The sequence below is a fragment of the Chionomys nivalis genome, chromosome 7 (genome assembly GCF_950005125.1).
Source record: "Chionomys nivalis chromosome 7, mChiNiv1.1, whole genome shotgun sequence".
NCBI classification, from domain to species: domain Eukaryota; kingdom Metazoa; phylum Chordata; class Mammalia; order Rodentia; family Cricetidae; genus Chionomys; species Chionomys nivalis.
Window position 1 is genome coordinate 60,869,545 of NC_080092.1, and position 133,216 is coordinate 61,002,760.

The 133,216-nt window shown below is 42.6% G+C and overlaps 4 protein-coding genes and 1 non-coding gene across 5 annotated transcripts in view; 3 read left to right on the top strand and 2 right to left on the bottom strand.

Moving 5' to 3' along the window:
- Positions 1–4,514: 4,514 nt before the first annotated feature.
- Crlf3 (cytokine receptor like factor 3) lies at positions 4,515–38,965 on the bottom strand. Its single transcript, XM_057774710.1, has 8 exons — positions 38,777–38,965; positions 20,000–20,207; positions 17,478–17,565; positions 16,515–16,692; positions 15,776–15,998; positions 14,661–14,793; positions 6,766–6,878; positions 4,515–6,037 (listed from the first exon to the last, which is right to left on the bottom strand). The coding sequence occupies exons 1-8, from the start codon at positions 38,903–38,905 to the stop codon at positions 5,781–5,783; spliced, it is 1,329 nt and encodes a 442-aa protein (XP_057630693.1). The 5' UTR covers positions 38,906–38,965; the 3' UTR covers positions 4,515–5,780.
- Positions 38,966–51,852: 12,887 nt separating this feature from the next.
- Atad5 (ATPase family AAA domain containing 5) lies at positions 51,853–106,414 on the top strand. Its single transcript, XM_057776680.1, has 23 exons — positions 51,853–52,224; positions 58,706–60,594; positions 62,257–62,365; positions 63,883–64,044; positions 66,660–66,786; positions 69,946–70,027; positions 72,766–72,950; positions 74,793–74,947; positions 76,375–76,534; positions 77,321–77,509; positions 81,305–81,401; positions 82,934–83,013; positions 83,257–83,393; positions 84,579–84,729; positions 88,885–89,061; positions 89,640–89,776; positions 91,371–91,464; positions 93,135–93,199; positions 99,471–99,651; positions 102,265–102,443; positions 102,917–103,749; positions 104,714–104,872; positions 104,981–106,414. Exons 1-23 carry the CDS (start codon positions 52,159–52,161, stop codon positions 105,057–105,059), a joined length of 5,493 nt encoding a protein of 1,830 aa, XP_057632663.1. The 5' UTR covers positions 51,853–52,158; the 3' UTR covers positions 105,060–106,414.
- A 1,853-nt stretch (positions 106,415–108,267) lies between these two features.
- Positions 108,268–115,566, bottom strand: Tefm (transcription elongation factor, mitochondrial). Its single transcript, XM_057775494.1, has 4 exons — positions 115,503–115,566; positions 113,079–113,533; positions 110,492–110,641; positions 108,268–108,840 (listed from the first exon to the last, which is right to left on the bottom strand). The coding sequence occupies exons 1-4, from the start codon at positions 115,543–115,545 to the stop codon at positions 108,397–108,399; spliced, it is 1,092 nt and encodes a 363-aa protein (XP_057631477.1). The 5' UTR covers positions 115,546–115,566; the 3' UTR covers positions 108,268–108,396.
- Positions 115,567–123,430: 7,864 nt separating this feature from the next.
- Positions 123,431–123,571, top strand: LOC130878876 (small nucleolar RNA SNORA43). Its single transcript, XR_009057493.1, has one exon. It is a non-coding gene; the product is annotated as a small nucleolar RNA SNORA43 (small nucleolar RNA).
- Positions 123,572–128,261: 4,690 nt separating this feature from the next.
- Positions 128,262–133,216, top strand: part of Adap2 (ArfGAP with dual PH domains 2) — a 24,630-nt gene continuing 19,675 nt past the window's right edge. The window contains exons 1-3 of the mRNA XM_057774646.1: positions 128,262–128,451; positions 129,119–129,249; positions 131,268–131,359. Coding sequence (XP_057630629.1) covers positions 128,358–128,451; positions 129,119–129,249; positions 131,268–131,359 — 317 coding nt within the window. The 5' untranslated portion in view covers positions 128,262–128,357. The remainder of the gene's footprint in view (positions 128,452–129,118; positions 129,250–131,267; positions 131,360–133,216) is intronic.

The following is a 133,216-nucleotide window of genomic DNA, read 5'->3' on the forward strand; positions in this document are numbered from 1 at the left end:
TAACAAAGATATCTCGACCTAGGGTGTGGTTATTTGGTGTTTTGGGTAATCACTTTATTTGTTCCTTGTATCATGATAAAAAAAAATAGTCTTGCTTTCTTCTCCTTTTTTGAATTGGGGTATTTATTTAAAGATCGTAGGAAACAAGCGCAGGCACACTCAGTATGCACCGGAGTGCCCTCCTGTCGCTGCTTACTCTGCCTAAACATGCTCTACTTCAACCCTGAACATGTGAACCCATTGAGGCTGGACCGTGACACATGTTGTTCCAACTTGTGGTTTTGACAGGTTCCTAAATCCATGAGACAGAAGGGGCTGTTGAGATCGCTTTGTGGGTAAAAGCGGTTGCTGCTAAGCCTGGTGATTTGAGTTCTATTCCCAGGACCCACTTCCTCAAGCCTTCACACAGATGCCATGGTATACAGATGTGCAGACAGGCACACACATGCACAAACACATACACACACACAAAGTATCTAAATAAATGTGAGCACCAACCATGTACAGACACAGGCAATGACTGGGGTCACATGGCTACAGCTAAGGAATTCCCAGAAGGTGGAAGAAGCAGGGAAGCCTCTCAGGAGCTTCTGATCTCACACATTAGCATCTAGGTAGGGCATATAAGAGCCTCAATAAAACTGGGCTTCAGCCGGGCGATGGTGGCGCACGCCTTTACTCCCAGCACTCGTGAGGCAGAGGCAGGCGGATCTCTGTGAGTTCAAGACCAGCCTGGTCTACAGAGCTAGTTCCAGGACAGGCTCTAAAGCCACAGAGAAACCCTGTCTCGAAAAACCAAAACATAAAAAAAATTAAAAAAATTAAATAAAATAAAACTGGGCTTCATCCCTTCAAACTGCAGGGGGTGTTTACTTCAAGAAACAGTTCAAAGCCGGGCGATGGTGGCGCACGCCTTTACTCCCAGCACTCGTGAGGCAGAGGCAGGCGGATCTCTGTGAGTTCGAGACCAGCCTGGTCTACAGAGCTAGTTCCAGGACAGGCTCCAAAACCACAGAGAAACCCTGTCTTGAAAAACCAAAAAAAAAAAAAATATATATATATATATGTGTGTGTGTGTGTGTATATGTGTGTGTGTGTGTGTAGACCACACGTGTGCAGTGGCCACAGAGTTCAGAAGAGGGTATTGTGTCCCCTGGACTTAGAGTTACAGATGGTTGTGAGCCACTATGTAGGTGCTGGGAATTGAGCCTAGATCCTCTGGAAAGGCAGCAAATGCTCTTTTTTTTTTTTTTTTTTTTTTTTTTTTTTTTTTGGTTTTTCGAGACAGGGTTTCTCTGTGGCTTTGGAGCCTGTCCTGGAACTAGCTCTGTAGACCAGGCTGGTCTCGAACTCACAGAGATCTGCCTGCCTCTGCCTCCCAAGTGCTGAGCAAATGCTTTTAACTGCTGGGCTATCTCTCTAAAACCAAACACCGAAGTGTGCTCAACAGATCTGTAAGAATGATATTAAAGAGGTTTCGTATGACAGTGAGACTTACACACAGCCCTTTCATATACAGAGGTTTCTACTGTCGAGTAACAGCCCAACTCAGCAGCAGGACTGGCAATCTACAAGCAGTGAGTGACAACCTAGAAATGTCAACGAAGACACGTGGGGCTAGACTTGCACCCCAATTCAAAATCCAGCTCCCAGGTGGGTGCTTGAAATGGAATCCTCTAGATCAGTCAATGAGCCTCATCTGACTGCTAAGCCAACTCTCCAGCCTCAAAGATATTTTCATACAGACTGTAAAGGTCAAGACAAAGAGAGGCGCTCAGACACAAAGCAAAGCCTGATGTGAGTGGGCTCCTTTAAAACACGAGCACTCGACATTATTTTCTTTTGTATTTGATTGCTGTATTCATGGCAACCGTGACTTTAAAAACTTTTCTGTGTGTACAGGATGAAAGCACGTGTGTTCAAACAATCCTGAGTGGATGCGGAGGTCGGAGGACACACTCAGGCGTCAGTGGGTCTCCTTTGCTGAGTATAGCAGACCGGCTGGCCCTGGGTAACAGGTGCTTGCAGTACATTTGGCTTTTACACGGGTTCTGGAGATTTGAAATCGGGTCATCACTTGCAAAGCACCAGGCCATGTCCCCGACACCACAGCAACTTTTCTGAGTTCTGCGTCCTAGCAAGTCACTCAACCTGAGGGCAGGCGGCTCTTGTTTTTAATCATGTGTGTCTATATTGGTACAGGCTTGTGAATGCAGGCAGCCACAGAGGTCAGAAGAGGGTGCTGGAACTCCTGGAGTTGCAGTTACAGTTGGTAGTCAGCTGAGACAGGGCTTCTCTGTGTAACAATCCTGGCTGTCCTGGAACTTAATCTGTAGACAAGGCTGGCCTCAAACTTACCTCTGTGAGTTCTGCCTGCCTCTGCCTCCCAAGAGCTGAGATTAAAGGTGTGCACCGCCACTGCCCAGGGTAATCTGTGTTCTAATGAGTCACTACTCTAGCACCTTTGTGTGTATGTGGAAGTCAGAAGACAGCTCGGGGGCCAAGCTTAGTGGCAAGTACCTTTACCTGCTGAAGGGTCTCGCTCATTTCTTTCTCCACGTATAAAGAGTTGTCTCCCAGGCTTGCTTTTTACTTGCAATACTCCCAAGAATGTTAGCTTAATAACCTAGAACTTCTGGTCATTCTGCCTTCATCTACTTACTGAGGGCTGGGATTACAGGGGGATGCTACCCTACCTGGCTAGCTACTCTTTCTAAGTGAGATTCTGAAAAACTACAAGTCATCTCTGCAAACTCCCTGGAATCCATTTAGGAAATCTTAACACATGAATAAAAATATCGAGATCTGTAAAGACACACTTGTAAGCATAATACAACTGAATGGGTAAAGAATGAAGGGAATGAAGCCAGGCGGTGGTGGTGCACACCTTTAATCCCAGCACTCGGGAGGCAGAGGAAGGCAGATCTCTGAGTTCGAGGCCAGCCTGGTCCATGGAGTGAGTTCCAAGACACCTAGGACTGTTAAAAAAAAAAAAAATGAAGACACAAGGGGACACTCACCTGAAACCTTCTGGTTCATACAGAACTACAGAGAAAACAGGAAATCCAGAACCTAGCAGATTTTCCTAGGAACAGGATGGCTTCTAACTAGGAGATTCTCCTGTTGGTGCACCACCACACCCAGACTCTTTCATTTTGCCAATGCCCTCCTTAAAAAGTACAAGTAAAGCCGGGCGGTGGTGGCGCACGCCTTTAATCCCAGCACTCGGGAGGCAGAGGCAGGCGGATCTCTGTGAGTTCGAGGCCAGCCTCGTCTACAAGAGCTAGTTCCAGGATAGGCTCCAAAGCTACAGAGAAACCCTGTCTCGAAAAACAAAAAAAAAAAAGTACAAGTAAAATGTACATGTCCTGTTTCTCTCCAGGGACAACAGTCTGGGTCTATGATCCTCCAGCCTGAAGCCATCAGGAATGTTTCATGGCCAGCTTGAGTCTCTTTCATCACAGTGTCCATCAACTCACACAGACCTAGACGTGCCTGGGCAGAGGGAATCGCAATTGAGGAATAGACTCTATGATACTAGCCTGTGAGCATGGCTATCAGCCTTTTCTTGATTAGTGACTGGTGTAGGAGGGCCGAGCCCACTGTGAGCCTGCTATCCTTGGGGTTATTCTGGGCTGTATCAGAGAGATGGCTGGCCAGGCAGTGGTGGTGCATACTTTTGATCCCAGCACTTGGGAGGCAGAGGCAGGGAGATCTCTGAGTTCTATCTAGGACAGACAGCCAAAGGTACACAAAGAATCCCTGTCTGAAGAAACAAAAATAAAGATAACTGAGTCCAGGGGAAGCAAACCTCAAGCAGCATTCCTCTATGGTTTCTTCCCCAAGCTCCTGCTTTGGGTCCTTGCCTTGCCGTTCCCAGATGACTGACTGAAGGCTATAAGAAAGGGGTACTGTCTTGATGGCTCACAGATAAAGGGAGCATTTGGCACCGAGGCTGATGCTCTGAGTTAGATCCCTGGACCCCCAAGGTAGAGGGCACTGACTCCTGCCAGGAAGATCTCTATATTCAAGGCCAGCCTGGTCTACAAATTGAGTTCCAGGATAACCAGGGCTACATAGAGACATTGTGTCTTAGAAACAAAACCCAAATCCACACACAGAAACATATATTTAAGGAGTGGAAAGAATTCTGGAGCTGAAGATGTCTGGAGAAATGACTAATCTCCATCCACTCAATCCACATTTATTGTGCACGTGTCCCATGCAGGGCGCCATGCTAGGTGTGCGGTGAGGCACAGAGCATAAGCACGGATAAGCAGCCATGTAAAAGATAGAGCACAGACTGCTCTTCCAGAGGTCCTGAGTTCAATTCCCGGCAACCACATGGTGGCTCACAACCATCTGTAATGAGGTCTGGTGCCCTCTTCTGGCCTGCAGCATACATTCAGACAGAACATTGTATATGTAATAAAAATAAGTAAATCTTGAAAAAAAAAAAGGATTCATTATACTCACACACAAAAATACAAAATACACACTGTTAATTTCTGATTTTTTATTTTGTTTCGAAAGGCTGGATAAAGGCACTTACACTTGAGAACTTATTAACATGAGAAAAGGCACTTAACACAAAACGGGGAAGGAAGAAAGGCCATGGTTACCATGAGAAAAGGCACACACTTACACAAAACAAGAGAAGGAGGAAAGGCCATGATTGTCAAAAGGGAACAAAAAGCCCCAAATAAATTATCTTACAAAAATATCACACTTGCTTTTCCACTTTTTTACTACTGGTAAAAACAAAAAGAAAAAAATTCACATTAAAACTTATCTGTATGCTGGTATAACAAGTTAAGACCACAATTTTTTACATATTAAGTCAGTCAAATAAATATTTTACACAAATTTAAGTTTAAAAAAAATAGGTCAAGTATTTACCCGCTATTTCTTCAGTCTGTTAAAAGACCATTTCTCAACCCGACGTTACACTGGACTGTGACACTCTGCATGGTCCCACGTGCATGGCTGTGGCAGGGTGCACACAGGAGCATGCTGTGCACGTGACCCAACTAACACTGCTGTGTACTTCCGTACGTGGCTCCACTGTGAGGAATACAGATCCTCCGTCCTGTGTCTTGTCTCATGCTGCCAGGAAAGACAGAGGACGCTAACACTGGCTACAGCAGACACTTGCTCAGGTGCTGTAAAAAACGCAGAATCCACTAACTTCGCAGACCCAGAGATGCTGAACAGAGGAACAGTGAGTGCCCTAAGGGGGTGGGAAGGGCAACGACATAAGACTGGACAAGGATTATAGAGTCCCAGGCTCTAGCTGTCTTTCCTGCTGTATTCTCACAGCCTCTGATCTTGATGAAGATTTAATGGTGTGACATTTTTCTGTTCTATCGACCAACTTTAAGAACAGTGGAAAAGAATGCAGATTTTTAAAGCTAGTTTGATATTTATGCTAAAAACAAAACTGAACTATGATTTTGTCCACGCCATTCAGCTCACTTCTTACTGAAATACTACTTTTTTTTTGGGGGGGGGGTTCAAAGTATAGTTTCTTGTAACAGTCCTGGCTGTCCTGGAACTTGTTCTGTAGACCAGGTGAGATTCACCTGCTTCTGCCTCCCAAGTGCTGGGATTAAGGTGTATATCGCCACACCAGGTCTCTTACTGAAATATTACAATGCAAATCCAGCAACACTTTCCATTTCTGGTGGTCCAAGAGATAAGTTCACCATTTTAAAGTCAGATACATCTAGGCTGAGGACAGAAACAGCAAACCCTCAAACCAAAGCCAAGCCCTCAAAATGCTAAAACACCAGCACTTTCCATCCAGGATAGAAAAATGAACATCCGAAGTAAAGAGAGCCGCAGGACTGGTCTAGCAGCCAATCAAACACCACCTCCCTGTTGCTGGAGCTGATGGTTACTCGGAGCTTGACACCACCTCCTTCACTGTTGTTGGCAGTTCCTAGAGTCACAGCTTCGATGTCAAATGTGACAGTGGACCCAGAGGTAACCGCAGGCAACTGATTAGTCATTTCTTTTCCATTGACAAAAACTGCACCTAAGACGTTAGGAGACATTCACCCAAGAGCAATGACTGAGAGAATCAAAACAGCTTCTAGATTACTGATCCCTACTTCAGAAAAAGAAACTCCAGAAAATCGGATATTATTAATGAACTTAAGTAGAGAATAACCCACATTCCCACAGCCAGAGCAAAAATTCAAGCTTTTATGACATTTCAGAATTCTGGTATGGGGTTGGAATTTTCCAGGATAGTCTATGAGTTTCCCATGAGAACTGCATCGAAAGAAACACCACAGAGCTCAGCTCTCAACAGTAATACAATTTCATATGCAATAAACAAGAATCTTGGTCTATCTAATGTTTGATCTTATGCCACAAAATATTAATGTTAGCTTAGGAGTCATTTATTCATTTTCTTCCCCCAGAGATGGAGGGGAAAAAACATCCCAGATTGGTATCAAATTCCTAAGTGCTGGGATTATAGGTGTGTGCCACCATGCCTGGATTTGGGGAGTGATTTTGAAAGCATAAATACTATGCGGTGAGGAGCTACAAATATTTATTATATATGTACGATGTTTATGTAAATGTGGGTTCCAGGATTAAACTCAGGTTGTTGGATTTGCATGACAAGGGCTTTATCTGCTGAGACAACTGACCAGCCCTAGCTAGTTTGTGTGAGGTTTGTTTGGGGAGGTAACTTTCATTCAGGTCAGTCCCTGCTACTGGGTTTTTTTAAGGGCGCAGTCATAGGTGTCTTACCATTTGTGCTAACACACACAGCTTGATCCCGCTGCAGAGAGTCATAGCCCTTCTGCTTTTCTGCGCACACTCCTATACTGTCTCTTCTGTCCGGCTGTCCCACAGTTTCAACTCTATAATTGAAGTAGAAAGGTCATTTCATCACTTTCTTTTTTAAATGAACATGGGACTGGCAAGATAGTTCACTGGTTAGGAGTACTTGCTGCTCTTGCAGGGATGAGTTCAGTACCCAGCACCTACATCAGGTAAGTTAAACCACCTGTAAGTCCACTTTCAAGGGATCTAATTCATTCTAGTCTCCAAGCCACTTGCACACACGTAACTTACATCCACACACATAAAAAATAAATAAATAAATCTTAAAAGCTAGTTTCAGGGGCTGGAGAGATGGCTCAGTGGTTAAGAACATTGCCTGCTCTTCCAAAGGTCCTGAGTTCAATTCCCGGCAACCACATGATGGCTCACAACCATCTGTAATGAGGTCTGGTGCCCTCTTCTGGCCTGCAGGCATACACACAAACTATTGTATACATAATAAATAAATAAATATTAAAAAAAAAAAGCTAGTTTCAGCACCTTTAATCCCAGCACTCAGGAGTCAGAGGCAGGCTGATCTCTGTGAGTTCGAGGCCAGCATGGTCTACAAGAGCTAGTTCCGGGACAGGCACCAAAGCTACAGAGAAACCCTGTCTCGGGGAAAAAAAAAAAAAAGAAAAAGAAAAAAAAAGGAAAAGAAAAAAAAAGGAAAAGAAAAAAAAAAAAAAAGCTAGTTTCAGGACAGCCAGGGCTACACAAAGAAACCCTGTTTCAAAAAACCAAAACAAGGGCTGGAGAGAAGGCTCAGCGATTAAGAGCACTGACTGCTCCAGGTTCAGCATCCACATGGCAGCTCACAGCTGTCTGTAATTCCAATTCCAGAGAATCTGACACCCTTACACAGACACACATGCAGGCAAAACACCAATCAATGCTCATTAAAAACGAAACAATAAAAAGCATGAGTCCTAACAGTTACTTTCTTTTTTTTTTTTTTTTTGGTTTTTCGAGACAGGGTTTCTCTGTGGCTTTGGAGCCTGTTCTGGAACTAGCTCTGTAGAGCAGCAGTTACTTTCTTAACTGGAGACATGGCTCAGCAGTTAGGCGTGCTGGCTATTCTTCCAAAGGACCCAACCTGAATTCTCAGCTCACAAACTTCTCTAACTCCAGTTCTTCCAGTGGATCCAATGCCCTCCTCTGGCCTCTGTAGGCACTGCATGCACATGGTACACGGACAAAAACATTCATCCACATAAAATGAAAATTAAAAAAAAAAAAAAAAAAAAACAAGCTGGGTTGTGGTGGTCTATGTCTTTAATCCCAGAACTTGAGAGGCAGAGGAGACAAGCAGATCCCTTTGAGATAAGAGGCCAGTCTGGTCTACAGAGCAAGTTTCAGGACAGCTAGAACTACACAGAGAAACTCTACTTCAGAAACAAAATAAGGCTGGAGAGATGGCTCAGAGGTTAAGAACACTGACTGCTCTTCCAGAGGTCCTGAGTTCAATTCCCAGTAACCACATGGTGGCTTACAACCACCTGTAATGAGATCTGGTGCCCTCTTCTGGTCTGCACCATACATGCAGACAGAATACTGTATACATAATTAATAAATACATTAAAAAGAAACAAAATAAAACAAAAAACCCAACATCTGTTCAGTGATGCTTATTCTTGTCCACTTGGCTGGATGCAGAATAGTCAGGAAGCCAGGCACAGGAGTGCACTTCTTTTACCCCTGAGTTTGTAGGAGAGGTGGGGGGAGATAGACAGGCAGATCTCTTTTAGTTGAGAATAGCCTTGTCTATATAATTAGTTCCAGGCCAGCTGGGGCTGTATGGAGAGACCCTGAATCAAAAAAGCAACATAACAACAAAAACAAACAAAACCAAAACCCATCACCTAATGAGAATACTTTTGATAGATTTAAATAAGGAATGAGGTCTCTCAGGTGTTTGGCATCACCTCAGGGCCAGACTGACGAAAAAGGGGGGTAAATAGGGAAATCCTGAGAACGCCAGCATTTCCTGCTCTCTGCTCTTAAGTCTGCCCAGATGTTAGGAATCCCAGCAGCCCTCTGCCACCCCCAGGAACTCTGCCATGCCTTCCTGTCATGCCAGACTATCTCCTGTCAAAAACAAATTCTTGCTGGGCGGTGGTGGTGCAGGCCTTTAATCCCAGCACATGGGAGGCAGAAGCAGGTGGATCTTTGTGAGTTCGAGGCCAGTCTGGTCTGTAAGAGCTAGTTCCAGGCCAGACTCCAAAGCTACAGAGAAACCCTGTCTCGAAACAAACAAACAAAAAACCAAAACCAACTTCTTCCAGCTTTCCTGGCAGGTGTCAGACCAGCAATGAACAAAGTAGCCACTGTGGCGCAGACTGCACAAGGAGCCGAGACTGCTCCATACTCTTACTTTCTCTATGTTTAGGTACTGAAAACAATTTTAAAAAGTTTGTTATTTTATAAGTGTTTACTCTGCATGTATGTCTGTGTACCATGAATGGTGCCACGGGGGCTAGTGCAGGGCATCAGATCCCCTGGAAATGCAGTTACAGGTGGCTATGCACGGCCCTATGAACAATGGGCACTTACTTGGCTTCTCCGGAAAAGCAGGCAGTGTTTTTAACCAATGAGCCATCTCTCCAGCCCCTACTCACCAGTGTTTTAACTGTCAAAACATGCAATACAGTGACATGTGCATTTGTGTGGGAAAACACAGGCATGTGTGTACCACTGTGTCACAGTGCACGTAGACTTTAGATGGTAACTCTGGGCACTGGTCCTTGCCTTCTCATCTTAAGAATGGCTTCTTTGGTCGGGCGGTGGTGGCGCACGCCTTTAATCCCAGCACTCGGGAGGCAGAGGCAGGCAGATCTCTGTGAGTTCGAGACCAGCCTGGTCTACAAGAGCTAGTTCCAGGACAGGCACCAAAGCTGCAGAGAAACCTTGTTTTGAAAAAAACCAAAACCCCCCCAAAAAAAAAAAAAAATGGCTTCTTTGTGTGTGTGTGTGTGTGTGTGGTCTCTGTTGTTGTTGCTGTGTATAGCAGCCTAGCTTCTAGAGATTCTAATGTTTCCCTCTTCCATCTCCTCACAGGGACACTGAATATGCTGGCTAAACATAGTAAGAATTATGGGTTAATTTAAGTTGTAAGAGCTAGTTAATAATAAGTCTGAGATAATAGGCTAAATAGTTTATTATTAATATAAGCTTCTTGTGTGCTTCTTTGGAACTGAACAACTGCAGGACCACATGGGACAGAAACTTCTGTCTACAAGATAAGGCTGGGCGATGGTGCACACCTTTAATCCCAGCACTTGGGAGGCAGAGGCAGGAGTTTGACACCAGCCTGGTCTACAGAGCAAGTTCCAGGTCAGGCTCCAAAGTTACACAGAGAAACCCTGTCTCAAAAAAAAAGACACAACAAACAAACAAAAAAAACCCAAAACAAGGGGGGGGGTGCGAAGAGATGACTCAGTGGTTAAGAGTGGTCCTGAGTTCAGTTCCCAGCAACTGCATGGTGGCTCACAACTATCTGTAATGAGATCTGATGCTCTCCTCTGGCAAGTAAGTATACATGCAGATAGATCATCATATACATAAAATAAAACTTAAAAAAAAGTTCAAGGTCACTTTTGGCTATATATAGTGAGTTTGAGGCCAGCCTCAGAGACATAAGATGCCGTCTCAAAAACAACAAAAACAAACTAAAAAACCATATGATAGAAAAGAAAGGCTAATGGGGCTGGAGAGACGGCTCAACGATTAAGAGCACTGACGCTCATCCAGAAGACCTGGGTTCAATTCCCAGGACACATACGGTAGCTTACAACTGTCTGTAATTCCAATTCAAGGGACCCAACACCCTCACACAGGCATATGCACAAGCAAAAATGTCAATGCACATAAAATAAAAATAAATAAGTTATTTAAAAAAGGAAAGAAAAGAGAAAGTAAAGGTATATTTAAAAATTATTTGTGTGGGGGGGAACATGACTAGAAAAATGTCTCAGCAGTTAAGAGCACTGGAGGCTCTTCCAGATGTCCAGAGTTTAATTCCCAACAATCACATGGTGGCTCACAACCATCTATAGTGGAATCTGAGACCTTCTTCTGGTATAAAGTTGTACTTGCAGATAGAGCACTAATTTACATAAAATAAATTTAAAAAATTAAGGGGCTGGAGAGATGGCTCAAGGCTTAGGAGCATGTGCTACTCTTTCAGAGGACTGAGTTCAATTCCCAGCGCCCATAAGAGGCAGCTCACAACGCCTGTAACTTCGCTAGAGGGGATCCAACATCACTGGCTTCCAAGGGCACCAACACTCACATGGCATATGCACACACAGACATACATAATTCAAAAGTAAATCAGTGACGATGCCAGGAAAAGGTAAAAGCAAGTAAAGCAAACAGGAAGGTCCCATCAGGAAACAAAACAGGCCTGGAGAAGCGCTGACAGCACCAAGGGAGTGGACTCTAGGAACAGCTAAGCATTCAGCCAGAAACAAGTTCTCACTGTCTCCAGACGCTCTAGCAAGCATGTCTAATCTGTGGTCCATAGCCCACATGCAACTGAGGATAGCCATGAATTTATCCCAATGAAGAATTATACACTTACTTTAAAGGTATTTTTTGCTATTCCTTCCTCCCCCTTGCCATACTGGCACTGCTCAGTTCTTAAGCACACACTTTCTAGATAACAACGCCAAGTCATAATGCCAAAAGGTTTGCCATACCTGCAAGCCCTCCAGAAACCACAGCAAAGACGAACTGGCTAAACAACAGAGCAGTGACTGCCACAGCTAAGGCACCCTTCTAAAGAGTAGGTCCTTAAGAAGATCTTCATGCAAGTACGCCCATTTGCCCCTCCCACTCACCTTCTGGTTTAACTGTTGTTGCCTTTGAACAAGGAGAAAAAAACCTCTTAGTTCACATTCAAGGGGGAAAATGACAAAAATGCAGTCTGGCTAACTGAGCAGTTTCAGTTACTCACTCAGTTGAGAGGGGCCCAGTGAGGTTTCTCTGGGAGAGGACGGAGAAGCAAAGTTTGATTGAGACCTACTGTCAAAACCAGTGAGCAGTGCAGTCACACCAATCTGTATCATTGCAAATGCACAAGCTATCAATCAAATAGTCCTCTGTATCCACAGAGAGGGAATTTGGGCCATAAGACAGCATTAGGATTAAGCAATATGGGGAGGAAAGAGGTTCTAAAATTGGAAAGAAGGGGAGAGCAGCTCTGTGGGGGAACAAATGCTTTACACACCCAAGGTCTGAAGTTCAGCTATAGCACAACCACCAACACAAAAGAGGAGGCAGCAGCAAGACTGTAGAGTCCACATTAGTAGGAATCACACCAACTTCCTCACAAAAGAGACAAGGAGACGCAATGAGAAATGGCTGAGATCAGAATGTCTCTGGGTGTGGTAATGCATGTCTATTCTACACTTAGCAGGTTGAGGCAGGAATTCACAACGACAGACTCCGGAGACAGGGACTTCAATTCCAGCTTTGGTACTTACAAGCTGTGAGACACGGGATAATTAACTCCTAAAACAGCTAACTACATTTACCATATTAGGTGCCTTAAACTAAAATGAAGCTTGCTGTATAGCTCAGCTGGCAGATGCCTTCCTTGCATTCACAAAGCCCTGGGTTCAGTCCTCAGCATGAATAGACCAGCAGATTAGTGCATGACTCTTACCAGGGCTCTCGGAAGGTAGAAGCCAGAGGATCAGAAGCTCAAGGTTATTCTCAGCTACACAGCCTAGGGTCCGTGAAACCATATGCCCATATGCACTAGTACTTGGCACCAAGTAAATACCATTTAGATAGCAACTGCAATTATTTATTTATCATTATTCTTTTTTTTTTTTTTTTTTTTTTTTTTTGGTTTTTCGCGACAGGGTTTCTCTGTGGCTTTGGAGCTTTATCATTATTCTTATCTGAACTCTTTGGTCTGCATCTATCAAGCCTCAAAAGGTCTGATGATTTTCACAACTACCTGGTGTTCAGAAATTTCACTAATGAAAGTATTCCTGTACACAAAGACATAATCATAGGAGTATGTTTCAGTATAGAAAATTTACTATGCAAGGCATAAATAGGTTTTGAGAGTCAGGTGTGCCATAATTAGATACAGAATACCTCTCTGTCCCGAAAGGCACAGTGCCACAGGTTTGGTACTCAGCTAGCACTGTTAAGAATGGGTGAAAATCCTGCCACCATACTTGCTGGCATGGGCCCCAAAGAAATACAGCCGACCTGTCATGGGCTAAATTACCATAAGGTGAGCCAGACAACCCTCTTCTCTTTGAGAGTGGATTATCTCAAGTATTTATCGTAGAAATGGAAAGCTAACACAGACTCATTTTTCTCCTCTTAGCATTTTTCTGGTGATGCAATCATTCTTTCTTTATGACTTAATGGGTGAGAGGTGGCGTTAGAAGCAAGACAAAGCACAAACAAGCACATCCTGACAGAGGGAGTCAGTTCAAATGATTTGGCTGGAGGGGAGCACAGCAACACTGGCTCAGACAAAACTTCCAGATGCTCCCCCATGCCTTACACAAGGAAACAAAACAGACAAAAATCTGATCATCTGAGGTTGGTGAGACAGCTCATGGATAAAAACACTGGCCACCAAGTGTAGGACCTGATCTTAGCTCCAGGTCTTATGTGGTAGGAAGAGAGACCAACTCTGGCAACACACATATGCAATTAAAAGCATTTCTTAAAAAATAAAAATAGGGCCGGGCGGTGGTGGCGCATGCCTTTAATCCTAGCACTCAAGAGATAGAGGCAGGCTATCTCTGTGAGTTCGAGGCCAGCCTGGCCTACAAGAGCTAGTTCCAGGAAAGGCTCCAAAGCTACAGAGAAACCCTGTCTTAAAAAACAAAAAACAAAAAACAAAAACAAAAACCCAAAAACCCAACCCCCGCCTAAAAAAAGACTTAGAGGAGAGTTTGCTACAATGAAGCAAGCATTGTAAAAATCAGGCCCACTCAATCATTCAAATCAAAACTGGGCTTTGCCAAAAATAAATGAATAAACAAAACATTTGAGCTTTGGTTTTCTACAAAGAACTATTAAGAAATATGACCACAGAACATACTCCTTGGCTAACAAGAAGGAAATGTTTCCTGCAGAGAAAAGCAGGTAAGGAAGGCTGACCGGTGGCAGAAGAGGCTTGCTTTCACAAGTATCTTATAGTTACACACATGGTGCGTTCACACTCGTAAGCTGCTTCTCAGAGATTACTCTCACTGACAAATGGAGAAATAATTCTTGGCCTCTGGTTTGTTTTGTTGTACAGACAGGATTTTAGGAAGCCCATGCTGGGCTTGCTCTGCCCTTAAGGCCGTCCTTGAATTCCTCCATCTCCTGAGTTCTGGTGTTTCAGGTTTGTATCACCACGCCCCAGGCCTCTGATAAAAAAAACTTTTATGAGGTATTCTATTTAACAAGAGCAAAGAAACAAAACAAATGCCAAGCATCCTATATACACTATCCATTAGTCTTTGCAATAACCACACAGATACAGACAAGGCAACTGAAAGAGAGAGAAAATTAAAAAAATTTAGGCCTTGCCAAAAGCCAGGTATGGTGGTGCACTTCTTTAATCCCAACACTTGGGAGACAGAGGCAGACAGATTTCACTGAGTTTGAGCCCAGTCGATCTTTGTAAGTTTTGGCTACGTTGGGTTTACATAGTAAGAATCTGTTTCAACAAAACAAAACAAAAACCTCACCAAGCTGACACTATCTCTAAGTGATATGTCAAACTCAGACTCACACACACTCTCCACACTCATTTCACTGCTAACGGCATGACAGGTATTCCTCAGTCCACTTGCCTGAATGTTAAGGTCTGTCCACAGAAGTAGGTGGGAGCGCGGGAGTAGAGGACGCCCGAGGACTCGGCATCATTTCGGAGTGCTATGTTCCTCCGACTGCTCAGACTATACCCCTCAAAGCCAGTCGTCCACTCTTCAAAAGGAAAGACATTAAAAATTTTTATAATCTTTTCAAAAGTATACTGAATACAAACATTAAACAGAACTGAATGAAAGCAACTACTTAGAGGGATACTGGCTAAGTTTAATAAAAGATTTAGTAATAGGGTATTGGGGTTAGAGCCACAAATAACAAAAAAGATTCTGGTAAATTCCTGTACTAATCAAAAAAAATCAAATGATGGTCATCTTCTATCTGTTCAAATTTAATAGTTTGTAAATAATAGAGCGTGTATTTATTAGCATGTATAAGGATCCGAGTTCAACCGACAATAATAACATATTAAAAATGAATAAACAAAGTCAGGTAGTGGTGGCGCATGCCTTTAATCCCAGCACTCAGGAGGCTGAGGAAGGCGGATCTCTATGAGTTTGACGTCAGTGAGGCTTACAAAGCAAGTTCCAGGACAGCCAGTGCTACTGCACAGAGAAACCCTGTCTTGAACAGTAACAGCAACAAAAACAGCTAGAGAGATGACTCTGATGAAGACCACTTACAGAGGACGAAAGTTCGGTTCCCAACATCCCTTTTCAGTCAGATTACTGCCTATAACTCCAACAGCTCCCGTGGGCACCAGCAAACATGTGTACATGTGTGAATATATACACATGTACAAATAAATAAATAATAAATCAAATATTTAAATTAAAAAAGGAGGGAGGAAGACAGAGAGAGAGAGAGAGAGAGAGAGAGAGAGAGAGAGAGAGAGAGAGAGAGAAATCATATCCTAGGCACTGTTTCCAATGTGTGGCTTTGGTGATGCTCAGTTTTAAATTCCAAGCACAAAAGCTGATGAAAACAATTTACACGGAGTGATCTGAGTAAAGGCAGGTTCCATGTTCTCTCAGTTCAAGATTATCTTTAGGAAACTGGTTACCTGTGCACCACTCTCAGCACAGGAAGTAAGCTTTCCCACACCCCACTGAGCATCTGGTGTGACAAGGTAGGAGCATACCATGAGGCACCAGTGTGGAGTGACCTGTCTGGGGAACACTCCAAGGACTCCACTCCTGCCGGCCGTCTCCTCGGGCGCAGACTCTGAACTGATAATCAACATTGGGGTCTATGTGCAACACTATGAATTCAGTTTCAGAACCTACATACACGTCTTCAAAATGATTTGCAGTACATTTACGGAACTGGAGCCTGTAATCTTGAGCTGTAAAGTCATCGTCCACCTATAGAGAAAGATTTTTTAAGTTAGGTAAGAACCATGAAAAAAAAAATGGGGACATCCAGACAAAATCCTGAGTTTTTGCTGAATGGGGCAATATGGAACACTAAGGGAAAGACACAGGCAATATGTTTATCACTATTTCCTTTTTGTTTTTCCTGAGATAGGTAGGGTATCACTAAATGTAGACCAGGCTGGCCTTGAATTCATGGTAATTTTCTTGCTTCAGCTTCCTGAGAGCTAGGATTATAAATTTGCGTTACCGTATCCAGTTGCTTTTCCTTTTGTTTTTCTTCTGTTTCTTTTCGCTTTTTTCTTTGTTTTTGAGAGCAGGTCTTGCAATACTGCCCAGACTGGCCTTGAGCTCACCATCCTCCTGCCTTGTCACCCCAAATGAGTTCGAGGCCAGCCTGGTATACACAGCAAGTTCCAAAACAGCCAAGGTTGTTACAGAGAAATCTTAAAAGCCCAAATCACAAACACATAATGTATGAGGCCATTTCTGTAACTTGATACATACCTTACACCATCGCACTATGATGCCTCCAGGTTTCTCTATTAATTCTTCAATCTGTACTGGTGGGCGGGAAGCTACTGTTCCATGCTTAAAAATGTGGTCTTTCACTATGTTAAGAATGGAATCATCCAACTGAGCAGATAAACAGGGTACATCAACTAGCAAAGGCACTTCTGGTAAGCTAAGGAAACAAAGTTCATATGTTTAAGACATGCTTAACATGGAGATAAAAATGCAAGGACTATTTTAGTCTTATGCTACAAGAGTCCTCAAGGCCTCAGCAAATAATTCTCAAGAAGCTGGAGGCTTCATGAGGGCTTTCATCTTTATTATATAAAGATTCTCTTCCCCAATTGTTGTAAGAATGACAAAAAAACGTAAACTGTAGTGTAGTAGCATGTGCCTATAATCCCATCACTCAGGAGCCTGAGACAGGGGAATCACAAATCAGAGGTCAGCCGGACCTACATACACAGAGATATCCCACCTTAAACAAACCAAAAACCAAACAATAACAACGAAAAAGACAAAATTGATAAAATCACAACTGTTGAGTTTATATCAAAATATCTCATTTACTGAAATAAGACAACCCTTTCCATATTGCTCCAATTTCACTATGAGTGCTGCTTTGAAAGCAGGCACCAGAATTTTTAGAATTTAATAATTCTATTAACTACTGGAATTGAAAAAGATCTATAGTAATACTATGTCAAAGATTTCAACCACAGTCATTTGACACTAGTAGTAACGTCAATGAATAGTAAAACCTTGAAAAACAGATTCTCTTACAGTTTTGGTTGTGAGCCTGGCCTTTAACGGCTGAACCATCTCTCCTGCCCAAAAACAAGATTCTCTATTTCCTGTGATCAGAATTTTTAATGGGGACCAAGCGGGTGGGAGGGTCAAGATTGGGAGGAAGGCAAAATACTTAAAAGTAAGTCCAAAAGTGACTATCTCTTTTACCTGTCCAACTGAATGTGTGAGGCCTTTTTGGTAAAATTCCACAATTTATCATTATGTTCTTCTATACCTCCGTGAATGGCAATCTCACCTAGAATAGAGGGTAAGAAAATTATGTAAGTAAAAAAACAGCCACATTTTAACCAATACAACTCATGTCTCCTGTGGATTTCTCGCTTTGCTACAATTTATTCCCAAGTGACACACAATCAAATTCTCAAAATGACTTGACAGGTGAGAGAGAACAAAGACGTACAACTGCTCTCTCACTGCAGATGTAGCTCAGCAACCAATTACACAGACCAGAAGGCCAGTGACATCTCCTCATTCCTCCTCATCAATTCGTGAGGTTCCCCTATGCTGTTTTGTTATTTACAGTAATTTACTGGGGAGATATGCACACATGTAGACGTAGTTATTTTTTCCCATCACACGAGTGTGTGTGTGTGTGCATATCATCACACCACGGCACACTTGTGGGAGTCAAAGGACAACCTGCAGGAGTTAGTCCTCTTCCTCCACCACATGGTCCCAAGATCAAACTCAGGTCATCCATCAGGCTTGGCCACAGGTACTTTACCCAGCAAGCCATCTTGCCAGTATGAACTCAACTTTTCTGGGAGAATATGACCTTCTTTACTAAAAGAAAACACGGACATATTGAATGCTGCCTCAAGTCTCTAGCACTAAGGAGATAGAGGCAGGGTGATAGAAAGTCCAAAGTCAGACTGGTTATGAGGCACCACTGAGGAGACAGCTCGGGGATTAAGAGCACTTGGTCTTACAGAGAACCTAGGTTTCTTTTCCCCAGCACCACATGACAGTTCACAACAATCTGTGACTCCACTTTCAGGGAATCTGACCTCCACAGGCACCAACATGTATGTGGTGTACATACACATACATGCAGACAAATACTTATAAAAATAAAATGCTTAAACTTAATGAATTAAAAAAAATACACAGAGAGAAGCTTTTTATCTTCTCTGTAGGGAGAAGGGGAAAAGAGTTTGAAATGAAAAATGTTTCAGAAAACTTCAAGCATTAAGTGCTATGACAAACAAGTACATGCCTCAAAGGATTTATCTTCAGAAATGAAATCACAGCCCTCACTGTTATGGGTGTGCACACGCCAGCCCTGTGCTGACCTGCTTCTGGGTCTGTGTCCAAATTCAAAGCCTCAAGGGGAAGACATTCTGTGGTTCTGCTAAAAAGAATTTTCTCAAAGGCACTATTATGCCAATAAAAAATAAACATGTCTCACTGAGGATTACAATCAGCTACACAGCAACTGTGAGGCCAGGGCCAGACCAATTATGTAAGCCCAGCTCGACACAGATCCTTGACATTCACTCCACTCCTGATGTTACTTCTGCTTAGAATCCTTGGCTTGATGAATTTCTTCAGTCTCTGCGGAACTCCCACAGAAGGCCGTCCTATACTTCCCCAGACAGACTCCTTTGTTCTTCAGTAAAAGTTTAGATCTTACTCAGCATGACTCCTACTGAATTACAAACCCCAAAGAACAGAACCATTATCTTTTTATTTAATATACCTAACAAAATGTCTGCACTGGAAAGAAGAAAGTCCTATCACAGAAGGAAGACAGAGATGAACAATCTGAGACTTATGGGTGACTTAACAACAAAGAAACCCGCCTAAAACCTGGAATGTGAGAACTAAAACTGGTGGTGGTGCCCTCTTTTAATCCCAGCACTTAGGAGGCAGAAGCAGATGGATCTCTGTGACTTGGAGGCCAACCTGGTCTACAAAGTAAGTTCAAAGACAGCCAGGGCTACACAGTGAAACCCTGTCTCACCTGCCCTCACCTCCCCCCTCAAAAAAAAAAAAAATACTAAAAATGAAGTTAGGTATGATGGCTGAACCCAGAAAGCCCAGTACCCATGCTGATTCGTCAGGGGCACTGCTGAGAATTAATTCATGGCATTCTAGACAATAATACGCGACTCTGTCTCAAAAATACAAAACAAAACAGTAAATAAACGAAAGTTTATAAAAGTTGTGAAAATAAATAGGAAATTACACGTTGAGTAAGTGATTGAAAATGTAATGGATGAGCCAGTAAGATGGCTCAGTGGGTAAAAGTACTTGCCACCGAGCCGGCTGATATGAGCTCTATCCTGGGGTACATATAGTAGAAGCTGAGAATCAACTTTGTTGGTGGTCCTCTGATCTCTATGCATATGGTGTGGCATGTGTGAGCCTCTACTCCCCCACAGAGAGAGGAAGAATGTAATTTTTAAAATGTAATGCATAACCCCTTCGAAAAATTAGGATTTAAATACCATAATCATAGAACCTTCTGAAGTACTTTTTTTTTATATAAATGATCCCAATCAATACTTTGATTATGCTTAGACTAGGGTCCCTCACAGTATATCTACGCACTGTATTACAAAATGTCTCAAGGCAGAAACATTCCAGGTACCCTTCAGATGGCAAGAAGCCTGCTAGTATTCTAAGAAATCGGTCTGCAAAGATTTAACAGGTTCCCTGACTCCCACCTTCTCGGACCAGGTCATCCGCGGTGTTAACTCCATGCTCTATGAGCTTCTGGCAGTCATCTAAGGGTTTGATGGTCTCCTGTTCAATGGTGTCCACCTCTTGCAAAAGGGTCACCAATCGCTCATCCAACAGCTTTCCAAGGGTTCCTTTTAAATCACTAAAATGATGTCTGAGGACATCTCTTGTCTGTGAAGCACTCTCTTTTATCTAAAAAGAACACAAAAACTCAAATTTAGAATCTTTAGGAAAAGTTAAAGTATAGGCGTCATTCATAATTACCTAATTGTACCAAACAACTACCATCTTCTGCTCACTAAAGATGATATGGTATGTCAGGATTGAACCTAGGGGCTCACACATGCTGGACAAGCATTCTACTGCTGAATTAACACAGTGCTCGCTTCCCTTTCTTTAGTTAAATAAGACACGGCTTTACTATGTAATCCTAGGCTGGCCCCAAATTTATAATCTTCCTATCTCCCAAGTGTTAGGATTACAGGACAAATCATCAGCCCAGATCACAATTATTAAAAGGGGGGGGAGGTCGGAAAAGATAGGGTCTTTTTTTTTTTTTTTTTTTTTTTTTTTTTTTTTTTTTTTGGTTTTTCGAGACAGGGTTTCTCTGTGGTTTTTGGAGCCTGTCCTGGAACTAGCTCTTGTAGACCAGGCTGGTCTCGAACTCACAGAGATCCTCCTGCCTCTGCCTCCCGAGTGCTGGGATTAAAGGCGTGCGCCACCACCGCCCGGCAAAGATAGGGTCTTCAGGCATGGAGCCTGCTATGATCCTATGATCCTCTAGCCTCAGCTTAGCAGAAAATTTTAATGTAGTCAAGCATGATAGAACATGCCTGTAAAACCGGTACTCTGGAGGCTGAGGCTAAAGCCTCATAAATTTGAAGACTACTCAGATTATATAGCAAAACCCTGTCTTAGAAAGCAATTTTTTGTCAATGGAATTATATACACTTAAGGTACACAGTGTGTTTTGATATAAATATACAGTCAGTTGATACTTCAGTTATGTATCAATGTATGCATCTCTTGACATAGTTATCTATTCTTTTTTTTTTCTTTTTTTTGGCCAGGGTAGGGTGGGACAACAAAAAACTCTATGTTGAGCCGGGCGGTGGTGGCGCACGCCTTTAATCCCAGCACTCGGGAGGCAGAGGCAGGCGGATCTCTGTGAGTTCGAGACCAGCCTGGTCTACAGAGTTAGTTCCAGGACAGGCTCCAAAGCCACAGAGAAACCCTGTCTCGAAAAAAACCAAAAAAAAAAAAAAAAAACTCTATGTTGTTCTGGCTGTCCTGGAACTCACTCTTCAGACCAGGCTGATCTCAAACTCAGATCCACCTGCTTTTGCCTCCCAAGTGCTAGGATTAAAGGTGTGAGCCACCATAACCGGCTTAATGTAGCTAAAGAAAAGTTTTAAAAATAAATTACACAGGGGCCTGGAGAGATGGCTCAGCGGTTAAAAGCATTGCCTGCTCTTCCAAAGGTCCTGAGTTCAATTCCCAGCAACTACATGGTGGCTCACAACCATCTGTAATGGGGTCTGGCGCCCTCTTCTGGCCTGCAGGCATACACACAGACAGAATATTGTATACATAATATTTAAATAAATAAATTACACATATTTAACAGGGCATGGTGGCACACACTTATAATCCCAGCACTTGGGAAGCAGAACAAGTTTAACCTGGTTAAAAAAACAATGTTACTCCCATTACAGAGAATCAGACATGAGATATTGGGGGAAAACCACTGAGCAATGACATAAACTCAAAATCCTTGTCTAGGTTGGCTATCTGCACTGCCTTTATTCTCCAGTATTACCAAACAAAAATGTAATCTATAGTGAAAAATGCAAGATGAAGCCCTGTGTAGTGATTCATCCCTTTAATCCTAGCATTCAAAAGATACAGGCAGGCAGCTCTCTGTGAGCTTGAGGCCAGCCTGGTCTACAGAGTGAGTTCCTGAACATCCAGAGCTGTAAAGAGAAACCTGCCCCCAAAATAAATAAATAAGCAACCAAAAAACAAAAAGAAGCAAGCAAACAAATACATGTACTTAGTGTGTATGCTGGGGAGGGGAAGGTGCTCCTGTGCCATAGAACCTGGGCCTTCTTCACTTGTATGTAGAGGTCAGAGGATGACTTTTGGGAGTCATTTCTCTCTTCCACCATGTGGAAGTTCAGCCTCAGGGACTGAACTCGGGTTGTCACAACTGGGGCAAGCACCTTTATCCAACAAGGCAGCTGACCAGCCCAATGATTACTTTTTTATATGTGGTAAGAACACTGGAGATCTCAATTAGTAATTTGCAAAATACACTATAGTATAGACATCAGTTCCTATCCTGTACATTCAGGCTCCAGGATAAGTTCATCAAACACAACTAAAGCACTGTGCTTTGGAACCACCATCTCACCATTTCTCCTTATTCCTGCTAGCCACTATTCTACTCCACATTTCTATGAACTGGACGTTTTCTAGATCCCACATAAGTAAGATCATATAATACTTTCCTTCTGGGTTCAATGGTTTCACTTGGCCTCTCGATGATAAGCATTTGTCACCATACTCAGCTTTGTTGTTGCTGTGGCTGTCACCTGTATTTTTACGAACTTCCTTTACTTTACTTTTGTGTCTGTGTGTGTTCATGTGCATACATGTGCATGAGGGCGTGCACGGATGTCTTCCCAGATCACTGTTCATCTTATTATGGGGAACAGGGTTGCTCACTGATCATGGAACTCAATGATTGGCTAGACTGGCTAGCTAATAATTGAAACAAGTATTGATTCTGTGATTAAGTCTTTGTTCTAGGAGTTATGACAGGAGATCTTCATCTCACATACACTCTTTCACTTAAATGCTAACTATAAGTACTTTCCCTCTCTCTACCAAGAATAAATATATCCCTTCTCCCCACAAAAAAGTTTCAAGTAGTGGTAGTGGATACCTTTAATCACAGTATTGAGGAAGAGGCTGTCAAATCTCTCTGAGTTACAGGATAGCCTGGTCTAAAGAGTAAGTTCCAGGGCCGGGCGGTGGTGGCGCACACCTTTAATCCCAGCACTCGGGAGGCAGAGGCAGGCGGATCTCTGTGAGTTCGAGACCAGCCTGGTCTACAGAGCTAGTTCCAGGACAGGCTCCAAAACCACAGAGAAACCCTGTCTCAAAAAACCAAAAAAAAAAAAAAAAAAAAAAAAAAGACCAGAAAGAATGTCTTATGAATTTTTTTCTTTTTTTTTTTTTTTTTGAGACAAGGTTTCTCTGTGTAGCCCTGGCTGTCATAGAACTCACTGTGTAGATCAGGCTGGCTTCAACTCACAGATCCAAAGTGTGTGTCACACGCCTGGCTGCCTTACTATTTTTGCGTTGTTAGTAGTGTAGAGTATCAGGCTCTACATACTGTACTTTAACTTCTTTTTGTTGTTGTTTTGAACAAGATCTCCTGGCTCAAAACTCTTATGAAGTTCAAGATGACCTTGAACTTGATCCTCCTCCCCCCACTTCTCCAACACCAATGCCCCAATACCCAGCTTCATGCATTCTAGGGAACCTACCTTTTCGAAGACCAGAGTTGATTTATAAATGCAATACAAATAGAATAAAGTCATCAAGTCAGAGCACTGTGCTACATTTCAGACTTCTTCTAAGAGGAAACTCTGCACTTGAACACTGGGCCAGCAAGGCCCTGCCTGGGTCTTTAACAGATACAGCATATGCAGGAAGTGCACTGGTAAGGTAAAGTCAATTTCCTCTTTAGAAAGAATTCAAAAGCTCCCTCAGAGATTGCAAGCCCATGTTATGTTTGTTTTTGTTTCAGAACCTTAGGGGAAAAAAGGAAGTATGCAACCATTAGCAGTGAGGACTGTGGAAGGGAAAATCCATTTCTAAACCCACCTCCTGTGTACTCATCATAAATTTGTTCTTTTGTTCACAGAATATCAACCCCTGCCATTTCAAACCAGCTTTTACCATAGATCACTTTCTTCTTCAAAAAAATATTTTGCAATTTAAAGCTCAGTCTACAATAATCTAACCATGTAAGTGATCAAGTACATTTACTTCACTCTGTGAAAAGTTTTAAAATAGAGGCTTTGCTGATTAAGAGAATCTCCTTTTTTTGAAGTGTTTCCAATGGTTCAATATGTTCCAGAGGGAAAGGCAGCTCTAAAACCCAATTTAGCAAGACTTTGCATTTCCCACACCTGACTCCTGGAGCCATGCCCTGTCTACTGAGGTGGTTTGTTTGTACTTACAGATAAGATTTTAAGAAAGTCCAAGCATGATGGCACACTTCTGTAACCAGAGCTTTATGAAGTGAGTTCCACAATAGCCAGTGCTATATTGTGAAACAATGTTGATAAATAAATGGTTTCCAGCCGGGCGATGGTGGCGAACGCCTTTAATCCCAGCACTTGGGAGGCAGAGGCAGGTGGATCTCTGTGAGTTGGAGACCAGCCTGGTCTACAAGAGCTAGTTCCAGGACAGGCTCCAAAACCACAGAGAAACCCTGTCTCGAAAAACCAAAAAAAAAAAACCGTTTCCAGGAAAACCAGTGAATTTAGTATTGCCTGAAGACACTTTTTATTATACCATCTATTTTTTATTCTAGATGTTATCCCACAATGGCCTTGAACTTGCTATATAGTTGACTCAAGGATGACCTTGAGCTGATCCTCCATCAGGCACTATGTGGTGCTGTGGGTCCAACCCAGGGAGGGCTTCATGAATGCTAGTAAGCGCTCTACCCTCAGCTCCTATACCACACATCCCTTATGCCTGCATAAACCATATAGTAGCTAACAACCATCAGCTTCAAATGCTACCTAGCCATCTAAGAAGGTGGTTTTCTGGGGTCAAATGACTGACCCTTTCACAGGGTCACCTAAGACCATCAGAAAACACAGATATTTACATTACAATTCATAACAGCAAAATCAGTTACAAAGTAGCAACAAAAATGGTTGGGGGGGGTCACCACAACATGAGGAACTGTATTAAAGTGTCACAGAATTAGGGAGGTTGAGAATCACTGACCTAGGACAACAATATCTCTGTTTGCAATAACAAAGAATATAAATAGCCAGCCATGCCTTTATCTTGGCATTCAGAAGGCAGAAGCAGGACAATCTCTGTGAACTCAAGGACAGTTTAGTCTACAACGCAAGTTCTAGACCAGTCAAGAGAGAAAAGAACATATAAATGGCAGGCAAGTCAAGGTCTTCAGGACGAAGCCATAATGTATAGAGTTTATATTCACTGTCACATTCCGAACCCCTACTGAAACCTCTCGAGTGTGATAAATCATTAAAACTTTTTATCTTTCTCTCTTTTCTTCCTCCTCCTTCTTCTCTTTTCTTTTCTTTTTTTTTTTTTTTTTTTTTTTTTTTTTGAGACAGGCCCTCTATTTAGCTCTGGCTGTTCTAGAACTAGCTCTGTAGACAAGGCTGTCCTGAAACTCAGAGATCTGACTGCCTCTGCCTCCCCAATGCTGAGATTAAAGGTGTGCCGTCATCACCAGCCCTGGGTTGTAAGATCATTAAAACTGACAAAGTATCACTAAAGTTGAGTTAAATTTATAGTTAACTTTTTTCCCTCTTACAGAAACTTTTGAAAGTTAACAAGATGATGAGCTCACAAAACACTACCCACTGATACCAAACAACACAAATTACATACTTTCTTCCAGAGTTTAGTTATAAAAAGGTCATAAAAGCTGGGCGGTGGTGGCGCATGCCTTTAATCCCAGCACTTGGGTGGCAGAGGCAGGTGAATCTCTGTGAATTTGAGGCCAGCCTGGTCTACAAGAGCTAGTTCCAGGACAGGCACCAAAGCTGCAGAGAAACCTTGTTTCGAAAAAACCAAAAAACGGGGTTGGGGGAGGCTGGAGCTGGGCATTGGTGGCACGTGCTTTTAATCCCAGCACTTGGGAGGCAGAGGCAGGTGGATCCCTATCAGTTTGAGGGCTGTTACACAGAGAAACCCTGTCTTAAAAAGCCAAAAAAAAAAAAAAAAAAAAAAAAAAAAAGATTAAAAAAAAGAAAAAAAAATGGGGCTGGAGAGATGGCTCAATGGTTAAGAGCACTGGCTGCTCTTTCAGAAGACTCTGGTACAATTTCCAGCACCCACATAGCAATGGAGACATCCAGACCTGACTGCTGCCAAGGACCACATCTAGGTCTGTGGTCCCAGCCTATGGCCTTGGTGCTCAGGGGCCATATCACCACCAGAGCCACCCTGATCTGAATGGCCCGCGCTCCCACCTGGAACCAGGATATCATACAGGCTCAAGTTGCTGCTGAGGGCCATGTCTAGGTCCATGGTCCGGCTCTAGCTGTGGTCTATGTTGATGTCTGTGGCCCATGTCACCTCAGTGGGCCATGGGAACCATTTATGATGGAATCAAAGAGCCAATCTGAAGCGAATCTGCCCCTCCATGGACCATGAAACGGGCCCCTACCCTCATTGGAGAGCTGTTGTCCCTCCACCCAGGCACTCAGGAGAGATGACCCCACCTCTCACCTGAGGGGGTGTGTGTCCTGGTGGCCTGTATTGACCACGTCAACTACCACCCACAGGTGGGCGTGAGGCTGGCCAAGCCTAGCGTCTACTCCATCTAGGACTGTTGGAGCTCATGAAAGGACTGGTCCACGGAATGATAACTGCATGATTTGGGGAGACCACAGAATATCCAAGAAGAGTTTTGGTGAGGACCCAGTGATGATGGTGTACCAGAAACCAGAGGCCTTGTGCAAGTAAAGACGATTGGAGAAAAGGGTGTACTGTGTGACACATCACAGCTCCCAAGCCCACCAGGAGGAATGAAGAGGTGTTGGAGGGGTGGGAAAGACGCAGGAGGGAAGTCGCCCTTTGTTGGTGTTTTGTTTTGCTGTATTGTTGTTGGGAGGGCCACTACAGGGGGAAGAGAGGATATGGAGGAACTGAGAGGTGAGCAGAACTGGGATGCATGATGCGAAATTCCCAAAGATTCAATAAAGAAATCATGCTAAATATAAACAAACAAACAAACAAAAACTAACAAGAATATACAGGGGCTACTGGCTGATAATTCTGTCAATAAAGTATGTTATGCCACAAGTGTGAGGACATGAGTTTGGATCCCAGCACTGATGGAAAAAGTTAGGCACAGAGGTGTCCATCTGTAATCCCAGCACTGGGTAGGGATGGGGGTGTGGAGAGAGAATTACTGGGGTTTACTGGCAGACAGTCTAGCAGGATTAGTGAGTTCCAGGTTCAGAGAGAGACTCCTGTCTCAAAAACTAGGGCAGAAAGCAGTCAAGAAGACACTGACATTAAACTCCAGCCTCCACATGCATCTGTGTACATGTGCTCATGCACCCCCCCACACACACAACAACAATGCCCACACACAGCTAGGAATAGGAAACTGCTCTTCCACTGAGCTATATCTTCAGCTTTGTTTGTTATTGAGTCTTAGATGTAGCCCTGGCAAGGCTAGTCTGGAACTATGTAGACCATATACATAGACCAACTGGTCTTAAATGTAGCATTCCTGTAGGGATGTGTCACTAATGTTGTTGGGGGAAACAGAACATGCAAGCTTTTAAAAAAAACTTTCTTTTAAAAAAATTTTTTGGGGGGCTGGAGAGATGGCTAGGTGGTTAAGAGTACTGACTGCTCTTCCAGAGGACCCGGGTTCAATTCCCAGTACCCACATGGCAGTTCACAACTGTCTGAAGATCCAGTTGCAGGGGATCGGACACCTTCACACCAATGCACATAAAATAAAGTTAAATAAACCATAAAAATAAAAAAAAAAATTTTTTAACAAAAAAAAAAAAAAAACAAAAAAAAACAGGGCTGGAGAGATGGCTCAGAGGTTAAGAGCTTTAACTGCTCTACCAAAGGTCTTGAGTTCAATTCCCAGCAACCACATGGTGGCTCACAACCATCTGTAATGGGGTCTAGTGCCCTCTTCTGGCCTGCAGACATAGACACAGAATATTGTATCCATAATAAATAAATAAATATTTAAAAAAAAAAAAAAAAACAAAGCCGGGCGGTGGTGGCGCACGCCTTTAATCCCAGCACTCGGGAGGCAGAGGCAGGCGGATCTCTGTGAGTTCGAGACCAGCCTGGTCTACAAGAGCTAGTTCCAGGACAGGCTCCAAAAAACCACAGTTTAGAAACCCTGTCTCGAAAAACCAAAAAAAAAAAAAATAATAATAATAATAATAATAATAATAAAAGAAGAAAAAAAAAAGAAAGTGTCTTTTTTTTCTTTACCCCTTTTTGGTTTTACCAAGACAGGGTTTCTCTGTAGCTTTGGTGCCTGTCCTGGAACTAGCTCTTGTAGACCAGGCTGGTCTTGAATTTAGAGAGATCCACCTGCCTCTGCCTCCCGAGTGCTGGGATTAAAGACGTGTTGCCACCATTGCCTGGCATTTTTTTTTTTTTTTGGAAGTGTCTTACTATGTAGCCCAGGCCAACCTCACACTCCTAGAAATCCTCCTCCTGTAGCCTTCGTGCTAGGGTTATGAATGTGCCACACCAAAGAACTAAAATCTTTGCTTCGAAACTGCTGAACTTTTAACGATTTATTATGCAGCAGGAGATAACCAAACCATATGAGACAGATGTTTAACTCTTGATTAACTGCATTAATGAAGAGAATTAATATAATCAAGATTACAATCTAAGAAGGAGCTCTGCAAAACTACACCCACATTTATAAAGGCTTTCATTCACATGTTTATTGAGGTCTATTATGTGCCAGGAACTGGGGTTGTAAAAATGAATAAGGCATGATCTTGACCTCAAAAAAAAAAAAAAAACCATACACACACACAAAAACAAAAAACAAAAACCTCATTCTACTGGGCATGGTGGCACACGCTTACAATTACAGCATCCCAAAGCCTGAGGCAGGAATACCACAAGTTTCAAGCCAGTCTACTTAAGAACTTTCCTTTTGGGAAAGAACATGGAAAGTTGTCAGTAGAAGCAACAATGTCATTTTGAATAATATTTAGTAGTTTTTATCATTGTGGCTAAGACTAATTATACTAATCAACCAAGAATATCCTATGTCCTGGGCATTGTGCTAAACATTTTAAATACCCCCTTTAAAATTTGTGTTTATTGTTATTCTGCGTATGTGTGATGGGATGTCATGCACCATCATATACACGAGAAGGTCAGAGGATAACTGTGGATTTGGTTCTCTCCTTCCACCTTTGCACATGTTCCAGAGATCAAATTCATGTCCTCAGCCATATGCAGCAAACACTTTACTTGCTGAGCCATTTTAATGGACACAGTACTTCTTACTTTTTTCTTTTCTTTTTCGTTTTTTGAGACAGGGCCTCTCTACATAGTCCTGGTTGTCCTGGAATTCTCTGTGGACCAGACTGGCCTCACACTCAGAGGTCCACCTGCCTCTGCCTCCCAAATGCTGGGATTAAAAGCGTGCACCACTACCGCCCAGCATAAGCACTATATTTTTTAATCTTCATTTACAGAATCAGGAAAGTCAAATTTCACTAGATTCCCTGAATAAAAAGAGTAAGTAAAACAACTGCCATAAGTGTATCATTGACAGCCTTCAATATTAAAAGATTATTCCTACACTTGGCAGACTTTCTAGAAAGCAAATTAGCTTATTTTACCAGTTTAAAAATAAGGGCAATTTGCTGGGTGGTGGTAGCACTGGCCTTTAATCCCAGCACCCGGGAGGCAGAGGCGCGTGGGTCTCTGTGAGTTCAAGGCCAGCCTGGTCTATAAGAGCTAGTTCCAGGAGAGGCTCCAAAGATAGAGAAACCCTGTCTTTAAAAAAAAAAGTGGTTTTCTCTATCAAAATTATATGTATGATGGGGGCTGCAGAGAGGCTCAGTGTTTAAGAACATATGCTGCTCTTGGAGAAGATCTGGGCTTGGTGTCCAGCACCCGCATGGTGGATAAAAGCTGTTGGTAACTCCAGTTCTAGAGGATTAGAGGCCTTTTACTGGCCGCCACAGGAACTACATGCACACAATGAAGACACGCAGGCAAACACTCATATACATAAAACAAACAAAAAAACATATTACAAGCACTTCTGAAGGGCCTGGGTTCAGTTCCTAGCACCCATATTAGGCAGTTCACAATTACTTGTAACTTCAGTTCCGGTAACTTCAACATCCTTTTCTGGCCTTGGCGGATACTGTATGAATATGGTTCAGTCACCTGGGCATGCGCGCGCGTGCGCGCACACACACACACTTCTCAAAAAAATAAATAAATTTAGAAGTGTGTATATATAGGCCGGGCAGTAGTGTCACACACCTTTAATCCCAGGACTTGGGAGACAGGCAGATGGACCTCTGAGTTCAATGCCAGCCCGGTCTACGGAGTGAGTTATACGTGGCTCACCCACTCTCTATTCCAACTATTTTGTTTTGCCTATAGAATTCTGCTTATATTTTGCCATATTTGTCAATACATTTCACCCTACTACCAACAAAAACTTCTGAAGTATTTATTTATTAATTATCTATCTCTGCATGTAAAAGTACTTTGTACATGAGGGCTAAGTATTCTGCTACTGAGCCACATCCCAAACCTTAAAAAAATGTTGTTTTTTGTTTTCTGAAGCAGTGTTTCTCTGTATAACAGCTCTGGCTGTCCCAGAACTCACAGAGATCCAACTGCCTCTCAAGCGCTGGGATTAAAGGAGTGCACCATAACCCTGGCAACTTTTTTTGTTTGTTCTTTGAGAAAATATACTTAATAAATGCTTATACTGCTAACCAAAAGAAAAATAATAGATACACAGTTACATACAGAGCAGTTTCTCTCCTCTGTAGAATATGCATTGTCAGATATACCAAAATGCTAACTAGAGCTGTCTACAATTGTAATTATGGGTTATTTTCAAATGACTTTATCTGTTCTTAGTTTTCTCTAGATCTATATTTAATGTTTTCTTAGGGTATTATAACAGTGTTACTGCTGCACCAAATTACATTTAAACAGATTCCTTACTGTTTTCAAAATGGTAACAGAAGGGGAAGTGAGAGATAAAAGCAGCAATAATAGCTTTCTTTTCTTCACGGAGCTAAGACTTCCTGTCTTGGTTTTCTGAAATAACCTGTTTTTCTTCATGAATCTTTAGTCTGTTGTATGTTTCCAAGTCCTGTGGAAATAAAAATCTATAAAAAACCTGGTCTTACAAAGGAAAAACAAAACAAAACAAGGATACTAATTAAATCTTCAAGAAGTAGTCTAAAATCAATTACAAAAAAAACAAAAAACAAAAAAAAACAAAAAACTAAGCTAGGCATAATACTGTGACACAGTTACTGAGAGGATCTTCGAGCCCAGGAATGCAACTCAACCAAGGTGCCTGTGGCACTGTCTGTCATGCCAGCACTCTTGAGATTGAAGCAGAAGAATAACAAGATTTGAGGACAGCCTGGACTACCCAGTGGATTCTAGGTCATCAGAGATACAATGGGACCATATTTCAAAGACCAACCAACCAAAGAAAAGAAACATATACACAAATAAATTATAAATAAAATTCACTGGCTACATTATAGATAGTAAAAGATGCTAGCCAACATGGTGGCATGATCAATAACACAAACTATTCAGAAGGCAGATGTAGAACAGACAGCAAGGCTTCAGCTACCCTGAGAGCTATACTGTCACAAAAAGACATGCTGGGTAGTCAATGGCTTAAAATTATCAATTATATGCTGGGCACTGGTGGCACAGGCCTTGAATCCCAGCAGAGGCAGGTAGATCTCTAGGAGTTCAAGGTCAGCCTAGTCTACAAAGAGAATGCCAGGACAGTCTCCAAAGCTACACAGATAACCCTGTCTTGAAACAAACGAACAAAAAGAACCATCAATTATTCATCCAGGCATGTTGAAGGGGCTGCAGAGTCAGGGGGATCTCTATGAGTTCAAGCCCAGTCTAGCCTGGTCTACATCATTAATTAATTCCAGGACAGTCAGAGCTATAGAGAGAGACACCTGTCTCAAAAAAATAAATAAATAAACAAATAAATAAAGTAAGATCATCAGTTATTCCCTTACATTTTTTGTACAATTATCTAACATATTTTGTACAATTATCTAACATTCAAAATGTATAATATTTCAACACTATTTTGAGACAGAGTCTTACTAGGTTCCTCAGGCTAGGGTAGAACTTTCCATCCTCCTCTAGCCTAAGTGTTAGGACTTCCAAAATGCGCCACCATGTCCCAAACAACATTTTAATCTTTAAGAAAAAAAAAAACAAGGCAACTTAGGAAAATCCACTTAGTTTAAACCCTAGAAATCAATGAAGGTCTACTGAAATGGTAAAGTATTCTGAGTACATGCACCTCAGTCTTTAGTGTATTTTCTTTATTTCGTTTTAGCTATATGTAGGAGGTATTTGTACATGAGTGCTGGACTATGGAGTGAGTGTGGACACTGTGGAGGTCAAGGGCACTAACTTGACATGGATGCTGGAAACAGAACCTAGGTCCTCTGCAAGAGCAGTATACGCTCTAAACCACTGAACCATCTCTCTAGCCCTTTAATGTTCTCTTTTTTTTTTAATATTTATTTATTTATTTATTTATTTATTTATTTATTTATTTATTATGTATACAATATTCTGTCTGTGTGTATGCCTGCAGGCCAGAAGAGGGCACCAGACCTCATTACAGATGGTTGTGAGCCACCAAGTGGTTGCTGGGAATTGAACTCAGTACCTTTGGAAGAGCAGTCAGTGCTCTTAACCGCTGAGCCATCTCTCCAGCCCCCTTTAATGTTCTCTTATCACACTTAGGGATCTTGCTAAAGTAGATTCAATGAGTCTGGTCTGAAGCCTAAGATTCTGCATTCTTTTCAAGATGAAGTCACTGCTGCAAGTCTTGGACCACAGTTATAGTAGCAAGTATTCAGGCGTCACCGCTGACCAGAGCTGGGGAGAGCCTCCACCAAACAGCACTTCAATTAGGAAGGCAGCATATATACTCTGAGGGAGCAAAGACTTGTGTTGGTTAATGCCTGGAGGCTACAGAATTCACCCTACTAAAGACACAGGAAAGGCAACATAGTCATTTTTGAGGGTGAGCTGTACCTGCACACAGACTAAAACACTGTGGGCTCTCTGGGATCTCACACTGCCCTCCCCATCAGTGATGACAGATGGAGTTTCTGAATCTGTAAATTTCAAGTGTCAGGCCTAAGACTGTATGTAGCAATGTTGTCAAGGTGCTACTGCTCTTAGGCCTGAGTGGATAGCTGGCATTCTTTCCTTTAGTGTCTGCTTAGAGGCAGAAATGACATTGATCTAGAAATAGCACAAATGCTGAAAAATACAGTGGATGTAAAATCTTAAAATGAATACAAAACAACTCAGGCTCGTCTTGTTTATTTTATTTTTAGGGGTGATACCCTACTTATCAGGCACCAAATACAAGTAAATTCATGAAGCTTTATTTCCCCGACCTCAGTATACAGGACTTGGAAGTTACCTCTGGTACACAACGAACATGTACTGGGTGAATGAACAAAGGTGTACTTTCAGAGAGTGGGATTTATTTAATTCTTGGGTATTCACTCCTTAGTACCAAGGATTCCAGGAAGTACAGAAAACTATTCTTAATGATTTCCACATCAGAGTAGGCTACTGTGAGCATTATCTGCCTTCCTGACAACCAAACATATCTCTAGCCTTTAACTTACTTAAGCAGTAAGATGGGCTGGGTGACAGGTTTGTATTGCTGGCACTTCAGAGGTGGAGGCAGGAGTTAAGATCATCTTCAGCTAAATATTATGTTCAAAGCTAGCCTAGGAACATGAAACGTGTCTCAAAAAAGAAAACAAAAAACCAAAACAGTAAGTCAGAGACAACCCTTGCATTCCTACACAGAACTTCCTTTTCTCTAAAAACAGAGGGCAGGGCCTAAACTTAACCACAGAGGAGAAACTGCTACATGTTTTTGACAGAATAATTTAAAAGATTTTTATCCTTCTTCCCCCAGACTTTCATATACTCCACTTCTTAACAATCGACAAAACTTATGAGAAAATTTTAAATGGTAAGAAACCAAAGGAAAGATAAAATGTATGCCAAGAATCTGTGAAACAGTTAAATCGTAAATAAAAAAATTACATGATCTAGTAATTGGTAGGTATGTTGTAAAAAAAAAAAAGAAAACATGCCACAGAGATATTTGTAATTCATAATTGTTAAAATGCAGAATAAACCCCATTGTCTAACAACTTGTAAATGGATACATAACACAAGATGTATTCATATCACAAACACATTCAGCCATGAAAGGACTTAAGTACTAAGAAACACTACCACATAGATGAATTCTGAAAATACATTTTTAAATTTTTATTTATTTGTTTATTTGGCTTTTTCAATATATGAGTTTTTCTGTGTAGCACTGGCTATTCTGGAACTAACTCTGTAGACCAGACTCAGAGATCCACCTTCCTCTGCCTCCCAAACGGTGGGATTAAAGGTGTGTGCCACCAATGTCAGGCTGAAAGTATATTCTAAGCCAAGAAAGGCAGTCATGAAGGACTTCATATTGCATGATTCTGCTTATACAACATGCCTAGCATAGGGTCTAAGGATGTAGCTAGCTAGCATGCACGAGGTTCTGGAGCACCACTTAAACTAGGAGTGATGGTATATGCCTCTAATCTAAGTTTTTGGGAGGTACAGACAGGAGGATAGAAGTTCCAGGTCATATTTGACTACACAGACAGTTCAAGGCCAGTGGGGACTACTTGGGACCTTGTTGGAAGGAAGAAAGCCGAGGAGGAAGGAGGAAAGGTCCAGAATAGGTAAATCCATAAAAATAGACAATAGTTTAGATTGTTATTAGATTACTCAAAGTGACAATCGATAAATACACAGTATTTCTGGAGCATAATGAAAACATTCTGGAATAAACACATCATGATTTAAACAATTTTTAATTAACTTTTTAACTATTTTTTAAATGTGTTTGGGTATTTTCAACATATGCGTGCATGTGTGAATGTGTGTGGTGATTTTGGAGGCCAGGAGAGTGCACAGAACTGTATTTATTTACAATGTGGGTGCTGGGAATTGAACACAGGTCCTCTAGAGCAGCCATCTTAACCTCTGAGCCATCTCTCCAGTTCCTACAGCTAAATAACTTTGTCAGTACACTAAAAATCACTGAATGAATTACATGATGTGAATTTTATTACAAGGGAAATAAAGGAAACACTGGCTTGGGGTGTAGCTCAGTGGCAAAGCAATTCACATGATGCCTTGGATTCCATCCCCTTACCCTCCCTTTTGAGACAGTTTCTCTGTGTAGCTTTGGAGACTACCTTGAAACTTGCTCTGTAGAGTGCTGGGACAAAAGGTATTTGCTACCACCCAGCTCCATCCCTTCTCAAAACAAAACAAAACAAAACAAAAAACCCAATCACCAGGAGCTCTGAGTTCCAGGACAGCCAGGGCTACACAGAGAAACCCTGTCTCAAAAGGCAAAACAAAAAGTCAAAACCAAGTAAAGACATCCCCAGTACAGCATCTCTTCTTCTCAGTTCTTCTTAAAACATTTTTACTCAAAAAAACGATATACTTGATGTAATCAATCTGAAAATGACTGGAACTCTAAAAATATCCTAACCAACAAACAAAGGCACCTGTTCATTTTGATTATATATATATATATATATATATATATATTTTTTTTTTTTTTTTTTTTTTTTTTTTGGTTTTTCGAGACAGGGTTTCTCTGTGGTTTTTGGAGCCTGTCCTGGAACTAGCTCTTGTAGACCAGGCTGGTCTCGAACTCCCAGAGATCCGCCTGCCTCTGCCTCCCGAGTGCTGGGATTAAAGGCGTGCGCCACCACCGCCCGGTTTGATAATATTTTTATAACACAGAACTTTCTTAAAATTTAAGCCAGGAGGTGGTGGCACATGTTTTAATCCCAGCACTCGGGAGGCAGAGGCAGGCGGATCTCTGTGAGCTCGAGGCCAGCCTGGTCTACAAGAGCTAGTTCCAAAACAGGCTCCAAAGCTACAGAGCAACCTTGTCTCAACCCCCGCCCCCAGAAAAAAAGGAAGAAAGAAAAAAAAAAAAAGAGAGAAAGAAAAGAAAATTGACTTGACAGGAGCTTTATTCTACAAATCTGAACAAGTATAGTTAGAAATAGCTGGGATAATTCACAACCAGAACAAAAAACATCCCGGCTGACAAAGGAGACTGACACTATGATTTGGTGTAGTCAGAATGTAATGTCATCAGAAATCCAAATTGTGATGGATGTGTTCTTATTGTTTCTGTGTCAAGCATGAGACAATGCCTTTCAAAAAAAAAAAAAAAAAAAAAAAAGAAAACCATACTAAACCACACTAATTATAGGAGTATGTTCTGTATTTAAATTATTGGATTCAAAACTCAATTGCTCAAGAGGCAGAGCAGTTTTCCAGCATGCCTAAAGTCCTGGGTCCCATGCCCAACACAACAAAAAATAAATTAATAATAAGTAAATATAAAATGAAAGAACATAGGGTTAGATTTTTTTTCAGTGCCGTGGATCTATTAGGCAAGTGTTCTATCACACCCACACACCTACGTTTAGAAACTAAACGTTTTAACTATCCAGGGTGGGGATCACACTAAAATTACATTCAATATACACACAAAAAATTAGTAAGTGCTACGCCCGGGTGCTTACTTCATTCTTCTAGTGCCAGCACTAATGCTTAATTGCTGGGGCAGATAAACTACAGTCATGCTCATGTATAAGATATTTCAACTGGCCAAAACATTAGTCATTTACTTTTATTTGAGTTTTGAGACAGGGTTTAGGTTTTAGAGCCCACCCTGGTACTCACTCTGTAGACCAGGCTGGTCTCAAACTCATAAAGATCCGCCTGTCTCTGCCTCCCGAGTGCTGGGATTAAAGTGTGTGCTACCACCACCACCGGGCAGCATTAAGTCATTTATTAAGGGGTTCTTTAGCCAAGTGTGGTGGAACATTCCTGTTATCCCATAATGAGTTCCAGGACAGTCTTGGCTACTTAGTAAGAGCTGTATTTAAAACAATAAAATAAAATAAAAAAAAGCAGGTGGGTAGTGGTTTTTGTCTTTAATCCTAGCACACAGGAGGCAGTGGCAGGGGGCTCTCTGAATTCGAGGCCAGTCTGATCTATAGAGCAAGTTCCAGGGCAGCCAGGGCTACACAGAGAAACCCTGTCTCAAAAAAACCAAAAATGAATTAATTAAAGTTAAAAGGAACATAGTGGGAAGTGGATATGATAAAAGTACACGGTATACAGGGTAAGATTCTCAGACTAAACAATAGTATATACAAAGAGGTATTTTACACTTATTTTTAAAGTCCTACTTTTGAAAATTCACTTCAAAACAGAAGGAATAACGCAGATCTTTCAAAAGGAAATCCAGATGTGTGCACTTGAACCCCTTGAAAGTATTCAGCAAATCACATTAATCGCGAGACATAGCCAGATTCTGATCTCAGTTTTCTCCTAAAATAATGCCTGGCCTACACCAGTTCTACACAGATTCTTTTTTTTTCTTTTCTTTTTTTTTTTTTTTTTGCTTTTTTCGAGACAGAGTTTCTCTGTGGTTTTGAAGCCTGTCCTGGAACCTGCTCTTGTAGACCAGGCTGGTCTTGAACTCACAGAGATCCGCCTCCCAAGTGCTGGGATTAAAGGCGTGCGCCACCACCGCCCGGCTCTACACAGATTCAAAATACATAAAACCCAAAGTTTATGGAGAATTCTTGGTGATGACGCCATTCAAAGGCACCGTTAACACAGCACTGTGTCACCAGGGTTCATTCAACACGGCAGCAAGGAGGTTAGCAGTGTAATGATGCGCATTCGTTGCAAATCAGGCCTAGAGAGATTCTGATGAAATGCCATTTACTCAAAAAGCATTAACTAAGCACTTAATAGTAACCTGAGGATTATCGGTCTTATCCAGCATTGGCAGGGGGTTCTATCTTTTCCTGTACACCTTTGAGAGTGGAGAGAAGCCATGTGGCTTTCCCATATCTTTGCTGGCCCTTTCCTGGTGGAGAGATAACGGCACCACTTGAAAGTATATTTAGCTTTTCCTTTTAGGAGTCAGTCCTTTCTTTAAATCTGCTTTTCCACTTCCCTTCACCTTTGTATACCCTCCCTTCAACATCTTGTGTTCCTCCTTCTGCCCTTCAACATTCTTCACCTAAACTTCTAGCCCGTCTAGAGACTACTCAATAATTTTTCAAGGCATTTGCGATCATGTGAGATATTCAAGTATTAACCCCATTCATTGGGCATTACTGTTACTGCTGCTCAACCTCTCCGTTTCTCCTTACTCCTTCCCTCTCCGTGTCTACTTCATCTCCACCTTGACTGTCCCAGGTCACCGCCCCGGGCTTTCTAAACTGAGTACCTACCACAGACTTCCCCTCACTATGCCCCCTTCCTCCCGACTCTTTTCGGTCATTACTCTGGGATCCCTCGGATTTTGCTCCGGCGGCTCAACCTCCGACGCCACCCCTATTTCCATTAAGTGCCCCACACGGCGGCTTAGGGGCTCTCCCCTCACCCTTCCACGGTCTCCCAAACTTGTCTCCCCCTCAAGAACTCTGCAGCGCCCACCTCACCAGGACTCGTCTCCAACAGGTCGGCGACCGCCTTCCCTCTCTGAGCCTCGGGGCGCTCCCGCCGCGCGCGCCCACCCTATGGCCCGCGCCCTCCAAGGCCCGCAGTGGCCCTCCGACCTGCCTCTGCGCCTCCCGCAGCCCCTGCAGCCGCTGGCCCAGCTCCCGGCGGTAGCTCTGCGCCGCCTCCACGTTCTCGCGGGCTTCTTGCAGCAGCACCTCCGGCTCCGGCTCCATCGCCTCCCTCATCCGCCCGCGTAACCCGCCGGGTTCCCGACTGTGCCGGGTTCCCGCGAGCGGCCCCGCGCGGCCTCGCGCAGCGGAAGCGCCGCCCCGCCCTGCCCTGCCCATCGCGCCCCGCCCCCCGCCGATTGATTGACAGGGGGCGGGGAGTGGGTACACGCTCTAATGGCGTCCTGGTCAGAGCGAGTGGAACCTGTGGCGCCGCCTACCTAGCTGCTCCCCCGGCCTCTGTGCTACGCCGGCTCCGACGCTTCCTCAGGAAACAAGTGGAGGCTTTAGTAGAAACTCGTGAATTTGTCGCTAAGCGCTTCCCACTGCTAATCTCAGGCGCTGCGTTATCTGTCCTGCACAGAGGAGGAAGTGGAGGGACACGGGGAAATCTACTCTCCCTCCCAGAGCCGAAGCTACAGCTTCTGGCCCTGCAATCGTCGCTCTACTACCTCCCTAGTAAATGCCAGCCGAGTCGGGCATTTTGGGAGGCTACTATGACCCAGGCGCCACCATCTAGATACTTTAAGGAGGGAGGTAAGAGGGAGGCCCAAGTAATGACCAGCTTGCTCTACAGGGATCTTGGCAGAACTCCAAGGCGGGTGTTGACACACATTCTCCGCAAGGTCCACTGATACACAACCCACTTGGCCTGTGCTAAATTGTGTGCTTCTGATGTGTTAAATAAGTGGGTGTGGCCATGTGCTGTAAGACCTTGTCCCTGAGGAGCGTCACATTCCTGTAGTCCCAGCTACTGGAGAGGCTGGGGAATGAGGATTGCTTGGAATGGGGAGCTAGAAGCCAGACTAGACAAGAAGGCTGTAAAAATAAACCTTTGAACACTGACATTTAGATATGCAGTAATTTTCACGTGTCACAACATGGTCTGTATTTTTTTTCTAACTATTTAAAAAGGCAAAAGTGATCTGTTGGAAAACCCATACAAAAACTGGTTGGAGGCCTGGAGAGATGGCTCAGAGGTTAAGAGCACTGACTGCTCTTCCAGAGGTCCTGAGTTCAATTCCCAGCAACCACATGGTGGCTCACAGCCATCTATAATGAGATCTGGTGTCCTCTTCTGGCATGCAAGCATACATGGAAGGAATGTTGTATACATAATAAATAAATAAATCTTAAAAAAAAAAAAAAAACTGGTTGGAGTTGAGTCCATAACCCAAGGTGTCAACTGTGTAAATTGTCTTTACCAGGCCTAGTTACTGTCCGGGATTGTTTCAGAATTATGCAATGAGTCCAAATTAGAGGCCAGATCTCAGATGTTCTGGGCCAGACTTCTGCTCTTCCTACATGTGGTCTGGACTCAGGGACATGCACCTGTAATCCTGGCACCTGGGGAATCAGGAGCTCAAAATAATTCTCTGGGTGCAGACATAGTGAGTCTGTGGACAGCCTGAGTGAGTTCTGTGAGACCCTGTTGAAAGGAGGGAAGGTGAAGAAAAGAGGAAAGAAAAGAACACTGGAAAGTAAGGGAAGTAGCTGGTCGATGGTGGCTCAGGCATTTAACACCAGCACTTGGAAGGCGGCAGAAGCAGGCAAATCTCTGAGTTTGAGGCCAACCTGGTCTATAAACCAGAGTGGTGGTGATGGCACAGGCCTTTAATCCCAGGGAGGCAGAGGCTGGAGAATCTCTGAGTTCAAGGCCATCCTGGTCTACAGAGTGAGTTTCAGGACAGTCAGGGCTGTTACAGAGAAACCCTGTCTCAAAAAGAAAAAGAAAAAAAAACAGCACAAGTTTCACAACAGTCAGAGCTACACAGAGAAATCCTGCTTCGAAAAATAAATAAATAAGAAAGTAAAGAAAATAGAAGAGACACCCTTTGGAAAGAAAAACAAGAGCAGCCAAGGGAACTGATTTTATCCTAAAGATAAAGTAGCCTGGTCCTTAGTAGATAGTTTTTATGGGTTTAATGAATGGAAGCATTAACTAAGTAAGCAGAAAGCAGCAGGCCAAAGTAGGAAAGAACAGTGCTATCTCAGATAGGACAAAGTGGGAAAGAACCAATTTGGAGATAGAAACAAAGGAGACTCTTTAACAACAGATAGATGTCTTGCTGGGAAGACAGGACTGCAGGCTACCTGAGACAGGGATTTGAATCCCAGAACCCGCATGGCAGCTCACAACCCTCACAACCATCTGTAACTCCAGATACAGAGGATCTCGTGTCCGCTTCTTGCCTCTGAGATACATATATATACATATATATATATATATATATATTTGTAGACAAAAAATTCATATACATTGTTAAGCTGGGAGCATAGCCCCCGGCCCCTGTCATCTGTCCGAGCCATCCGACCTGGCCTGGGAGTCGCATTGCTCTGAACTCCAAATCCCAGATTGCTAGGTCCTGACACCCCCACCACTCCCACAGGATATTTAAGTGTGCGCCCAGAGGAGAAACACATGGTTTTCGGGTCTGCATGGGCTCCCTGCTGTCCTGTCTCCCTGCCATGCGCTCAGCCACCCAAGAGCGTCATTCTTAATAAAACGATGGGCATTTTGATTTGGTTTGATTTGACCTAATTGGATTTCTTGTGCCGGCAGAGCTGCCCTTTTCTTACTATTTTTACTTAAAGCACATAAAATAAAAATAAATGGTAAATCTTTTTTAAAATATGTTAAAGAGCAAGAAAGACTAGAGAGTTAGCTCAGTGGTTAAGAGCACTGGCTGATCTTCCAGAGGACCCAGGTTTAATTCCCAGCACCTACAAGGTAGCTCACAACTGTGTATAACTCCAGGCCTGGAGATCTGATGGCCTTTTCAGACATACATGCAAGCAAAACACTCATTCACATAAAATAAAATGAAAATACCTTTTTTAAAAAAGCAAGGGCCAGGAAGTGGTGGCGCATGCCTTTAATCCCAACACTTGGAAAGCAGAGGCAGGCAGATCTCTGTGAGTTCAAGGTTAACCTAGTCTACAAGAGCTAGACAGTTCCAGGACAGTTAGGACTGTTACACAAAGAAACCCTGTCTTGAAAAGCCAAAAAAAAAAAAAAAGAGCAAAGGCCCACTGGGCAGTAGTGGTACATGCTTTTATTCCTAGTACTTGTGAGGCAGAGGCAGGCAGATCTTTGAGTTATAGGCCAGCCTGGTCTATAGATAACAGTCCACAACAGCCAGGTCCACACAAAGAAACCCTCTCTCAAAAAGTCTGAATGAGCTGTACGCCCACACGTCAGAGGAGGGTTCCAAATCTCAGTACAGATGGTTGTGAGCCACCATGTGGTTGCTGGGAATTGAACTCAGGACCTCTGGAAGAACAGCCAGTGCTCTTAACCTCTGAGCCATCTCTCCAGCCCCAAGTGGCATACACCTTTAATCCCAGCACTTGAGGCAGAGGCAGGCAGACCTCTGTGAGTTCGGGGCCAGCCTGGTCTACAGTGCTAGTGCCAGGACAGGCTCTAAAGCTACATAGTGAAACCCTGTCTTTAATACCTGGAAAAAAAACCAAAAATACTGCCCCAGCAGTTCTACATGCAGAATAAAAGCTCAGTGACCCATTAAATAAATAGATGATAGATAGATAGATAGATAGATAGATAGATAGATAGATAGATAAAATAAAGTCCAAATGGGAAGAAAAAAAACCAAAGGCCTACAAATTCAGGATAAGAAATATTGCCTTAGCCGGGCGGTGGTGGTGCACGCCTTTAATCCCAGCACTCGGGAGGCAGAGGCAGGCGGATCTCTGTGAGTTCGAGACCAGCCTGGTCTACAAGAGCTAGTTCCAGGACAGGCTCCAAAGCCACAGAGAAACCCTGTCTCGAAAAACCAAAAAAAAAAAAAAAAAAAAAAAAAAAAAAGAAAGAAAGAAATATTGCCTTAGCCAGGCATGCTGACATGCCTGTAATTCCAGCATTCAGAATGCCAAAGTAGAAGGAGCAGCTGAGGCCAGCCTGGACAGCATAGAGTTGAAGGCCAGGCCAGCATGAACTACCCAGTAAGAGCCTGTTTCAAACAGCCAAGAGTTATGCTAGTAATGTAGCCCAGTGATAGAAGGCTTGCCTAGTATCTTAATTGCTGTTCTATTGCTGTGAAAAGATCACAGCTCAGACAATTCTTACTGCATTTAATTGAGGGCTTGCTTACTGTTTCAGAGAGTTATTTCATTATTGTCTTGTCAGAGAAATGTGGCAGCAGGCAGGCAGATATGGAGCTGGAGCAGTATTTCAGAGCTCATATCTGATCCATAAATTACAGGGCCTGGAGGGCCTTTTGACATCTCAAAGCCGACCTCCAGTGACACACTTCCTCTAACAAGGCCACACCTCCTAATCCTTCCCAAACATTTCCAGTAACTAGAGGCCAAACACTGAAATACATGAGCCTATGGGGCTGTTCTTATTCAGACCAGCACACCTAGCTTGTCCAAGGCTCTAGGGTCAATATCTAGCACCAGCAGAAACAAACACAGCAAAGGCAGTGAGTGAGGCTCATGCACTGCCATTTATAAACCAAAATTTTAGGAAAATAAATGGTAAGTGGGGCATGGCTCCATCTTATCTGGCTTATGATAATGAAGAGCCTGGCATACACTAAATCCTCAAAAACATTTATTCAGGGGGCTGGAGAGATGGCTCAGAGGTTAAGAGCATTGCCTGCTCTTCCAAAGGTCCTCAGTTCAATTCCCAGCAACCACATGGTGGCTCACAACCATCTGTAATGGGGTCTGGTGCCCTCTTCTGGCCTGCAGGTATACACACAGACAGACTATTGTATACATAATAAATAAATAAATATAAAAAAAAAACATTTATTCAGTGAAATAAATATATAGGATAGATGATGAAAAGCAGGATAAATCAGGAAAAATGCATGGCATTAATACAGTTATGATAACTATGAGAGAGGCTTGAATTAGGACGGTGACCATTAGGTTTGACAGTAAAAAGAAGGGAAAAGGTAGTCAAAAAGATCAAGAGAATAGTAGGACTTTGGAGAAAAAAAAACTCAGTAAATCCAGGAATATTTAAACGTTTATTTAAATGTTTGTTTAATATTTAAACGTTTGTTGTGCTTGGGATTTCTTTCTTTTCTTTTTTTTTTTTTTTTTTTTTGGTTTTTCGAGACAGGGTTTCTCTGTGGTTTTGGAGCCTGTCCTGGAACTAGCTCTTGTAGACCAAGCTGGTCTCGAACTCACAGAGATCTGCCTGCCTCTGCCTCCCAAGTGCTGGGATTAAAGGCGTGCGCCACCACCGCCCGGCCTTCTTTTCTTAATTCTATCTATTTATCTGTTTATCTATCTAGTTTTTTATTTATTCTGTGTATACCATTGTGGAAGTTACAGGAAAACTTGCAGAAGTCAGTTTTTCACTTTCTACCATGTGGGTTCAGGGAATCAAAAACAGGTTGCCAGTCTTTTTTTTTTTTTTTTTTGGTTTTTCGAGACAGGGTTTCTCTGTAGCTTTGGTGCCTGTCCTGGAACTAGCTCTTGTAGACCAGGCTGGCCTCGAACTCCCAGAGATCCGCCTGCCTCTGCCTCCCGAGTGCTGGGATTATAGGCGTGCGCCACCACCGCCCGGCCAGGTTGCCAGTCTTAATAGGAAGTATCTTTACCCACTCATGGACCTTGCTTTTGTTGTTTGCTTTTGAGATAAGTTCTCTATGTCTGTCTCTGTGTCTGTCTCTCCATAACCTTGACTGTCCTGGAACCAGGCTGGTCACACACTCACAAAGATGAGCCTGTTTCTGCAGGACCTGTGCCACCACATCTGGCAGGCCCCACTGTTTGTTTATTTGGTTTGGTTTTGGTTTTTCGAGACAGGGCCTCTCTGTGTAGTTGTGGCTGTCCTGGAACTCGCTTTGTAGACCAGACTGACCACAAACTCAGAGATCTGCCTGCCTCTGCCTTGAGCACTAGGATTAAAGCCGTGTGCCACCACTGCTCGAAGTCCTATTCTTTTTAACCTTACAGTATAGACTCCTAAAGAATGAATTGTCTTGTTCCTAGAAGTAAGAAAGGAAGAGAATCCGGAGGCAGTAAGTACAGATGTCAGCTGGCTATGGGGCAAGGGCTTACATTATGAGGATCCAGAGGTATCGATGGAATTAGCCTTCCCAAGTAAATGGGATAAGCAGGGTATATATTGGCACCAAAATGACAAGAGAAACGGATTTTGAATCAAAAAGGGACTTGAGAGGAGAGGCGAGGGCTGGAAGTTTAAATACCGCTAAGCACTGGGCACAGTTCCGTGAGGACAGCACAAGCCTAGGATGTGCAAGGCCCAGCACTGCACAAAAACAACCAAAAAGAGGAACTTCAGAGGTGGCTCAGCAGTTAAAAGTGCCTACTGCTCGGGCAGAGGAACTGAGTTTGGTTCCCAGTGCCCATAGATGGTGCCTCCTGATCCCCTTGTTTCTCCAGGGGAATCTGATGCCTCTGGCCCTCTCAGAGACTCTTTCACCAACCAACCAAAAACAGCAATAGCCGGGCGGAGGTGGCGCACGCCTTTAATCCCAGCACTCGGGAGGCAGAGGCAGGCGGATCTCTGTGAGTTCGAGACCAGCCTGGTCTACAAGAGCTAGTTCCAGGACAGGCTCCAAAGCCACAGAGAAACCCTGTCTCGAAAAACCAAAAAAAAAAAAAAAAAAAAAAGTTGGTTATGGTGTCACACATCTTTAATTACAGCACTCAGGAGTCAAAGGCAGGTGGATCTCTGTGAGTTCAAGGACAACCTGGTGCACGCGTGGAGTTCCAGGGCAGCCAGGACTACACAGACCCTGTCTCAAAAACAACAAACAACTCACCACCAAAAGGAAACATCTCCAAACTACAGTTTCTTTTTGCTTTGTTTGTTTTCTTTTGTTTTCAAGACAAGGTCTCTCTGTGCAGCCCTGGCTGTCCTAGAACCGCTCTGTAGACCAGTCTTGGCTTGAACTCACAGAGCTCCATCTGCCTCTGCCTTCCAGCTAGTTTCTCTTTTAAACTGACCACCAGGAAAGGAAAATGTGAGAGCGCATACTTGTAAAGACTGGATCGTATGGCTGGCTATGCAGAAGCACACACTCCTACACAAAGTGTTTAAGAGCAATCGGGATCAAAAACTGCAATGAGCCCTCTACTTGCTCTCACAGTCCAGCCACGGCAACACGTACGTAAACAAAAAATGTGTGACATGATGCATCAAGTACAATGGAATCCCAGAAACCTTACATTTAAACCACAAAATTTTGACCGAGGTGGAGGAAGTAGATGTGTGTGCGGAGGTTTAAGAGAAAGTAAGCCCCAAGCTGGTTCTTTCAGGGTTGGTTCCTTGTGTTTCTCTTCTTTCCTTTCCAAAAATCTATCAATTAATAGTAATAAATAGTAAAGGAATAGGAGGACCACTGGAGAATGAGAGTACGCAAAAGATTATCAGAGAGGCCCAGAAATAGTGGGAAATTGAAAAGCAGATGGAAGAGGTGTAACTGCTCATGCCAGCAAAAGGAAGTTACATCCTAATCTGCAGAGAGGAACCACTCACAACTGGGCCAACTACTGCAGATATATACATATTTGAGATAGGGTCTCATGTAGCCCATGTTAGTTTGAAACTAGCTATGCAGTGAAGGATAATCTTGAACTTCTAATCTTCCGCCTGTACTTCCTAAGGGTTACGACTACAGGTGTGTGCCACCACACCTGACTAGCCCCAGATGATGCTTACCACTTTAAAAACATAGATATTTATTTTTATGTGTATGGATATTTTGCCTGCATATGTGTCTGTGCACCCCATCCTTGCAGTGCCCATGGGGACCAGAAGACAGCATTCTATCCTGCTGCGACTGGAGGTACAGTGGTGCAGTGAGCAGCCATACGGGTGCTGGCAATCAAGCTCTGGGAGAAGAGCTAGCATTCTTAACAGCTGAGCCACCGCTACGGTCCCCCACCATCGCATCTTCTTTTTAATGTTGAGTTTGTTTGCGAGTGCGGAGGAGCCGTGCGGAGGAGCCGTGCATACGTGCCATGCGTGCAGCTGTCAGAGGACAACCCATGGGAGTCAGCTCTCTAGTTCTCTCCTTTCACCGTGTGAATTCCTGGGACTGAGCTCTGGTCATCAGGCTTGGCAGCAAATGCCTTTCCCTGCTGAGTGAGACCTGCCCTTCCCTTACCCCACTTCCATCACTACCTTCTCTTCTATAGTTGTCCTTATATAACACACCATATACTTTATTGTCACTTTAATTATGGTATCCTACAGCTAGTATATAAACTCTAAGAAGATGACGGTTTTCATCTGTTTGCTCACATATGCTTTGTTGACAGCTGGCCTGGAGCCAGCACAGGATACTATTTCAGGGATGGATGGGTGGATGATGGAAGTGTACCATTGAAGATAATGGGAGATATTAGCTTGAAGGAGATGATGACTGGTACAAATTAAGAGTTGGTTCTCAAGCCGGGCTATGGTGGCGCATGCCTTTAATCCCAGCACTTGGGAGGCAGAGGCAGGCGGATCTCTGTGAGTTCGAGACCAGCCTGGTCTACAAGAGCTAGTTCCAGGACAGGCTCCAAAACCACAGAGAAACCCTGTCTCGAAAAACCAAAAAAAAAAAAAAAAAAAAAAAAAAAAAAAAAAAAAAAAAAAAAAAGAGTTGGTTCTCAAGCCAGGCGTGGTGGTGCAAGCTTTTAATCTCAGCACTCGGGAGGCAGAGGCAGGCGGATCTCTGTGAGTTCCAGGCCAGCCTGGTCTACAGAGTGAGTTCCAAGACAGCCAGGGCTACACAGAGAAACTCTGTCTTGAAAAACCAAAGAGTACTTGTTGCTCTTACAGATAGTCCAGCTTTGATTCCCTGCACCCACATGGTCTCTCACCACCTTCTGTAAATCCAATTCCAATTTTGAAATCCAACACCCTTTTCTGACCTCCTCAGGAATCAGGCACACGTGTGGTGCATGTATAGGCATGCAGGCAAAACACGCACACAAACATAAAATTAAAATAAACTAATTCTTTAATTTTTAAATTTATTTCATCACCTTTTACAATGCTGGAGACTGGATCCAAGACCTTATGCATGACTGGCAAACATTCGGTCCCTGAACTATCTCCTCAGCCCTCAGTGTTTTGACACAAGGGCACCCTACTTGTCTCACTCAGCCTGAGCCTTAAACTTTTTTTTAATTAAATATTTATTTATTTATTTGTTATGTATACAATAGTCTATCTGTGTGTATGCTTGCAGGCCAGAAGAGGGCACCAGACCTTATTACAGATGGTTGTGAGCCACCATGTAGTTGCTGGGAATTGAACTCAGGACCTTTGGAAGAGCAGGCAATGCTCTTAGCCACTGAGCCATCTCTCCAGTCCCGGGGGGGGGGGGCACACTTTTAATCCCAACACTCAGGAAGCAGAGACAGGTGGAGCTCTGAATTCAAGGCTAGTCCGGTATACACAGAAAGTTCCAAGTGAACCAGGGTTATACGTAAAAACCCTTTCTTAAAAAAAAAATTTAGGGCTGGAGAGATGGCTCAGTGGTTAAGAGCATTGCCTGCTCTTCCAAAGGTCCTGAGTTCAATTCCCAGCAACTACATGGTGGCTCACAACCATCTGTAATGGGGTCTGATGCCCTCTTCTGGCCTGCAGACATACACATAGACAGAATATTGTATACATAACAAATAAATAAATAAATATTTTTTAAAAAAAGTGTGTGCCCCCTGCCCTGCTTGGACCTTGAACTCCTTTTTTATGGAAACAGAGTTTCTTTTTTTTAATTTTGAGTTTATGCTTTTGTTTCTTTTTTTAAAGATTTATTTATTTATTATGTACACAGTATTCTGTCTGCATGTATACCTGCATGATAGAAGAGGACGCCAGATCTCATTACAGATGGTTGTGAGCCACCATGTGGTTGTTGGTAATTGAACTCAGGTCCTCTGGAAGAACAGCCAGTACTCTTAACGGCTCAGCCATCTCTCCAGCCCCAACGGGGTTTCTTTGTGTTGCTCTGACTGTCCTTGAACTCACTCTGTAGACAGGCTAGCTTGAATCTTACAAACATCTAGCTGACCTGGAACTCCTAGACCAGGCTGGCCTCGAACTCACAGAGATCAGCCTGCTACTGCCTGCTGAGTGCTGGAGTTAAAGATGCGTGCCACCACTGTCCAACCCCCAGCCTCAGCTTTTAAATAGTCACTTATTACTATTACTGTTGCTGTTCAGTTTTTAATTTCATTTGTAGTTCAGCCCAGGCTGGTATTGTACTCAATGTGTACTTGAGGATGGCCTAGAACTCCTGCTTCTACCTTCAAAAGCTGGTACTACAGGGAGTGCCGCCATGACTAGTTCAGCTTTCTTTTAAAACATGCCAGTAGGAAGTGGAGAGATGGCTCAAGGGTTAAGAGCACTGGCTGCTCTTCAGGGGACCTGGGTTGATTCCTAGCATCCACATGGTGGGTCACAACTTTCTGCAACTCCAGTCTCAGGGGATCTAACTCACACCCTCTTCTGACCTTCACAGGCACCAAACATACGTGTGGTTCACAGACACTGATGCAGGCAACACACCCACACACATAAAATTAAATTAAGTGGTTCAAAACAGGGTGAATACATCGCACTATGTTACTCAGGCTCACCTTGAATTTGTGAGCTCAAGCACTTCTGCTTCCATCTCCAAACTAGCTGCATCTAGAGCTACGCACCACCGTTCTCGGCTCCATAAGAAAGGTTCTGAGATTCATCTATGTTGTTCATGTATTACTAGTCGTCTTTATTATTATTAGACAGAATTTTGCTATGCACCCCTGGCAGATCTGGAAGTCATAATTTAGCCCAGGCTAGCTCATCTTACCTCAGCTTTCCAAGTGATGAGATTGCAGGTGTGTGCTATTGTACTTACCTCTTGGGGGTTTAATTTTGTTTCAATGTTATTATTTTTAGTGGGCTGGAGAAATGACTCAATGGCTAAGAGCACTGGCCACTCTTGCAGAGGACCCTGGTTCAAGTCCCAGCTCAAAGGTTCATAGTTACCTCTAACTTCAATTCCAAGGAATCTGATGGCCTCTTATGACTTCCATGGGGACCAGTTACACACATGTTGAACATTCATACAATAAAAATAAATAGATTTTAAAATATTTATTTATTTATTTCGAGACAGTGTTTCTCTGTGTAACAGCCCTAGGTGTCCTGGAACTCACTCTGTAGACCGGGGCTGACCTCGAACTCACAGAGATCTGCCTGCCTCTGCCTCCCGAGTGCTGAGATTAAAAGCATGCTCCACCACTGCCCGGCTAAGTTTAATTATTTTTAAATTACGTGAATAGCTGTGTGTCTGAGTATGGACATGAGTATGTAAGTGAGTGCCTATGAAATTCAGAAGAGGGCTCGGAACCCCTGGAGCTGGAGTTATAGGTTGTTGTGAGCTGCCAGACTTAGGTGCTGGCAACCAAACTTATGTCCTCTGCAGGAGCAGTGTGCCTTCTTTTTTTTTCTTTTTTTGGGGGAGGGAGGGGTTCGAGACAGGGTTTCTCTGTACCTTTGAAGCCTCTCCTGGAGCTAGATCTTGCAGTGCACACTCCTAGCCACTGAGCTATCTCTCCTGCCCCATGATTGTTTTCACTTTTGCGTATAAAATTTATTTATTTTTATTTTATATGAGCAAATGTTTTGCCTGAATATATGTCTCTTCACTGTTTGTTTGTTTGGTGCCCCATAGACCAGAAAAGGATGATGGATCTCTTAGAACTGGAGTTATAGACAGTTATGAGCTGACATGTGGGTGCTAGTAATTGAACTTGAGTCTTCTGTAAAAGAAGCTGGTGCCCTTAGCTGCTCAGCCATCTCTTTAACCCATTGCTCCATGCTTGGGTTTTTATTGATTTAGTCTTACTTTTTGGCAGTGTTCAGGTTTGATCCCACCACCTCGTGAATGGTAGGTACTTTTCCAATAAGCTACCCCCCAACCCTCGTTTCCTTTTATGCTGAGGGTTCCACTGTATGGTTAAGCCATGGTTATGCCACAGTGTGTTTGCTAACCTCTCTGATGAAAGCGTGAAAGGAGAAGTGATGTCACGGGCGATCTTATAGAGCAGTTAAACCTTTAACCATGGTTAAATCATGGGCTGGGTATGTGGCTCAGGGACTGGAGAGATGACTCAGTTGTAAAGAGTTCTTGTTGCTCTTGCAGAGGACCTGGGTTTGGTTTCGAGCACCAACATGGTGGCTTAAAACTGTACCCCCAGTTCCAGGGGATTCCATGTCCTCTTCTGGCCTCCATAGGTACCAGGTACACACATGTTTGTATACACATAAAATAAAATAATTTTTTTTTGAGACAGGGTTTCTCTGTGTATCCCTGGTTGTCCTAGAACTCACTCTGTAGACCAGGCTGTCCTTGAGTTCAGAGATCTGCCTGCCTCTTCCTTCCCAGACTACCATCACCCGGCTTTTCTACCCCTCCCTTTCCTTCCTTTCTTCCTTCCTTCTTTCCTTCCTTCCTTCCTTCCTTCCTTCCTTCCTTCCTTCCTTCCTTCCTATCTATCTACCTACCTATCTACCCATCCATTCATTTCTTTCTTTATCTATCTATTTACTTACATATTTATTTGACAGAATCTCTTGGCTGAACAGGAGCTCTCTATGTAGAACATGCTGTACTGTGGTGTGCACCACAACTTCCGGGCTTCAAAAATATAATTTTTGGAATGGCTAAAGTCTAAGTCTTAATTCAGCCACCAAATGACTAGGTAACTTTAGACAAATCACGTCCTCAATGGTTAATCTTGGCTGTAATACCTAATTGTGAAGCTCCAAAATTCTACTAGGACTCTGGGACAGATGAGGCTGTCAGCTGCTGAATCGCTAAACGAAGTAGTTTGGTCTTCGTGGCTCACCGTAGACACCGCCTCCAGAAGCAGTCAGTGGCTCCGCCCCCTGCTCTCCGGACGGCGCGAAAACCCAATTGACAAGAACTCCCGCCGAAGCCCCGAGGCCTGAGCAGCGTTCGGTTTGTGGCGCCCACCGCGGCCCGGAGCTCGAACGCTGAGCCTGGAGCGCCTACCTCGGGGGCACTGTGTACTGTGCAGCGGCCCCCGAGGGATCTGCACCCGCGCTTTCTCGACGTCTCTGAGCCTGGCTCGACGGCCCTGGGCCCAGCCTCTCACTCGCGTCCGGCCGCCGGTGGGCTCTGGGGGACCCGTGGCGACCCCCGCGGCCCCCGCATCTTGCTCCCACTGGACCGGCCGTCTCTATGGCCTCCAGTCAGGCTGCGCCGGACCGCTGGAGGTCCTAGGATCCGGGGCTCTGGGAGGCAGGGATCATGGTGGGGGTCCTGGCCATGGCGGCGGCTGCAGCTCCTCCTCCAGTAAAGGACTACGAGATTGAGGTGAGAGGGAAGATCTGACAGGTTTCTGTCTGCCTGCGTTGGGGAATAGTGGCGTGGGGGTGGTGGGAGGCCTGCTTGCTTCTGGGATGGGGAAAGGAGTGATGTGATGATCCACAGCTCCAATTTGGTGTGGGATGGTTATCTCGGGGTGTCGTGCTAAGCCCTCATTGGAATTTTAAAGAAAACTTCAGACTCGGTGTAGGATCAGGGTTTAAAAACCACAGTTCCCGGGTCCTGAAACATTGGTGGAATGACATGTCATCAAGGATCTCAGATTCAAGTTCTTTGTTCGTGATGTGGAATCATAGAACGGCGAAAAAGATAAGAGCTTTAAATTCAGTTAGTCCCTACAAATACCTGTCCTAGGAATTCCACTTACAATGTTTCATTTAAGAATCGAGCGGGGTACTTGAGTTAAGAGTCTTTGTGGCACATTAGGTGTTCTGTATTTGCCATGTTTCAGAGAATACACTAAGTTGGGGAGAGTGCTTAATACGGGAAGCCCTGATTTCCAGAAAGGAATAAAAATACACTAAGCAACCATAATGATATTCTATGCCATAAGAATTAAGAGAGCTGTGCGGTGGTGGTGCACTCCTTTAATCCTAGTGCTCAGAGGCAGAGGCAGGTGGATCTCTGTGAGTTCGAGGCCAGCTACAGAGCTAGTTCTAGGACAGCTCCGACTGTTACACAGAGAAACCCTGTCCTCCAAAAAGGTGGTTAGGAGCTTATAGTATATGGCTGGTATCTATATGTAGATACAGAAACCCCCAAGCTGGATTCGGACCTACTCATCTCTTGTCACCATTTGCGAGTGCTGGAATTACAGGCTTGTGCCTCTGTAGCTGCCATGATTTTTATACACCACGTATCTCACACTAGCATTCTAATGAATGTGTCTGCTGCCTTTGAAGTGACCTAAGATGTGTGTTCACTTAAATTCTCTTTTTTGCTGTTGTTTTTGTTTTTCGATCTGCCATGTGGGTGCTGAGACTTGAACCAGGTTCCTCTGGAAGAGCAGAAAGTGCTGTTAACCCCTGAGCCATCCCTCCAGCCCCATCGCATGAATATTTCTACTTTCTACAGCTCTTCAGTCACTACTGTGCCCTGGTTATCCTCTGCCATGCTCCTTTCCAGGGGAAGTTGCTGGTTTGCGTGCTTCTCTGTTGTCACAGCTCTGTTGGGATCAATCCTACTCACAGAGTCACGTCAAACCAAGGGGAACAAACAAGAACGGAAAATGAAAAAAATAGGGAGTAAAACAAAGTTCTGTAAAATTAATCCCCTGTCGTTTTTCTCTTTAATTAGTTCAAAAATTCTAACTCTTGGGGCTGGAGAGATGGCTCAGCGGTTAAGAGCATTGCCTGCTCTTACAAAGGTCCTGAGTTCAATTCCCAGCAACCACATGGTGGCTCACAACCATCTGTAATGAGGTCTGGTGCCCTCTTCTGGACTTCAGGCATACACGCAGAAAGAATATTGTATACATAATAAATAAATAAATATTAAAAAAAAAAAAATTCTAACTCTTAATTTTTATAATCAAGTAACTGTTTTTGACTGCAGAGTTTTTATTTTTTATTTTTTGCTAAGTCAAGGGAATTATTTAGCTTGTCTCAGGTGTAAAGGACTTTGGGTATTGAATTATTTGATTTTGTGATGATCAGTTTTATCAGTCTTTGACTTATGGTTTCTGCCTTTGGTACCCTTCTTAGAAAGTCTACTTTTTAATAGTGGTATTTACTCTTTAATGTGGTAAGGGCTTTTTACATATCTTTGCATAATAACCCTGTGATAAGGTATTATTATTTCTATGAAACATGATTGAGTTCCAGGACAGACCAACAGTGAGACTTTTAGACTCCAAATAATAATTATAGATAAATAAGATTTCAAAAATTTGTGGGCCACCATACCTGATCTATGGGAAAATCTTACATTTGGGCTTAGTGGCACATACCTTTAAATATTAGCACTCTGGGGCCAGGGACCAGTGGATCTTTGTGAGTCTGAGGCAAGCCTGGTCTGCATATCAAGTTCTAGGACAACCAGAGCTATGTAGAGAGACACTGTTTCAAAAACAAAACAAAATAATTGAAAAGTAGGCCAAATTAGTTTTGTTTGTTTGATACAGGGTTTTGTGTGTATGTGTGTGTGTGGGGTAGTGGTTTTGAGACAGGGTTTCTCTTTAACAGCCCTGGCTGTCCTGGAACTCAGTTTGTAGACCAGACTGGCCTCGAACTCACAGAGATCCACCTACTTCTGCCTCCCAAGTGCTGGGATTAAAGACATGTGCCACCACTGCCCAGCTTAAGTCACAGTTTTAAAAAATAATTTGCTTAAGATTTCCATACTAGTAGATGTCAGGGCTGGTACCTGATCTTAGATCTGACTTGAGTGTATGTTGTGTGATGCCTCTGACACCATGTCAAAACTTTATAGAAAATAATAATAGATCTTTTTCATTTGTTATTTCAACATATATAGTATTGCTTGTGTTTTATGTCATTTATCTAACTGGCCAGAATTTGTCCCACTGTCACCTCTTACTCTTTTGCCTGTTAATTATTTGCTACGTTTTTAAATTTATTGTATATGCAAGGGTCAGCATATGTGTGAAGGTCAGAGGGCAACTTGTGGGAAGAGGACCTCCCTTTTTATTATGATCCTGGGGATTGAACAAGGTCATCGGGCTTGGTGGCACCTACCTTTGCCTGCTGAGCCGTGTCAAGGGTCCCCTTGTCTGGTTCTGCTTTTTCAGACACACTTCATTGAGCTTCTTGCCTACTCGTGCAACATCATACTATGCTTTTAACCATGGTAGCTTTGTTAATTCATTTGAATTTTCTCAAAATAAAATCCTCGTTACTTGTCCTTAAAAATAATGTTTTTGTTATTTTGGCAGATATTTTATCAAATAAACTGAGAAGTTAGATTGATAGTAGGATGGTAATATAGCTCAGGGGTAAATTTTTAATATTGTAAGACTTGGGGTTCAGTGAAGCAAAAGACAGAAAATGTTGAGGGCTGAAACAGTAGCTCAATTGGCGGAGTGCTTGTACCACAGGGAGTGGGATGTGTATGGAAACTAATGGAGTTGTTTGTTTGTTTTTGAGACAGCCTTATATAGACTGGGCTGGCCTCAATCTCAGAGACATCTGCCTTTCTCTGTCTCCTGAATGCTGGGATTAAAGGCATATGTGGCCATGCCCAGCCAATAATTATTTTGTAACCAATATAGTAGTATGCATTTTCAGTTATGCAAGTTAGTGATACATTTATAAACTCATTTTCATCATTTTGCTTTTATATACATATGTCATAGTCACTGTTTTCTTGTTGTGTAAAGAGACACTGTGACCAAGGCAACTTAAAAAAGAAAACATTTCATTGGGTATCATTTACAGTTTCAGAGGTTTAGTCCATTGTCATGGCAGGGAGCATAGCAATTCTCCTGGTGCTTGGAGCAGTAACTGAGCTACATCCTGATCTGCAGGTCAAGAGAGAAAGAGACTGGGCCTGGCATGGGCTTTTGAAATCTCAAGGCCTACCCCCAGTGACACACTTTCTCCAAAGAATTCAAATATATGAGCCTTTTGGGTCATTCTTATTCAATCCACCACAACGTATCTTCTTAATTTAGTGGATTTCTAGGGCAGGTTTAAGGGTCTTTATAAGTACTTTATGTTATTTAGACTTGTTTCTTTGAGTTCTCATCCTGTAGCCCAGGCTGGCCTGAACAGTGGGAAACCTAGGAGGCTTTTCTGTTTACTGTAGTCCTCCTGCCTCAGCTTCCAAGGTACTGGAACTATAGGTATGAGTCACCACATCCAGCTCTTGTTTATAGTTAACGCCTACAATATACATAGAAACAAAATGAGAAATAATGTCCTTCTAAAGATAGGCTTAGTCATTCTGATCTAGTAAATTCAGAACATTAAGGTATTTCCTTGCTCTAGTAGCAAGGTTGTTTCATACCATTCACACGTAGTCAAGAAAACAAATATAGATCATAGAAAATCAGACCAGTTAGTTTTCCCCGTGCTCCCTAATAGGTTTCACAATTCATATCCCCTGTACTCTAAGGTAAACCAATGAAACCTTTAGAAGATACATGTACAGCCAGTAATGGGACCATTATTGTTAGTGAGCCAGCAGCCAGATGAGTCCCAGTCATACCCAAGATGCATCAAAAGTCTGTTTGCTCTAAGGATATAGAGAACAGTGTTAAATCTATGTCAATCCATTTTCAAGTAGAGTCTACTTTTAGAAGTTGATTATTTTTTCCAGTTATGACATTGATTTTTTTTCCAAACAGTGTCTCATGTAGCCTTGACTGTCTTCAAACTCACTAAATTCACCATGACCTTCTGATGCTCCTGCCTCTATCTCCTCAGTGCTGTGGTTGCAGGCACGTGCCACCATGCTTGGTTTTACCTAATGGTGGGAACCAAATCTAGGGTTTTCTGCATGCCTAGGCAGTTATTCTCCCCAGCCCTAGTTATGACAATGAAAATTATGTTTTCCTTGTTTCCATCTCGTTCGTGGTTGCCTACCTTGAGCCTTTTGTCTCTTCCTAGCAGCCAGTGCTTTGTCTAGTCTTCATCAGCCATACCTGGACTCATTGTAATCTCTGTTTAGCTTGCCTGGGTGCAAGTATCATTGCTGACTACAAGTGCCTAACACAAACTTGACTGTCCTTAGTGTCATAGCATCTTGATTCTGTGAGGGTAATGGCTACTGCAGGCAGTGACTTATAGTAGAAAATTAAAACAGTAGACTTGTGGCAAGTGTTTTTTGGTGGTCCTGGGTTTCTTAAATAAATATTTCTTAGAGATACTTGGAATGATGTTTTGTTTTTTTATTTTTAGATTTATTTCTTATGTATACAGTGTTCTGCTTCCATGTAAGCCTGCAGGCTGGAAGAGGGTACCAGATCTTGTTACTGATGGTTGTGACCCACCATGTGGCTGCTGGGAATTGAACTCAGGACTTTGGAAGAGCAGCCAGTGCTCTTAACTGCTAAGCCATCTCTCCAGCCTGATGTGTTTATTTTATTTTATTTTTTAAAAAGATTTATTTATTTCTTATGTACACAGTGTTCAGCCTCCATGCCTGCAGGCCAGAAGAGGGCACCAGATCTCATTACAGATGGTTGTGAGCCACCATGTGGTTGCTGGGAATTGAACTCAGGACCTCTGGAAGAGGAGTCAGTGCTCTTAACCTCTGAGCCATCTCTCCAGTCCTGATGTGTTTATTTTTACCAGAGAGTAAAGCAGAATGGATTGTTTGTAGGGGTCCTACCCTGTGTAACAAGAGCCTTTGAGGGCTAGCCCCAAGGCCCTCCCAAGGTTCAGAGAGGAAACAGCCGCCAGCAAAGGATAGCTGAGGATGAATGTGCCATGCTTTTCCGACTCAGTTACTCTATTGTTCTGCTTCTACTCCAATTTTTCTGTCTTCCTTTGAATTCCTCCTAGCTTCTTCTTTTAGTTTCTTTCCTCTAGCCTCAAAACTCTTCTTACAGGAGCCTTGAAGAGATTAAAAAAAAAAAAAAAATTACAGGAGTTACCTCTCCTTGACCAAAAGCACATCCCTAGGGTAAGTGATTAGGAGTTGAGTCATTGCCATGGCAACATAAGTGTTTCAGGAGTAAAACTGTAACTAGTCAGGGAGGCACAGTGCCCAGTGACAAACTTTGAGACATAGGTCTATTGTTAGCAGACCGGCAAGTGAAGAATTGGCATGCTTTTCTTAGGGTGCTTTGTGTAGTAACCATGGTTGGACATTGTGACTCTGACCTTGAGCTTAGCTGTAAGGTTTTAAAGTTATGATCTATTTACAAAAAGCATTTAGTCTAGTTTGAACTTGCTTTGAATTGAAAGTGAGCTAATTGTATGGAGTTAGTCCAAGCAAAAGAACAAAGTAGGCTTTTAAATGTCTATAGTCCTCATGGGACAAATAGATCGAGTTATGAAGCATGCCCTAATATGTGCTATATTTCAAAATTATACAGCCAAATGAAAAGTCATCTTCCTGGCCACCCACAGATATATGTGCCTATAAGATTGAGATGAAATCATGAGATTACATATACACATTACATGAAAATGCATGGTAATGGGGAGCTATCATAACTGTTATTGCACAAGTGAAATTACAGATGACCTAAGTTCAAATCTTCAGCAAGTCAGGTATGGCCATATAGGCTTATAACTCCAGTGTTAGGGGGAGGCAAAGAAAGGAGGATTGCAAGGCTGAAAGTGACAGAGTAGGGCACCTGACATCTTTCTCCAGCCTCTGCATGCATCCTTGTATACACATATGTGTGTACATCACACACACCTCACATGTATATACACAAATAAAGCAGCCTTTTGTAGTTTTTCTGCCCGGTTATTTAAACTGTTAAATCTGTTTACAGTTCATATTTCATATTATTTTACTGGAAATGAATGTGCTTTTCCTTTTTTTAAATTGCTAGTCTTGCAAAAAGCGGAGAAAAGATGATGACAGCTCTTCCTGTGAAACAATCACCAAATATTTATCACCAAAAGAGAAGACTGGAGACAAAGTTTTCTCTCCACCAAAACCCAGTAATATTCTTCATTATTTTAGAAAGACTTCACCCACAGATGAGAAGCTACAGTTGACAAAGGAGTGCACGATAAAGCCATCTCCCTCATTGCTTGTTGGCAATAGCAAAGATCATAAGACACCTTTGGAAGTGCTCTCAAATACGGAATTTAAGAAGAAAGGAAAGAGAGTTAATTTATCTCATCAACTGAATGATATTAAAATTCAATCGCCGGTTGGAATTAGTAGTGATAGTAAGGAGGACTGTGGTTTGAGTGATTTTGTGGAAAGCAGTACTGATGTTTTCCTTTATAAGAAAGATGTAGAGGTTCTTGCAGAAAGCATTCAAGATGGGAGAAATCAACCAAATACAATTACCTCCAAAAAAAATTTCCAGAAAGTCAACCCTAAAAAAGGTACCACAAAAAATGATGGCAAAATGTTGAGAAAAAGGAAGCACAGCAAGGTACTAGATCTGTCTGAAAGTTTACCCTTGGCAGACGACATAAATCTGCTTAAGAAAGGTGGCAAAGAGAGTAAACCTTCCCTGGTCAATGACAATGAGAGGACAACAAATCATGTAGACTCCAGGGCTTGTGCAACCAAAACGACGGATTTAAACAAGACTACAATAACAGTCTCCTATGAAGAATTTTTAAGAAGTCAAAAGGCAGCTAGAGTGGAAGAGATACCTGACCCTGCAGTGCCAGCTTGTGTTCCTTCTGGATCTGGTGAAGCAGTCAAAAGTAGTTCTGAAGGTGAATCAGAAAGTTGTGAATTTTCTCCACGGGTACACCTTAAGACAGTTACTGTTCTTGCACAAATTCACCCCACTCCCCCCAAAAAGAAAGGGAAAATAGCCCATATTTTTTTGAAACAGAAACAGCTTGATTTGGAGAGTAGCCTCTCTGATCCAGAAAATGAACAGACAGTTCAGAAAAGGAAATCAAATGTTGTGATCCAGGAGGGCCAATTAGAACTGGCAGTGCTGGAAGCCGGGAGCTCTGAGGCTTCAGTACCAAAGTGTAGCGTGGAAGAGAGACAGCAGTTCATGAGAGCATTCAGGCAGCCACCATCAGAAATGCTCAGAAATGGGTTCAAGAAACCTTTGGAGAAGCAGAAAGATCCAAATGAAAAATCTGCAAATGAAGAAGGTGTTAATGGTTCTGAAAAAATCATAGAAAATCCTAATATCCAAATAGTTTCAAATCCTGGCAGTTCACAGATACACACTTATAAAGCAAGTTTTCCTAAGAAGAAAAGTAAAAAACTGAAGAAAAGGGGTAAGAAAACGATCGGTACTAGGCCCACTCCAGGTGGAAACAGAGAAGAAAGCATGCAAAAGGAAGAAACATCCTTTTCCCCAAAAGATAAACAAAAGCAAAATAGCCTTCGAAGGAGTTTAAGACAGAAGTCAGAAGTTTTCAAAAGCAATTCATTACTTAATAGTAAAAGTCTTGTTTGTGAGGATACAGCACATAACTCTCTAAAAATGTCTCTGGGTGACAGAAATAAATCAAGAAAACCCAGCACATCAATCCAGGATATGGTTACACATTCTGAAGCTGAACCTGAAAACAGGCTGCTGAACGTTTCCACACCCAAACGAACCAGGAGCTCTCTAAGAGGTAGCTGCATGCCTACCGTAGTCACGCTTAGAGGTACCGAGTCTGAGGATGGCCAGGACACTAGTCCAGTGAAGGCTTCCACTCCAAAAGCAGCCAGCATGTCAGAAAAGCACGGCTTGTACACAGCTGAATTAATAACAATATCCTCTGATTCGGAGAGCCCCATTAGGTAAAGTTTTGTTTTTCTTCTCAATTTGGAACATTCTACATGTATTATTAATTGGGAAGGAAAATTCTTCAAGCATTGTAGAGTTCATTTATTTTTCAGAATAGATTATTTATACATAGTTTTTTTTGTTGTTATTTTTAATGTGTATAGAACCCTGAGGATTGAACCTCATAGGTTAGGTGAGTGGTCTACCACTGAGCTACATCTCTGTTCTAGTTTCATTTTGATATGAGGTCTCCTAGGTTGCCCAGGCTGGTCTTGTTATTTAGCCAGGCCTTAGACGTGTTCTCCCTTTCTGTACTCTCCCAAGTAACTGGGATGACAGACCTATGCCACCAAACCTGGCTTTTGTTTTGAGATAGGGTCTTATTCAAGAACCCCAGGCTGGCCTGGAACTCAGTATGTAACCTAGAATGCTTTCATACTTGTGGCAATTCTCCTGCCCCAGCTTCCTGAGTGCTGGGATTTCTAGTGTGAGCCACTGCACACAGGTTTATTCTTTATCCAGACATGTTCTTGCTATATACAGAGTTAGTCTAGGACTCACAATCCTCCTCCAAGTGCTGGGATTGCTGGTGTGTACCGCCACACCTGCCTAATACAGCTAATTTAAAGTCTGTTTCAGAGGAGTTACAGAAACATTTCAGATGAGTTTTTTGTTGTTGTTTTTGTTTTTCGAGACAGGATTTTGCTGTAATTTTGGCACTTGTAGACCAGGCTGGCCTCAAACTCACAGAAATATGCCTGCCTCTGCCTCCCATGTGCTGGGATTAAAGTCATGTGCCACCACTGCCCAGCTCAGATGAGTTTTAAACTCTTTTTTTAAACTTCTTTTTTTTCCCCTTTGGTTTTTTTCAAGACAGGGTTTCTCTTTGGAGCATTGGCTGTCCTAAAACTCACTTTGTAGATCATGCTGACTTCAAACTGAGAGATCCACCTGCCTCTGCTTCTCAAGTTCTGGGATTGAAGGTGTGTGCCACCACTGCCTGGCAATGCTTATTGTTTTTATTTTTCTTTGCAAGCAAGCAAGATTTTATTGAAAAATAAGCTCTCCACAGCAGGGAGGTGTCTTGAAAATGTTTTGATTAGGATTATTATTTTCTTCTCTTCTATTTTGAGACAAAGTTTCTCTGTATAAAAGCCCTGGCTATCCTGGAACTTAGTCTGTAGACAAGGCTGGTTGGGAACTCACAGAGATCCTCCTGCTTCTGCTTCCCGAGTGCTGGGATTAAAGGCATGCACTACCACCTCCTGCTAGGCTTATCAAATGAAGTAATAATTGATAAACCTTAGGGCTGGCAATGTAGCAAGGTAGTAAAATGGTTGCTCAGTATGTACATAGTTCCATCCTCAGCACCAGAAATAAAATACTGTGACTTACTGTTTAATCAAACTGATGATGATTGTTTTTTTTTTTTTCTGTTTTTCTTTTGTTTTTCTATCAGGATTTCTCTGTGTAGCCCTAGCTGTCCTGGAACTAGCTCTGTGGATAAGGCTGGCCTTGAACTCACAGAGAGTTCTACCTCTGCCTCCCGAGTGCTGGGATTAAAGGCATGTGCCACCACTGTCCGGCTGTTTTTTCTTTTTAAGTTGGAATTATGACTGATATTTATATTTAACATTTTTGTACATTGTTATGAAAATATTTGTCTTTTGTTCCAGAATGAAATTCACTAGAATTAGTACTCCCAAAAAATCTAAGAAAAAGTCCAAGAAAATATCTAAGAAATCTGAAACAACTGAGGGAGATCTCACTTCTCAGAAGAGAAAGGTAATAAAAGTACTGGAATCCTGGAGGTGATACTGTTTCCTTAAAAGACCAGCAATATTTACTGGAAGTCCTTCAAAAGAAGGTTCCTCTTGTTATAAGTCATTAACTACAACCTATGCCATTTATTCCCTGTTCTTTTTTTTTTTTTTTTTTTTTTTTTTTTTTTTTTGGTTTTTCTAGACAGGGTTTATCTGTGGTTTTGGAGCCTGTCCTGGAACTAGCTCTTGTAGACCAGGCTGGTCTCGAACTCACAGAGATCCACCTGCCTCTGCTTCCCGAGTGCTGGGATTAAAGGCTTGCGCCACCATCGCCCGGCTTCCCTGTTCTTCTTGCTAGTTCATAAAGATGTTCAAATTTCACTGTGGACTGAAGCCTGCTGACCTGAGTCTAATGATACACACACACACACACACACACACTAATAGTGTATACTATGGGATTGTATGATTGTATTAACTTTGTCTGTTTGGGGATCAAGGGAACAGTGCTGAGATGTGTAAGACATCCTAGGTTAAGTGTCTTACCCCTGAACTTTATCCTCTGTAGTCTTTTTACTTCTTTTTTGTTTTTTAAGATTTATTTATTTATTGTGTATATAGTATTCTGCCTACATTCATGCTTGCAGGCCAGAAGAGGGCACCAGATCTCATTATAGATGGTTGTGAGCCACCATGTGGTTGCTGGGAATTGAACTCAGGACCTTTAGATGAGCAGGCAGTACTCTTAACCACTGAGCCATCTCTCCAGCACCTATCTTTTTACTTCTTTATTTTGAGACATAGTCTTCATAAGTTGTTTAGCTGGCCTTGACCTCTTATCATAGGAAACAGTCAGGCATTGAATGTGTGATATGTGTGATTGGCTTGCCTCAGTCTCCCTATGTGTTTTTTTTTTTTTTTTTAATTTCCTTTATTTTTATTTTCTGTGTATGTGTGTTTTGCCTGGTTGTGTGTCTGCACCACATGTGTGCAGTACTTGAAGAAACTTCAGATTCCCTGGATCCAGAGTTACGGATGGTCTCTAGGAGAGCAGCCAGAGCTCTTAACTGCTGAGAAACCTGTGCTTTTATCTACTGAACCATCTCTCTAGCCTCTCCATGTGTTCTTAACCCCTTTTATGAAATAGGGTTTCCCGGTATAGACCAGGCTGGTTTCTAATTCACAGAAATCTACATCCACCTGCATCTGCCTCCTAAGAGCTGAAATTATAGGTGTGCGCCACCACACCTAGCCCCCAGCTCTGTTCTTTTTTATTTTTGGTTTTACAAGATAAGATTTCTTCATGTATCGTTGGCTGTCCGGGAACTCTCTCTGTAGACCAGGCTGGCCTCAAACTTACAGAGATCTGCCTGCTTCTGCCTTCTGAGTGCTAGGATTAAAGGCATGTGCCATCATTGTCTGGCTCTTGGTTGGTTATTGTGATGTAAATAAATTTTTTCTATTATATATTTCTGTTTTTTGTTATCAAATATGAAATTCTTGCTGCGATCTCAATTAATATTCTAAATTTTTGCCTAGGCAAGCAGTACTTCAAAAAATGTATCCAAAGCAAAACAACTGATTGAGAAAGCCAAAGCTTTCCGAGTTAGTGGACCAAAGGCTGAAGAAACAGTGGTGCCCTTGAGGCGGTCCTCCCGGCACCAGATACCTCCTGAAAGGGAGAAGTCACCAGATACAGATGTGAGTATTCCAGTGTCTATCGATATAGTCATTGTTGTTTTGTTTTAGGAGTGGGAGAAGGAGCCCTTTACAGAGGTGTAAGGTCACATTCAATAGCCTGAATGTGGTGGATGTTTTGCTTTAAAAGCCTTTGGCTTACAGGATATAGTCCAGTTTCAGGTCTCTCATGGTGTCCTGTACACTGAACCAATTCTTCCCATTGCTCAAGCAGTTCTTTACCACAGTCACACTGAATTTCACTTCTCCCCAGAGAGCTCAGCTCTTACTTCTTATTTTTTCTTACTTTGAAATTCACATTCCAAGTACTGTCTTCTACCTGAGAATTCTCTACTCAATTTTTACTATCCTCCTAAAAGCCACTACCTCCTATTTTTAAATAGTTTTATTGAGATATAATTTACATGAGGCACAGTTGACCATTTAAGTGTACAATTCAAAACGGAAAGTGTTATGGTGCATACCTGGAATTGTAGCACTATGAACATAAAATAGAGGGACCAAAAGTTTGGGGGTGATCCTCATATCCTCATCCTCACACTATGTGATAAGTTGGAAGGCAGCCTAACCTATGTGAGACCCTGTCTCAAAACAAAAAAAAGAACGAATACAGCTTAGTGTCTTTGAATATATTCAGAGTTGTGCTTCTATTATAATCAATTTTAGAAAATTTTCTTGTTTTTTTCTTTTTTTTTTTTTTTTTTTTTTAAGTTTTTCGAGACAGGGTTTCTCTGTGGCTTTGGAGCCTGTCCTGGAACTAGCTGTTGTAGACCAGGCTGGTCTCGAACTCACAGAGATCCGCCTGCCTCTGCCTCCCGAGTGCTGGGATTAAAGGTGTGCGCCACCATCGCCCGGCTTGTTTTTTTTTGTTGTTGTTGTTTTGTTTTGGTTTTGACTTTTTTTTTTTTTTTTTTTTTTTTGGTTTTTCAAGACAGGGTTTCTCTGTGGTTTTGGAGCCTGTCCTGGAACTAGCTCTTGTAGACCAGGCTGGTCTCGAACTCACAGAGATCCGCCTGCACAGAGATCCGCCTGCCTCTGCCTCCCGAGTGCTGGGATTAAAGGCGTGCGCCACCACCGCCCAGCGACTTTTTTAAAGATTTGTTATGCATACAGTATTCTCAGTACTCTTCCTGCATGTCATAAGAGGGCGCCAGATCTCATTACAGATGGTTGTGAGCCACCATGTGGTTGCTGGGAATTGAACTCAGGACCTTTGGAAGAGCAGGCAGTGCTTTTAACCTCTGAGCCATCTCTCCAGCCCTTGGTTTTGATTTTCTCGAGACAGGGTTTCTCTGTGTAACATCCCTGGCTGTCCTGGAACTCACTTTGTAGAGATCCACCTGCCTCTGCCCTTCCAAATGCTGGGATTAAAGGCATGTGCCACCACCACCCAGCAACTTTTTCGTTTTTAGAAACAGGGTCTTTTTTTTATAGTTTTTCAAGATAGGTTTCTCTGTGTAGCTTTTGGTGTCCTGGCACTTGCTCTGTAGACTGGCCTCAAACTTACAGAGATCTGCCTGCCTCTGCACCACCACCGCCCAGCAAAATAGGATCTTATTTTTTTATTATTTATTTATTAATTATGTATACAATATTCTGTCTGTGTGTATGCCTGCAGGCCAGAAGAAGGCACCAGACCTCATTACAGATGGTTGTGAGCCACCATGTGGTTGCTGGGAATTGAACTCAGGACCTTTGGAAGAGCAGACAATGTTCTTAACCTCTGAGCCATCTCTCCAGCTCTAGGATCTTATTATGTAGCCCAAGGTCCCTCAAATTCACCGTACTTTTGCGTCAGCTGGGATTGTATGTGCCACTCTGCCAGTTTAGATTATTTCTGTTATCTCCAAAGAAGACACCATTCCCCTTTACTGTTCCATGTGACAACTAGTTATCCTCTTTCTATATCTGTAGACTTTCAGTTCTGGTCAGTTTATAAAACATTGTATGATATAGTATGGGAGACCACTGCCAACTGAGCTACAACCCCAGCCTTCTATATCAATTATCCTTTTTCCAGTGTATCCATGCTTTATATGCTACCTACCCATTAGTTATTTAGTAGCTACTTCAGTTATCTGATCAACCAAGGCTGTTTTAACAGTGCTTATTTTGCTTGATAGTGGCTCCATAGTGTAAGAAGAGTAATGCTGGCAATCTGGGTACACTACAAAGTACTGGAAAAGGGGAAATCCTTCAGTTAGTAAGTAAAGAAGCTGGGCATGCCTTTAACCAGAGCACTCACTCCAGACAGAGGCGAGTTTGAGCTTAGCCTGGTCTGCTGAGCAATTTTCAGGACAACCAGGGATATACTGTGAGATGACCCATTCAATGAAAGAAAGAAAGACAGAGAAAGAAAAATATATGCTAACATTGCAAAGATCTGTAGTAAGAAAGGATCTTTTGTCTGTGAAATATGAAGAAAAAGGGAATTCTTTCAGCTTCACTGTCGCACTTCAATCTGTGAAAGTTTGGTCGCAGGGTGTGTTATCAGATATGTGTGAGAACAACCACACTCAGAATCGTCTGAGGCTTAGGGGTTCATGGCTTATTGGAATCTCCATGGAAACGGGAGAATAATGTATTAAAGTGTTTTTTTCTTCCTTGTTTTGTCTTAGGACTCTGTAATACTAATAGATTCAAGTCCAACTTCTATAAAACAACCAGAGAAAAATCAGAAGAAACTTAAGAATTTGAATGATGTACTAGGAAAAAAAGTTAACAAGCCTTCTAAAAATGTTCCTGGTAATTGGATTTAATACTGTTTGATGAATAGTAGAATGTTTTGGGGCAATTAATTCTGAAATTTCTGGTGCAAAGGTACTGTCTTGTCCCATAAAATAGAAAATTTAGGTATTTTGTTTGTTTTCTTTCCTTTGAGACAGGTTCTCACTATGTATCCCTGCCTACAGAGATCTGCCTGTGAAGTGGTGGGATTTAAGGCATGTACCATCATGCCTGGGTTTGTTTTGCTTTGTGGGTCAGGATTTCTTGTCTCTAGACTAGTTATTTACTATGTAATTGAGGCCAACATTGAACTCATCTTCCTGTGTCCACCTTTAAGTGCTGGGATTATAGTGTGTGCCACCTTCCCTGCCTAAATATTGCCGTTTTGAGTAAGTTTTTCAAAGAAAAATTGAGCATCATATTTTATTTTCCCCGAGACAGATTTCTCTGTAGCTTTGGAGCCTGTCCTGGAACTAGCTCTTGTAGACTAGGCTGGCCTCAAACTCACAAAGCACTCCCCAGTGCTTGGATTGCAGGTGTGCACCACCACCACTCGGCGAGCATCATATTTTTTAAACACTGTTTGGGGACATATTTTATTTTATTTTATTTTTTTTGGTTTTTTGAGACAGGGTTTCTCTGTGGTTTTGGAGCCTGTCCTGGAACTAGCTCTTGTAGACCAGGCTGGTCTCGAACTCACAGAGATCCGCCTGCCTCTGCCTCCCAAGTGCTGGGATTAAAGGCGTGCGCCACCACCGCCCGGCCCTTGGGGACATATTTTAAATTATTGTAGTTCTGTATATATACTTAGCAGCTCCAAACTTGACTACGAATTTTTTTCTGAGTTCATTAAAACACTTATAGCTAGGTGTGGTGGCACATGCCTTTAATCCCACTATGTAGTAGGCAGATCTCTGAATTCCAGTACAGCCTGGTCTACACAGCGAGTTCCAGGATAACAGAGAGACCCTGTCTCAAAAAAACCAAAGCAAACTAAACCAAGAAACCATTTCCTTATTACTATTATTAATATTGGTCTTTATTATTTATTTAGAGACAGGGTTGCTCTCTGTAGCCTTGGCTGTCCTAGAACTAACTCTGTAGACCAGGCTAGCCTGCAACTCAGAGATCTACCTGCCTGTCTCCCAAGTGCTGGGATTAAAGGCATGGACCACCACTGCCTGACGCTTTTTTTTTTTTTTTTTTTAAATTTATTGTGTGTTCCCATGTGAGGGTATAAGGCAATTTAAGGTGTGAGTCTTCACCTTCCACTTACAGGAAGCTTCAGGGATAAAACCTGGTTTGTCAGGCTCTACTACTGAGCCATCTGTACAGCCCCCAAATTTTTAAATAAGATTTATTTATTTATTTAGTTAGTTTTTTGTTTTATTTATTTATTTATTATGTATATAATATTCTGTCTGCGTGTATGCCTGAAGGCCAGAAGAGGGCACCAGACCTCGTTACAGATGGTTGTAAGCCACCATGTGGTTGCTGGGAATTGAACTCAGGACCTTTGGAAGAGCAGGCAATGCTCTTAACCTCTGAGCCATCTCTCCAGCCCAGTTTTTTGTTTTTTTGAGACAGGGTTTTTCTATAGCCTTGTAGCCTGTCCTGGACCTAGCTCTTGTAGACCAGGCTGGCCTCCAACTCACAGAAATTCACCTACCTCTGCCTCCTGAGTGCTGGGATTAAAGGCGTGCGCCACCACTGCCCAGCTTATTTATTTTTAAAGATTTATTTATGTGTTGTATGTATATGAGTGCTTGTACAACTGCATGCCAGAAATGGACATCAGATCCTTTTATAGATGGATGTGACTGGGAATTGAACTCAGGACCTCTGGAAGAGCAGCCAGTGTTTTTTTTTTTTTTCCTTTTTTTTTTTTTTTTTAGAGATTTATTATTATGTATATAACATTTTGCCTCCATGTATGCCTGCATGCCAGAAGAGGGCATCAGATCTCATTACAGATGGTTGTGAGCCACCATGTGGTTGCTGGGAATTGAACTCAGGACCTCTGGAAGAGCAGTCAGTGCTCTTAACCTCTGAGCCATCTCTACAGCCCACAGCCAGTGTTCCTAACCACTGAACCATCTCTCTAGTCCCAACTATTTATTGAGACAGGGTCTCATTGCACAATCCTGCCTGATCTGGAGCTCACTATGTAGACCAGGCTAGTCTTGAACTTAGAAATCGACCTGCCTCTGCCTTCTAGGAACTGGGGTTAAAAGTGTGCCTGACCTTGTACAACTTTATTTTTATTTTTATCATGTGTGTTTGTGTCTGTGTATGTGTGCTGCTTGGGTGTGATGATAAAGAGGCCCGAAGAGAACCTCTTTCCCTGCAGCTGGAATTGGAGAAATTTGTGAGCCTTCCACTGTAGGGTGTTGGTTACCCAACTCAGGTCCTCTGGAAGAACTCTGTGTGCTCTTAAATCTAAGCTCTTTCCCCAGCCCCTGCTATGTTTTTTTTTTGTTTGTTTTTGTTTTTGTTTTCAAGACAGGGTTTCTCTGTAGTTTTTGAAGCCTGTCTTGGCACTAGACCAGGCTGGCCTCAAATTCACAGAGATCCATTTGTCTCTGCCTCCCAAGTGGTGGGGTTAAATGCGTGCACAGCCACTGCCAGGCTTGCTTGTTAATTTTTAACATCAAAACATTTAAAATGGGGGCTGGAGAGATGGCTCAGCAGTTAAGAGCGCTGGCTGCTCTCCCAGAGGCCGTGGGTTCAATTCCCAGCACCTGCATGACACCTCACAACCATCTGTAACTCCAGTTCCAGGGAATCTGACACCTTCATACCAAATGTACATAAAATAAAGATAAAAAAAGTCATTTAAAATGTTTGGGCATGAGTTCGAGACCAGCCTGGTCTACAGAGCTAGTTCCAGGACAGGCTCCAAAGCCACAGAGAAACCTTGTCTCGAAAAACCAAAAAAAAAAAAGTTTGGGCATTTCCCTAGACATATTGAGCAAAACTTTTAAGATGTGAATTATGGAATTCTGCAGTTAAAAATGAAAGTTGCCCAGGGGATTCCAATATTACCAAGTGGATGAAACATTATTAAATAGCATTCTTATAAATAAAAAGTAAGGTTTCTAAAAAATTTTAAAGATAACTTAAGGTAAGTAGAGATGCCAAACATGTAATACTAACCCAAGTATTGATTTTTCTAAGGAAAAATGAAAATTGCTCCTTTATTTCTTGCCAAAAAGACTAAACGAACAGCCATTCCTGTCCTTGATTTGGATGATAGCAGGTCAGTCCAATACAGATATATAAACATTTAGTATTTTATGGAATACAGTGTGTATTTATTTGTTTAATTAGATGTCAATAACCATTTGAAATATTTTTATTTTGCATGTGCATATATATGTGGTATGTTTATATAGCATATTCGTGGGTATCTGTGCTCATATGTGTGTTTATGTACTTGTGTATAATTGTTCATGTTTGTGTAAATGGAGATCAGAGACAGGAAGGAGGAATCTTCATGTCACCCATCACCCACCTTCTAGGTGGGTACTGAGCATCGAGCTTCAATCTACACACTTTCATGGCAAGTGCTTGACCCACCTGAGTCCTCTTCCCAGCCTTCTGATGAAATTTTAAAATATATTGATAATGCTTGCACTACTGGTGAAGGTCTTAGGTTTTTGTAAAGGCTTTGGGAATATTTCACATAAAGTAGCAGAATAATTAAAAAGAAAAGAACAGCCCAGACTATCAAACTTTGTTCATGACCTTTATTTAATATAATGTCTACAATTTACTAGGCACTATTTTTGGCACTAGGAATGTTAAGGAAAACACAGTGCCTGTCCTCACGAGGCTTATATAGTCTCCAGGAGAAATACAGTCTATAATTAAACATTAACTGACTTAACAAATGAAAAACTGACATTGTGCTAAGGAAGGGCACAAAATTTTATTAGTTTATATTAAAGAGATGTTTGATCATTTCCCTGACAAAATGATACCTGACCTCTGAAGGAAAAGCAGCAGGTCACCAAGGGGAGGCTAGTGTTCTAGCCAGAGGGAACTATGTGTGCAGACTCCTGGAGGCTGTAAGGAATGTGCTCAGCACCAGTGATGGGAAGGAAGGATGCTAGAGTGACTTGAGTTCCAGAGCAGGAGAGGATGGGAGATTAACTGGAGAGATAGGCGCCAGACTAGAGAACTCGCCAAGAGTGATACAAATACATGAAGGGTTTAGGCATGAATATGTGGGTAAACAGATTTGGGTTGTAGAAGTTCAGTGTGCCTTCTAGATGAGTCTTATGATTGCATAAAGAGACAGATGCAGGTTGGTAGAGTACCTTGTCTAACATGCACGGAGCTTTTCTTTCCTTATGTATATCTTACTTTCCTGCTTCCCGTGTCTGCCTTCTTGCCCCAGGTGTGTCCTTCTCTTTCTCTGCATTTTCTTCTTTCTTGTTTTCTTCCCTCTCCAGCCTAGATTTCTCCTCCTATTCATTCTCTCGCCTGACAGCCCTGAGTATCCCTTCTCTTCCCTAGCTATTGGCTGTTCAACTTCTATTAGACCAATCGGGTGCCTTAGTTAGACAGGCCAGTGAAACAAATGCAACACATCTTTACATAATTAAACAAATGCAGCAAAAACAAAAGTAACACACCTTTACACAGTGAAAGTATATTCTGCAGCATAAAAAAATGTAACATGTCTTTGCCCAGTTAAAATAATATTCCACAGACAGCTAAGTTTTTCTGATTACAAGATAAATTCTTATTTAACAACAATAACCACCCTCGTGCTGGGAATGTAGTTCACAGGGAGAGTGCCTGCATCATAGTACAGCCCTGAGTTTGCTTTCTATCCCTACACCAAACAGGCACAAGGAAGAAAACTCCCACCTGATGAGAGTCCCAGTTAGCATTTTGGTGGGTGTCTTTTAAGACAGTTTTTTTTTAAATGTATACATATTTGTCTTATTTAATTTTCTAACATGAGTAGATAAGCAAAAGGAATTTTACCAGCTAATTTATTGGGTGTGTTTAATTTTGGAAGTTTTTTTTTTTTTTTTTGGTTTTTTGAGACAGGGTTTCTCTGTGGTTTTTTGGAGCCTGTCCTGGAACTAGCTCTTGTAGACCAGGCTGGTCTCGAACTCACAGAGATTCACCTGCCTCTGCCTCCCAAGTGCTGGGATTAAAGGCGTGTGCCACCACCGCCCGGCTGGAAGTTTTTTTTTTAGATTTAATTTTGTATGTGTGTAATTTGTGTGTATGCATGCCTGACTGTGCTGGTACATTCATATGTTGGCATGGGTGTGAAGGTCAGAGGAACTTGTGAGTTGATTCTTTCTTCTATGTGGGTTCCAAGGATGGAACTCAGGTGGTCAGGCTGGTGTGGCAAATACTTTTACAGTGAGCCATCTCACTAGCTTGAAGATAAAATTTTAAAATGTTTATTTTCTAGATAATTTTTTAGAGAATAATTGTTCTTTAATTTTTTGCATTTATTTATTTACTCATTTGTGTGTGTGGTATGTGTGTGTAGGGCAGAGATTTGGGTTTTCACTACTACCATGTTGGTCCTGAGGATTGAATTCAGTTCATCACTCTTGGTAGCAAATATCTTTACCTGCTGAGCCTTGCACTGGCCCTAAATAGTTTATTCTTCTTCATTTTATTTTACTTGATTTATTTATTTTGAGACAGGGTCTCATTGTGTAGCTCTGACTATCCTGGAATCTACTATGTAGACTTGATCCACCTGCCTTGGCCTCCTGACAGCTGGGATTCAAGGCATGCATCACTACACCTGGCTATTTAAATTTTTTTTTATTACATCTGTTTATTTACTAACATTTGTATAAACACACGTACCATAGCATGCATGTGGAGATCCGAAAACAATTTGTGGGACTTGATTCTCTCCACGTTGTGGGTCCTTGAAAATTGAACTCAGGTTGTCAATTTATTCCTTTAGATGCTTCTAACTTTTGCTTTTATTCTTTCAAATTTTCTTCAAAGTCAAGATTCATCAGAACAAACTCAGGATTGTGATATACAATTTAAAGCAAAGCGTGATTTTCTGATGAGTGGTTTGCCGGATTTACTGAAACGACAGATTGCAAAGAAAGCTGCTGCACTAGATGCATACAATGCCGCGAGTTCCAGTTTCCAGAGGGTTGTTCATGTACAACAGAAGGATGATGGTAAGTGTGTTTATTGTGTGTTTATGTTTTTGTCCCTTTGTTTAGACAGGGTCTCTCTCTGTAGCTTGACTGGCCTGGGACTGACTACGAAGACCAAGCTGACCTCAAATTATTTTTGAGCCAGGGTCTATAGCCCAGTCTGGCCTTGAATTTATGTATCCTGGGCCTGAAATTTAGCAGTACTTCTGCTTTAGCCTCCTGAGTGTTGGGATTGTAGACATGAGCCCATACCTGCTAAGTATTTATTCTTACCCTGTGAGAAGAAATCTGATGCTATGTAAGGAACTGTTAAAAGGGGGGGGGGGTGCTGACTGGGTGGTGGTGGTGCACACATTTAATCCCAGCACTTGGGAGTCAGAGGCAGAATCTCTGTGAGTTAGAGGCCAGCCTGGTCTACAGAGTGAGTTCTAGGACAGCCAGAGCTACAAAGAGAAACCTGTCTCGAAAAACAAAACAAAACAAAATGTCCCTGGTTGATAGGATACCTGCCTGCATATGGGAGCCAGGGGTTTGATCCTCAACACCACAAAAGGTAAAAGTGAGGCTAAATCTTAAGGATAGTGGCACACACCTGTTATCCTAACACTTGGAGGCTGACAACAGGAGTATTAAGAGTTTGGGGCAATTCTGGGCTATAGTGAGACTGCTTTTTTTTATTTTTTTTATTTTTTTATTTTTTTTGCTTTTTCGAGACAGGGTTTCTCTGTGGTTTTGAAGCCTGTCCTGGAACTAGCTCTTGTAGACCAGGCTGGTCTCGAACTCACAGAGATCCGCCTGCCTCTGCCTCCCAAGTGCTGGGATTAAAGGCGTGCGCCACCACCGCCCGGCTAAATAAAAATTTTTAAAAAGAAGAAAATGGGGTAGGTTTTCTGGTTTTATGGTATTTTGATGGTGATTTTAGTGATTACAAGTATATTTTATCCTTTTTATCCTTTTTTCCCTAATCCCTGGAATCATTTACTGATTATGCTCCCATGCAGAGCAAAGAAGGCAAAGGGAGTTTTATTTTATCCCTTATGCCATCCTTGCATTCCTGCTGTAAGGGACCTTGAATGAATACTGTTTTAATGTTTAAACTTGGGCTTCCTGTGAGGCTGGGTCTGACAATCTGTAGTTCATGACCCGTCGGGTACATAGCAGGTTAGTATCAGCCTGGACTCCATAGTGAGACTCTGTCTAAAAATAAGCAGGATTAACAACAAACAAACAAAAATTAAAACCTTAGACTCTAAATCAGAATGCTAAATAGTACCTTGGTTTTTAACGTACATATTAATATTGATTTAAAAAGAAATGAGCTTAAGCCGGGCGGTGGTGGCGCACGCCTTTAATCCCAGCACTTGGGAGGCAGAGGCAGGCGGATCTCTGTGAGTTCGAGACCAGCCTGGTCTACAAGAGCTAGTTCCAGGACAGGCTCCAAAACCACAGAGAAACCCTGTCTCGAAAAAAAAAAAAGAAAGAAAAAAAGAAATGAGCTTGCTCATTTTTGACAAATTAAAGAGAATAAGAGGTAATTTTTATTAATTGTGTTTTGGTGGTGGTTTTGCTATGAAGCTTAGGTAAGTCTTGTTCTCTCAGCCCTGTGTCAGCCTCCCAAGTGTTAGAATTGTAGGAGTGTCCATGGCATGGTTGAGCTGTGCACTTCATTCACTCTGTATTCACTTGGGTATGTAGCAAATTTGGTTTGTTTGCTTGCTGGCATTTTGCTTTTGTTGATCGGTATTTGCTGGGAATTGTATTCATAGTCTCATATATGAGATTTGTCAGGCCTTTTCATGTTTGCATGCTTGATAGTCCATAAATGAATAGTGTATAAATTAGGATATTTCTGTGTTTTTTTAGGGTATTGGTTATGGCATTTGAAGCCACCTTCTTGTCCTCTATTAACTGAATTTAAAGAACTGAATACTAAAGTAACAGATCTCTCAAAATGTGTTGTTGCTCTTGGTGAATTTTCAACATTGAATTCAAATCCAAGAAATAATTCAGCTGTTGTGGTAAGTTCACAGTATCCATGATTCCATGGGTTATTCTGTCCCGGCTTTCAGAAGAAAATACTCAACTGTTTAGCCTAGGGGTTCTTCGTTTCTTAGGCTCTAGTTTTAAAAATAAATCTAGTTGAAATACATATTCTCAGCCAGGCAGTAGTGGCTCACACCTTTAATCTCAGCACTCAAGGCAGAGGCAGGAGGATTTCTGAGTTCGAGGCCAGTTTAGTCTAACAGAGCTAGTTCCAGAATAGCCAAGCCTATATAGAGAAACCCTGTCTCAGAGCTTAAAAAAAAAAAAAAAATATATATATGTATATGTATAGGTATATATTTAATTTTATGTTTATGTGTTCCTGAGGGCATGTATGCATACCATGTATGTTCTGCTCACAGAGACCAGAAGAGGCATGCCCTAGAACTGGAGTTAACAGGCAGTTGTGAGTCACCTAATGCTGGTGCTGGGAACTGAAGGCAGGTCCTCTGAAAGAACAGCAGAGTATCCCTAACCACTGAGGCATCTTTCTGGCCCCTCAAAGAGCTTTTAAAAAAGCATCTGAAGCCGGGCGGTGGTGGTGCACGCCTTTAATCTCAGCACTCAGGAGGCAGAGGCAGGCGGATCTCTGTGAGTTCGAGGCCAGCCTGGTCTACAAGAGCTAGTTCCAGGACAGGAACCAAAAGCTATGGAGAAACCCTGTCTCGGGGAAAAAAAAAAAAAAAAAAAAAAAGCATCTGAATAATTGTTGGGCGATGGTAGCACATGCCTTTAATCCCAGCACTCAGGGAGGCAGAGGCAGACTGATCTCTGAGTTCGAGGCCAACCTGCTCTACAGAGTGAGTTACAGGACAGCTAGGGCTACACAGAAAAATCCTGTCTCAAAAAAAGAAAAAGAAAAAAACCCATCAGAATAATTAATAATAGAGCCAGGCATGTGGATACATGACTATAAATCAAGCATTGGAAGGCTAAGACATGAAGATGATGAATCTAAGGCCAGTCTGGGCTATACTGAAATCTTGTCTTTATTTTTATTTAATTTTGAGAAAGTGTTTCAACTTCATTGTTGCATTGTCTGGCATGGAGCTCACAATGTAGATCAAACTGACCTCAGACTCACAGAGATTCACCTGCCTCTGGGATTAAAGATGTATACCACCATGCCTGGCAAGTTACTACCTTTAAGAAAAAATAGAATAAAAGGCAATTTTAACAGAATATTAGGTTATACAGCACATTTAAATACTTTGTTATTACAAAGTATTTGCTAATGATATATATATATATATATATATATATATATATATATATATATTAGGTTCTTCCAAAGCTAAGCTACATTGATAGTGACTTTCTAGGCAGGAAGCTTTTGGTGGTGTTGTGGCTAAGGTCATAGATGATATGGACTTGTTATTGTTCATCTTGTTCTTCATTTTAGTCGATGAAGACAAGGAACGATTTTACTAAAGAAGTAAGAAATCTTTTGCTGGAGGAAATAAAGTGGTCAAATCCTGAATTTTCTTTAGGAAAATATTTTCCCTTGCTCCTAAAAAAACGAATTGAGCACCAGGTACTTTCTGAGGGTCATGGTAAACAAGGTTAGTGATAACCATTGTCTTTTATGTCTACATTTGAATTTTGTCTCTTTTTATGTTTGTTTGTTTTGTTTTGTTAAGACACTTTTTCTTTTTTCTTTTTTTTTTAAAAAAACTTTTTTGTTGTTGTTTATTTATTATGTGTACAACATCCTGCTTCCCACACACCAGAAGAGGGCGCCAGATCTCATTACAGATGGTTGTGAGTATGTGGTTGCTGGGAATTGAACTCAGGACCTCTGGAAGAGCAGTCAGTGCTCTTAACCTCTGAGCCATCTCTCCAGCCCTAAGACACTTTTTCTATGTAGCTTTGGCTGTACTGGAGCTCACTTTGGACCAGGCTGGTCTTGAACTTAAAGAGATCAGCCTGCCTCTGCCTCCTGAATCCTGGGATTAAAGGCCTGCACCACCACCATCTGGCTTACATTTGAGTTTTGAAAAGATGAAGACCCAGCCTTTGCCGCTTAGAAGTGGTTAGCACAGACAACTGTGGCAAGGGAGATTGATTAGGCATGCAGTGTAGTGTTTGCTTCTGCTCACTTCCAGAGATCCCAACCCGGCAGATCTAGTTATGCTAGAATGCTAATCACTCATTAATGAAGCCTTAAATGAGGTCATTCATTATAACTTATGCATCTCTTACAGAAGGCAGTCTAAATATCAATTAAGGTTTTCATCTTAATGTTGTAAGACTGTAGGATATTTGTAAGTAATAGGAAGATTATTGGGTATTGAAAATTGTTTTGTTGATTTTGTAAGCACATCTATTTCTCTTAATTCCCAAAATAGCAAGTCTACAACTACAGCTTCATGTCAGTCAAAAAGAAAGCAAAAGGAAATGTGTGGAAACAGGAAATCAAAAGTCAAAAAGAAAGAAACCAAATGAACATTCATTGAGCCCAGAAAAGATACAGGAGAAGTCAGAAGAACTTGACAAAAGGATCAGCTCTTCTGGGATAAATCTAGATTCTTCCAAAGGTATATTTCTAAATATCTCAGTGAAGAAGTGAATTGCTTTAAGAACATGTAAAACCGGGGGCTGGAGAAAAGGCTCAGCGGTTAAGAGCATTGCCTGCTCTTCCAAAGGTCCTGAGTTCAATTCCCAGCAACCACATGGTAGCTCACGACCATCTGTAATGAGGTCTGGTGCCCTCTTCTGGCCTGCAGGCAGAAGCATACAAAATAAATAAATAAATATTAAAAAATGTTTAAGAAAAAAAAAGAGGGCCAGGCGGTGGTGCACGCCTTTAATCCCAGCACTTGGGAGGCAGAGGCAGGCGGATCTCTGTGAGTTCGAGTCCAGCCTGGTCTAGAAGAGCTAGTTCCAGGACAGACTCCAAAACCACAGAGAAACCCTGTCTCGAGAAACCAAAAAAAAAAAAAAAAAGAGGGCTGGAGAGATGGCTCAGCGGTTAAGAGCACTGACTGCTCTTCCAAAGGTCCTGAGTTCAATTCCCAGCAACCACGTGGTGGCTCACAACCATCTGTAATGAGGTCTGGTGCCCTGCAGGCATGCACACAGACAGAATATTATATACATAATAAATAAATAAATATTTTTAAGAAAAAAGAACATGTAAAATCAAGACAGAAACAGTAGAAGATAATTATATTCTGATAGTAGATGATGACAGAGTCAGTAGTAGCAGAAATACTCTCCTGACAAATTGGATTTTCCCCCCTCATCTTTTTTTTTGTTGTTTTTTTTTTTTTTTTTTTTTTTTTTTTGGTTTTTCGAGACAGGGTTTCTCTGTGGTTTTGGAGCCTGTCCTGGAACTAGCTCTGTAGATCAGGCTGGTCTCGAACTCACAGAGATCCGCCTGCCTCTGCCTCCCGAGTGCTGGGATTAAAGGCGTGCGCCACCATCGCCCGGCTCCCCCTCATCTTTGAACACCTGATTTTTAACCACTCAATGTCCGCCCCATTTTGAGACAGTCTAATGTAGCCCAGGCTAATTTCAAACAAAGGTTACCTTAAGCTTCCTGCCTCAACCTACCAAGTGTCAGGATTTTAAGTATGCCATATTTAGGCATATTTCTGGGGATTGAACCCAGGCTTTAGTGCATGCTAGGCATATATTGTGTCTACTAAGCCACACTGTGAACCCATAACCTATCATTCTCCCTTACCATTCTCCCCATTTTTAAACAATTTAAACACCTTCTGATGGCCTTGAACTTACTCTTCTGTTTCAGCCTCTCAAACAACTGTTAGCTGACACAGAAGCATATTAGCATCTTGGTGTTTAATTTATGGTTTTAGTTCCTCTATAAATATATGTGCTTTTTTGTTTTTATACAGAAGGTCCTGCTGTGTATCCCTGACTGGCCTTGAACTCATGAGTATTAGGATTGTTGGCATCCACCACACTTTCCTTCTACTTAAGGTCTGTTTTTTTAAGCCAGAGATCAGCCAGGACTGGTAATGCAGGCCAGTGATCCAAGGTACTTAGGAACCGAGTCAGAAGGATTACAGGTTTAAAGTCTTACCTATGCTATAGCGTTGAGTTGAAGGCCAGCTTGAGAAACATAGTGGGAACTGTTTCTGAGGCTATGGCACAGTGGTAGGTCAATCCCCAGACCTATAGAAGGAAATGAAGGGAGGGAGGGAAGGAGGGATGGAAGGAGTGAGGGAAACAAAAGCCTGTAATCATACTATTTATATTTTTTTTCAGTATATTTTGCCTTTCTACACATTCCTATTCAGCATATATGTATACACACACACACACACATCTTTTGCAAAATACTCTATTGAGTTAATTTTTTTGTTGTTATTTTTTGTTTCTTAATTTTTTTTGTTTGTTTTTTATTTTTCTGTGTAACCTTGGCTGTCCTGGAACTCACTCTGTAGACCAGGCTTGGCCTCAAACTCACAGACATCCATCTGTCTCTGTCTCTCTATGAGTGCTTGGATTAAAAGGCGTGCGCCACACTGCCCAGTTTTTTTTTGGTGGTGTTTTTGTTTTGAGAAAGGGTTTCTCAGTAGCTTAGTAGCCAGTCCTGGAACTTGCTCTGTGGACCAGGCTGGCCTTGAACTCTTGGAGATCCACCTGCCTCTAACTCCCAAGTGCTGAGATTAAAAGTTACTACCCGGCTCGTTTTTTGTTTATTGAGACAGGGTTTTTGTCTGTACTGGCTGTCCTGGAACTCACTCTGAAGGCAAGGCTGGCCTCAAATTCATAGATCCTTTTGCCTCTGCCTTCTGAGTGCTGGGATTAAAGACATATACTACCACACTAGATTCTATTGTGTTGATTTAATTCATCTATTGTTTTACATTTTTTTTAATTAAAAATTTCCGCCTCCTCCCCGCCTCCCTTTTCACTCCCCACCTCCCACTCCCCTCCCCCTCCCTCTCCAGTCCTAAGAGCAGTCAGGGTTCCCTGCCCTATGGGAAATCCAAGGTCCTCCCCCCTCCATCCAGGTCTAGGAAGGTGAGCATCCAAACAGGCTAGGCTCCCACAAAGCCAGTACATGAGTAGGATCAAAACCCAGTGCCATTGTCCTTGGCTTCTCAGCAGCCCTCATTGTCCGCCATGTTCAGAGAGTCCAGTTTTATCCCATGCTTTTTCAGTCCCAGTCCAGCTGGCCTTGGTGAGCTCCTGAGACGGTGGGGCTGATCTCATCTATTTTATATACAATTTATGGAATGTTTTAATATTTGATATGGCATGTTACCTACCATTTTATTAAAAGAAATTATTATTATTATTACTTTTTTTTTTCGAGGCAGGGTTTCTCTGTAGCTTTTGGAACCTGTCCTGGAACTAGCTCTTGTAGACCAGCCTGACCTCGAACTCCCAGAGATCCACCTGCCTCTGCCTCCCGTGTGCTGGGATTAAAGGCGTGCGCCACCACCACCTGGCAAAATTCTTATTTTATGTGCATGGGTGTTTTTCCTGCGTGTATATCTGTACACCACATGTATAGATGGTGCTTACAAAGGCCAGAAGAGGGCATTGGATCTCCCGCAACTGGAGTTAGACAGTTGTGAACCATCTTGTGGATGTGAGAAGAACTTTGGGTCCTCTGGAAGAGCAGCCAGTGCTCTTAGTGTCCAGAGAGCCATCTCTCCAGCCCCATCACCTACCATGAGGGATATTTTTATGAATTGACTTTTTTAAGTATCCTATAAATTTTCTCGCCTTTATAAATCCCATTGAGATTTTGAGTTTTCATTGGTTGGCATATTAGGTTGGTGAGAATTGCCATCTTGGGAATCTTCTGTTAGAAGTGTAGTCTTTGTCTCTTTATTCAGATTGGCTTCATAGATCAGAGACTGCTTTTGTTCTTTAGCTAGCTTACAGGTTTCTGTACTACACGCTATTCTTAATCGTTCATATTATCAAATATGGTAATTTAAAATGTAGTTATTAAAGGTTGTGATGCACATACATTACTGTTTTTAATTGTCTTCTAATTTATTTATTTGAGACAGGATCTCATTTTGTAGCATGGGCTGGCCTGGAATTCACTATGTAGACAAGATTAGTCTCGTATTTGGAGATCTACATGCCTCTGCCTCACGATTGCTAAGATTAAAGGTGTGCAATTGGTTATTTTGTGTGTGCATGTGTTTTGTTTTTTTAAAGGTGATTGAGTTTGGTATGACAAATTTTAAATGTAATGTTTAAAAAATTCATTTTTGCATTTTATAAGTAAAGTTATTTCTATAGATGTTTTTATTACATTTGTAATAAGGTAAATATCTAAGAATGTTTTCTTATGTCAAAGAATGAATAATGCCTATGCATACTTATTCTTGCTTTAGATTCTGGAACTGAAGACATGCTTTGGACAGAAAAGTACCAGCCTCAGACTTCGAGTGAACTCATAGGCAATGAGTTAGCTATCAAAAAGTTATATAGGTTGGTAAAATTTGTAAAGGAATTAAATATTTTATTGATGTAGTTTTGCTATTTAGACTAAAATTTGAAAACTACAAAGTAATTATATGGAAAAGTCTTTTTTGAAATAATTTCAAGTAAAAAGTTTCTCTTTTTGGCTTGATGGTGTACTAGGGCAGCACTAGAGAAGCAGAGGCAGATAGATATCTGTGAGTTCAAGGCCAGTCTGTCTACAGATTGTGTTCCAGGACAGCTAAGGTTGTTTTGAAAAACCCTGTTTCAAAAAAAAAGGTTCTTCTTTTTATTTCTGTTACCACTATTGAAACTATTGCATTAAACTTTTCAGACAAATTTATATTTGCTGGTCATGGTTTTGACACCTGTAATCCCCCTGTAATCCCAGCAGTCTAGAGATGGATGCAAGAGGACCATTAAATGCCAGTTTGAACTACATAGCAAGTTTTAGGTTTCTTGGACTACATGATACTCTTTATTTTTTAAAAAAAAATCATAGGTACATATTAAGTTATACATTTTTGTTTGTTTTTTGAGACAATTATACATTTTGTTTGTTTTTGTTTTCTTTGTGTAGCCTTGGCTGTCGTAGAACTAGCTCTGTAGACCAGACTGGCCTCTATCTCACAGAGATCCATCTGCTTCTGCCTCACTAGTACTGGGAATAAAGGTGTGTGCCACCACTAGCCAGCAATTCTTGCTTTCTAACCAGCAGGGTTGTGTTACTATTAATTCAGGTCTGCAGTTCCAAAGCTAAAATTGACTGGCTTTGTAAGGTTCATTATAGTGGGTCTTTAGTGGTCATTCTTAGGATTTCAAATTACCTTTCCAAAAGCTGGGCATAGTGATATGCATCTTTAATCCCAACAATTGGGAGGTAGGTGGATCTCCTGTAAATGCAAGGAAAGTCTGGTCTAAACAGTGAGTTTCAGAATAGCCAGAGCTATATAATGTCTCCAAAACAAAATTGCCTTTCCAGAGCCTGGCATTATCGGGTGTACTCCTGTAATCCTAGTTCATGGGAGGCTGAGGAAAGAGAATTATTTTGAGTTCAAGGTCAATAACATAGCCAGAGCCTGTCTCAAAAAAATAAACCTCGGCTGGGTGGTGGTGGCGCATGCCTTTAATCCCAGCACTCGGGAGGCAGAGGCAGGCGGATCTCTGTGAGTTCGAGACCAGCCTGGTCTACAAGAGCTAGTTCCAGGACAGGCTCCAAAACCACAGAGAAACCCTGTCTCGAAAAACCAATAAATAAATAAACCTCTAGGGATCATCATGATGACTTAGTGGGTAAAGGTACCTGACAGCCTGAGTTCTTTTTTTTTTTTTTTTTTTTTTTTTTAATTTTTGTTTGTTTTTCAAGACCGGGTTTCTCTGTGTCAGCTCTAGCTGTCCTAGAACTTGCTTTGTAGGATAGGCTAGCATCAAACTCACAGAACTCCATATGCCTCTGTCTCCTGAGTGCTGGGATTAAATAAATATGCCACCACTGCCCAGCAGTTTAAATTATTTGTATTAACTCATTTCTTTTATGACAGTTGGTTAAAGGACTGGAAAAGAAGAGCTGAACTGGAAGAAAGACAAAATTTGAAAGGAAAAAGAGATGAAAAACAGGAAGGTATTTTGAATTATAGTTTTTTTGTTTTTTATTCATTGGACATTTTTAGAGTTAGATTAGCTAAAATTTGCATAAATTAAGAATCCGTATATTTCATATTTGATTTTTTTTACTCTTTGAGAATTCATTTTATAGTATTTATTGGCAGGAAATCTGTGGGATTTAAATCATTGCTGTGTTTCATGAGGAATAAGAGCTACCTAAGCAATTAATAATTTTATTTGTATTTGAATAATTTTCCAGATTCATGGGATACAGACTTTAAAGGCAGTTCAGATGATGAAGAGTGTCATCTTTGCAACACTGTTCTGATAACAGGGCCAACAGGAGTGGGAAAAACTGCTGCTGTGTATGCTTGTGCCCAGGAGCTTGGATTTAAGGTCAGTTAGCTATAGTGAATATTCAAATAAGAACAGAAAAATAAACTTGCCAGTGTTCTTGTAGTTCTAGCATTGAACTGGTGAAGCAGAAATCCAGAGCCAGCCTGTGTTAATGAAGCCCTGTTTCTTTTCTTTTCTTTATTTTTTGGTTTTTAGAGACAGGGTTTCTCTGTGAAACAGTCCTGGCTGTCTTGGAACTCGCTTTGTAGACCAGGCTGGCTTTAAACTCACAGAGATCCTCCTGCCTCTAGGATTAAAGGCATGTGCCATCACTACCTGGCTAATACCTTGTTTCAAAAACGAGAAAAAAGTGATGGGAAGATGACTCAGTTGAAAAGGTGCTTGAGGACTAAGTTCATATTCCCCAGCACCTGTGACAAAGCTGCTAAGCAGTGCATATCTGTTGTCCCAGGACTGGGGAGGAGCAGTCAGGCAGATTGATGGGCATATCAGCTAGCCTCACTAGTCATGAATGTCAGGTTCACCAAAAGCCCCTTTTTTCTTCCTTCCTTCCTTCCTTCCTTCCTTCCTTCCTTCCTTCCTTCCTTCCTTCCTTCCTTCCTTCCTTCCTTCCTTCCTTTTTTGTTTTGTTTGAGACAGGGTTTCTTTGTAGACAAGGCTGACTCAGAACTCAAGAGATTCACCTGCTTCTGCCTTCTTCAGTGCTAAGATTACAAGTGTGCTCCATCACCAGGGATCAAAAGACCCTTGTTTCCTAAGAAACAAGGTGGGGAGAGATTGAGGACACCCAAGGTCATCCTCTGGCCTCCACATGCACACACTCCCACTAGGACAGCCGGCTGCAGAGGAGGAAGCAGGTGTGCTGGTTCACACTTTTAACCCTAACACTCAGGAAACCGAGGGCTGAGGCAGAAGTGCTTTGTATTTTGCATTTGAGCCCAACCTAGGCTACTGTGTGAGACCCTGTCTTGAAAAGATGAAAGGAAATAAAGAAAAGATTTGCCTTTTAAAAATACATACTCTTGCCGGGCGGTGGTGGCGCACGCCTATAATCCCAGCACTCGGGAAGCAGAGGCAGGCGGATCTCTGTGAGTTCGAGACCAGCCTGGTCTACAAGAGCTAGTTCCAGGACAGGCTCCAAAAACCACAGAGAAACCCTGTCTCAAAAAAACCAAAAAAAAAAAAATAAATAAATAAAAATAAAAATACATACTCTTTTTTTAGATATTTGAAGTGAATGCCTCTTCCCAGAGAAGTGGTAGACAAATCCTGTCTCAGCTGAAGGAAGCTACCCAGTCCCATCAAGTAGATAAACAAGGTGTTAACTCCCAAAAGCCCTGCTTCTTTAATAACTACAACATTGGCAAGTCACCAAGTAAGTAACATATTCCTGTCATTTATATGCTGAAGAACTGCGTCCCTGTCCCACTATGGATTTGACTTCTAAGTGTATTCTCATAGTATCAGTCACCATAGTCTCCTTCCCCACATTTCTTATAAGCCGCTGGTTACGGACTATAATAGATTTGTTTCTATGGTATGACTGAAATACAGGAATACGGGGGGCTTGTTCTCTCTATGACATCGTGGAAGAAGACCTGTTCCATGACTTGTGATTGATGAGTAAATTCAAGTATTTTCTTTTATTCTGTCTCACTCATGATAAAGCTCTCTGTCATATCTTTAATGTTACTGTACAGCCATTGATTATCTTTGTCTAATGGAAGATGTCTCGCTGCTTACTGATGATTCATTTCTTTCTCAGTTGTTACCTCTTTGCATTTTAATTTGAATAGTTATTGCATATATTCCAGTTTGTGGATGTGTTCTGCAGCATCTAAGATACTTTCAGTGCCATCAGCATAGTTTTCATTTCCACAAATTTCATGTGGGTCTTTTTTTCATCCTTCTGTGTTTCCAATTGTGCCCTATTTTCCTGTAAATATTTGATCATGTGATTATAGCTGTCTCAATGTTCTTGTCCATATTTCTGTCATCTGTATATTTTTTGAGTTAGTTTTCAGTTTTTCCTGTCTTACTTATGGATTATATTCTTCTGCTTCTTTTGATGCCTGATTGCCTGATGCTTTCTTTAAGATATATTTATATTTTAGTGTATATATGTGTGTCTGCATTAGCTTTTTCACACCATGCACATGCAGTGTCTGCAGAGGCCACAAGGGATTTGATCCCCGGAATTTTACAGTTATAGGCAGCTCTGAGTTGCCTGATAGGGATGTTGGGAACTGAACCTGGGTCTTCTATAAAAGCATTAAATGCTCCTTACCACTGAGTGATCTCTGATACATTTTTTTTTTTTTTAATTTGTTTTTGAGATAGGATTTCTCTGTGTAACAGCCCAACCCTCCTGGAACTAGCTCTTGTAGATCAGGCTGGCCTCAAACTCACAGTGATCCACCTGCCTCTGCCTCCCAAGTGCTGGGATTAAAGGTGTATGCCACCTCAACCCAGCAGCCTGATACTTTTTTTAAAAAATATTTATTTATTTATTATGTATACAATATTCTTTCTGTGTGTATGCCTGAAGGCCAGAAGAGGGCACCAGACCTCATTACAGATGGTTGTGAGCCACCATATGGTTGCTGGGAATTGAACTCAGGACCTTTGGAAGAGCAGGCAATGCTCTTAACCGTTGAGCCATCTCTCCAGCCCCCAGCCTGATACTTTTAATTGCCTGTCAGACTTTGTACACAGTTTGTATCTTGTTAAATAGTGGATATTACTTTTCTTTCTTTCTTTCTTTCTTTCTTTCTTTCTTTCTTTCTTTCTTTCTTTCTTTCTTTTTTTTTTGTTGTTTTGTTTGTTTTTCGAGATAGGGTTTCTCTGTAGTTGTTTTTGAGCCTGTCCTGGAACTAGCTCTTGTAGACCAGGCTGGCCTCAAACTCACAGTGATCCACCTGCCTCTGCCTTCCAAGTGCTGGGATTAAAGATGTGCGCCACTACTACCTGGCTTGACACTGTATACTCCTCTCTGCTGTAAACTGTCCTTGACCTTTGTTCTGAGTTTGTTCATTTCAGGTCTGCTAAATTGTATTAGGCAAGATCATAGCAGCATTTAGACCTGAACTGATTTAGCTCCTCTACTTGGTACTGCTTCTGAGCAGCATCCTTGCTAATCTCTCACCAGTGATGATGTTTGTTGTTCTGTCCAGTGAAAAGAATGAATTCAACCAAACATGATGGCATGTGCTTTTAATTTCAACACTTGGGAGGCAGGTGGATAACTGAATTTGAGGCCAACTTGGTTTACATAGTGACTTCTAGGCCATCCAGGTCTAGATACTGAAACCTTATCTCTAAAACAAAAATCAAACAAAAGAAATAAGAAAAGGATGAATTTGCTGTTCCTAAATTTCTTTTTATTTTCTTTTTTAAATTTATTTATTATGTATACAGGGTCCTGCCTGCATGTATGCTTGCAGGCCAGAAGAGGGCACCAGACCTTATTACAGATGGTGGTGAGCCACCATGTGGTTGCTAGGAATTGAACTCAGGACCTCTGGAAGAACAGGCAGTGTGCTCCTAACCGCTGAGCCATCTCTCCAGCCCTGTTCCTAAATTTCTGTGTGTCTCAGAATTTGTTTCCCATGGCCCTTCCTTCATGAGAACTTGATTTTACACTTGGCAGATCTCAGAGCACTCTGCTCAGCTCTCTAAATCTGTGTATTCTCTCCTCTGGGCTCTGTTTCCCTAGATTTCCTCATCCCCTGCTGTTGTCTCCTTGAGTTAGGAAAATTTGTTCTGGGTTTTTCTTCCCCGCTGTGGCTTGGGAATTCTCTCAAAGTAATAAACCAGGTAGTCTTTATGTTTACTTCTTTGTGTCTTCTCCCCTTGGGGATCACTGTCCTTTGATGAATGGTAGTCAAAAACATAAAAAAATCTTTCACATAGTATGTCTATTTTTTGTTGTTATTGTTTTAGATGGAGAATTAATTCAGTCTCAAATCCTCTTATCTTGCTATGACCAGAATCACATTATTTTTTTTTTTAAAACAGGGTTTCTCTGTAGCTTTGGAGCCTGTCCTGGAACTAGCTCTTGTAGACCAGGCTGGCCTCGAACTTACAGAGATCCGCCCACCTCTGCCTCCTGACCGCTGGGATTAAAGGCATGCGCCACCACCGCCCAGCCACATCTTTTTTTTTCTTCTGGTGTTTTTATATACTCCCCTCTTTGATTGGCAAGGAACTATTTCAGTTGCTCTGTGTCCTCTGACGTGGCCTCAGGGATCACTGTATTTCCTTGCTTTCTGTGTGCTAAGTTGCCCTATACTCAGAATTGGTTGGAGGTGATTCTTCTGTTGGAAAAGTTTTGGAAATTATTTTTTTAATTTCAATTTGAGTATTTTGAAATTCAAGACAGCATATCATGCCAGGCATGGTGGCTCACACCTGGAATATGAGCATCTAAGAGGCTGAGCTGGAGGACTGCTATGCGTTCAAAGGTGCTGTTGGTTGCAGAGTGAGAAACTGTCTCATAAAAACAAAGAAGCAGGGTTGGAAAGATGGCTTAGCAGTTAAGAGTACTAGCTACAGCTGGGCGGTGGTGGCGCACACCTTTAATCCCAGCACTCAGGAGGCAGAGGCAGGTGGATCTTTGTGAGTTCGAGGCCAGCCTGGTCTACAAGAGCTAGTTCCAGCATAGGCTCCAAAGCTACAGAGAAACCCTGTTTCAAAAAACCAAAAAAAAAAAAAAAGAAAGAAAAAGAAAAAGATCTTACATCTCTTACCTATGTAATTAAAATGCCCTACTTATTTATTTAATTTTATATGTGTATTTTACCCGTGTGTGTGCCTAGTTCCCACAGAGACCAGAAGAAGGCATTGGATTCCTTGGAATTGGCGTTGTAGATAGTTGTAAGCCATTATGTGGGTGCTGGGAATTTAACCCAGGTCCTTTGGAAAAGCAGCAAGTGCTCTTAATTGCTGAGCCTTCTTTCAGCCTCAGACTGTCCTGTTTTTAATAAAAATATAGTGTTAATAACTTTTTTAAACTCAAAATTCTCATTCTGTTTACTAAACACCCCCTATATACAAGTGGTAGGTAAGATCCATGGATACAGAGGGAACAAAAATAACCAGGGCTCAGTCACTCTGAGCCTGGGGGGTGGATGCCATTTTTCCATAGGTCTGAGGCTCTGGAATCCTTAACATGTCTATGACCATGTCTACAATACACATTTATTCCGGACTTCACTTACTCAGGGCTTCCTCCATACCCTACAGAGGCTTAAAAGCTTGGGTCCTTTCTGACTACCATAGAAAGACTTTCACACAGTCAATCAGAGGAAAGTGTGTATCTTTGGAAAAGAGCATCTTTTGTTGCTATGTTCTGTCATTCTGTTAGAATACATATAATACAATAATAATGTCTGTATGGAATATTTGCATGTTAGAATGAAAAAAGTCTGCTTTTGTTTTTTATCATGTAAGAGTATAAATAAACTGGATAATTTTATCTTGCCATAAGTATAATTTTAGAGTGTTCTTAAATGTAGTTTGTTTTTCATAGAAAAATTAAACTCCCCTGGGAAAGTTGTTACATCACCAAGAAAGCTTCCTCCATCATCACCAAAAGGAAGTGGGCAAAAGCGAGCGTTTCCCCCTAAAACTTTGGCAAATTACTTTAAAGTATCCTCCAAATCCAAAAATAATGAAGAAGTAGGAGTACTCATGGGAAATAATAAAGGTAAATTATTAAGTTAACAAAGTAAATTAACCTTGATACATGATACTGTGCATTTCATGTGATCCTCTGCTATTTATTAAGCCTCAGTCATGCTAATGGTCCTAAATATAGAAGTGTCACTATTGAGTAAGATTTGGTATGGGAGTTCAGTTTGTGGGTATATCTAGTGCTTTTGAAAAGTGAGTTTTGCCAGGTGTGGTGGTCATACCTTTAATCCCAGCATTTTGGAAACAGAGGCAGGTAGATCTTTATAAAATCACGGTCAGCTTGATTTACACAATAAAACCCTGTCAAAAAAAAAAAAAGAAAGAAAGAAAGAAAGAAAGAAAGAAAGAAAGAAAGAGGGCTGGAGAGATGGCTTAGTGGTTAAGAGCACTGCCTGCTCCTCTAAAGGTTCAGAGTTCAATTCCCAGCAACCACATGGTGGCTTACAACCATCTGTAATGAGATCTGGTGCCTTCTGACCTACAAGCATGAATGTAGGCAGAATACTGTATACACGATAAATAAATAAATTTTTAAAAAAGAAAGGAAAAAAAGTGAGTTTTATCTAAAATATTAATATTGTATTTTTGCAGGAATCAAAAATGCTTCTTTGGAACAGAGGCAAATCATTCAGACTAAATCAACAAATGCAAATAATTCAAATGTTAAAGAATTTGGAGCTGAGGAATCCAATAGGAAGAATGCAACATCTCTCATTCTCTTTGAGGAGGTAGGCTTGCAGGGGCATGCATGGGTGAGGTCTCATAGTGGGAACTTATTTTAAAGATTACTATGTGTTTTCTTATAAGGAATTATAAAATAATGAATCCAACTTTAGAATAATATTTATTTCTAAAGAATGTTAATTGTTTTTTAATTTTAAAGATTTATTTATTATGTATACAGTGTTTTGCCTGCACGCCAAAAGAGAACTTGAGATCTCATTATAGATGGTTGTGAGCCACAATGTGGTTGCTGGGAATTGAACTCAGGACTTCTAAAAGAACAACCAGTACTCTTAACTTCTGAGCCATCTCTCCAGACCTTTTGTTTGTTTGTTTGTTTGTTTGTTTGGATTTTTGTAACATTTTCTTTGTATTATTTTATTATTTTATTTTATGTATCTGGATGTTATACCTTTCTGTATGTCTGTGCACCACCCTAGCAGGCCAGAGGAGGGTGTTGGGTCCCCTGGAACTGGAGTAACAGATACATGTGAGCTATGTGGGTGCTAGGAATCAAACCAAGATCCTCAGAAAGAGCAACTAATGCTCTTAACTACTAAGCCATCTCTCCAGCTCTGTGTAGAATAATTTCAAGGTGATTAACATAATTCAAGAATACTTATTTGTTTGTTTGTTTTTTTCCCCCGAGATGGGGTTTCTCTGTGTAGCTTTGGAGCCTGTCCTAGAACTCATGCTGTAGACTAGACTGGCCTTGAACTAGCAGTGATCTTCTTGCCTCTGTTTCCCTAGTGTTGGGATTAAAAGCATGTGCAACCACTACCCTGCAGGGCTATTGATTTTTTTTTTTTTTTTTAACAACTGTAGAAGTACTTGTGGCTCATCTACCCAGTTACTGGCGATTGTTTTATTTAGTTTTTTGTTTGCTTGGGGTTTTTGTTGTTGTTGTTTGTTTTCTTGCTGTTTTTTTGAGATGGGTGACAGGTTTTCTGTGTAACAGCTCTGGCTGTCCTGGAACTCACTCTGTAGACCAGGCTGACTTCAAACTCACAGAGATCCGCCTGTCTCTGCCTCCCGAAGGCTGGGATTAAAGGCGTGCACTACCACTGCCTGGCTTTTATTTAGTTTTAATGTTTATTATGTTACTATCTTAAAAGTTTGGGGACTGGAGAGGTGGCTCAGTGGTTAAGAGCATTGGCTGCTCTTCCAGAGGTCCTGAGTTCAATTTCCAGCACCCACATGGTGACTCACAGCCATCTATAGTGGGTTCTGATGCCCTCTTCTGGCATAGAGGTGTACATGCAGGTAGAACACTCACATACATAAATAAACCTTTAAAAAAAAAAGTTTGTTTATGGTATAAGACATAAACTTTTCACCAGTCAGCGGTGGTGAACACCTTTAATCTCAGCACTCAGGAAGCAGAGGTCTACATAGTAAGATCCAGGACAGCCAGTAAAACCCTACACAAGAACCAACCAAACAAAAAAACATAAAAACATAAAATTTTCAGCATGAGCTTAATTCATATTTTTCAAAAAAATTAGTGTTGACTCTGACATAGTATGTCTATTGTGTATCTCTATAACTGATCTGAACAGTTACTCTTACTATATTAATATTCTAATGAATGACTTGTAGGTTGATGTCATTTTTGATGAAGATGCTGGGTTTTTGAATGCAGTCAAAACATTCATGGCGACAACCAAACGGCCAGTAGTTCTTACTACAAGTGGTATGTAACAGTAATTTCAGTACAGCTTATTTTTTGTTGAAGTAAAGTATGTGTGGGCTAAGACGATGGCTCAGCAGGTGCAGGCCCTTTCCAAATAAGTCTATTGATCTGAGTTCGATGCCTGAAACCCACATAAAGGTAGAAGTAGAGAACCAGTTCCACAGGGTTGACCTGTTGTTTCTAAATGCTTATGTATACACCCACACACTAAACATACACATACAATAATAGTAAATGATATTTTAAAACAAATTGGGATTACTGGTGATGTGGGAGGGTCATCTGTCTATCTGTTGCTTTCATTGGCTAATTAATAAAGAAACTGCTTGGCCTGATAGGTCAGAACATAGGTGGGTGGAGTAGGCAGAACAGAATGCTGAGAAGAAGGGAAGTGAGGGCAGACATGATGGAGCCAGCTTCCAGGTCAGACATGCTGAATCTTTCCCAGTAAGCCACCACCTCGTGGTACTACACAGATTATTAGAAATGAATTAATCAAAATGTGAAAATTAGCTGATAAGAGGCTAGAACTAATGGGCCTGGCAGTGTTTAAAAGAATACAATTTGTGTGTTGTTATTTTGGGTGTAAAGCTAACCATGCGGGAGCCAGGCAGGACGAAAAGCAGGCCTGCCCACAGCTCATCACTACATACTGGAAAGATAGCTCACTGGTTAAGAGCACTTATTGTTCTTGCAGAGAACCTGGGTTTATTCCCAGCACCCACATGGCAGCTTCTACTGTCTGTAACTCAAGTTCCAGTAAATTTAATGTCCTCTTCGGGCCTCTTCAGACACCAGACACTCACTTGGGACACTGACATGCATGCAGGCAAAACACTCAAACACATAAAATAAACAAACCAAAAAGATTTTTTTTCCTCTTCAAAACAAAGCATAATGTGGTCTGTAATCCTAGAACTCAGGAGGCAGAGACAGGAGAATCCCCACAAATTTGAGGCTGACTTGATGTCTACAATGAATTACAGGTCAGTTAGTGCTACATAGCCAAATCCTGTGTAAAAACAAGCAAAAACAATCAGACACAAAGGCTATATACTGAGAAACCCTGTCTCAAAAAACAAAACAAAACAATTTAATAATCATAGGTTAGGTGATATTTTAATTAAAGGTCATAATTACGTTACATCAAAATAGAAAGTTTCTTCAGGAGTTGTCATTTGCATGATACTGTAGTCTCCCTTCATCTAAGGGATACTTTGAACACTACCCCCATGGATGCTTGACATCTCAAATAGCGCAAACTGTATATATACCTTTTACCCTATACATACATACTTAGAACACTTGTAACCTAGTCATAGTAAGAAATTAACAATTACCGAGAGAACAATTAAAACACTTATTAACAATTGTAAATAGTTAAGAGTACTTGTAGCTCTTGCAGAGCAGCCATGTGCAGCCCCTAGCCCCTGAAGACCCGAAGTATCAGATCTCCTGCAGCTGGAGTTACAGGCAGTTGTGAGCTGTCTGATTTGGGTGCTGAGAACTAAACTCCAGCCTGCTACAAGAGCAAAATGCACTATAGCCACTGAGTCAACTCCTGTCCTTTAATTACCAATGAAATGCTAGATATTGTAATGAAAACGTATAACTGGGAAAAGTTATTTAGTGATCTCATTTATTTTTAATAACATGTCATTTTTCTATAGATCCCACATTTAGTTTAGTGTTTGATGGCTGCTTTGAAGAAATCAATTTCAATATTCCTTCCCTGGTAAGTTTTGAATTTTCATGATCACAGATTATATGTATTGCAATTATGTAAAAAATTTATATTTTTAAAATGTGCTTTTTAAAGGGAAATGTTAAAGTGTTTAAGTTTGAGGAAACTTGTGGTTATTTTCTTTTTTTTCTTTAAAATAAAGTTTTTCAGATATTTAAGTTTTCTGTATATTCTAATACTCCTTTTTGTTTTTTTCCTTTGAGACTGTCGCACCATGTAGACCTGGCTAGCCTTGATTTCACAGAGATTCACCTGCCTCTGCCTCCTTGGGGCTAGGATTAAAGGCATGTGCCACCATGCCCGGCTTCATTTTATTTTTAAATAATACTTTTTTTGGGGCGGGGGTTCGAGACAGGGTTTCTCTGTGGCTTTGGAGCCTGTCCTGGAACTAGCTCTTGTAGACCAGGCTAGTCTCGAACTCACAGAGATTCACCTGCCTCTGCCTCCCAAGTGCTGGGATTAAAGGCGTGCGCCACCACTGCCCGGCTTAAATAATACTTTATTAAGTTTAAATGTTATTAGAGTTAAACCTTGCACTTTTCTGTGTGCTGATGTTCATAAGAGGCCAAGGTCATCACACTCCACACCTGAACAGAATCCTGCCTCTTTCCTTCTGAAGGTCCTGGGTGTGTGCTCCTTACGCAGCATGACCCCCAGGATTGTTCTGAGGGTGCTACAACCTGAGAACAGGGTGAATACTTAAAGCTATCAAGTTCATGGTATTAAGCTTGTGTGTGATTGTATTTTTAATTTCTTTTAGATTTATTTTATTTTTATGTGTGTGACTGTTCTGCTTGCATACATATATAATATAGGCACCACATGCATCCTTGATACCTGTGGAGGTTAGAAGAGGATATTGGATCCCCTAAAACTGGAGTTACAGATGGTTGGGAACCACCATAATACTGGAGACTGAACCCCTGATCCTCTGCTATGTTTTTAATTTCTGAGCCATCTTTTCTAGCATATCTCCCAACCTTTTTCCTAAAGATTTATTTTAGCTAGGCATTGTGGTGCACACCTTTAATCCCAGCATTTGGAGCCAGAGGCTTATGTATATGTGTTTATATGGATGCACATGTGACATGACAATTGTATGGAGGTCAAAGACAGCTTTTAGTAGTTTTGTCTCCTTCCCAAACTGTGGGTTCTGGGGATTGAACGCAGACTGTCAGACTTGTTAACCGGGGCCTGAGCCATCTTACTCAGAGAGATGTCCCTGAATGAGCTCTGTTCATTTTTGGAGGCAGGATCTCATGTAGCCCAGGCTGTCTCAGAACTTACTGTGTAGCTAAGAATGAACAGGCCTTTGCCAACAAACCTGGTTGTGTGGTGCCTGGGATAGAATGCAGGGCCTTTTGCATGCTAAATACTCAGCCAACTGAGCTTTATCCCTAGACCTGTTTTTGTAATAATGTCTTTTATAGGCCATACTGTCCTCAATCTGTGTAGTTGAGTATGATTCCTGGCCTTTTCACATACATTTTCAAAATAATGAAATAATAGATGTGTGTTACTTTCACCGAGGATTTTAGGATGTCGAGCATCCTTTCTTGTCTCTCACTCTTCCTCTATTGGTGATGGAAACCAGAGCTTTGTATGCTGAACACACACACTACCAGGAGCTACAGCTCTTGGGTTTTTCAGATGGGGTCTTACTATGTAGCCCATTCTGACCTAGAACCCACAGTCCTTCTGCCTCCCCCCCCCAGTGCCAGCATTAATAGGCATGGACCACCTTGCACAACTGTTCAATATCTTGTCAAAGGTCCTTTTACTATCTGTTTCTTTATTGAAGTATTGGTTCAAATTTATGAGAAAGGTTAAATTGGGGCACAGAAAAATGAATTCTGGGCTTTATGCCTGCCAGTCAAACACTGTACCTGAGCTTTCAGATTTCACTGTCCCTTGCTTTAATTAGTATTTGTTTATTTTTCACTCAATTGAAGCAGTTTTTTAAAAATAGTCTGAGTATGTTTGCATTAGATTTGTATCTTATAAATGATTTTTCCCAGTTCATGTCTTATCTTTTAATTGTAAGGAGAACATTTTTAATTTTAATAAAGTGAAATTTACTTTTAAAAATTAGTTTTTATTTCATGGTTGTGGTTCTACAGACCATTTAAGCTTATAATGATTCTGCCTATGGATTTTTACAATAACTTTTTTACTTAGGTCTAAAACCTGTTTAGGGCAAAAATTTTTTTTTTTAAATATTTATTTATTTATTTATTATGTATACAATATTCTGTCTGTATGCCTGAAGGCCAGAAGAGGGCGCCAGACCTCTTTACAGATGGTTGTGAGCCACCATGTGGTTGCTGGGAATTGAACTCAGGACCTCTGGAAGAGCAGGCAATGCTCTTAACCTCTGAGCCATCTCTCCAGCCCCTAGGGCAAAAATTTTTAAGATGATTTTTTGTTGTTGTTTTGATGTTTTGTTTTCTTATACATATCTAATTGCTCAAACATTATTTATTCAGAGTATTGCTTTTTGTTTTATTTATTTATTTGTTTGTTTGTTTATTTTGTTTTTTGAGACAGGGCCTCTCTGTGTAGCTGAGGCTGTTCTGGAACTCACCCTGTAGACTAGGCTGGCCACAAATTCGCAGAGATCCACCTGCCTCTGCCTCCCAAGTGCTGGAATTAAAGGCGTGTGCCACCACCTGGTCCTTTTGTTTTGTTTTGTTTTTTGTTTTGAGACAAGGTTTGTCTATGGAGCCCTGGGTGTCATAGAATTCACAGTGTAGACCAGGCTGACCTCAAACTCATACCTCCTGAGTGCTGGGATTAAAGGTGGTGCCACTATGCCAGGCTTCAAAGTACCTTTTTAAAAATTTGATGTTCCTTTTATTTATTGTGTGTGTAGCCATGGTTCACATGTGGAGGTCAGAGGATAGCTTACAGGAGTCATTTCTCTTCACCTGCTGGGACCTGGGGATCTCAAACAAGTCATCAGGAGGTTTGGAGGCAGTTGCATTTGCCTGGTTTGCTATCTCATTGGCCCTCAAAGTACTTTTTTTTTTTTTTTTTTTTTTGGTTTGGTTTTGGTTTTTCAAGATAGGGTTTCTCTGTAGCTTTGGAGTCTGTCCTGGATTAGCTCTGTGGACCAGGCTGGCCTAAAACTCACAGAGAACCACCTGCCTCTGCAGTCCAAGTGCTGGGATTAAAAGCTTGTGCCACCACTGCCCACATAAATGTACCTTTTTTTAAATGACCACTACTACAGGGTTTTGTTATGTTTTTCAGACTATATTTACTCTATGTGAGAAATGTTCGCTTCATTACTGTGTGTAACTGTACCAAGTCTTGAGGTTAAGAACTATAACTCTTCAGACTATTATTTCTCAAGCTTGATTTGACTGTTACAGCTATTATACACTTCTGCTAATTTCAGAAAGGGATTGCCAATTTTTACAGTTTAGTGTTTTCTTAGAATTTTATTGAATTTATAATCAAGTTTGGAACAGACATTTGATAATACTGAATCTTTTGATTAATGGTCATTTTTCTTAAAGGGCAGCATTCACTTTCTCAGATTTGTTTGTTGGTTTGGGTTTTCAGATAAAGTCTCTGTGTAGCCGTGGCTGTCCTTGGCTTTTTGTGGCTGCTTTATGTGTGTTGTAGCATCTATGTTGACTTCAAAAAATGACCTTGAACTCTTGATCTTCCTGCTTCTCAAAAGTTAGTTTACTGTCTGGGATTCTTGCTATATGCCACCACACCTGACTCTTTTTATTTCTTTCTGATGCTTTCTTTAATCATCAAGAAGCCGGGTGGTGGCACACGTCTTTAATCCCAACACTCAGGAGGCAGAGGCAGGCGGATCTCTGAGTTCAAGACCAGTCTGGTCTACAAGAACTAGTTCCAGGACAGGTTCCAAAGTTACTAAGTGGAGGTGTTGGCAGTGGACAATCATAGCTATTTACAGACAAGACTATAGACAGGAAGTGATCACTATGACAATTGGCCACAAAGTTAGCTGTAGGGTTCTTTTTTTTTTTTTTTTTTTTTTTTTTTTGTAGGATTAAAAATATTCCCCATTAATCTGATTTAAAATTTTTTTTTATATGCATGCTATTCAATGGTGACACACCCGTTTAATCCCAGCACTCGGGAGGCAGAGGCAGGCAGGCAAATCTCTATTATTTTGAGACCAGCCTAGTTTATAGGCTGAGTTCCAGAACAGCCAGAGCTATCACACAGACAGACCCTATCTTGAAAAACCAGAAAGAGAGAGACAGAGAGAGAGAGAGAGAGAGAGAGAAGCATGATTTAAGTTATGTTTTTCTGTTATTCCTGAATATTACACTGGTTGCATGTGGCACAGGTTTCATACACACACACACACATACACACACGGCAGGAAATGCTTTATGATCTCAGCACTTGGGAGACTGACATTGAAGGATTGCCAGCATAAGACTAAATAAGGTTACATAGTCAACTTGGCTATATAGCAAGACTGTGTCTCAAGAAAGAAAAGAGCCATACTGGAATTCTGATAAAATGAAAGAAAGTTGCTATCCATTAAGTACTAATACATTAGATATTTAACATTGCCCCCTCTGTTTTATATTTGCAAACACATGCGTCTGTGAACTTGATAGTTACTGATTTTTATTTTAAATTTAGAAACGTATATTTTAGTATTGTTATAATATTTATAATTTCTCTATTTTGGGGGGTTTTTGATTTGTTTTGTTTTTGTTTTTCGAGGCAGGGTTTCTATGTGTAGCCCTGACTGTCCTGGAACACTCTTTGTAGACCAGGCTGGCCTCAACACAGAACACACAGAGATCTACCTACCTCCGCCTCCTGCTTGGTTCTCTTTTTTTATTTTTGTTTGTTTGTTTATTTGTTTATCAAAAGATCTACCTGAGCTGGGCGGTGGTAGCGCACGCCTTTAATCCCAGCACTTGGGAGGCAGAGGCAGGCAGATCTCTGTGAGTTCGAGACCAGCCTGGTCTACAAGAGCTAGTTCCAGGACAGGCTCCAAAGCCACAGAGAAACCCTGTCTCGAAAAACCAAAAAAAAAATTCACCTGCCTCTGCCCGCCTCTGCCTCCCAAGTGCTGGGATTAAAGGCATGTGCCACCACTGCCCAACTTATTTTTATTTTTTAGATTTATTTATTTATTATATATACAGTGTTCTGCCTGCATGTATGCCTACAGGCCAGAAAGGGCACAGATCTCATTACACATGGTTGTAAGCCACCATGTGGTTGCTGGGAATTGAACTCAGGGCCTCTGGAAGACCATCCTGTTCTCTTAACCACTGAGTTATCTCTCCAGTCCCAATATTTATAATTCTAATGACTATAAAATATCATGTTAAGCAGCTAGGTTTGTCTTGTTCCCAGAACTTGGGAGACAAAAGCAGGTGGATCTTTGTGAGTTGGAGGCTAATCTTGGTTTACAGAGGTAGTACAGAACAGCCAGGGCTATGTAGAGAGGCTCTGGCTCAAAATTTAAGAAAGGTTGGGGAGAATAAATTTTTTAAAAATCCTATCAAGTGTATCATTACTTAATCTAGCTCTATAAAACTGCCTGTTGTGTTTAGGTTAGAGAATTTTGAAAAGTTTCCTTGCCAGGCTGAATGTGGTGGTTACATACCTGTAATCCCAACATCCAACAGGCAGACTCAGGAGGATCCTAAATTTGAGGTCAGCCTGGGCTATGTAGGAAGGTCCTGCTTAAAACAACAACAATGCAGGTAATCTTTACATTTGGGAAGTGGAGCCAGGAGAATCAGAGGTTCAAGACCAGCCTAGTTTGTATAAGATTCTGTCTTAAACACACAAACACAGTTTTTGTTGTTGCTGTCCTGAACTATATACAGTGAACACAAGAATATATATATATGTCTTTAATTTGATGGTATATTCTCTTGTATTTTCTAGAGAAATTTTATTTTCAAAAAGTTTTAAGATATTGTGGCTTTTGGGGGCTGGAGAGATGATGGCTCAGTGGTTAAGAACATTGCCTGCCCTTCCAAAGGTCCTGAGTTCAATTCCCAGCAACCACATGGTGGCTCACAGCCATCTGTAATGAGGTCTGGTGCCCTCTTCTGGCCTGCAGACATACACACAGACAGAATATTGTATACATAATAAATAAATAAATAAATAAATATTTAAAAAAAAGATATTGTGGCTTTTAACTATTCTTCATCAATATTCATTATTACTCCATTTCTGCCAGTTATGTAACTAACCATGTCTTTATATCTCCCACATCTTGTTTTCTGATTTTTAGCTTAACGTTGCCAGCTATCTACAAGTGATCTGTTTAGTTGAGAATTTCAGAACCGACTTAAAAGACTTTGTAACCTTGTTAACTGCAAATGACTGTGACATCAGAAAAAGTATCCTTTACTTACAGTTTTGGATTAGAAGTGGAGGTGGAATTTTAGAAGAAAGACCATTATCATATTGTCGTAAGTAGTCTGTCAATAGTCTGTCACGAAAAAATGTTCTATTACAGGACCATATTCTTTTGTTTTGTTTTGTTTTGTTTTGTTTTGTTTGTTTGTTTTGGTTTTTTTTTGTTTGTTTGTTTTTTTGTTTTTTCAAGGCAGGGTTTCCCTGTAGCTTGGAGCCTGTCCTGGAACTAGCTCTTGTAGACCAGGCTGGCCTCGAACTTACAGAGATCCGCCTGCCTCTGCCTCCCAAGTGCTGGGATTAAAGGCATGCGCCACCACCGCCCGGCCTACATTCTTAAATATATACTCTATCAAAATATTTTTAAATTAAGTGACTAGCTATGCTGATTTTTAAAATATTTACACATCTACTTTTTAAAATAGAAGTTTTTAAAACATTAAGTGGGGCTGGAGAGATGGCTCAGTGGTTAAGAGCATTGCCTGCTCTTCCAAAGGTTCAAAGGTCTAAGGACTGTAGTGGGTATTTCCCTTTTCTTGCTGAGAGACTGCAGAACTAGGGTCACAGACAAGTAACACAATACTGGCCTTGGAAAACCTTTTTTCCCTCTTGTATTTTTGTGAGTTCAATCCATTTGCACTTTTCTGTTGCTTTGTTTTTTTGGAGAAGATGTTATAAAACCCAGCCTGTCCTTGAGTTTATTCTAAAGACAAGCAAGGCCTTGAATTTATGATCCCCTTGCCTCTGCCTCCAGACTGCTAAGATTACAGGTGTGAAATACCACACCTGACTGTTTACTTACACTTAATGTTTTTATTTTTTAAAAAATATTTAATTATCCCCCCTCTACAAATCTTGTACTGATTTTGCCTTGAAAAAAAAATTTAATTATTTATTAAGTATACAGTATTCTGTCTGCTTGTATGCCTGCAGGCCAGAAGAGGGCGCCAGACCTCATTACAGATGGTTGTGAGCCACCATGTGGTTGCTGGGAATTGAACTCAGGACCTTTGGAAGAGCAGGCAATGCTCTTAACCGCTGAGCCATCTCTCCAGCCCGCAGTCAGTGTTCTTAACTGCTGAGCCATCTCTCCAGCCCCCCTAGAGTTTTTTTTAATGTATGTGCTGGACTTAGAAACTTAGGTCCTCATGCTTGCAAGCACTTTAACTTACTGAGCCATCTCTCTAGCCCTTTGTTTTGGTTTTTATTGTATTTTATTTTTATTTATTTGGTTTTTTGGTTTTTCAAGGCAAGGTTTCTCTGTATAACAGCCCTGGCTTTTCTGGACCCTGTTTGTAGACCATGCTGGCTTTAACTCACAGAGATCCACCTGCCTCTGCCTCCTGAGTCCTGGGATTAAAGGTGCGCACTGCTGCCACCACCAGCTTTTTTATTTTATTTACTTACTTGTTTGTTTGTTTTGGTTTTGCAAGACAGGTTTTCTTTGTGTAGCCCTAGCTGTCCTGGAACTCGCTCTCTACACCCGGCTGGCCTACAACTCACAGAGATCTGCCTGCCTCTGCCTCCCTAGTGCTGAGATTAAAGATGTGTTCCACCGCCACCCAGCTGTTTTTATCTTTTGAATTACATGTACACATTTATTTATTTATTGGTGGTGTGGAGATCAGAGGACAACATGTAGCAGTCAGTTCTCTTCCACCCTGGTGGGGGGTGGGGGGGCACTGAACTCAGGTTGTCAGTTGAGCAGCAAGTTCTTCTCACTGGCCCTGCTTAGTTTTTAGACAGGATCACATATAGCCTAGGCATGTGCAGCCACACCCGGCTTGTATTTCTTTGTATTATATTTAATAGTTTATGATTCTAATTTTCCCAGGAACTTGGTTTTAGAAATTGTTTTTCTCAAATGAATATTTTTAGTTTCTACTACTCTTCAGTTATTGTTGTGTCCTGATAATGGCACAAGCAATTATTGTTACTTTCTCCATTCCAGATCCTGTGTTTTCAGGACCCATCAGCCATGCTCCTTCCCAGGGGAAGTTGCTAGTTTGTGTGTGCCCTTCTCCAGTCATAGTTCTGTTGGGATATTTGCTGTGCACATAGTCATATAAAACCAAAGGGAATAGACAATAAAAAAGAAAAATTTAAAAGTAATATGAAATTTTAAAAATTAATTCCTTGTCATTTTTCTCTTTAATTAGTTAAAAATTTAAACAGTTTTTCAGAATAGACTGAGCCATATTTTTTATTCAGTATAAGCTGGCAACTTTAACAAGCTCTCAAAAGATCAATATGGTAATAAAACATGGGAAAAAAATGTCCCGGTAGTGTATGTGATGGTGCTCACCCTCGCGCAGTAGAGTCAGATGTTCATACCAAAGGAATGACACCTGAAATGTGTCTGGCTGCCAAACACACACAAGAAAGTTCAAGGTTGTCCTTGCCTACATTGCAAATGTGAGGCCTACATCAGTTAAACAATAAGCCCTGGTGTAAACATCAAATAATAAATAAAAGATAGGCTTGAATCATTTCACTTAAGTATTTTTCAAGTAATGGACTACACTGTAATGAGGTGAGCACATGTGTGGAGAACAACAGAGTGAAGGTCAGATGTGTCAGGCAGGAGCACGTCTTCAGAATTTGTGTGTTCTTTCATACAGTCCATTTAAGATAAATTCGTCTAAGATTTGTCTTTATTAATTTTTTAGAAGGAAATAGCAGAAATATACCAGTTTGCTCTGAAGATGGCAGTGATCCAAAAATTAACTCTAAGAACAGCAGAAGGAACCGTATAGCCCTCCCCAAATGTGATACCGGCTGTGCAGAGGCTTTGTTTGGACTCAAAAACATTGCCTCCCCATCTCAAGACTTAATTTCATTTTTAAAGGTATTTTCCATATCTGTGTGAAATGTTGAATTCATGTTCCTGTCTATCTTACCAGGCTTCACCATACAATAATACCTGTGTTTTGAATATTGGTTCAACTTAAAATATACATAACATTTTCTAGATGTTAGATGTGAGATTTTAACTCATTTGATTGTGTTGATAAATGGTACATAGGCATAGCTTTAAAAGTGTAGTATGAAGGGCTGGAGAGATGGCTCAGCTGTTAAGAGCACTGGCTGCTTTTACAGAGGTCCTGAGTTCAATTCCCAGCAGCCACATGGTAATGCCCTCTTCTGGTTTTGCAGACATACATGCAGATAGAGCACTCATATACATAAAATAAATAAGTAAATCTTTTAAAAAAATAAATAAAAGATAGAGATACATAGGGACAAGTCTGTATTCCTAAGAGTGGGAATATGTCTAAACTAGGTTCTTAAAACATCTCTTTATTCAAAATTGCTTTTCAGCACAAGATCACAACCAAGGAAGAATGGCATAAATTCATCCAGCTCCTCACTGAATTCCACATGCAAAACATAGATCTATTATATAGTAATCTTGAATTCATCCTGCCATTGCCAGTCACTGTCATTCCAGAAGTCATTCCAGTGACTACCGAGGCCAGTGCACCAGGAAGCATGGAGAATCTTCCCAGGATGAAGTCAGAAGATCAGCCATTAAAAAAATCACAGAAAAGGAAACAGAAAAAGATGGTGACCCTGGATGACAGTGACTTATTTGACACCGGACTGGACTTTTCTGATGAACTGACTGGCTTAGCTCCTGTTCCTTCCTCAGCTTTAGAAGACCTCACAAGCAGAGACAGAGAAAGCAACCAAGAGACACAGACACATAACAAAGGTTTCACATCTGACTCTGTGCCTCGACCTCCTAAGACACCAGCAGAAAAGAAGTGTTCTATGCTCGTTTCTCACTGTTTAAATTCTCTCACTGAGTTCATGGAGAACATGTCCTTCTTAGATGCCGTTCTAACAGATGCAGGGGAACAGAATGAACTGGGTAGAAAGCCTTTTTGCTGGACAGGCGGAAAGGTTAAAAGTGGACTTTGTGATGAGTTTAGTATTGAGAGTAGAGATGGGTGGGTTCCTCAGAGATATGAAGAATTAAAAGCAACAGCAGAAGCTCTCAGCTTTACTAAATGTTCTTCTACCATTTCAAAAGCACTGGAGTCCTTGAATTCATGCAAGCACTTAGGAAGAGATGCAGTCAGTGAGCTCACTTTCTGTGTTTCACAAAGGTGCAGTGATGTATGCTTCCGCCAATCCGCAGCTAATCTGGAGTAAGTTTTATTTGTTACCTTCTGTTTTGTCAGTAATCAGTGGCAGGGGTTCTTCTTACTAATGTAAAATTCTGGGCTATTGATCATGGGGAACACTTAACGTTAATATAGCTTCTCCTATACATTGAGATTATTGAGATAACTAGCTTGAATGAGTGAGTGCGGTGGTGCATGACTTTAATCCCAATACTCCAAAGGCAGAGGCAGGTGGATATCAGAGTTCAAGGACAGCCAAGGCTACAAAGAGAAACCTTGTATCAGAAGAAAAAAAAAAATTTGGGAAACCGTTAGGTAACAGAAGAGTTCAGAGTTGTGACAGGTAAAAGGTCGCCATAAGATATGTGACACTACACACACACACGTATATAAATAAGTATATATATAAAAGATATGTGACACTAGGCATGGTGGCACATGTTGGTAATCAGAGCATTTGGGAGGTGGATGCAAAAGGATCAAGAGTTTGAAGCCAGGGGGCTGGAGAGATGGCTCAGTGGTTAAGAGCATTGCCTGCTCTTCCAAAGGTCCTGAGTTCAATTCCCAGCAACCACATGGTGGCTCACAACCATCTCTAATGAGGTCTGGTGCCCTCTTCTGGCCTGCAGGCATACACACAGAATATTGTATACATAATAAATAAATAAATATAAAAAAAAAAAGAAAAAAAAAAAAAGAGTTTGAAGCCAGCCCCAGCTACATGAGATCCTATCTGTAAACAAAAAGTGTCAATATGGAGTTGGATGTGGTGATGCAAGATTAATCCCAGCACTCAGAGACTGAGTTTGAAGTCTGGCTGAGCTACGTAGAGTTCTAGGCCAGTCTGGGCATATAGAGTGACTGATGCTGTTGACAGCAAATTAGAAGTGTCATTTGGTCTAGAAGCAGAACCACTAGCTAAATTTGGGGTTGTTACATTTTTATGTACAAATACAAAAAAAAAGTTATCCTTTCTCTTAATTTGTAGCAATACTGACAAGAGGATGGCAGTCATTAACAGAGTGCTTTCCAGTCGGTCTCTTCTGACTGTGGGTAATAAGCAAGCTAGTATAACTGACTACCTACCAACTCTTCGGAACATTTGTCGGACAGAGAAGCTAAAGGAACAAGGGAGAAATAAAAGAAGGTAAATGTCTAAAAAAAAAGTACTGTTTTAGGTAAATATGTCAAGACTAATAAATATGTTCATGGTAATGAAAATACTGCTATTAAATTGTTTTTATAATTTTGACAGGTTTCTGCACTACTTTGAAGGAATTCATCTTGATATCCCAGAAGAGGCTGTGACTGCTTTGGCCACAGACTTCCCTTGATGCTCCTCGTCTTCAGTGTCCTGTACAGATGATGTGGTCCTTAAGACACACGAGAATATGGTAACTTTAAAGAAGAGATTATTTCTCTTAATGTAAATTTCAAAACTTTGTATTTTTGTGGTTCAACTATTTAAAATGAAAAAAATTGGGTTATAAACTGTATATATGATTGTCATATTTTTTTCTGAATGTTTTGTATTACCTGTTTTTGCTTGGTTGGTATGCTTTCTCTGTGTGTAAGCCATTTGTAGATTTCTAAAGCTGTGTCAGTGCTGAGCTCATTTGTAATCTTCCCTTTCCTCGTTCCCTTCCTCTGCTCTTCAGCATCAGAGCTACGATAAATAGGAAACACCTAGCCTGCAGTCCCTAAAAGTTACACAGTATAAAACAGAGTTACATACAGAATAATTTTTAAATGTGCTAGGAATGAAGTTATGAATGGTTTGGAAAGGGTTGAACTTCCTCTTGCGTTTACATCTTGTGCCCTCCTCCAGCATGTTTTACCACTGAATCATTGAATCATTTGTGTTGGTAAAGTAAAGCATTCTGAATTCTAGTTTTCATAAACCTTTCCTATCACCCCATGTAGGTAGTCTTGTGCATTTTACCAATCATTGTACATTTTATATCATGTTTTCTTTATAAATGTAATGACATTAATTTATCTATTCTGGACAAGTTGTTGATGAAGAAATAATGAAGGCATCTACCATGGGGTTTAGGCCTAGCAGCTGTTTCCATTTAAGTTTGGTTTTGGGTTTTGTGGTGCTAAGGATAAACTCGGGGTCTTTTGTATTGTGGGCAAGTGTCCTATGTCTTAGTACATACAGAGTCTTGTTTTTGTAATTATTTGCCGTGCTACAGAACAAACCATGGCCTGTGCATTCTAGGACATGCTTCACCACTGAGCCAGACCCTCCCACCACGGCCTGTGCATTCTAGGGACATGCTTCACCACTGAGCCAGACCTTTCCACCCTGTTTTGGAGATGACAAGGTCTGGTTATAATGCTTATGCTGCCTCTAAACTACTTCCAGACTTACATGTTCCTCCTTTCTCAGCTTCCTGGGACTACGCAGGAATGTCATCAGTTTTTGTGTTTGGGGGGTTTGTTTGTTTGGTTTTTGTTTTGGGGCTTTTTTTGTAAGTATTTTTACTTCAGTGGCAAGATTTTAAAATGTCACATTTTACTTAATGTTATTTTTACAGTCAGATAATCAGGTATGTTTAAAATTGCTTCATATTATACATACTTGTATAATAACAATATTCAGGTACATTTTTTAATGAATTATATTTTTAACTCAAAAGTTAAGGATCCTAGTTTTGTACTTTTTTAAAGTATAGGTGCATACCTGTTTACAAATGTATGTGAAGATATGTTTTTACCTCTTGTTCAACCTACCTTTTTTGTATAATTAGCAAATTAATCTAATTAAAAGTTAAATCTAAAAGCTGTAAGTGGTATTTAAAGTTATTATCATCTTTTTTTTTTTTTTTTTTTGGTTTTTCGAGACAGGGTTTCTCTGTGGTTTTGGAGCCTGTCCTGGAACTAGCTCTGTAGACCAGGCTGGTCTCAAACTCACAGAGATCCGCCTACCTCTGCCTCCCGAGTGCTGGGATTAAAGGCGTGCGCCACCACCGCCCGGCTCAGTTATTATCATCTTAATGTACATTATATTGAATGCATTCAGATAAATGCTATTACTTAGGTTGTCAAACAAGAAAATATAGTCAAAGCTTTTTAAAGATTGTTTTTTCAGCCGGGCGGTGGTGGCGCACGTCTTTAATCCCAGCACTTGGGAGGCAGAGGCAGGCGGATCTCTGTGAGTTCGAGGCCAGCCTGGTCTACAAAGGGAGTTCCAGGACAGGCTCCAAAGCTACAGAGAAACCCTGTCTCAAAAAAAAAAAAAAAGATTGTTTTTTCACATATATGTTTTGCCAGCATGTACGTATGTGCACCACATGCTTGCATGCTTGCAGTACTCAAGGAGACCAGAAGAGGCCATTGGATACTCTGGAACGAATTAAGGATGGTTGTGAGCTGCCTACCTTGTGAGGGTTGGGAACTGTACCCTGGACCCCTCCAAGGACAGCAAGTGCTCTTAATTGCTGAGCCATCTCTCCAGGTCCTGAAGCTTTCTTTTCTTTTTCTTTTTTTTTTTTGTTTTGTTTTGTTTTGTTTTTCGAGACAGGTTTTCTCTGTGGCTTTGGAGCCTGTCCTGGAACTAGCTCTTGTAGACCAGGCTGGCCTCGAACTCACAGAGATCCGCCTGTCTCTGCCTCCCAAGTGCTGGGATTAAAGACATGCGCCACCACCGCCTGGCTCCTGAAGCTTTCAAATGTCTGTATCTGTGTTGCCGTGCAGTGTCTACTGGAGCTGCTTAGTGTTGGCCAGGTGTTTTATTATTAGGGACTCTGACCATCTCAACAACTGATGAACCAATATAAAATAATTACATAAAATTGTTCAAGTTATCCAGACTCCCTCCTTAACTAGCACATGGCTGTGTGGAGTTTGTTGCTTGATAGAAGATTTTTTCCCATACCTAGGCAAGCAGTTTACTACCAGCCTACAGCCCCAACCTGACCGCCTGGATTTTTTTTTCCCTTTTTTTGGGGGTGAGTGAGGGCAGAGAATTTGGGACAGAATTTCACTATAGTCCCAAACTGACCTCACACAATCTTACTGCTTGTCTTGAGTGCAAAGGTTACAGGTGGAACCGTCCGCTCAGCTTGTTCTTCCTCTTACTAATTTTTTAATTTATTTATTTCGGGGATTTTATTCCAGATAGGGTTTCTCTATGTAGCTTTGGCTGTTCTAGAATTCACTCTGTAGACCAATCTGGTCCCAAATTCCAGAAGTTACTGTCTCTGCCTCCCAAGTGGGTTTAAAGGCATGTGTCACTATAGTCCATCCTAAATTTATTTTTTCAAACAGTTGCTTTATTTTTTTTTTTCTATGTGTAAGTGTATATGCAGGAGCCCAAGGAGACCAAACACACACACAGGTCTCTGGACCTGAACCTGTGAGCACCTGCAGTGGGGGTAGGAGCCAAACTAGGGCCCTCTGGAAAAGCATAAGTGCTGTTAATGGCCTGGTACTTGCCTTTAAATGGGGGTAACGTTTGGTTATGTGGGTTGCATAACTTAAACACAGAAGGCACAAAATTTCATAAAATATTTATTGATTTGGTCTTGGCTCATGATTACTACTTCACAACCAAAAACCTCATTTTATAAACATAGAAAATATACTCAAAATGTTTTCTTCTCCACTAACATGGAGGATGGGAACAGTTGGTTTAATAAATTAATATAACCTAGAGCAAGTGCATTAACATCTGTGCTCTGGGCCTCTGCCAAAAGCTAACTCGTGAAAGGCGACAGCTTGTAACAGTGAATCGTATAACTCTTCGATGTGGTGTGTGTCCTTCAGGATCTTCTGTCTGTACTGCACTACTCGCTCCTGTGGGAAGAACACCCGAGGCTCCTCCTTCAGCACAGACTGGGAGAGGAGCTGCTTCACTAGCTGGCGCCCACTAGTCCTTGTGTCCCCGATCATCAGGTCAAAGTACTTGCCCACAGCATTCCGATTCATGCTCAGCACCCTGTGCTGGCCATCCTTGGCGAAAGTGTTGTTGAGTAAGGCATACAGCATGGCTTCTGTGATAAGAAAGTGCAGCAGTATAGGAAACAGAGACGTGTTCTGAATGGAAGGGCCTGATTTTTCCAAAATGTAGAGATCTGCTTTAGGCATCTTTGAAATGACTGAAGAAATCTTAAAAATAAAAAAAAAATAAAAAAAAAAATCAGCCGGGCGGTGGTGGCGCATGCCTTTAATCCCAGCACTCAGGAGGCAGAGACAGGCGGATCTCTGTGAGTTCGAGACTAGCCTGGTCTACAAGAGCTAGTTCCAGGACAGGCTCCAAAGCCACAGAGAAACCCTGTCTCGAAAAACCAAAAAAAAAAATTAGAGATAACTATGTTTCGTGTTTGTCCCATTTCTGACAACTCTGAAATAACAAAAGCTTCTCAGGAAGAAGCTAAGATGAGCTCTTGTCCTCACAGTCTGTCATTCCTACCGTCTGTACTGGCTTCAGGATTCAGCCATCTGAAATGTTCTGAGATGGAGTGAAGGATTGGCACTAGCCAGGAACCTCTTCTGGTGGCTAGGTGCTGGCCAAGGCCTCTTGGAGTGATATTTTGTGTTTTAAAAATAAGCTTGCCTGGGGCTGGAGAGATGGCTCAGTGGTTAAGAGTATTGCCTGCTCTTCCAAAGGTCCTGAGTTCAATTTCCAGCAACCACATGGTGGCTCACAACCATCTGTAATGAGGTCTGGTGCCCTCTTTTGGCCTTCAGGCATACATGCAGAAAGAATATTGTATACATAATAAATAAATAAATATAGCAGGAATGGTGGCACACACCTTTAATCCTAGGACTTGGGAAACAGAGGCAGGAGGATCTCTGTTAGTTCAAGGCCACCTTGGGTTTCACAGAATTGTCTAAAAGAAGCAGAGCTCACACAAAGGCACATGGGATCACACGCCTTTCATCCCAGCACTAGGGAGGTGGAGACAGGAGTGATGTGGCTGGGTGGAGAGAGGAATATAAGGGGGAGGAGAAGCTCATTGCAGTCTAGAGATGCAGTCTGAGCTTTGGTAGAGATAGGATCGCCTCCTTTGGTCTGAGCATTGGTAGAGGTCAGCTAATGGCTAGCTGCTCTGCTTCTCTGATCTTCAGCATTTTTTTTTTTTTTTTTTTGGTTTTTCAAGACAGGGTATCTCTGTAACTTTGGAGCCTGTCCTAGAACTAGCTCTTGTAGACCAGGCTGGCCTCGAACTCACAGAGCCTCTGCCTCCCGAGTGCTGGGATTAAAGGCATGCGCCACCACTGCCTGGCTGATCTTCAGCATTAACCCCTATGTCTCTGGGTTTTTATTATTAGTACCAATTAGAATTCAGTACAGTTTCTTGTTATCGTGTATTCACCAAAATAGCAATTCCTGCCTATTTCACTTCTTTAACACTTGAAGGAGACAAAAGACTGAATTTAAAGAAAAGGTTTCTAAAAATTCTTAAATCCAATAATAAACTACAATAGTAATAAAAAATTGCCCCAAAGACCAGCTTCACTGTTTTTCGTTTTCTTTTACGTTCCTTTAGAAACTGCCAGTCTAAACGGTACAAGAAACTATGTCGGAATGCACAACACAGAAAACTAGGAGCAAGCTGGGCGGTGGTGGCGCACGCCTTTAATCCCAGCACTCGGGAGGCAGAGGCAGGCAGATCTCTGTGAGTTTGAGGCCAGCCTGGTCTATAAGAGCTAGTCCCAGGACAGGCTCCAAAACCACAGAGAAACCCTGTCTCGAAAAACCAAAAAAAAAAAAAAAAAGAAAACTAGGAGCAAGGACTAGCCATTGCCTTACCTCTTCCAGATAGACACATGAGGGGTATATTCTGTTCGTTAGTTTCCAACACTCAGTCTGCTGCCAGTCCAGCACTGTAGGTTTCCGGTCAAGGTGAGTCCATGCAATTCTCCGAGTACCAAAAACAATAGACACCATGCTATTAACTTCCTAAAGGAAAAGGGTAGTTTGATTACAGTGTAAATATCTTAAATCTATAAACAATAGACACGATACTATTAACTTCCTAAGGAATACAAACTAAAAAAAAAAAAAACTCAGTTTATTTACAAGCTGGGTGTAGTGGTGCACGTCTTTAATCCCAGCACTCAGGAGGCGGAGGCCTATGGATCTCTCTGAGTTCAAGGCCAATCTGGTCTACACAGTGAGTTGTAGGACAGCCATGGCTACATAGAGAAAGCCCTGTCTCAAAAAAAAAAATTGTTTTTGTGTGTGTGCATGTGCTCGCATCCTCTCCGGGACGCCTTAGCTTCCCTTGATGGGCTGTGTTCTCTAAAATGAAAGGAACCCTTTCCAAGTTGCTTTTGGTCATGATGTTTTAGCACAGCAACAGAAAGCAAAGTAAGACACTCTGCTTCAAAAACAAAGCAAGGTTGGACCAGCAAGATTGCTTGGTGGGTAAGGACGACCGCCACCAAGTCTGACATCCTTAGTTCAAGTCTTATAATCCACAAGGTAGATCCAGTCAGCTGACTCTCCCAAGTTGTCCTCTGGCTTCCACTATGGAAGGGACACACAAATAAAAATGCAATTCAATTTTAAAAACAAATCACAAGATAGCAGCACAAGGAGGAACACCACCTGAAGTTCTCTTTGACACACATGTACTCTGCCACATACACACACGCATACATAAAAATTACACAGGGTGGGGCCTGGAGAGATTACACTGGCTGCTGTTCCGGAGGTCTTGAGTTCAATTTCCAGCAACCACATGGTGGCTCACAACCATCTGTAATGAGATCTGGTGCCCTCTTCTGGGCACACATGCAGGTAGAACACTACCTAATAAATATTACAAAAAAAACCCCAACAAATTTAAACAGGGTGGTAAGACAACTTAGTGGAAAAAGTCAATAACCTGAGCTCAATCTCGGGGACCCATATGGTGGAAGGAAAAAAAACTAATTCAGATTATTGTCTGACCGTCCACACACACTCCCTGAAGCATCCATACACACCAGAAATAAACGCAGCAGAAAAAATATATATATATAATGAAATAAAGACCTGGCTTACTGTGCATGGACGTTACTATACCACCTGCACAGAGCCCTTCTCTAGACAACAGATTGTTAGTTTTTAGTTGATTTAACTGTTTTGGTATGTGGGTGTTTAGTGCTCTGGGTGTGGTGTATGTACATGGGTATTGTGCGGGGTGTGTATGTGTGTGAAGGTGAGTGCCACTGCACTCAGCTCAATACGTAATTTTAAATTATGCTACAGAGACTGCCACAATGCTCCAGAGGCACTCCTTCGCCAACCCATCTTCACAGCTTAATTTCCCAATGTACCTTCCTAACACAGTTGCATACCTGCCTAACCGTCCTCCTATAAACCTTGTATAACATGCAAATCTGTTAATCCCTGCACGAGAGAGGCAGTGCATAAGTTTGTGCTTGGAGGATCATCAAAAGTTTGAGTTAACAGAGTTCAAAACCAGTCTAAACAGAATAAGACCCTGTCTCACAATAAAAATAAATAAATAAATAAAATAAAAAATAGCAGGGCAGTGGTGGCTCATACCTTTAATCCCAGCACCCAGAAGGCAGAGACAGACGGACCATGAGCTTGAGGGGCTACACAGGAGTATTGTCTCAAAGAATATTAATAATAAAAATAGGGGTCAGTGCCAGGCCATGGTGGCATATGTCTTTAATGCCAGCACTTGGGAGGCAGAGGCAGGCAGATCTCTGTTAGTTTCAGGCCAGCCTGGTCTACAGAGTGACTTCAAGGACAGCCAGGGCTACACAGAGAAACCCTGTCTCAAAAATCAAAACAACCCGGTGGGAGGGAGGGGGGCAGTAAGATCCACCGAGACTGACAACCTGAGTTCTGTCTGGGACTCAAACATGTCCTACGGCATGAGCACCCATACACATACATTATACACACCCACACATAAACAATTACAAAGGTAATTAAAATTAATCCAACCGTGTATACACATACTTCTTGCTATTCATGTTTTCTATCTGAACGTCCTCTTTTTCCCACCTGCCTAATTTTCTCTCTTCCAAATTGAGTTCTCAGTAAACTTCCCCCAAGTTCTACCTCACAGCGTTCCCTCCGACTTGCTTCCTGTCTGCACCTTTTGTTTTGTACACAGACCTTCTATTAGTATGAGTGCTCTATTCCTAACTAAACCGAAAGCATCTTTTTCTGCGCCAGTAAGACAGTTCAGAGGCTTAAAGCACTCACACCCAAGCCTGACAAGGACCCACACGGCAGAAGGAAAGCACAGACCCTTGAAAGGTGTCCTCTGACCTAATTAAAAACAAAAACCAAACAAACGTGTCTCTAACCCACTACTGGGAAGAGCACTTTCAGAGTGAGTTCTCAGAGTAGGTGGCGGGGGAGGATGCACCTTAAGTCTCTCTCTCTCTACGGCTGGCTTGACGAATTTTCTCAGCAGCCACCTTTCCTGTGACTTTTCTTTCCTTCCATTCTCTGAACAAAGAATAGAGTTACAAACTTGAACCGCAGTTTTATACTGGATGAAGGGCACATCTATCAAACTCTCCAAGCTCTGAAATGGCCCAAACTTCTTCCTGTGTTGTACAATATTGATGGACTTTCTTCCACGAAGCAATCTGAAAGCTTCCAGTTCTTTATCAGAAGCTGTATTCAACACATGCAAGACAGAAGCCTGCTGTTCCGGGGAGAAGAGCTTGTCCAGGGCATCCCCAGGTTCCTTTCCATTTGTATCGGAAACGACACTAGCAACAATCTTCTCCGGTGCAGTAGATTTTCTCCGACAGCAGGTATTTAGGACTGGAGGCAGGAATGAGTACTCTGGGGTTGGAAGGCAGCTCCATCTCCCTAAAAGGAAATTTAAATTGAGATGGTATCCTTTGAGTGTTAATTTCCAAGCTTCTGCAGCCATACAGACTTGCACATAAACCATATCATCACAGAGAACTGTCTTTTAAAGAAGTGCAAAGCCGGTGGTAGTGATGGTTATGCACATCTTTAATCCCAGCACTAGGGAGGCGGAAGCAGGAGGATCTCTCAGTTCAAGAACAGTCTGGTCTACAGAGTGTTGGTATGGGACAGCCAGGGCTACACAGAGAAACTCTGATCAAAAACAAATAAAACATAAAGAGTAGTTTTAGAATGATAGTTTGTTTGTTTTTTTGAGAGAGGGTTTCTCTGTGGCTTGAAGCCTGTCCTGGAACTAGCTCTTTATAGACCAGGCTGGTCTCGAACTCACGGAGATCCGCCTGCCTCTGCCTCCAAAGTGCTGGGATTAGAGGTGTGCACAACCACGACCCAGCTATTTGAGGTTTTTTTGTCTGATTTTGGTTACTCGTGATTTTGGGGGGTGTTTTTGTTTGTTCTTATGAGACAGGGTCTCACCAGAAGGTCCAGACGGGCCTCAAATTCAATGTGTAAATCAGGATGGACTTGAGTTCACAATAATCTACCTGTACCATGGAAGCCACTGCTACAGAGGCCCTGACTCAAGGAAGAAGTTGTACAAGTCTAGCATTGTAACCACATGTCTCTAATCTTAGCAACTGATGGGCAGAGACAGGAGAATCAGATTCCAGGCAAGACTCCGTAAGTTTGCCACCAGTCCAGTCTACATAAGACCTTGTCTCTAAAAAATAAATTAGTGGGGGCTGGAGAGATGGCTCAGAGGTTAAGAGCATGGCCTGCTCTTCCAAAGGTCCTGAGTTCAATTCCCGGCAACCACATGGTGGCTCACAACCATCTGTAATGAGGTCTGGTGTCCTCTTCTGGCCTGCAGACATACACACAGACAGAATATTGTATACATAATAAATAAATAAATATTTAAAAAAAACCAAAAAAAAATAAATAAATTAGTTAAAATAAAAAAACTGTAGTTTGCAGGTATAGTGGACCTTGAATCCCAGCATTTGAGAGGCACAGATAGGCAGACCTCTGTGAAAGGGGACTTAGCTAGCAAGGCCATTATTTCTATCTCTAGTATCACTTCATTTTAATCAAAATTATTCCAAATGTCTTTGATATTTCTGGTATTTATAATTTCCCCCCTTTGATTTTTTTGAGACAAGGTTTCTCTCTGTAGCCCCGGCTGTTCTGGGACTAGCTCTGTAGACCAGGTTGGCCTCAAACTCAGAGATTCACCTGCCTCTGCCTCTCATGTGAATTAAGGGCATGTGCCACCATCGCCCAACAAGAGATCTTTTTTTTTTTTTTGTAACATCGCTTAAGATTTATCTCCATGTCCATTTTCACTAGTTTCTCATCTGATGGCACGAAAGAAAATTCAGTTTTCTACATTTATCATAAATGTTTTAGCTGGTCAGGAGTGGTGATCCTCGCTTGTAATCCTAGGACTGGGGAGGTGGAGGCAGATCAGGATTAGGGTCCTCAACTACATAGTGAGTTCCAGGCCAGCTTAGGCAACGTGGAGCTTTGTCTCGGGCGGGCGGGGGTTGGTGGTATTAACTAAATGATAGAGGGGGGTTATTTTGTTCTACACACTTCCTACATGACTGCAAGCAAAGCATACACCATGCAATGGGTAACTTTGTAAAACAGTGGGAAGTCACTTTGACACAGCGGCCACAGGAAAGGAATGCAGCCAGAGGCACGCTATTGTTAGTGTCTGAATCCCAGCCCGGGAAGCGGTGCATGCAGACCTTGAGCCACAGAAGCACCCGGGCTCTAGAGCGGGAACGCCCCTCAGCTCCCCAACAACTCCACGTGGGAGAACCAGACACGGGACAGGAAAGAAACACTCCAGATCACAGGCTAATGGCACGTAAGCAATCAACCTCGTGTCCGGGAACCCTACCTCTGGCCTTGATGAGGCAAGCAAGGTTACTCCTCCAAGCCATCTCCAGGTTCTCTCCCTTTTGTTTTCCTCCACCAGCTTCCGGTTGAATGTGTTCTAACTAAAAGTGCTCCACTGGGGCTGGGCAAAAGGGTTCCGGCGGAAGAGACGGTCCGAGGACCAGCCTCCGGTAGCCGCCAAGGAGGGCTCAGTGATTGATGGCTGAGAGTCTGAGAACGCGGGGTCAGGATCTCCGAGAAGGAACGGACTAGATCAGGGTTAGTCCTGCTTTGGGGCGAGGCATTTCTGGATTCCCGAACACACGGAGACAGTCTGGGGCGGACCGTGGGGAGCCTGTACACAGATACCCTGTGCCGAGTTAAGAGAAGTAACTAGGAGACGTTCACGGGAAAGAGAGAGGTCGACGAACGAGATCACTTTGACGCTGGGCTTTGTTGGCCCTATGAGAAAGACGGAGGCGGTGAATCTGGAGGGAGCCACATTCGGTTCTTGTAATGCGGAATGAAACAGTTGGAAAAAGACTGGCAGGACGCCTGCTTTTTAGTTGCAAAGCCAGATTGTAGGAGTTTCTGGGGGAAAAAAGGGGCGTGGGGCATGATCTTGCCTTTGCAGAATGAACAGTGGGAAATGAAACTTGGGAGGTGGAAGAAAAGTGGAAAGAAAAGGATTTTTGCTAGAAGAGGGGGCAAGGTACTTTATTCGCCTTTTTTTTTTTTCTTTTTCGAGACAGGGTTTCTCCGTAGCTTTTGGTTCCTGTCCTGGAACTAGCTCTTGTAGACCAGGCTGGCCTCGAACTCCCAGAGATCCGCCTGCCTCTGCCTCCCGAGTGCTGGGATTAGAGGCGTGCGCCACCACCGCCCGGCTGCCTCTTTTTTTTTTTTTTTTTAAATAGGCTTTCAGGAGGAAGGAAATAGGTTTGTTTTTATATTAGACGTGGTAGCTAACCTGCAATCCTGCACTTAGGAGGAGGAGAATTGCTGTGAGTTTGAATCCAGCCTGGCCTATATGGTGACTTTGAAACCATCCTAGACTACAGAGTGAAACCCTGTCTCAAAAGACAACGACCCAAATATTTTCACAACTCAGCCTTTCTGGAGGACCTAGCTTTGGCTCCCAGCACCCACATTGCCAGCTCACAACCATCAATAATTCCTGTTCCCAGGTATCCGATACTCTCTTCTGACCTTCACAAGCACCAGGCACGTATGTGGTACACAGACATACATGTAATATAAAGTAAGTCTAAAACAGAAGTTATTCATAAGAGAGCCTGGTGTGGTGGCAGACTCCTGCAATCAAACACGGGTTCCAGGTCGGACTGCTACATAACAAGCTCTTGCCTTTTTAAATTTTTTTTTTAATTGATTGGTTTTTATTTTATGTCTGTTGGTGTTTTGACTACGTGTATGCTTCTGTGAGGATGTCAGATTCTCTGGAACTGGAATTGTCTACAGTTGTGAGCTGCTGTGTGGGTGCTGGGAATTGAAACCGGGTCATCTGTAAAAATAACCAGTGCTTTTTTTGGTTTTTCGAGAGAGGTTTTTCTCTGTAACTTGAGCCTGTCCTGTAACTAGCTCTTGTAGACCAGGCTGGCCTCGAACTCACAGAGATCCACCCTCACCTGCCTCGCAAGTGCTGGGATTAAAGGCGTGTGCCACCACTGCCTGATCCTAACCTTAACTCTTTTTTTTTTTTTTTTTTTTGGTTTTTCGAGAACCTTAACTCTTAACTGCTGAACTATCTCTTCTCCAGACCCAACAAGATCTTGTCATAAAAAACAAACAAACAAACAAAAAGAGGCAGGACAGAAAACTCAGTCAACAGGGAACACTTTTAATCCCAGCACCCTGGAGACGTTCACACAATCTTCTCATAAGGACAGCAGGCACGCTGGAATGGCATTCTAATTTTTTAATTAATAGACTGGTGAGATGGTTCACTGAGCGATGGGTCTTGCCACCAAGTCTGGTGACCTGAATTTGATTCCTGGCACTCCCATGGTAGCAGGTGAGAACCAAGGCCGATAAATTGTCTTCAGACCTTGCATGCATAGTATTTATGTGCACAATCCAGTTACAAATAAAATAATGAATTTGAAAATATAAAACCTCTTGCAGAGGACCGGAGTTCTCTCTCCAGCATTAGCGTTAGGCAGGTCACAGCCAACTGGAACTCTAATTTCAAGGGCTCCTCTAGCCTCCTTGTACACCTGCCCTCATGGGCACCCCCCCACACACACACACAATTTAAAAATTATATTTTTAAGGGATTAAAAATAAATAAATTTTTGTTTTTAAAAAACTTTCAATCCAGCTGGGCAGTGGCGGTGCATGCCTTTAATCCCAGCACTCAGGAGGCAGAGGTAGATGGATCTCTGTGAGTTTGAGAACAGCCTGGTCTACAAGAATTAGTTCCAGGACAGGCACCAAAGCTACAGAGAAACCCTGCCTTGAAAAAGCAAAAGAAAGAGAAAACAAAAAACTTCCAATCCAGGAAGAAATGACTACCTTTTCACTCCAGAACGTAATGGTGTTATATTTGAATTACATCCTTCAAAAAAGATATATTAAAATCTTGATTCCTAGTACCTCAGAATTTGACCTTATTTGGAAACAAGGTCACTGTCGAAGACAGTCGTTAAATTAAGGTGGATGCCAGGGTGTGAATAGCTCTTGTCTGGCACATGTGAGGCTCCAGATTCAAGCCCCAGCACTACACATTCAGAACAATGAAAGTGACTGTGGGACACAGCTCCAGGTACTCCGATGGCTGAAGCGAGAGGATCCCCTGAGCCCAGAAGTTGAAGGGCACCCTGGGCAGCATAGTCAGACCCTATCTCAGAACACCTCCTCCCCCACAATGAGTGGCCCTTCCAGCATGCCTGCTGTCCTTAGGAGATGTCTGTGCGAACGCCTGGTGATGATGGACTGACATGTACGTGCTGAGGAAGACGGTCGGCACCTGGAGGTCAGAGAGAGGCATGTAACAGGTTTCCTGCAGAGTCCTCAGAAGGAACCGACCGCACCGGCATTCTGAGCGCAGGTTCTAGCTCCTGGACTGGGAGAGAATGAATCCTCAGGGTTCGCTTCAGCAGCTCTCTGACCTTTGCACATGAAATGATACCGAGGAGACCTGGTGGAGCTCTGAGAGATGTCGCAGCTGAGCAAAACCCAACTTTGCATTGCCAGCATAGAGTTTCCTCTCTGCGCCTCAGCTTCCTCATGTGTAACTTGGAGACTGAAGTCCCCGCCTCCCAGAACTGCTAACATTGACAGGAGCCTGGATGCAGAGAACCTGAGTACCATATGGGCTCAGGGAGTGCCAGTTGACCCACCACAATGTCACTGGATCTTCAGAACTCATGATTAACGGCTTGAGAGGAAATGTCCTCGTCAGGGTTGTACTTTGACCAGAGACTGGAGGTGGCAGGGCAAGAGACAACCAAGTACTCATAATTCACTGCAAACCAGAACTGGGATGTTCAAAACGAAAGCGGTCACCTTCCTCCTGAAATCAGCTCCTTCTCATTTCCCTCTTTTTATTTCCAGATAGTTGTCCTTGGAACAAATTAATTTTGTTTGTAGACATCTTAAAAATTAGTTCCCCAGAGCCAGATGTGGTGGTGCGCAGGTAGGAGGATTATAAGGTCAAGGTCATCTTGGCCATTGGTAAAACCCTGGCTGAGGTGTGTGTAGCTCTTGTCTGTTGTGAATGAGGCTCTGGATTCCAGTACTGCACAATCAAAAGAGTGAAAGTGTCAAATGACCTGATCCCAGGTCTTAAAGAACCAAGGCCGGTAAGATGATGGCACAGCAGGTAAAGGCACCTGCCGCTAGTTCTGACAGCCTAGGTTCAGTCCTTAGAAGCCATGTGGCATGTTATTCTCTGACTTCCACACATGCATCAGCACACAAGTGTGTGTGTATAAATATATGCATACATACATGCAGAAATGTAATTTTAAAAAAGACTAAAAAATTTCATGACTTTGAAATATGCAACCCCCCACCATTTTTTTTTTTTTTTTTTTGGTTTTTCGAGACAGGGTTTCTCTGTGGCTTTGGAGCCTGTCCTGGAACTAGCTCTGTAGACCAGGCTGGTCTCGAACTCACAGAGATCCGCCTGCCTCTGCCTCCCGAGTGCTGGGATTAAAGGCGTGCGCCACCATTGCCCGGCAACCCCCCACCATTTTTTAAGATAGGATTTCTCTGTATAGCCTTGGCTATCCTGGAGCTTTTTCTTTTTCTTTTTTCTTTTTAAATATTTATTTTTTATGTATACAATATTCTGTCTGTGTGTATGCCTGAAGGCCAGAAGAGGGCGTACAGATGGTTGTGAGCCACCATGTGGTTGCTGGGAATTGAACTCAGGACCTTTGGAAGAGCAGGCAATGCTCTTAACCACTGAGCCATCTCTCCAGCCCTCCTGGAGCTTTTTCTTTTTTTTTTTTTTAAAGATTTATTTATTATGTATACAACATTCTGCCTCCATGTATGCACACATGCCAGAAGAGGGCACCAGATCTCATTACAGATGGTTGTGAGCCACCATGTGGTTGCTGGGAATTGAACTCACGACCTCTGGAAGAGCAGTCAGTGCTCTTAACCACTGAGCCATTTCTCCAGCCCCTGGAGCTTTTTCTATAGACCAAGCTGGCCTCGAACCCAAAGATCTGCCTACCTCTGCCTCCTAAATGCTATGGCTAAAGGGGTGTACCACCATCACCTGGAATGAACGTTTCTTAAGACATAAAAGGCATAAGACCTGAAGACAGAATATACTGGATTTCATTCAAGCTCAATGTCTGCTCAGTGAAACGCGTCCTTGTGAGATGCCATGCAGGTGCTGGGAAGAGCGGCAGGCGCTTGTAACTACTAAACCATCTCTCAGTCCACAGCAGAAGATGAGTCTTGTGTTTGAGACAGGGTTTCTCTGTATAACAGTCCTGGCTGTCCTGGAACTCACACTGTAGACCAAGCTGGCCCAGAACTTGTCAAAGATCCTCTTTCCTCTGCCTCCCAAGTCCTGGGATTATAGGTGTGTGGTCCCCACTGACCTGGCATTCAATTAACCTTAAAAATATGACGCAGTGGGCTGGAGAGATGGCTCAGCCATTAAAGGCTAGGCTCACAACCAAAAATATAAAAATATGACGCGGTGGTGGCAAATGCCTTTAATCCCAGCACTCAGGAGGCAGAGGCAGGCGGATCTTTTGAGTACGAGGCCAACCTGGTCTACAAGAGCTAGTTCTGGGACAGGCTCCAAAGCTACAGAGAAACCCTCTCGAAAAACCAAAAAGAAGACATGTTTGGCAATGGTTTTGTTCGCCTTTAATCCCAGCACTTGGGAGACCAAGGTAGGTGGATCTTTGAGTTCGAGGCCACCCTGGTCTACAAAGTGAGTTCCAGGACAGCCAGGACTGTTACATAGAGAAACCCTGTCTTGAAAAACAAAGAAACAACAACAACAACAACAACAAAAATGACACATACAACCCCCCCCCCCCAGACATGGTTTCTCTGTAGCTTTGGAGCCTCTCCTGGAACTCACTCTGTAGACCAGGCTGGTCTGGGACTCACAGAGATCCTCCTATTTCTGCCTCCCGAGTGCTGGATTAAAGAATGTAAAAGTTTAATGGGTTATTGTTGGGAAATGTTATTTTCATGTGTGTGATTTTTTTATGCTGCATTTGTTTAACTTGGTGAAGCTGTGTTACTTTACCTGTCTAAAATACCTGATGGTCTCTAATAAAGAGATGAATGGGGGCTGGAGAGATGGCTCAGTGGTTAAGAGCACTGGCTGCTCTTCCAGAGGTCATGAGTTCAATTCCCAGCAACCACATGGTGGTTCACAACCATCTGTAATGAGATCTGGCGCCCTCTTCTTGGCGTGCTGGCATACATGAAGGCAGAATATTGTATACATAATAAATAAATAAATCTATATTTTAAAAAAAGAGAGAGATGAATGGCCAGTGACAAGGAAGGAGCAAGATAGGCAGGACTAGCAGGCAGAGATTATACATAGAAGAAGAACTCTGGGAGGAAGAAGAGCAAGAGAACAGGAGAGGAGGACATCAGGGGCCAGCCACCCAGCTACACAGCAAGTCACAGAGAAAGAAGTAAAGAAAGGTATATAGAAATACAGAGCCGGGCGATGGTGGCTCACGCCTTTAATCCCAGCACTCGGGAGGCAGAGGCAGGCGGATCTCTGTGAGTTCGAGACCAGCCTGGTCTACAGAGTAGTTCCAGGACAGGCTCCAAAGCCACAGAGAAACCCTGTCTTGAAAAACCAAAAAAAAAAAAAAAAAAAAAAAAAAAAAGAAATACAGAAACATAAAAGGTCAGAGGCAAAAGGTATTCAGGTTAATTTAAGATAAGAAAAACTTCCTAGAAACAAGCCAAGCTAAGGCAGGACATTCATAACTAACAATAAGCCACTGTGTGTGATTTATTTGGGAGCTGGATGACGGTCCCCCAAAAAATCCAAAAAAGTAAAACATCACACAACAGGATGTAAAATGGTATGAAAACTGTGGTTTGGCTCATATCAAGTTATATGTGAAAGACCAGAAGGAAATACACACACGTGATTGTAGCAGGGCTTTGCAGCACAGTGTGAGGCTCACCCGCCTGCCGTTGACTTCTTTTTGGAGGTTAGGTTCACAACATAAGCTGATGTATTGGTGAAAATCTGCCAAGGCAAACTGCATTCAAACCTTAGCACCAGTGCTCCACCTGGCTCAGGAGGGGTGTCTAGGTCATGTGACCTGTAACTAAATGTAACTAGTCAATGTAACTAAATTGCTCTGTGGGCTACAGTTGCCTTGTTCATCAAATGGGCCTAAAACTCTATCTGGAGGTTGTGGCAAAGATAAAGTGAAGTTGTGTGTGTTGGCAGCCGGACTCAGTGCAACTCACAGACCGCCAGTGGGAATGATGCTTTCTCTCACTGTGTTTTCCAAATTCCCTATGATTATAGTTTTCTTGAAAATTCTAAAACTATTAAGTACAATTTTTTTTATTACATTTTCAAAGGGGTCATGCTCTATTCCCCGGAGATCTCAAGCCTGTCCTGGGAATGTTATGGAAATCTTTCTTCCAAGCCGGCTGTGGTTAATCTCAGCTGGACAGCAATGATCTTCGACCAGGGCTAAATGTTTGTGTCCTGAGGAGCCCTGGGAATTTTGTTTACAGAGGACATTCTGTCCCGGGGTCCTGACTTCCCCCAGCGGCTGCTGTCTGGACTGAGCACCCCAGAGAGGCTGCCTCCTCCCACCCCAAGTTCTGGTGTCAGCATCATCAGTGGCCTGGGGCATGACAGTCCTGTTCCCTCGGGTACAGCTTCTAATTTCTTTTCTTCTTTTCTCTGCTCCTCCCCTCCCTTTTCCTTTCTTTTAAAAACATTTTAGGTTTATTTATGTGTGAATGTTCTGTGCGCCATGTTTATGCCTAGTATTGGTGAAAGCCAAAAGAGGGTGTCAGGTCCCTGAACCGGAGTTACAGGCAGTTGTGAGTCGCTGTGTGGGTGCTGGGAGCCAAATCCAAGTTCTTTACAAGGCCAGCAAATTCTGTCGGGCGGTGGCGGCGCACGCCTTTAATCCCAGCACTCAGCAGGCAGAGGCAGGTGGATCTCTGTGAGTTCGAGGCCAGCCTGATCTACAAGAGCTGGTGCCAGGACAGGCTCCAAAGCTACAGAGAAACCCTGTCTCGAAAAACTAAAAAAAAAAAAAAAAAAAAAGACCAGCAAATTCTCTTAACCACCACTTCCACCTTTCCTTTTTTTCAGTATTGGGTATTGAACTTAGGTCTCGTGTGTACTAAGCAAATGCCCTTCCACTAAGTTACAAAGCCAGCTTTCTTTCTTTCTTTCTTTCTTTCTTTCTTTCTTTCTTTCTTTCTTTCTTTCTTTTTTCTTAAAGATTTATTTTTGTCCTGGTTCTTTCAGCACCTCAAGCACAGCACAGCTGCTCAGCTGTGTCTGTGACATCAGGGCCAAGAGCAAGTGTCTATTTCTACGTTCAGCGTTCAGAAGCCAGTGAGCGTTAAGGATGTTTATAGCTGACATATTGCAGAGCTATGATGAGATGGCCCTGGGGTTTGGCTTTGATGCTGTTTGTCAAACCCTGGTGTCAGAGATTTCAAGGGCTCAGCAAAGGGTCATATGGTCAGCATTTTAGCAAGATACATCTTTAGAGTTGAGAGTGTGTGGAAACTGAGTTTTCTGGGGGTCCTTCAGAAGGGTCAGGAAAACACAAAGAGCTATCCATCTCTTTCCATTTTTTCCAGATCCAGAAGCCAGGAAAAATAAGTCTCACCTCTTAGCCATGTGAGGGGTCAGGACAGGTTCAGGTATAATTTAAGGCCATTGAGCTCAGGTGTGGCCTCTGGAACCTCACCAGGGACCTACTGAACCAACCACCCATACAGGCTCTGGGCAGCTCTGCACTCCTCAACCTGATAGCCCACATCATAAATTATGAAGGACATTTGGGTTGACTTGGGTTGACTGTTCTTCCAAGACCGGTGAAGTGAGACGGTGGTAGTGGCACTAGGGGTGGGGGACCTCTAAGACCCAACCTTCCCATCTACCCAACTGCACAGGGCCTTTGAAGTGATAATTATGTAGGAGGGGAAACTGGCCTGTAGGTGCTGTGGCACAAATTTGTTAATTCTTGAAAGAAAAAAAAGATTAATTTTAGGGCCAGAGAGATAGCTCAGAAGTTGAGTGCTTTGGCTCCTATCAAAGACCAACGTTAAATCTCCAGCACCTTCACAGTGGCTCATGAGTGCCTTTAACTCTACCTCCAGGGGATCCAGTGCCTCTGGATGCTACAGGCACCTGCACTCACAGACACATAACCACCCTCAGACATATACACATAATTTTAAAATGTTGAGTATTTTAAAATGAGTTTTATACACATATACACATGTGATAAATAATAATATAAAGCCTTTAAGATTATGTGGTGTACTTTTATGTATGTACTTATATGTATGTGAAGTGTGATGTATGTAGAAAAGAGTATCGGATCCTCTGTAGTGGGAGTTGCAGGTTGTTGTGAGCTGTCTGACATGGATGCAGCGAATCATGCCTGGGTCCTCTACACGAGCAGCAAGTGCTCCAGTCCCTCTTTTTACTTTTTATTTTGTTTTACTTTTTTTTTGTTTTTGTTTTTCTGAGACAGGGTTTCTCTGTGTACCCCTGACTGTCCTGGAACTCACTCTGCAGACCAGGCTGGGCTCGAACTCACAGAGATCTGCCAATCTCTGCCCCCAGTGTGCTGGGATCAAAGGTGTGTGCTACTACCACCCAGCTTTACTTTTTACTTGGAGACAAGGTTTTGCTGAGGTGCGTTGGGAACTCACCATGTAAGTCAGCATGCCTCAAGCTCTCAGCCTTCCTGCCTCTGCCTCTTGAGGAACTGTGTAGAAAGGACCATCACCACACCTCTGAGTTGTGACTTCTGGACACAGAAACAGAGGGAAACTTTTATCGTGCCAAATCCAGGGGTGGGTAACAAAGTTTCTGTTGGAAGTGATGAACGTACTTTAAAAATCAGCAGTAGAAATGAAGACTACAAACTTTGAGTTATAAGATGAACACAACAGGCTGGTGGTGGATGTGGATTTCTGTTGTTCTGGTGTTGATGAGTGTGTGTGTGTGTGTCTGGTTTTTTTAAATTAAGGTTAATTTTTAAAATTATGTGTAAGTCTATGTGTCTGCGCATGGTTGCAGATGCACTCAGCAATCAGAAGAAGGCATCAGATCTCTGGGCACTGGAGTTACAGACAGTTGTGCACTGCCATATGGATGCTGAGAATTGATCCTGGGTCTTCTGGAAGAGCAACCAGTGCTTTAACCACGGAGATATCTCTCCAGCCTGGATGTGTTGAATCTGATGATCATTGTACAGTGTACCAGATCATCACTTTGTATATGTTATGGGTATTCATATGAAAGGATAAGGAGCAGAATTATGGCTCAGCGGCAGAGTACTTGCCTAGTATGCACAAAGTCATAAGTTCAATCCCCAGCACAGAAAGATAAACAAAAATCCAGGATGAGAAGGAAGAACAGACGAAATGATACCATGACAGAAATTTGGCTGTAGGCCCGTGATGCATACACCATTCGACCGCAAGACCTTAGCTAACCGCTCCCCTGAGGCTCAGCCCTCAGCCTCTTGCCGAGATGTCCCACCGAGGGACATCCTGAAGCACAGACATCGATGTCTGGAGCTTGGTCTGTGGAGCACCCAGCCGGTGTTATTTACCTCCCCACCTCCAATACAGAGCAGGAGGTAGAAACAAACCTGGCACAAAGTACCAGGGTACTATTATTTTTCCTTCTTAGGATGGCTGCAAGTCCGCCTCAAGTCTTTGCTAGCTTTTCAACTAAAACCTCCAAAAATGAGGATGGGAAGAGAAACCTGAGGGGGGCTTGCAGTCTTGGACTCCTCTCTGAACTGACTGCTGCCATGATGCATGATGGGCCTTCCAGGGAGGGCACAGTTAAGAGTCCAGATGCTATAGGAGACTGAGAAAGGCTGGGGCTCCAAACGACCCAACCTTGCCGTGAAGACAGCAGAGGACAGATGTCCTTGGCTTGGTCCTCTTTTCCCCACACCCACCTCCCCTCTGTTCATACCTTTCACTGTTGTCTTTCCCATCCTCCCCCTGGGAGACGCATTTCTGTCTTTTTTTATCTAATGCAGCGGAAATGAATCATCTCTGAGTTTGTTTAGTAAATCGTTTTCATGCCTCCGGACCCCAGCTGTCTCATCTACTGGTTCCTTTATTATGGATGCTCCTGACCTAGCAACCCCCAACCCCAAAACCTAGTCAAGACCCCTAAGGACTGACTGCTTCTCCGGGTCTGGTGGCTCTCCCTCCTCCACCGTGGGAATGATGAGAAAGGCAGCCTAGCCTTCCAGACGAGTCCCACCGGCTGAGCAAGAGATAGCAGAAGCGAGGAAAGCATCGGATGCCGAGAGCTTTGTGAGCTCTCTCAGGATTCCTCAGAACCCTCATCTACGGATGAGACCAACGTTCGGAGAAGCAATGGCACAAACTTCCTTCACAACAGCTAGGACAAGACAGAGTCGGAGCCAACACTCATATCTCGAATTTGTGGAATCCTGGATTCATTTCACTATATCATGCTACCGTGTGTGTGTGCACGCGTGCACATGTGTGTGTGTGCGCGTGCATGTGTGTGTGCATGTGTTGAATGTGGGTACAGGAAGGGCTCAGGTCCTTCGGGATAGAAACCCAACATCTCTGTGCATTAAGCTTTATGTGTGTCATGGATGAATGACAGGAGCCCAGAGAGTTATAGGGATGGAGTCAGAAAAAGGGTTATAGTGAAATAGGCTTCAACCCCCCAAGCCCTGCCCACCTCACAGTGATGGAATTTCATAGGCTCCAGCTTTGTCTGGGTTGGTCTACTTCCTGGTGAATCCAGACCTGAAACTTTCAATTTCTCAAAATGGATAGAGGCTGTTTCCCAGAACAGAATATTCTGTTTCCCAGAATAGAAAATGGGCACTGAACTCTAGTGAGGCCATAGGGATCTAAGCTGCTGTAGTGCGACATAGATCACAGGTGTGCTCAGGGCTACAGAGGGCGATTACCCTGTTAAGGAATTGTAGCAGGACCGATGGAGGGATGGAGACTGGGAATCATGGAGGGTGTTCTGAGGAGGGGGCAATGGCATCTAGCTGTCTCTAAACAGATGTAAGGCCTGCAGAACACTTTAACACAAGTTAGAGCATGCTCAGTGTTTCCAAGGAGCTCTGAAGTGCAGACATGCCTGCTGTGTCCCTTTCCTGAAGAGACATGAGCAAATGTCTCTTCACCCTATGCAGGATACCAATAATAGACCAAAGAAACTGTACCCAAGTCTAGCTTGACGAACCAATGGTTTATTAAGGCTACTTATGAGAACATGGGTGACTCAAAAGAAGCAATGCCATTCAGGAAAGCTGTTTAGCTGTATTTCCTGCTCAGCTTACAGGCCGCTCCAACAAAGGGTCTTCTCTCCCCAACCTTGTGAGTCTTCTACTTTCAAACTTTATGAGCCACCCTCATCCACTCAGAACAGAATGTTTCAAGAGGAAATAGCTACACGCTCTTATTTTTTATTTATTTATTTATTTATTAGTGTTTTTTTCCCCTGTAAAAAACAGGTTTCTCTGTAGTTTTGGAGCCTGTCTTGGAACTAGCTCTTGTAGACCAGGCTGGCCTCGAACTCACAGAGATCAGCCTGCCTGGGATTAAAGGCGTGCGCCATCACCGCCCAGCTCTTATTTATTTTATTTCATGTGCATTCGTGTTTTGCCTACATATATGTTATGTAAAGGTGTCTGATCCCCTAGAACTAGAGTTACAGACAGTTGTGAGCTGCCATGTGGTTGCGGGGAATCGAACTGAGGTCCTTTGGAAGAGCAGTCAGTGCTCTTAACCACTGAGCCATCACTCCGGCTCCTCTACTGTTCTTAGATGCCCCTTTTTCAGATGTGGAAACTGAGGCCTAGAGAGACTGAATAAACCATGCACTCGCAGTCAGCAAGCAGTCGGTCTGGATTACATCTGGTGCATCCCTGTCCCTCCCCTCAGGTTGTGGAACTGGAGTGACGGCCGTGGGGGCGGGGTATATTGTCCGGGGGCGTGGTCGAGGGCCTGTAGGCGGGGCATGCCGTGCCGAGGACGGGGCGGCGGGCTCACACGCCCGCAGGCTTGGCGAGCTGAGTCCTTCTCCCGAGCTGGGCAAAGACAGGACCATGGACTTCCAGGAGCGGGAAGCGCGGAGGCGGCGCAGCTAAGCCCTGCTGAGACCTCCGGTCTGGCCATGGGCGACCGCGAGCGCAACAAGAAACGGCTGCTGGAGCTGCTGCAAACTGCGGGCACCGGCAACACGCACTGCGCCGACTGCGGGGCCGCGGGTAAGGGCACGGCTTGCGGGGCAGGTGCAGCCAGGCATGGCCCTAGCCCCTGGCTCGCCGGCCCCTTCTCTAAGAGCCCATCCAAGCGCGACCCAGACTCGTCCCTCGCCTGGGACCTCAGTCCTTCTCGCTGGAGCGTCTCCGGCGGCCCCGACGGTTCTCCGTCTCCCTGCTCCCGAAGCCCGGGACCTCAGTGCTCACTTCGCACCAGATGCGGACCATGCCCCGGGTCCCTCTCGCTTTCCCACCGGGCATCCTACCACCCTAGACATCATCTCCGACCCTGGGCTCTTCCAGCGCCCTTGGACCCTGAGGTCCTCACCTCCGATGCCTCCTGGGCCCCCGCGACCCTTCACTGCGGCGCGTTGACCCTGAGGATGCTGATGCGGCTCCCAGTCCTGAGCCTCCGAGCGGGTCCCTCACTTGCCCCTTCTTCTCGGTTCCTCCTTTCGAGGTCTCCTCGGTGTCGCTGTGCCAAAGGGTGGGCTAAGCACGGTTTATGATGTTATCTCAGTTGTCCAAGGTTGGGGACCAAAAATGAAAAGATTACCGGCGTGGGCGGAGCTGGCCTCCGAACCAGAATCCTAACAGTCCGGCCCAGCCTGTCCCTGCACCTCAGCCCAGTCCTGCCTCGGCTCAGCGGAGATCCTGCCCTTCCACCCCGCAGATCCTGATTGGGCCTCTTACAAGCTGGGGATTTTCATCTGTCTTCACTGCTCTGGCGTCCACCGCAACTTCCCAGACGTCAGCAAAGTTAAATCCGTGCGACTGGACTTCTGGGACGACAGTATGGTGGAGGTAGAATGACGCGCACGTAGGCAGATTCTTGGAGTTGGGCGTGGCGAGAGGAGGCGGGACACAGGTGTTCCTCCTAGTCCTCAGAGGAGGAAACGGAGCCTAGAGAGGTGCAATGACTAATGAGAGGAAACAGACTAGAAGGTGGTGGCTTAGACGAAGGCCCTGAGTTCAAATCCTAGCTAATCACTTGCTCCTCTTACAAGGAACGAGGCCCTAAGGAGTGCCTTTAAGTATGTGTGTGTGTGTGTGTTTAAAGATATGTGTGTACCTAAGTGTATGTGTGTGCACCACATATATGCAGGAGCCCACAGAGTTCAGAAGAAGATAACAGATCCCCTGGAATTGGAGTTACAAGCCGTTGTGAGCAGTCATAGTGGCGCTGGGAATTGAATTCAGGTCTTCTGCAAGACCAATAAGTGTTCTTAACTGCTGAGCCATCTCTCTAGCCCTAGGGCTAATTCCTTAACTCAGCTATGGATTCTATTTCCACACCCGTGTTATGGACATGCACCACCCTCTCACTGGCTGCTGTAAGGATGGTGGGCCGGCCTTTGATCCCAGCATTTGAGAAGCACAGGCAGGCGCATCTCTGTGAGTTTGAGGCCAGCCTGGTCTACAAAAAGAGTTCCAGGACAGTCAGGGCTACACAAGAAACCCTGTCTTGTAAAACTGGGGGTGGGGGAAGAAAAGAATAAAATGCAGGTTCAGCACAGACACTAAATGAATCAACAGTTGCTGTCTTTCATGGGAGCCAGGAACTGAGGACAGAGATGTCCTGTTTCATAGCCCACGGTCCTTCACGCCTCCCCAGCCCACTCTGCTTGCCTGCCCAGTTAGCATGGAGGAGCCCTCTGAGGAGAGACAGGTCTCCACCAGGCTGGTGAGCTGAGGGGCTCAGGGCCACTGGGGAAGCAGGTAACATCCTTGGGCATTCCTATTCTATGGCAGGATCTGGACTGTGCCTGTCACTATCCAGTCCACACAGATGTGACTCTAAAGTCCTTGACGGGGAGGAGCACACACTACGAGGCAGACTGGCTGTCTAGCCAAGGCTTCCATTCTGTGCTGGGGAAACACAGGGACTCTGCCAGCCAGCCCACATGCCCACAGGTTTGCCTTCGAACTCCCCTGTAATGTCTTCACTGGGACAGGTGAACTCCCCAGAGTCTCTCATGCTCAGCGGGGGTCCACAGGCAATACCTGCTTATGCCATAGCCCCAGAGCTCCCAGGGAGGGGGATAGTGCTCACGGTGTCCAGAGATAGAATTTACAAACCTGCTGTTCTTGCCCTTACCCCAGCTATGTCCCTGTCCACTGACACATCAGCATATCACTGGACAGAATGCCCACTCTGAGTCTCAGACGACAGGGGTATTCTGTGGAGCTGGCAGCCACTTCCTTGCTCCAACTAGCCCAGACTCCTGTAGACTTTAAGGACTGGGCTGGGGGGAAGCTTGGTTGTCTGTGGAAAGAGGGAGGGAAAGAACATGAGCTTTGGGACCCAGCAGAAACGGGTTGACATCATCACTTTGTATTAACGAGCCGTGCTGCCTTGAGCAAGCCACCTAACCTCTCTGAGCTCAGTGCCCTCTTTAAAAAAGAATAGCAGTGTTTAAATGGTTGAGAGGACCCAGTAAACTATCGTGTGTGAACTGTAAAGAGCTGTTTCTATATAAGCCATGGTTATCAGTCCCCCATGTTAGAACAAACTGAGGTTTTCCATGACTGGTGAGATGCCACCTTAGAGGCAGGTTCTTCTGGCCTGTGAAAACCACAGGCTTTTTACTTTTGATTTTTATTTTTTGAAACAGGGTCTCTCTACATAGCCCTAGTTGCCTTGGAATTCACTATGCAGAACAGGCTGTCCTCGAACTCACAGAAATCTACCTGTCTCTGCTGGGATGGAAGGTGTGTGCAGCACCATGCCCAGCCACCACCATCTTCTGGGTAGACCATGGTTTCATTCCACATATTTTTTCCAAGTTCTACAACTACGTCAATTTGCTCTTGTCTTGCAGTTCATGACCCTCAATGGGAATCTCAATGTGAAAGCCAAATTTGAAGCCAGAGTCCCAGCTTTCTACTATGTCCCTCAGGCCAGCGACTGCTTGTAAGTGAGGGACTCCCTAGCATCTGGGGAGGGTCTTCCCAGCCCTTCTCTGTTCCCGGTACCTTTGTCTGAGGTGAGTTCTCCTGTGACCTGGTTGGAAGGTTCTTTCAGGGATAAATTTGGTGTCATCACAGAGGGCACACAGAAATCCTGGATTCAACCAGGTGTGGTGGTCGAATTGAAGGTAGGGTCAGGAATTGAAGGTCAGCCTCAGCTACAGTGAGTTGGAAGACAGCTTGGGCTACCTGAGGCTCCGCCTCAAACAAAACAAAAGCCGTTAATATTTGTGGAGCTGTTGTCAAACATTCTCAGCGAGTGTGACTGTTACCCTCTGTTTGAGAGTCAGGACGTGATGGGTGTGAAGGAGCACAGACTTGGGTGTGGATTATCTGGTACCACGAGATCATAGCATGACATTAGGAAAAAGCAGTATGACAGGAGGGTTGTAAAGGTGAGGGCTGAGGAGGACCGTAGACCCTAGTGACCCCAAACCTCTAAAAGGCTGACTTCTTTCGGGGCTGTCAGGTAGCGTCCTGTGGACTCAGGAAAGGGATTCCTCTGGGTAGACACGGTCTCGTGCAGGCATGACTGGAAAGTAGCATTTGAACCGCTGAGTCTCAGCGTGGTGCTTTCGGGCCTTGCACAAATGCACGACTAGAATGGGTGGTTCTGTAGCTTTGCAGTCACGTGACCCGAGGGCAGCTTGTACCATGTGGAAAGGCAGGAAAGCTTTTTTTTTTTTTTTTTTTTGGTTTTTCAAGACAGGGTTTCTCTGTAGCTTTGGAGCCTGTCCTGGAACTAGCTCTTGTAGACCAGGCTGGCCTCGAACTCACTGAGATCCACCTGCCTCTGCCTCCCGAAGGCTGGGATCAAAGGTGTGTGGGGTTTTTTTTTGGTTTTTTTTTTTTTTTTGGTTTTTCGAGACAGGGTTTCTCTGTGGTTTTGGAGCCTGTCCTGGAACTAGCTCTTGTAGACCAGGCTGGTCTCGAACTCACAGAGATCCGCCTGCCTCTGCCTCCCGAGTGCTGGGATTAAAGGCGTGCGTCACCACCGCCCGGCGGGAAGCATATCTTTATAGACAGAAGGCCTCAGGTCCGCGGCCCCAACACTACTGCTACCCAGCTATAAGAAGCTGGCCAAGCCACCAAGCCCCTTGGATGTCCTACTGCATGTAGTGCAGGTCCCTCTTCAAAAGTGTAGACAACAAAACCAACAAAATGTAGAGCCGGGCGATGGTGGCGCACGCCTTTAATCCCAGCACTTGGGAGGCAGAGGCAGGAGGATCTCTGTGAGTTCGAGACCAGCCTGGTCTACAGAGCTAGTTCCAGGACAGGCTCCAAAGCCACAGAGAAACCCTGTCTCGAAAAACCAAAAAAAAAAAAAAAAAAAAATGTAGATTAAATGACATCATTTGTTAAGCATCTCCCCTGTCAGCTAGCATTGTAGTGTTAATGCATTTCTTAGTGTCAGCCTTACAGTGATACCAGGTCCCTCGTGCCTCTGAGGGCTATGTTGGCCATCATTTGAAAGAGCCTCTCCAAGCTTGCCTCATTTGCCACCGCTCAGCCTTTGCTCCGAGCCCCTGGATAGCATCTCTTACGTGGTCTTTCTACCCTGTCCCCTCCAGCATTGTTAATCATGACTCCTACAGCTGTCCCTTCATTTTTATTTTTTCGAGACAGGGTTTCTCTGTGTAGCTTTGGAGCTCATCCTGTAATTCACTCTGTAGACCAGACTGGCCTCGAACTCACAGAGTTCCACCTGCCTCTGCCTCCCAAGCGCTGGGATTAAAGGGGTGCGGCGCCACCACCACCGCCGGCTACATCTTTGTATTTTAATCCCTGTTAGTGGCTGCTT

Coding starts and splice junctions, on each gene's coding strand:
- Crlf3 (XM_057774710.1), bottom strand. CDS start 38,905: ATGAGGGAGGCGATGGAGCCGGAGCCGGAGGTGCTGCTGCAAGAAGCC. Junction 17,566..19,999: donor GGATGACCTGGTCCGAGAAG/GTGGGAGTCAGG, acceptor CCTCTATTCTAG/GTGAGATTGCCATTCACGGA. Junction 6,038..6,765: donor TGTGTGTGTTAGCACAAATG/GTAAGACACCTA, acceptor CTAACGTCTTAG/GTGCAGTTTTTGTCAATGGA.
- Atad5 (XM_057776680.1), top strand. CDS start 52,159: ATGGTGGGGGTCCTGGCCATGGCGGCGGCTGCAGCTCCTCCTCCAGTA. Junction 93,200..99,470: donor ATTTCAATATTCCTTCCCTG/GTAAGTTTTGAA, acceptor TCTGATTTTTAG/CTTAACGTTGCCAGCTATCT. Junction 104,873..104,980: donor CAAGGGAGAAATAAAAGAAG/GTAAATGTCTAA, acceptor TAATTTTGACAG/GTTTCTGCACTACTTTGAAG.
- Tefm (XM_057775494.1), bottom strand. CDS start 115,545: ATGGCTTGGAGGAGTAACCTTGCTTGCCTCATCAAGGCCAGAG. Junction 110,642..113,078: donor TAGAGAGAGAGAGACTTAAG/GTGCATCCTCCC, acceptor CTTTTCCTTTAG/GAAGTTAATAGCATGGTGTC. Junction 108,841..110,491: donor CATGTGTCTATCTGGAAGAG/GTAAGGCAATGG, acceptor TTTATTTTTAAG/ATTTCTTCAGTCATTTCAAA.